General features: G+C 40.6%; 5 protein-coding genes and 2 non-coding genes across 12 annotated transcripts in view; 2 read left to right on the top strand and 5 right to left on the bottom strand.

Annotated features, from left to right (window-relative positions):
* Nucleotides 1-452, bottom strand: part of LOC122823507 (protein Tob1-like) — a 4288-nt gene extending 3836 nt beyond the window's left edge. The window contains exon 1 of the mRNA XM_044103175.1: nt 212-452. The gene's annotated coding sequence lies outside the window, so the exon portion shown is untranslated. The remainder of the gene's footprint in view (nt 1-211) is intronic.
* A 57591-nt stretch (nt 453-58043) lies between these two features.
* Nucleotides 58044-104961, bottom strand: spag9b (sperm associated antigen 9b). 6 transcript variants are annotated; one of them, XM_044102198.1, is made up of 29 exons: nt 104228-104961; nt 91504-91624; nt 88384-88454; nt 86981-87078; nt 80237-80381; nt 75325-75697; nt 74546-74639; nt 73876-74000; nt 73329-73386; nt 72323-72475; nt 72186-72243; nt 71975-72105; nt 71049-71105; nt 68231-68410; nt 67041-67170; nt 66840-66929; nt 65849-66010; nt 65240-65411; nt 64943-65134; nt 64703-64859; nt 63957-64085; nt 63774-63854; nt 63618-63685; nt 63073-63221; nt 62805-62976; nt 62609-62722; nt 61560-61736; nt 60828-60959; nt 58044-60750 (listed from the first exon to the last, which is right to left on the bottom strand). In XM_044102198.1, exons 1-29 carry the CDS (start codon nt 104525-104527, stop codon nt 60632-60634), a joined length of 4008 nt encoding a protein of 1335 aa, XP_043958133.1. In that variant the 5' UTR covers nt 104528-104961; the 3' UTR covers nt 58044-60631. The 6 variants fall into 6 exon arrangements, with proteins under 6 accessions (XP_043958133.1, XP_043958131.1, XP_043958130.1 ...); XM_044102196.1 differs by having other exon boundaries at nt 61560-61739; nt 68231-68406; nt 71048-71105; nt 104228-104960; XM_044102195.1 differs by having other exon boundaries at nt 61560-61739; nt 104228-104960.
* Nucleotides 104962-105632: 671 nt separating this feature from the next.
* daglb (diacylglycerol lipase, beta) lies at nt 105633-116746 on the bottom strand. The gene is made up of 15 exons (XM_044102415.1): nt 115766-116746; nt 115530-115681; nt 114517-114691; nt 114053-114320; nt 113839-113961; nt 113053-113180; nt 112837-112963; nt 112672-112755; nt 111139-111216; nt 110944-111024; nt 110265-110392; nt 110064-110132; nt 109173-109245; nt 108829-109082; nt 105633-106711 (listed from the first exon to the last, which is right to left on the bottom strand). The coding sequence occupies exons 1-15, from the start codon at nt 115858-115860 to the stop codon at nt 106516-106518; spliced, it is 2031 nt and encodes a 676-aa protein (XP_043958350.1). The 5' UTR covers nt 115861-116746; the 3' UTR covers nt 105633-106515.
* A 639-nt stretch (nt 116747-117385) lies between these two features.
* On the top strand, nt 117386-117457 carry trnaq-cug. The gene has a single exon. It is a non-coding gene; the product is annotated as a tRNA-Gln (tRNA).
* Nucleotides 117458-117490: 33 nt separating this feature from the next.
* On the top strand, nt 117491-121718 carry mrpl58 (mitochondrial ribosomal protein L58). Its single transcript, XM_044103120.1, has 8 exons — nt 117491-117542; nt 117665-117672; nt 117748-117763; nt 119230-119250; nt 119354-119413; nt 119628-119710; nt 119841-120010; nt 120090-121718. The coding sequence occupies exons 1-8, from the start codon at nt 117491-117493 to the stop codon at nt 120172-120174; spliced, it is 495 nt and encodes a 164-aa protein (XP_043959055.1). The 3' UTR covers nt 120175-121718.
* A 1050-nt stretch (nt 121719-122768) lies between these two features.
* On the bottom strand, nt 122769-122841 carry trnar-ucg. The gene has a single exon. It is a non-coding gene; the product is annotated as a tRNA-Arg (tRNA).
* Nucleotides 122842-126684: 3843 nt separating this feature from the next.
* LOC122822988 (cerebellar degeneration-related protein 2-like) lies at nt 126685-136175 on the bottom strand. The gene is made up of 6 exons (XM_044102162.1): nt 135462-136175; nt 130853-130965; nt 129522-129670; nt 129130-129294; nt 128841-129048; nt 126685-128634 (listed from the first exon to the last, which is right to left on the bottom strand). Exons 1-6 carry the CDS (start codon nt 135538-135540, stop codon nt 127864-127866), a joined length of 1485 nt encoding a protein of 494 aa, XP_043958097.1. The 5' UTR covers nt 135541-136175; the 3' UTR covers nt 126685-127863.
* Nucleotides 136176-144179: the final 8004 nt, after the last annotated feature.

Raw genomic sequence — 144179 nt, 5'->3', positions numbered from 1 at the left:
GTCATGCGAACAGCAGAAAGAGAAACTGGTTTAATTTGAACTGACAGCCAGCTTGACGTATAGGAAGCTACGTAGGATTTTAATAATCAAGCTGGTTACAGACATATTCGACAACTACTGTCGCTGTCGAGAAGAGAAATGACTAAACAATGCGCGACTTTTTCCACCCATAAATGAGTATTAATTTAACGTTACATTAATATGTACTTACCTAGAAATTCACAGCAGGCCCTTTCTTGCTCAACAGTCCCGTTCCTGGAGATGTTAAACTTCGCGCAGCACTACTGTAGCTGTACAAATCAAATAGAAAATTGTTGCCGACCTAGTAGCTGTAGATCCAGGCGGTTTCGTATCTGTGGGATAAAGGATGAATCCGGGATACAGGCGTCCACAAGATAACTCCCCTTCAGCCTGGGAGTTTTTACAACTCTGCCCTTTAAAACTTGGGCTGGTTTGTTTTTATATAGTAGTCCTCCGCCACGGACATCGAGGAGATGGTGATGCGGCTGAGATAGGACGCCTACCAGATACCCCACTCCTATTGGTCGAACCCTGCTACGTCATTGTCACCCCCCTCTAAACTAGAGGTCTGATTGGATTACCCAGTGTTCAGTCAAGAGTAGGTTTCTATTTACGGTAGTGGCTTGCCTTCCAAGCCTTTTGGACTACTTTATTTGAAGAGATTTGAAGAGTTCACATTTTAAAAGCTTTCGGTCAAAGTGGGAACACACACATTTTAATCAAACATGAACATGATAGACTGAAAAACGTTACGTCAAGAGTTAATATTCTGTTTTTATGTTTTATTAGGCTTTTCTTTTTTTTTATGTTATCCTCAGCAGTGGTTGACAACAACGACCATATTAGAGATCTTTCCTGATTATTATGGAGAGTATGCTGAGGTTATGAGGGCTGTACAAAATATACTACAGTCAAATAAACTCAACATTACCTCCACTCTGTTCACTTGAGGGTTAAACAGATCTCCTCTGTGGCGGAAGGATACACCTGTCACCGTTTGTGTCCCTAGCTGTTTCCAATGACATTTTGATGTTCCTTGAACCAGCTGTAAATGTGTGTCTGAACCTTCCTTAACAGCCTTCCCTGAGGATGGGAGCCATACTGATACAGCTGCATTTCCAGCACACTTTGAACACCGTGTACCTCAGAAAATGCTGACAGTTTATCGCCTGTGTGCTCCGAATACTGACTATTGGTTCTTAGCAGTTGTGCAGTGCAGAAGTGTATGCTCTCCCCAGTCAAGCCCAAGGTGTATGACGCCACAGCCTGTTCTTACCTAACATGGGCTCCCTCGCTCTGTTTGCACAACAAACCCAGCACATGTATTATACAGCTGTGAGGGAGGCAGCAGAGCAAGAGAAGAGGAAGATGATGAGGGAAGAAAGGCATGTACCCTGACAGCAGAAAGATGTGAAGATGTTTTTCTTTTAAATCGCACTTGTCATTTAAAGGCATAGCATGCAACCTCCATGACGTAGCGGTGGTTAATGAAAGCCCTCCTTTATGAGCCGTTGAACCACTGTCATGTTTGCATCGGGCAATTGTTTATACAGAAGCAGATGATTACTACTTATTACATTTTGCATGCTCGAAATAAAGAAAGATATACTTTAATTATTCACACAGAAAATAGAGGCTGGAGGTTGTCCGACATCATTAAGCTTCCCTTGTGAAACAGATTAAAACATGTAAAGCATTTCTGGTTAGAGTAGCAGCCTGAAAATCTGAAATATTACAACCAAAGCAACTTTTGCAGTCTTAAAACAACTCAAATCTCATAAGCACCGTTGCAGTTTATTTAAACATTTAAACTGTTGTCATGTTTGCCTTGGGTGGCCATTTGTCAAGCAACAAATTATGCTTTATATGGCAAATCTGGCCTTTTGTGTGGAAGGTGGTACCTGGTATAAACGTAAATTGATATAACAAGCAAAAATATTGATTTACATGAATAATGCCATAGGTTTTTTTTAGTTTTTTTAATCTTCATTTAGTAAGAAACCAAGTTAGTTACTCATAGAGGCTAAAGCTTAGATGCTCTATGACCAAAACAGACTTCCAGCATATTAAAGCAACTCTAATCCATTGGTGCAAACGCAACTTTATGCCACAACACTTGAACCTGTTTGCTTACACAGAAACTGATGATTATTTACAAGGGAAATGGAAGTCGGAGGTCGTGCGTCACCAGTGGTCTTCCTGTCTGAGAACAGAGAGCAAGATTTTACAGGTTTGCATGTTTTAATAGACAAAGGACTGCATTTATTGCTGTGTGTCTTTCACAGCTGATGTGTGTCTCCTTCTACCGTGACCATAAGTGCTGTACATGTTTCATACTCGGTATGTGTTTCACGCAGTACAATCATTGCAAGCACACCGCCTCCTACCTCCATTACACATGTAAATAATCATCAGACGCTGTAAAAACAGCCGCATAATGCAAATGTAACGACTTGTCTGATATGTGCTCCGACATGTACAGATTATGGAACATGTAAAGCATTTACAGTCACAGCTTGGGTAGCTTTGTTCATTTGGGGTCCACATTTAGCTGCAGCAATGAACAACTAAACAAACAAACAAACAAAAACACATGGAAGACAACATGAGAGAATCCATGTAATCCAGGTTAAACACATAATTAAGTCCAGTGCATTATATATATATATATATATATATATATATATATATATATATATATATATATATATATATATATATATATATATATATATATATATATATATATATATATATATATATATATATATAAATATATACATATATATATTAAAAGTCCATCTGTGACTGTTAAACACACACAGTCTTCTGCAATATACAATTCACAACTAGTGACTCATATTCTCTGCAGTTTACTAAAAATATTGTTTTATCTGTCGTTTAACATTTTTACTGTCATTAAGTTAACATTAAATTCCAAAAGTACTGACCCACGGAACAGCACGGTTCTTTCTGCATTAGTTATTATCTTTGGCAAAAGGCGTCTCCTTTTAGTAGCAGGCCTAGTAAAATGAAAATGTGTATTTTGGCCAAAGAACATATTTTGAAATACAATCGCGGGTGTTCTGGAATAAACAACATTTCTGGAAAAAAACAAACAAAAAAAAAACATAAGTAGCAAGTAGCTTAATCTATCTTTACCAGAAAGCCATCCTGACATGTCATGCGTTTCCCAGTAATGGTAAGCACACACTGACAGTAAGACGCCATAAAAATACTAAATTCTTCTTTTTAACCAAACAAGCAACACGGACTAAGTCGATCTTTCTTTGGAATCTGTCCTGTGCAGACACCAACCCCTCTGATAATTATTCTGACATGGTCCGTTCTCAGTAAGCGTTTCCATCCGGAAGAATATTGGTCGGGCAACATTCTCACTTTACTTCCACGACCCGTGTGAATAATCACCTGCGTCCGAGTGTGAAAAGTTCTTAGCATAGCGTTTGCATAAACCGCTGCGATGTTTTCGTTTTAAAACTTCAAACGTTTTGATTTACACTAAAAGAAGACACCAAGAGCAATCTCACTAAAAGAAGACTAACTGCTTAACACAATTAAGCAGTTAGTCCACAATTAACTGCTTAATTGTGGATTAATTGTGCCTCAATTCAAAGCAAGTTTTTTCCTTTTACATTTCCTCCTAATTACCCAATGTTTTTAGGTCTTGACAATCCCACAAACATGAACTTGTATGTGTGCATTCAGGCCGTAACCACCGTTCAGAACCGCAACCCAGTTACCATAAGCAGAGGGTTACAAATAAAATCCGATCTTGTAGAGGGCTGCAGGGATCGGGAAGCTACGGGCACAATGGAGACTTCTTCCACTCTCCAGATTGAGTCTCAGCAGGGGTGAGAGATGAAACGTGACTAACAAGTGACTTCCACAGCGCGGTTTCTGAAGCATCAAACCTGTTTTTCAAACATTTCCAAGCAACGATAAACAGAATGATATAAACCTGTTTTCAGTATGTCACGCGTTCATTTCAATTAATTAAATATATTTTAACCTCTTAAAACATTTTAACGGAATCTAAAATTGCTTTACACATAAAGGTTCCAGGCGGAACCTTTATATTCTCCTGTTTCTGGTACATCAGTAAGTCTGACACACACGCGATACCTGCACACAGGTTCATTTTTATGTGCTTATTTACGGTTTCACACACAATCTGTTGTGGAAACATTGTTATCGAAGATGAAGACGACCAAGAAAACCGATGCCAACTTTACTTCCATGTTAGAGTCATTGTTCAAGTCTTACAACACTCAGGACACTCAGGTCAGCTATCTGTCGCTACACGTAGCTCTTCGTGTGTGGGGACAGAATAACGTAAATAACAGACTAAAAACAATAAGTATTTTTGTTGTTGAGCTCGTATGGCTATTTATTCAACAATTCAGGAGCAAAAGGTGTTTTTAAATTGAAAGTTCTTATTTAGTTGATTAAAATGCAATCAACCAATTGTGGACTGTGTGATTAACTTGATTTAAAATGGTCCAAACACTAATAATAATAAGTTGTTTTTTTTGTTTTTTAAAAAAAAGCATAATCTCTTCCTTTTAAATGACTGACGTGCCAGTAGGGCGGCGCTGCATGCAGTCTGAACTCACACCACTTCAGCTTCTACAAACAACTTCTCCCTTTCTGAATGCCAAGCAATGGGATTTTTTTTTCTTTTTTTTTTTTTCCCCCTTTATGTCTTCCCTCTGGTGTTGACTGGAATGAGGCGGGTGCTGCTTGAAGCTGCCCTGCAGGTGCTTGCGTGGTGGAGCTGACTGGTAGGAATGGGCCCATCATAAGTCTTTCTGCCTGGCAATTATATTTGCCTGAATTAGTGGGGTGACGCAGCAGTTCTCTGGGCAACGTCGCTTGCACTTGAAAGTCATGGTAATGGAATAAAACAAGCAGACCATTTTTTTCTTTTGGCTCAAAAATCATCACTGAGAATCTACTGATGATTAGCAATTCCAGTATTCATAAAATGGCTTTCATGTGTTTTATGTTCGCCAAATTTTCCCGAAACCTACACAGCTTTTCCTATTTAAGGCTCTCATATTTTTACTGCGACACAATAAGTGTCTTTTATGGGGAAACTTGATTGAAAACTTGAATAAGCCCCACAAAAAAGGAAAAAAAAAAAAAAAAAAAAAAAAACGGAAAAGGAATCTGATGTCACAAGAGGCGTGTGTGTGGAATCCTGCTTTTATTAAGGTAATTTTGTCTTGCATAAAAAACAGCCAAACTGCAAAATAAATAGAAATACTGACCATTACTCGGTCTTCAAGTGACAAATGATCCTAGTAGTTCAGCTACTAGCTTTAAATTTCCCTGACGTGGTGAGGTTGTTTAACTTTAATATAACACCACAAGGTTCCAGCTCTTGGACTTAGTGTTTTTGCATCAGTTTCTTTAGGACATGCTGAATGAACAGAACTGCCACAGGAGCACTGCTCGGTGCTGCGTTCATTTCCTTTTGATTACCGACTAACAGCGAAGTACCTCAGATGGAGTTATTAGATCCCTTTTCTTTCGGCTGGACTTCAAAGTCCTAATGGCGCTCAGAAAGATGACTTTGCTCCCCGCTGGAGCTGCTTCGTAATCTCGAGTTCTGAAATTTTCACCTGGAGGAAGAAGAAGAAGAAAAAGAAGAAGAAATAGCAGCAAGGTTTTTATTATCCCTTTTCAATTTCGAGTTATGGCAGCTCCCTTCTTTAAGCGGGTTGTGTCTTTCTGCGGAAGATGAACAAGTGTAATTTAAACACCAGGCCAGAAATGAATAGGCTACCGAGACAAATACTCGCTCTCACCTGCCCAACAGTTCTTTATTAAACCCCGCACACTTCTGCAGACAGACCCTCTTAATCTTCATTTTTCATATATCAGTGGTTCCTGACCTCTGGCCAAGAGCAGCACCATAAATCTGGATGTATGCTGCAGTCGGTAACAACAACCATAACACGGTATGTTCATTTTATTGCAGCGCAATCAATATTCTCTTCTTGTTAACGGTGCATTACTTCGCTTGGAGCGTGGATGGTGTCTCGGGAGGGTTATCGGTTCCTCCCGTGTCGTCCCCAGTGCTATCGTGGGATCTTAGCTCATGGTTGCGTTTTATGACCTGCTGCTAATACCGGAGAATAAATTTTTTACATTAAAATAACTGTAAAATGTGGCGTAGATATGATCAGATGGCAGTAATTAAAAGCAGTAGTTCTCAAACTTTTCTATGAGCGATTAGGGCCATGCTAATAAAATTTAAAAAAAAAGATAGTCATAATATTGTGAGAATCATAATCATAAAACATCACTGTAGAAGTTGTATAGGTTGACAGTAGCTTCTAAAGTCACATAGCATTAGTTACTATTAGCTGCACTATGTAGCCCCTTCTATATAGTGCAAGTAAAGGTGTAAATAAACTTCTATAGTAAACTATATTGAATGGAATTCACCAAAATTATGAATCTTTCATTATGTGAAAAATAAAGCTTATTTTAAAATATGAAGTACAAGAGAAACAGAGAAAAAGCAATCTTAGCTCCAGTTAATTTAAGTGGATAACATATCTGCATATTATCTAATCATAAATCTTCACTGTAAAAGGTCAATATAGCTTCAAAATAGCTTCTAAAGTAGCATATTAGCTACTATGTTACTTAGCTATGTAGCTACATAGCAATGTAGCATTTTGAGCTACACAGTTTAAGGAAAGGTGCAAATAAACTTCTATACTAGCTCATTTTGGAATGAATTTTACCAGAATTCTAATTATTCATCATATTTCAAAATGTTAAATAAAAAGTGAAGCTTATTTCTAAAGTATGAAGTACAACAACAGAAACAGACCGTTACAAAATATAGATTTGAAGGCAAACTTAGCTGAAGTTAATTTCAGTGAATTATATAGCTGCATGTCATCTGTAAGTATCTGTAAATAATCATAAAACTTCACTTTAGGAGGTCAATATTGCTTGACAATGACCAGTAGCTTCTAAAGTAGAATACTGCTACCTAGCTTAGTAGCTACTAAGCTAGATAATTATGTAGCTACTTGGCTTTGTAGCTTCTAGAGCTTCATAGAGTAAGCATAGGTGTAAATAAACTTATATAGTAAACTATATTGAATGGATTTTACTAAGAAAATAAAAAAAAATTCAAATTGCTAAATTAGAAAAAATAAATTTAAAAGCAAACTTAGCTGCAGTGTTGATCCTCTCTGCAAACACAAGGTTCCCCCCTGGCTAGTTAGAGCAACAGCTTGTCTGTGCAGAAACTGTATTTCAGTACCACAGAAACAAACGGGATTGTGGGTAGAATTGAAAATTCACAGCCCAGTTATTTAAAGGCAGGCATGAAACAGCGTTTACAATTGCTTTGTAGTGATGGCAACATTATTAGGCAGCTGTCTGGGCGATCTTCTTACTTCAAATTTAAAGAGAAGATAGACTGCAGAAAAATTTTATAAAAGAAGGCCTGCTCATAATGATTTATTGACAGCTCCAATGTTTATACAAGGAGGTTGTACTAAGGTTTGGAAAATGAGCTGTGGTACATTCTACCCGATTGTCTCTGATGCTTCTGCTTCCTTTCGAGTTGGTTAAAAATGCTGCAGCAGGCAGAAGGGGAGGCAAAATGAAGTTGTTGTTTTTTCATCAGTGTCAGGAAGGGCACTAACACAAGCAGTGGTAAAACCTGAGTTAACAGAAATGCCTTGAAAAAGCATTCTAAAAGTTTTTAGTTTTTCTTCTGGTGGGTACACCTCCAATTATTGAATTAACATTACAGGGACAGCATTGTGTTAAAATGACTTTTTTGAGCAAAACATACCTGGAGTGTTGCCTTGATTCTTCCAAGCATCTCTGAGGAATCCTCTAATCTCCCGTGGCAACCACTGAGCTCAGCAAAACGTCTGGGTGAACCCAGCCCCGCCTTCAAGACACAGCTCCTCCTCAGAGCTACAGCTTCCAAGCTTCGGAGCTTCCCTCACTCAGCTCCTTCAGACTAGCCAGCAGCAATTAGCAAACGCCTGGTGGAACTGAGCATCTCCTGAGCTCATTATAGGAGCTACTTCTCAGTGCAACACTGGTAAAATCATAGCTACAGGGTTAATAGAGCAGCCATCTTGTGATGACTTCCTGAAGGTGGAGGATTAGAAACTTTCTTAAAGAGACAAAGGCCCAATTTCAAGACACTAATTTACAGAGTAACATTTCTTTTGAGTCATATTTCATGTATACATCTTTTTTTTTTAACTGAAGGTAACATAGTTTCTTGATTGTGCTATAAAAAAGCATCATTTGATGGAAAACACATTAAACTTTCCCGTTAACAGCCTAAAACTACAAGGAGGTTTGTGGTTATCGTTTGGTCTAAAGGTCTAATGGCTTTGAATATTTTTGCACCAGAATTTCACTGTGACCCCTGCATGTGAGTTTACACTTCCAGAAGGGGGACTGAGTGGTGTTTTCATATGAAACACAGCACAAAGTCATGCCACGATGTTTCTCCCAGCGGCTTCGTGTCTGAGCCTGGCGCTCTGACCCCCTGGAAAGGTTTTGCACCAAACCATCTGGAGAAGCAGGAAGGTTACACAATAGGAGATCAGCTGTGCTCCTCCTATTTAAAAATACCACTCTGCCCAGCTATTTGGTTTCATGTCAGAGGATTATGTTTAGTACGCCGGCTGCTGTGTCATGAATCAGACAGCAGAACAGAGCCGGGTCGCGTTAAGCCTAATAGCACCGCCGTGGCACGGAGACAAGATCACTCAGCAGCTTTTTTTTTGGGTTTTTTTTTCCTGTCCTCGGTTCACATGGCGAAGCTGAAGCTGCGCCCTCACAGCCAGATTGACTGTTTTAAAAAAAAAAAAATTTTATTCAATTACGCTCTTAAATGAACAGGCAGTGCTTGTGGATAGCACAGGATTTTAGAGCGAGAGCCATCCACCGCTGTAGGAATGTGTCACATCTCTATGAATACTGAATGGGTTGTGCTACAGTTGGCAGGCTGTCCCCGTCACTGGGATAAGTATTTTACCCCCCACTCTCCCCACGCCCACTCTTCTCATCTTCCAGTTGGACGGCAACCTTCTTCCCCCGCACCCGCTGTACAATCCTTAAAACAGATTTCTTGTCCTCTCCTCTCCTTTGTGGGGGCGAATTCTGTTTTTTTTATTTATTTTTTTCCTCTCTTGGCAGCCGCTGCAGCAGATGATGTCAGATTATGTGAACATCACGCATCATCGTGAAAAGATATTAGTGGAAACATTTGCATGTGGACACTTGCAGGCAAACTCAAAACATTTTGTTGTCCCCCCCTCGCCGCCCCGGCTCCTCCCTACTTTAGTGTATGCATGAAGCTGGAGTTTTGTATAAAAGAGTAGCCGCTATTGAGAAGCCCGGAATGATGTCAGCGTAGTCATGGCAACGATTCTTTCACATTAGCCCATGTTCTTCACACAGTTTGAGTAGCACTCAAGTGCTATTTTTCTGACAAATGTCAGAGCTCATTTCTTAAATGGCAACGAGGCTTTTTCTTTTTCTTTTTTTAAGCTGTTGCTCCTTTTAAAAGTAGAGCAGGAAGTGTAATTTACGTGTGACACAAAGCCAAAATAGAGAGGTGCTCCTTTAGTCGTTTCCTTAAATCTCTTGCTAATGACCTAAAGGAATTCAGGAGGCACTCTCTGCTTGTATAGAATGAATATTTATTGGACCGGTCAAGTAAAGCGGTCGGTGTTTTTAATGAGATATAAATATGAGACGTCGCTCCGGTCTGTTGTCTGAGGGCCGAAACGCTCGCGGCCGGAAGTCGGAGTCTTTTCTGCTTCAGAGAGCTGACACAGTGCAGTTGGAGTAACCAGAGAAGCTGGAGCAATATTTCGCTGATAGATGTCCTTTGATAGAAATGCAGAAAGGTGATAGGCTGATAGGTGATGGGGGGGGGGAGTTGGGGAGAAGGAAAACAAAGAGCCTGAGAATACAAAAAAGATCCTTGGAGCCGGAAAAACAAGTGTTTCAGGGAGCGTTGTACCCCGCGCGACTGCATCAGCAGCTCCATGCTCCAATCTCTGGGGGAGACAGAGAGCGAGAGAGAGAGAGAGGAAGGAAAGTAATTGTGACTTTGCTCTTTGGCTGGGAATTACTACTCAGTGCAATTTAGCCCAGTAATCAGAAAGCGTTAAGGTGAACTGTCAACGCGGTCAGTTAGTTTTTATTTGGTCGCCGTAAATGAGGGATGGATACAGCAGCGCCTACCTGCAGCATCACCGGATGATAAAGGATTTCCTTTGAGGCTCTGCCTGACATTGTCCAGATGAGAAGGGAAAAAATAATGTTACTCTTAGTTAGGACATACTGTCCCAGCCCTGTTGTACCTCTCTAATAATAGGACTGATTCTATTCTGACAGCGCATTGGGCAATGTATCTCTAAATTGATGCTCTGGTTTGGTTGTTAGTAATAATAATGTACATGCTGTTCTTTTTTTAAAATGTTATTTAGACCTCAAGGCGATGTTCCAAAACATCCCCAAATACACAATTAGAACCAATCCAGATTGGGTTATGTTCATAACCAACTCCTGGGTCACACAGACCAATCCAGCTCTAGGTTCATTTGACACAATATGGCTGACTCAGGGTTTTAGCAGGGGCTGAGTGGCTGGCCTGCATGTTTATTCAAAGTCAATTCAATTCAGATTCAAAAATACTTTATTAACCCCACAGGGAAAATAAATGTTGTCGTAGCTCATTAATTCAGATTCTTCAAAGAGTTGTTGAGGATGGTGATGGCTGTCGGCTAGAGGTTTGTATTACAGTGACTCTGAAGAGAGCATCTGACTGAAGATAGTCTGTTATTTCAAGACGATCTTATATAGAGGATGGTCATATAGAGGTTGACCATGGTGCTGGAAGGAAGCCAGAGAGAACCCACATGTGCAAAGGAAGAACATAAAAACTCCACCCAGAAGGGATTGGACACCAGCACCTTGTTTCTGTGAACACTGTATTGTTGTATTAATTTACTGGGTAGGGACAACATACATTAATTAACAGTCCTGTACATATGCCAGAATTAGCCAAAAGGCTGTTTTTCATCCATTGACCCGGTACAATGAGTTCAACCATGTATAGTTGGACAGATTTTCCCTCACAACAGCGTGGCTAGAGCAGAGAAAGTCCAGTTTGTCCACCCTTTACTCAAGGTTCCTGTTAGTCGCAAACAAGATTCTTGAACTCCTCCAGCCAAGGCATTTGAGTTGAAAAGCACAATCTCAAGATTGATCATGTTGCATTTCAGGGTATTTTCACACCTGGTGGTTTGGTAGAGTCGGTTCGATTGGGGACCATAATTGCAAAGTTTACTTCATTTTCAGCTGGTGTGGTTTGCTTTCTTCACCGTGTCAAACGAACCAAACTAATTGAAGAAAAAAATAACTGTCCACCCCTCTCACTTGTTGTGGGGCTGCACCAAGAACTACCAAGAAAACTTCTGAGGAAGACATGAATGCAACATCCTTCTTCTTGGAACAAAAATGAAGAGGCATCAGAGCTTAGCGGTTGCAGGAGTTCACTTTTGTTGATGATAAAAGATCACAAATGGTTCTTCAGCTGGCGCTTAACTCACACATTCTGTATTCCGTATCTACCCAGAATCCCCTGCGCTATATCCGCTTCCTGCTTGTGGAGCGATCTCCGGTCTGCTTGGTTCACACATGCGTTTGAACTGGAGGACCAGAGTTTGCATTTTTGGTTGGTCAGAGTTCAATTGCATGTTCACACCTCTGCAAACAAACTGGACTTTTTAGGCAAACAAACAGGAGTTTGATTAAAGTGGATTAAACAGGGCCAGTGTGAATCCATCCTTATGGTCTTGCTAATATGGTGTGGCTTTGAAGCAGAGGCAGTGATGACATCAGAACCTTGGTGGATCTACCAACAGTCCAATCTAAAAACACAGGAATATTTCCTCAAAGCTAACGGAGTTGTGACATAGTGAAACAGGGAAGCCTCAGTAAGTCTACCCGTCTCTCTCTGAGCTGAATCCTGTCAGGGGTTACTTTACAGTCTGTTAGTTTACAGTCTGTTATGACCCACAGTGTGGGAGGAGGTGGCCCTGAGCAGGGATCAGGCCTGGTGGAGAACTGAGGGATTAGGAAGAATGTAACAGAGAAGTGGTGGGTGATTTCATCCATGTGCAAAAAACTATTCATCAAAAAAGTTCATGGTGAAAGACAAATCAAAACCTCTTTCTGCTTCCTCCCCCTCCCCATGATCTTTGTCGTTTCCATCTCTTCGCTCCGTGAAAATGTTTTCTACTTAGGTATGTAATCTTTATTCTACATGTATGCTTATCCACCTTATCTGTCCTTTGTTTCCTGTCAAATGTTGCATATTTTTCCTCTGGCCTGCCCTCGGCCTCAGTGTGAGTAGCCGTAGGTTGGAGCACGGCCAGTGCAAACAGCTTGGGCAAACCTGCTTTCAGAGCACAGTGCGTCAAAGCATTTCACCCTCGCTGGCTCACAGCAAAGTGTGTGTGTGTGTGTGTGTGCGTGTGCGTGTGTGTGTGTGTGTGTGTGTGTGTGTGTGTGTATAATTCACGTGACTGATCCCGAACATAGTTCTGTGTGTCTGCGAGGTCAACAAGTCAATGGATTGGAATATTCCTGTCTGTACGCATTCTCTCCGGTTTGGATCGATGACTTTTTTTTCACATTTTGATTAGTTTGGAGGAGGTTCGCTCTGCAGTGAGTCTGTAACCATAAGCAAACATCATTGGATCAAAGACAAACAACTATTCTCATATTTGAAAGCCTGGATGGCCTCTGTGCTCGAACCCTGGGAAACACAATCACTGAACTAGTTTTTTTTGTCTTACTTGTTTAACTTCACTGGCCTTTCCCTTTCCTTTTTTTCCCACTTCAGGGACAACTGCTTGTTTATTGTTGGTTTGCAATTATCTGACTCCAATCAGAACTCTGACCCTTGGTTTTAAGTGGATTCATAAAGATTTGGAGAAAAACTAGCAGACCTAGCATCTACATGGAGAAGTAATTTTGCAGCACTCAGATATTTCAAAATCCTCAATAGCAAATAGGTCATCACGTCAGTCTCAACATGACGAGTGTGCAGCAAACATTTCAGTCCTCATCACTTATTATAAATTCTAATTACAAAAAATACAGTAAAAATTTTAAATCTCTAAGTGACGTTGCCAGCTGAATAGAGCTACTGTTGCTTTTGAGAGTCTTTTATATCCAGCATTTGGCATTTGTTCCTTTAGGTTTTGCTCTCTAGTCTAGTACAGATTCAATACTCTATTGAATCTGTTGATTAATCTGTGGATTCAATAATCTACAGATTATTGAATCTGTAGATTATTCATCACTTGTCTGAGAAGACATAAACACGACCAGAGAGGCACAGAATAAATAGCATGATGATGAGTGTCGGACTGCAGTAGATCAATAGATTCAATAGATTCTATTGAATCAATAGAATCAATAGATTCAATAATCTATTGAATCTGTACTTTGTTTTATTGTCGCTATAGTGGGTTTTAGTGTGTGTGTGTGTGTGCGTGTGTGTGTGTGTGTGTGTGTGTTCTTAGATGAAGTTTGCTAAATTACTCACTTCCTTTGAAGTGAATAAGTAAATATATTGCAAATTAACTGATTGTGTTCTGTAGTGGAAATGTTTTTTTCCCCCCCTTAGAAGTCAAAACTCTTTTCTCCAAACAAACGTCTCCATCTCGAGTTGCCTGTTTTCTCTCAGGAAGAACTAATTACTGGAAGCACATGGATGCGGCTCGGGAGAGGACTGATCATGCCGAGCAATCTGCAGCTCATCATTAATCCAGACCTGCGTCTGCGCACCTGGATGAGGCAAACTGCTGTTTTGTAATGCGAAATAGGGAAAGATATTATTCAGGCAGCTTCCAGCCATCTCAAACAGCAATGAGTCATCAAAGCAAACTCTGTGACTCCAGAGAAAGAGCTACTCTGAGAGAGGAGAGGGGAGACTTTCATTACAAAAAGAGGCCATTAAATCATAGGATTATGATTGTTGTTTAGCATAGCAGGCTATACACAGTGATGCAGTAGTTAGCTTTTGGCTCATGGAAAGAAAGTGATGGGTTCTAATCCTGGCCTTTGTTGTTGTTTTTTTTTTTGTTTTTTGTATTTTTTTGTATGCAGTTTTCATGTTCTGCCCAAACCGGCGTGGGTGCTCTGTATTGCAATCAAGAATAGCAAAAAATAAATAAATAAATAAAAATGAAAGAAAGAAAGAAAGAAGAAACTTCTTGGGTCTGTTTGCTGCTAATGACCCTCTGCAGCCTCACCTTTCGTTGTGCCAAACTTAAAAGATTTTGTTGCACAGAATGCACCCAGCTTTGTACAGGTTGGCAACAAAAATGAGCCGGTGGACAAAGCGAACGTTGGCTAGCCAACTGGCGATAAATTTGCACCTAGAGGTTAGCTACCTTTGGTGACTAGCTAAATAGCTTTTTAGTGTCTTGCTAGCTAGCTTTAAGTGGCTAGCTAGCTAGTTTTTTGGTGTTTGTTCTAGCATGCTGCTCTCTAGCTAGACAGCACACTTGTATTAGCAGCTAGTTAAGGTAATGTTCCTGCCAACATTTTGGTGTCAATCATGTATTAGAAGCTAGTTAGTAAGGCTAGTTAGTAAGGCTGTCTTTACATCTACAAAAAAACTACATATTCAAGATCAATCCTGTAATTAACATATTTAAGGCTAACTTCATTTCCAAAAGAATTTAAGATATTTCCATTTCTTAATTTGAGAAACATGAATTTTAGTCTTTTTAAGAATAAGCAGACACCCTGGATATAATGGGAAAGATTATGTGTCATTTAATATGCTGTATTTGATTTCATTTCATAAAGTAGACCTTGTGGTTAAAACTTTAAACATACAGTTTTTCCATGTTGCTGCCTGAAGGCAAACACAAGCTGAGAGCTGTTTCTCCCTCAGAGGAGCCCAAACAGTAGAGATGTTCTTATGTTTCTATGCTGCAGCCAGTGTTATCATTCAGCCCGCAGACTTTTCATCAGGACAGTGGGCAGCATATGCAAGCAGAGCTCCACTTTCCACGGCAGCTGTTATCAAATGCTAATTCACAATCCCATCTTGTGTTTGCCCAGCCATACACTCATTCCTGGCACAGGAACATGGCCAAACATAGGATCATAATTGTGTACAGCCACTGGAGCTGTAAAAGATTTCAGCGGAGACGCTGCCCTCTAAAGCAGAGGGGGAGCTGAGACGCCTCAATGCGGTACTGTTCTACTCTGTGCTGACGTGAGCTTTCCTGTTATCCGCTTTCACCTCACAGCATTGATAAAATATGGAGGGGTCGCAAAAGGGGAATCAATAATATATTTCAAGTGGGAATCAGAGGATATGTGAGGTTTGGGTTTCACCGGGGCCAGACCAGTGGATGAAACTCCACTCCAGTTCCCCAGTCTCTGTGGGAATGAGGCAGAAGCGCTGCTGAATGCTCCCTATTCACGGTTATATCTATGTTAGCCGTCGGCAGCCCAGGGAAGACCTGACAGCAAATTGGGATGAAAATAAGTCTGACACAACAGCTATAACCTTCACTCTCTTCCAAAACGATTCAAACTTATTGAACTTTTTCATATTTTCTCAAATGACAGACACAAATATCTATGTTTTTTATTTGGATTTTGTGCAAAAAGTGGCCAAAAAAAAGTAATTGGAGTCCATAAGAAGTTATGTGTGACAGTCATAAAGCATGTAAGGAAGACAGTGCTTTGCTCTCATTAAGACGGGGGAAAAGTTTATATTTAGCAGGGAAACAAACTTAAATTTGCACTCAGAGCTACAGTGGAATGGTTTAGATTACAGACGATTCATGTGTTGGAATGGCCCAGTCAAAGTCCAAGCCTAAATCCAAACGAGAACCTGTGGCAAAACTTTAAAACTGATGTTCACAGATGGCCTCTCCCCAAATGTTTTGACTCTGGACCAAATGGATGTCAGTCTAAGGAGCTAAATTGGGGTCACCGAGTTTGTTCTAAATAAAAATTATTTTCAAACTGAAAAATTATTTTCAAACTGGAAAAAAGTTTTGAAACTGAAAAAAAAAATGTTCAAAACTACTTTTCAGATTCAAGGGTTTTTTCAGTTTGAATTTTTTATTTTTATTTACGAGTTAAAATTTTTTTTCTTTTGAAAAAATCTTTATGGCCCCAATTTAGCTACATACATGCCCCATATGTTAGATTTTTGCATTATAAAAATCTTCCACCTCTACTTCAAAAACTTGTGCTTCTGGTCAAATGAAATCATAATAAAATACATTGAAGTTTGTGGTTTTATCGAGCCTTGAACAAAAGCCAAAGTTCAGTTTGACAAAACCACGGGTCAAACTGAACAATACTCCAAGAAATTACAAAAAAAAAAAAAAAAAGAGAGAAATCCCAGGAGCTCGTCAAACCTCAGCTAGCAGGTAATTCTCAGAGTTCCTGATCGTCCAGGCAGAAAAAGACAAAATAAGTGTTGTTTGTTTGGATGTGCTACAAGGAATAGGGGTTGATTTTCCCCGTAATTAGAGTTTACAAAACCAAGTAACATCATCTAACAGAAGACGCCAGGAACCAACAGGGTCATTAAACAGGACAGCAATCCCAAACACCAAACCTACAACACAATGACTGAATGAAGGGCCAGTGTTATGTTTTTTCTGGTCATATGGTGCCATTTTATCGCATAACCAAGAAACTATGTTATCTTCAGTTGTTATAAAGATGCTCCATATATCAAACATGACTTTAGAGAAATTTGAATTTGCAACTTATTCATTGAAATTGGGCCTCTGTCGCTTTAAGAATCTCCTGCTCTTTCTGAAACTCCGCCTTCAGTTTAACAACGTTTTTAGTAGAGTTTCACTGAGAAGTAGCTCCTAGCATGAGCTTAGAAGATGAAGTTTTCTACCAGGTGTTAGCTAATTGCTGCTGGCTAGTCTGAAGGAGCTGAGTGGGAGAGTCGAAGGGAATGAGAGTCTGTGAAGTGGGAGCTCAGATGCTTGGAAACTACAGCTCCGAGGAGGAGGCGGGGCTAGGTCCACCCAGCCGTTGTGCACAGCTGAATGGTTGCCACGGGTGATCCAAGGATTTCTCATTCATAAAACATTCATAAAAGAATCAAAGCAAGTCTCCAGGTATATTTTTGATGAGGAAATATAACATGATGTAAAGCTAATTTTACACAACACTGCCCCTGTAATGCAAAATGTAAAATGATCTCTTAGTTCAGGGGTGTCAAAGTCAAATGGACGGAGGGCCAAATAAAAAATTTAGCTACAAGCCGAGGGCCGGACTGATCGAATGTTCATTGAGATTTTTTTAAATGACGCATTTGGTCTAGTGCAGCGGACCGGGAGGCGTTGTGAGGATCGAACGGAAGGTGCATCTCGCATTTTCTCAGACGGGGTGCCGGCTTGCTGCGGGCCGGTTCTAATATCATCCCAGGGGCCGTAGAAAATCTTCTCGCGGGCCGGATGTGGCCCGCGGGCCTTGACTCTGACATATGTGTCTTAGTTGATGAAGTCATAACTTACAATATCCAAAGTTGGCAAAATGTGCCGACTCACACCAGTCAGGATACGTTACACATGCCGGTATCTGCTCATTTTCTTCCATTTATAGAACATAAAGCCATTGCAACGTCTTTCTTAAGCAGCATTGGGCAGTGAAATATCAATGACTTATTGACGTGCAAACAAGTAGAGATGCCTATAAAGTTTACTGTTGTAAATCTCACTATTTGCCTAGTAAACAGAAACTTTGGGAAGTAGTCTAACAGGAGACTGGTTGTGCAGCTAAGAGATCTGAAGCATTACTGCAGCTCTGAATGCAAAAGGTGGCTGAAAGTGGTGCTGGCAAGAGGTCGGTGATGGTCTGTTATGGTTTCCATGATCCTCTGAGGCACCCAAGTCCCTTAGCTTCCAAATCTTCCAGCGTGTTCACCTTCGAGCTTTGGCGCTGTGACCTTGGCTGCATTCCAGATCATTTTTGGCTAATGAATCTTTGATATTAAATAGAAATGGGTCGTTTATTACATTCAGATTAAGTTCCCCTGGCTTCACAGTAATCCTTTCTTATAGAGCAATAAAATAATCCCCACTGTTTGAACATTTACGTATACTATTGTAGGACAGACAGCAGCAGAGTGTATGCATGCGTGTGTGTGTGTGTGTGTGGTTTTGATACAGAGAGAGAGAGAGAGGAAAGAGAAACAGTGAGTAACCCACTGAGCTCCTCTCTAGTTTCCATACTGCTCAGTTTCACTCTATTTCAGAGTTGCCTAATTAATCATGCATTATTGAAAGACAGAAGCTGGGAGTTTAATAGCCCTCACTGCAGCCCCAGCACAATACAGGAGCAGCTCTTAATGGTACCGTGTGTGTGCGTGTGTGTGTGTGTATGCGCGGGAGTGCATGTGTTTTTGTGAGGGGCATTCAAGGTCAGACGGAGATTTTTTTTCCTTGTACAGCATCCCACTCTTTTCCGGCTTTCGTTCAGTTTAGGGAACCATCACAGGCTGGTTCTGTTCCCACACACTCGACCGGAATTAGCCTTCTGTGGAGCTCAAGCCCCGTTGGAATGAAGTGATTGCGACAGAGCAAGCTAATCCCTCTTGATCAACAAACAGAGGAACGCCGGTTAGCCGCGGTTAGCTTTGCGGCGTCACGGGTCACCTGCCCTTTCACTCCCTTATGCTGATAGATTACCAGGTCTCTGTTGTGTTCCTCCCCTCCCTCTGCCTTTCTTGATGATAACGTGGACCAGCGTGCACGTGCATCTTTGTATACAGAGCTGCAGCGCCTCCCCTTTCCTACCGCTCTGCCTCACTCACAGACTTTCTATTTCACCCCCCCACCCCCATCCCGAATAACGACACACACACATACACCAAAGTCTGCACAAGTTCTTGGCAGGATGAAGACTTTGCTTGTGTGGGGGGTTTAATCAGAGGCAAAGGGACGCTCCTCTGCCAGTGGCCGCTCTGAGCAATGACACACGCATTGAGAGGTGGTGAGGTGCAGCAGTCCGTTTTGACGACGCGTTGAATACTAATCGAAGATGAGGCGGGGAATCTTAATGTATCTGAAGGGATGCTGAGGAGCCATATGCTCATTGATTAGCTGGACACCTCAGAGATCTCGTTCATCTCGGACGCCGAAACGTGACGTGCATACCAGAGATGATATTGACTCAAGTTTTGGCTTTCGTTTAAAAGAAGAATATGATTTCCAGATGCCTGTGAAGCACAGTGGTGGCATTTTGCTCCGACTCTCGTCCCATGTTTGAATATTTGGCCTACAATGATCCATGATCACTAGCTCTAGACCTGGTCTTTTTGGAATTGGGAAAAAAAAAAAACATTGTTGAAGGAAAAACCTGTTAAGGTGCATTCACACCAGACATGTTTAGTTCGCTTTAAACAAACTCTAGTTTGTTTGCGTAGAAAGTCGGGTTTGTTTGGGGAGGAGTGAACATGCAATCGAACTCTGATGCAAACTAAAAAGAAGTGAACTCTGGCCCGCCTAAAAACCTACGTCTCGCTTCGCGCAGGCAGGAGACCACTCCGAAGGCTGGATGAAAACTACAGCACATGGCATTCTGGGTAAATACAACCAAAACAAATGCGAGACTCTAGCGCTAGCATGAGAAATAGCTTGTGGTTTTGTGCCATAGACAAAAGAGAAATCCTACAACCGCCAATATCTGACGACAGTTCACTTTTGCTTACATTTTGTGAAGAAAGAAGTTGAGTTCATGTCTTCTATAAAGGTTTTTGTGTTGTTTTCTTCAGTAGTTCTTGGTACAGCGCCACCACAGGCGAGGGGGTAAACAGGTTTTTCAAAGTGTTCACTTCGTTTGAGACGGCAATCTTGAAGCGAGTCTATCTGGTGTGAATACACCTCAAAGTTAAAGTCAACCGTCAAAGTCTTTCTCCTGGCACATTTAACCAGAGAAAACGCAGTCTTGACAAAAAGGGGATATCATCTCGCTATTAGTAATGCATCACTTTATTTTAAACTCTTTGGATGAATGAATGCCATAAAGGAATCTAATCAGACAGGAGCTTCTAGCCTGTTATTATCTGTACATATGAGGAAAACCTTGGGAGTGGCAATTACAGCCCCTTTCTTCAACAATGGCATTTTGATGAGCAAGACCATGTTTAACAGTCTATTTTTGGTTCCCCCATCATTCACACCTACCAAACCATTTTTAACGAGCGTAACGTGTCTATAAATGTTCCCGCATTAATTTGCAAACAGCCATAGTAGCTTCAAGGCGGGCGCTGGACGATTCCCTGCTGTATTTCATGTTGTTCACTTCTGTCTTAATCACAGCCTATAAGGGCCAAAACCATTGAATGAGCCCAAACCCGGCGCTTTGCAAAAGTTCTGATGTCCCTTGAACTTTTCCTCATTTTCTCCCAATACAAACTTCAACATATTTTATTGGAATTAAATGAGACAGACCACAAAAAACGTGCAAATCCTGGTAATTCTGAATCATTCTCGAGTCAAAAGTTCGACCCATGTTCATCAGCTCCTTTTGCTGTTTGCACATATTTTGCATATTTCACTGGCTGCACTTCCATTGAGCATACAATTGTGCAAATTGGAAACATGCCAGTTTGGAAAAAACTCAAATTTTTTGATAAAAAGTTTCTGCGCTAGGATGAGGTGGGTTTTTTTGGCTGTATCGAAATGAGTCTTTCACACAAGTCATGGGATCAACAACCAGAGGTTACTACTGGCAGAAAAGACAAAGAAGACGACAGGAAGTGGTCGGAGGACTGTTTTTTTTATGACTTATTGCGTGAACAAACTTATTCTTGTGTTATTTTAATTACTTATTCAGTGGAAACACCACAATTGTGAACTTGTGTTTTTCGAGATAAGCGAAATATCAACAAAGTTTTAAGCATTCCTTTAATGTAGCACAAAGAGGTTCCCCTGACCTCGGGCAGGGACAGTCCTAATTCAGCCTGGAAGCCAAACATGCCAATATCAAGCCTAGAGTGAAAGAGCAAAGCAGCTTAGCTCATCTAAATGTCAGGCTTCAGCTATATGAGAGGGGAGCTCACCTATCAGTATTTCTGCCTTTGCTCTTGTCGTCAGTAGGAAGTGGTCCAACCGATCGCTGACAGAGGGGGTGACCCTGAAAACGTGACTGACTGATAAACACATGGGAGCGCTCGTCACTGTGATAATCTGAGCCTGGAACCTAATATGTTGTTCCATCCTGCTGTGAATAACTGGAACATTGTTCTCCAAGGATGTTCACTCAATGAACTCAAGGAGAAAACAACAATTTGGCTGGCTTTGGGCTTTGGGTCACTTTGATTACAGTTTGGTGAGTGAGAAGGGATTGATATCGTCTCAGGTTAAAATTAAATCTTTCCAACCATAATGACGGCCATGTTAAAGCTGTGGTATAACAGGAACAAGGAAGGTTTTATAAAGCTTGAAATGCTATAGCTTGTTGTTTCACCAACCATTGCCCCCATATTCAAAATGGCTACTGCTCATTTACAAAATCTAGCAATTTTCACTTTTCTATGGTTTATATTCCATCAAATCAGCATCCAATTACAGTCTGCTGTAGTGAACACATTGCTACAATTCATAAAACTATTTAACATTGATTGCTTGCATTGTTTGTAGAAGTTAGCATGGTCACTGACTGCAAGAATTGGCGAATACAACTAATTTTCCAACTTGCAACTGGATCTTTGTTTAGTCTGATGTGACATCCTTGTTCAAGATCAAACTTCAGAGGTGCACTTAATCTGAAAATCATTCACAGCTATCCTTTTTCTAGAAACTTGCTGCAAAGAAACAGTTCCAACAAATGGGCCACCCACCATACAGCCGTTTTCTGTATGTATTTGCAAATTCAAAAAATAAGACTAATTAAACATTCACAGTCATTTGCTGTAACACTCAAATTCCACCGATTCCACTTAGCAATGTAACTTGGCAGAGCTCCAGTGTTTCATTATCAGGATAGGAGAACCATCCAGAAGGTCAGCCATTGCTAACACACTCCGCCAATAAGATCTTTATGTCTAGAGTGGCAAGATAGACATGTGATGCTGGTTTAATCTAAGCAGAAAAATACCATGGAGATTGTCTGGTCTAATTATGCATAAAAAGAACTTATTGGTTTAAAGTTTGAGCATCAAGTCTGAAGAAAAACAGGCAGTATTCAACCATACCTACTGTGAACCACAAAGCTGCCAGCATCACGCTGTTAGGAAGTTTCGCTGCTGGACAACAAAGCAGCCAAATATAGAGGCACTGTTGAAGGAAAACTTCTCCAGTGTGTTCTGGGAAACACACTCAGGTGACAATCTATCTCCCAACACAATAAGGCGCCCAGATAACAGAGTGACTTCAGGAGTAATCTGGGAATGTTTTGAAGTTGTAAAACCAAACTGTCAAATATCAGCTTTTAATAGAGATAACTTTATCTTTACCTTGGAAGTAGATTATTCAGAAGGTTCATACGTGCATCAAAGATAAGTAACTCCAGCAAGACTCACTGGGAGCTACAGAGGAAATTATTCTTTTTAGACTCCAGGTACAGCATACCGACAACACAAGCCGACTGTTGATCCTCAAATATCAGCCTCAGTCTGAGTTACTTGACATGACTTGGTGTTAAAGTTAAGGGCCTGATGTTAGTTAGTCCTTTAAGCCACCAGTCAGACATTAATTAGAATATGAATGATTGCATCAGGGATATCTGAAATCAATGGATTATTTGAGAGAATATTGATGATCTCCAGGAGTTGTAGAGTTTACGCGGTGGAGGTACGGCTTCAGATTATCTGCTGGTAGACAAACAGAGCAGAAATGATCGATACCAGCAGAGGCAGACCTTGAATCCCTGACTGCTAATTCCCGTCCCTCGCGGACGCTGAAAAAAATAGAAAGCACTGAAAGGAAGTTATTGATACCCCTGACTTCTCCCTACAGGGAATGCTTGATCCGAAGCACCGTGTGGCTAGAGCAACACGGTCACTGCTGTTGGACGTTTCCAATTGCATAATCTGATGTTGCGTGGCAAGGATTCCTGAGGATTAAAGTGATCAACAGTTGCTCCCGCCACATCTGGCTCATCTGGATCTCGCTAAACACTCCGACAGGAAGTGGATTAGAGGGCCTGCTGGCTAGCCGAGGACAAGCCTGCAGAGAACATCTCTAATCTGCACATGCGGTGATCTAATAGAAATGCTTGCAGCAGCTTCCACTTGCCGTGGGAGACTTGATTGAGGCAACCAGATGTTGCAGAGACACAGCCAAAGAAGAAATTGTCCTGGTGTGGATCCAAGACATTCATTTTGCTTGATGACTGTAAAGCGCACAGTCATCAAGCTTTACAGTTTGATATTTGATGCATCTCTTTCTTTGGATTTACAGCTTCTTAAGGGTTCCACTCTGAACACATGGAAGCTGCATGCGAGCTGTAAAAGCAGGCGATGATGTAAAATGCCCATGTTTGATCATCCATTTGCATTTCAGGGTTGTTGTGTTCTCTGCGTCTAAGTCTCTTGGTACACCATGACTAAAATAACCCCTTTCAAAGCTCTAAAGCTTATGGCCCTTCTGTCGCTCGCGTATTAGGTGGACCGCAAAAGATAATTCCCTTGCGGTTTGGCTTCAGTAAAAAAAACTAAATTATCTTGTTTTTACGTACAGCAAGTGGAAGGAAAACCAAGATAAAGCACGTCCATACAACTAGAGAGAAAGCTGAAACAAAGTTAGATGGCTTTCATACGGATTGTCCCGCTTTTTGCTTTATTTTTATGTTTTGGCTTTTATGATAACTGGCACCCATTAATGGGTTGAACTGGCAACGTTTGAGATCACTAAAAATGAGATAATTAGACGGGTTGAGCTCAGAAACAGAACGCTCACAGCCTGCCATTCCTTTTTATTAAAATTTTTCAAATAGAGCCATTTTTGTCTTCTAATCTAGGGTGGTATCAGGGTAGGTAGTTCCTGGATGGACGGATAGACGAAGGCGGCAGCTATTTCCCTTGATGATCCAATTTATTGCATTTGCTCTACAGTCTCTCACGCAACAAAAATGTCTATTTCTACTCTTAATACTTAGTGGCAAGAAGATAAGAAGATATGTTTTAATTATCTTCCATATTTTCTAATGTTAGTACCTAAAGAGATGTCAGAATTGGCTAAAATCTGCATCAGCAGCAAAATTCCAATCGCTGAATCAAAGTTTCCTTCAACTCTTCTAATAAAATGTTTGGGGTTTTTTTCTCAAACCCTACGTTTAAAATCAATGTCCATGTTAGAGCTGCAAAGTGTTAGACTCCTTCGGTGCAAAAATCTAAATATGAATAAGGGCAATTTTCATAAATAGCCAAAAATGTCAGATCTGGTAGCACAGAGCCGTTCTCTTTGTTGTTTTCCTTTCTCTCCTATTACTTATGCTTAACTGCAACGGAGCCAACATCTCCAACATTTTTAGTTGTTTTATGTTTTACCTCCATCACTTCCTCTGTACAGTCAGCATGACTCTGCATTTTCTCACAAGTAGACGAGTTTCTTCTCTTTATCTGTTTGAGCTCCCGAATTCTCTCCTCACTCTCCAATCTATTACTGAAGATTTATTACACCAGACATAAATGTCTCTAGGACACGCGCGGCCGTGATGCAACCAAAAACCTATCTCGATAAAAGCTCCCTTGCAAAAAACAACAGAAGCATAACTGTGCAGAATGAGTTATACATTTCTGTTCCTTTTATCTCATCTGTATTTATAAAACCAGCAGCACAAGAAAGTCAATCGTCGGTTTGAAGTCGTAAGAAAGCAGAAAGAGAAACGAGATGAGTAGCAGGGGTTAGCCTCTCACTTTGAAGAAATACATTTTCAAAAGAAAAAATAATTATCACACCCAGTCATGCTAATTTCAACAGGCCGGGTTCTAATGCAATGTACCACTGCTGCAATTAAAAGCCCAACCTTTCAAACAGCACGAGAACTCAGGCATGAGGCTCATTAGTCCGTCAGCCTATAAAGTAGAAACTTTTTTCAGCTTTTTCGAGCATAAACTCAATTGAAAGCAGTTTTTTCAGATTTCGTTTTAGTCTTTGTAATGCAATGCCGCGCATCCAGGGGTTGAGCTACATACATGTTAGCTCAGTGTAAATCTACACTAGCTGCATTTCTAGTGGCAATATAGTTGCACAAATTGGAATTACAAAAGAACGTTTGCTTAATGAAAACGCGGCTATCGCAATAAAAGTCATGTTTTTCGGTAAAAGGTGTTTGTCCTAGGAAGGATGAGGTGGTACTTCAGCCTTATCGAAATTCGTGGAAACACTCTTTGCATCACATAAGTCATGTGATCAACAACCGGATGTTACTACTGCCGGAAAACACAAAGGCGACGACCGGACGTGGTAGGAGCATAATGGTGCTGCATGTTTATAATGACTTGTCGCATGAACAAACTTATTCGCGTGTGATTTTAATGGCGTTACTTATTCAATGGAAACACCACCATTGCGAACTTGTTTTCTTTTTTGACAGTAGAGGATTATTAACAAAGTTTTTGACACATTTGTAATGGAAACAGAGTTGCTGTCTTATTACGTACCCCGAAAACTCAGTAAATGCTGTCTCTGGAGCTGAGAGTCTTTTCAGTTTCGTACATCTAAAGACTAAAATGTTTTTATTCTTTTTAGAAATATAACCCTACGCAAGGTGTATGTAATGATTACTTCACTCTTTCCAGGGACTTTGTCTTTTTGGAGGGCGAAGTCTCAAGTTTTCCGCAATAAATTAAGCACGTTTTCACACCTGGCAGTCCGGTACTCTGTTTGATTCAGGACCAAATTTGCAACATTTGTATCATTTTCAGGTGCTGCTGTTCGCTTTCATACTGCTCGGTCAAACAAGCCAAACTAATTGAAAAACCTGTTCACACCTTTCGCCTGTGGTGGCGCCGAACTACTGAAGGCCATGACACATAAAACCTCAGAAGAAGACATGAGGGCAACTTCCTTCTTTATAAAATGGAAACAAAAAATGGAGTAGCATCAGATTTTAGCGGTTATAGGATTTTCCTTTTGACTTTGGTAAAAGATCAGGGGCCATTTCTCCAGCTAGCACTAGACTCTCGTTTGTTTTGGTTGTGTAATTATTCCACCCTGGGAAAAAAAGAAAAAAGTCTCAGAGGTTAAAATAAAACCTTGAAATCTCTTAGACAATAACTTCCAAACAGAGCTGTAATTATGCAGTCACATATTAAAATCCGTTGAAGGACCAAACTCCTTGCTTTGAAATCACTGATAAATTCAGGTTTTTTGATTTTTTTTTCTTTTTTGTTTTTTTGCTCATCCATTTTGCAGAAACACTGCAGACACAACATTATTCCCGACAGCTTTTACTGTAACTCCATCTACACTTACGTCGCAACATGGTGCGTTCCATCGCCACACTCTGCTAGTCAATCTCTTCAGCATTTAACTACATGTCAGAACTGAAAAAACATTTCTCGGTTTCTTTGGTACTTTCGACATCTTATTCTTACTTCCAGCTACAGTGTTTATTTATTTTTTTATTATTATTTCTTCATAGTTTCTGCCAGATGTGACCGCAAGTGAGACGCTACGGGGGCAGAGGATTGTGGGGGGAACAGTGGGGTGGATGTCTGAACACATCAGACATTCTGGGGTTTAGCCTCTGCTGGCTTGTTTTTCATCAGTGCTTTTCCAGTTTCAAGATGGTGTTTTATTTATCAGGAGAGCGAGGCATGCAGAGAGAATGAGAAGCAGGAGTCTGGCTGGACGGTAGCTGATCAACGATGTGTGATGTCTACCTAGTCTTTGACAAGATTATTGAGATTTAAGCACAAGGCCTTGCAGAGGCGTTGACACATTAGAACCAAATAGTTCGAAGTCCTTTACTGAGATTTCATGTGATCAACCAACACATGGAATCTAAACGTGAAGTGGAAGGATAATTAAGCTTTTTTTTTTATCTTAAATGAATGATTTTTGTCTTAATCCACCCTCTTTTACCCTGATGTCACAAAGCAAAATTCAGTGTGACCACGTGAGAGAGAGAATGGACTGATTTAAACCAAAGCATTTTAAAGCGTTATACAGACCCAGTCAAAGAACAATCTAACAGAGAATCTATGTCAAGATTTGAAAGAGTATGCTGGCAGTCTGAATAAGCTAGAGCTATTCTGCAAATAAACAAACAAAAAAAAGTTTCTAAATGTTGGAGCTGTATTTGCAGCAAAACATGGTTCTTCTACTGCTGTAGCCTCTGTTGCAAACATGGAAGCACATCAGCTCTGATATGTTCAATAAATACTTTCCAAAGAGCATAGACAAGGTGAAGGACTAAATGTTGTGTCTTATGCAGACCAGAATCAGGTGCTGCAGTTTAATGTTTGCCCTTTGGCTCGCTGTGACACACCTCACTCCAACTAGCTAGTTTAACTCGCTAGCTTAGTGCGAGTTAAACTAGGCTAGTTTAACTTAGCTAGTTTGAGCAGCTAACTAAGCTAACAAGCTTAGCTAGTTAAACTAACTAGCTGAAAGGTGGTTAATAACTGTGATAGCTTAATAACACTATGCTAGCTTTTTAGCCTAACCCTGAAGCACTAATCATAAACATTTGTTCTGATATTTCTAAAGCCCTACATAACACGGTATTGAGCAGAAGCTAATGCTAAGGCGCAAAACAGTTCATATTGTATCTGCCCTTGAAAGTGTAGGGCACCAATATAATTTTGACATTATAATTTATGCAGGCAGCTCTTCGCTTCTTCCTGTGGTTTACTTTCTATGTTTCTTGTTTGAAAAGAGAGAATGTGAGGAGAGAAAATAGAAACAACAAATCAACACGTTCGACTTTACCTTGAAAACTTAATATAGGGGAAGATAAGAGCGCCAACCATTTTCAAATCCAGAAAAAAAATCTTGAAAAAAAAAAATTAGCTCTGCCATTAGCGCATTAGCAGAAGTGTGTCGACCACTGTTAAAAATAACACATCAATATGATTGGTTAAAGAAGCATTTAACAATTAAAATAATTGTTGTTTTTATACACTTAATGTATAAATTTGGCTTTAATCATAATGCTGCAAACGTAGACTAAGTTGAAAGTGTATGAATATTTTTTACAGGTGCAGCGGTGTGTTCACGACCATTTTGTTTTTCTCATTTGCTCTTTGAGGAATGTTACACAACATAGGATGTGGCAGCACTTCCTCTCTCTCTCTCTTTCTCTGTGGCTTTCTACACTGTTCCACTGATTAAATTTGGCCTGCGTCCCAATGCCACCTCCAAATACCAGAAATAAATTTCTGCTGGCTCAAAGTTTCATAAGCAAAAACAACCCTGGGCTGAGGGGAGCTGCAACTCGTCCCAGAGGCTCAACACCAAGCCTGATTGTGTCCTCTGAGGAGGACACTGCAGCGACAAGCTGAACGACAAACATCACAAGGCCTGGTGACAATGAATGTGTGACCACAGGGCACAAATCCCTCTAAATATGATCAGCTAGAATAAGTTAGGCTGCTCTCCATGGAAGAAGAGAAGCACACTGGGAGAAATGGGACTTCGAAGGGCTGTTGCCTAATTGACTCCATTCAGAGCAGACATGAAACAAAGGCCGATTTTAGGCTTCAAGCGTTTTGTCTGTGACAGTTTTCTTTTACGCTGTCACAATTAATGAAACGTCTCCTTTTCAACCGTTTGTGCAAATATTTAGATCTATAAGAAAGGGAACACGGAGGAAGCCTGAACGAGGATAATAAACCTTCTACCTCACTGTGGAGGAATTGTGGGCCGCTCCTCAACAGAGTTATGTTACTTCAGCCACATTGGAGTACTATTAAAGGTCATGCCGCGTCATCTCAATTAGACTCAAGTTCAAGATTTGACTAGGCCATTCCAAAACCTTTTTAACTGAATGTTTTCAGAGCCACTTAGAGGGAGTTGTTAACAGTTGGGAGAGGCATCATTATGTTCTGTTTATGGCTTCACCAAAGTTTATTATTTGTTATCATTTAAAATATACTCATGAAATGAATCAGGTGCGGTTTTCTTTAAAAGGAAATGTAACAAAAAAGGCCATCTCATGGACTTTCCCGACCGAAAAGCTCTGAAGGGCTTTGGAGTATCTGTTAGTCAGCTGAAGCGGCCAATTTTTTTGCTCTGACTTCTGAAGTGTTCTTTTATTTTATACAGCTGCTGTTTAACTGGGTTCAATCAGGTCTGCCAAAGGTCAGATTTCCCTCCGATGTCACACTGAAAAGATGCTTGAGAGAGCCAAAGCCTGAGTATCGAGTCAAGTGGCCCCTTGTGCTTGAACCGCCTGGACCAAAAGAACAAAACTGTCTTCAACCCACTGAATGCTGATGTAGTTTTACAACTTCATGATTTGTTCAGTAAAGGGCAGCAATCTAAAGTCAAGGTTTATTAGTCTTATAAGTGTAAAGCAACAAAGCACATTTTTAAAATTAGCTTTAAATAGCTATAATAATTTGAACTTTCATCCGTATTACATTCTTTACTTTTGTTCTTAACTCCATGAAACTCTTGCATAATTTTCTGCTTAATGGAAACACACCAATTATGAAAAAAAAATCCAGTTTTTCCATAAGAAGGTTTTGGCTATAGGTTGAGGTGGTTTTTCAGCTGCATCAAAATTTGTGTATTTTTCAAAACTGCAACAGAAACACTTTTTTTTGCGTCACACCAGTCACATGACCAACAACCAGATGGTACTACTGGTGGAAACGACGAAGAAGACAACAGGAAATGATAGGAGGATGATGGTGCAACATGTTTTCTATGACTTATTCACATGTGAATTAAAATTGTGTTTCCTCATTTAACAGAAACACAGCGATTACAAAACTGATTTTTTGACGTTAGTGGAACGTGGACACAGTTAAATTAATGTTCTCCTGACTTGTGAACTTGAAATTCACATTTCAGTTTGGGTTTTTAGCCCTTAAACTATGCTGTGAGCTTTCTGACACTGGAAACCCGGCATGCTAAGCAACATGCAGATCGTCTGGATGTTTGAGCACACGGTGGGAAAGTGACAATGATTCCTACAGATTAGCAAATAACTCGGAACCTATTCTCAGTGCACTCACCAGTCACACTTTCTCTTTCCCTCAAACACTCACGAATACACACGCTGTGTTTGTGTAAAGGCTGCTTGCCTCACCAGAGCAGTGCTACATTCGCAAATCTGAAATTAGCACATGAATGAGCATCAAAACAGGTGAATTAGAGCTCTCCTGATGCTTTTAACATGTCCTCTTCCTTCTGTCTTTTCCTATCATAAACCCAGGGCCCTCTGGTAGCGCTCATTCTGTGTTTCTTTGTGAGATGAAAGGACGAAAGCAACGAGGCTGATGAGGGAGATGGGGGATGAAAGCTGTCCCCATCGGACCAGAAGAGGGCAAGCCTCAGTGTGAAGCATGTGGTTCACAGGTGTTGGCGCTCTAGTGACGCTTCTCTATTGCGGCGGAAAAGAAAGATTTGTTTTGTTCTCGTCTTCTCGAATGCAGAGGACATTATGGGCTCAGCTTCACTGCGTTCACTGGAAGAAAAAGAAAGAATAGAGGGGGAGAGAAAAGTGCACAGAGTAGGGAGAATAACCATAAAGGGGTTGAGGAGGTGAGGGAACACAGTAAATGAGAACATAAATCATCTAAATGAGACACGAGAGTCAGTAAGCAGGAATATGCATCGCGTTTTACCATCAGCAACTTAGAGCAGCCACCAGTTAGGGAGCCGCAACTGTACGCGAGAGAGTGGGAGCAACGCAGTGTTAAAGGGAGGGGCTCAGATTTATTTTTGTCCCTATATTTATCATCAGGCGTTAGTAACTTTTTACTCAGAAAACAAACTCGCTTTAAAATAAAAGCGGATACTTTCAAGCACCGGCAGGCTGCCGAGATCAGGTTTCGTCACCGTTCAATAAAGTTACGGTTTCAACTCAGCTAAAACTTCCATCATGTAATTCCTGCTGTTCAAATTCCTGTTGTTGATAAGAAGCCAGTGGGTGGTTGCCCAAGGCATCATTAGAAATGGGGAAGCATCAGCACCATATAACATATAACCCATCTGTCAGTTGCACACTGAAGAGTTGTTCTGTTGCTTTAATTCCTCGGCAGTCAATGTTAAGTTAACTAATTTGAAGCTGCAGTTTGTAATTTTTTTTATGAAGAATGTGATTTTTACATATTTGATAAAACAACCAATCCAGTTCAGGAGGAGCTTATTAGCTCTGTCAATCAATGCTGCTAAAGGTGGAGAAACGACTTGCCGTTAGACGAAAACCCTTTATCCATCGTCACCGGTCGCTATGCTAACTAGCCTTAGCATTCACAACAGGATCTGCCTGTGGGGAAGAGATGTAGAAGACAACATGTTGTGTACAGAACGTCAATACATTTTATTCTGTGCCTGAATCTGAGAAGACCTCTAGCATTTAGACTGGCCCTGGTAGTGGCATTAGCCAGAAATATGCTTGTTTGGAAACATTTGCATAGAGAAAGAACAGTTCACAAATGTTCCCTTTCCACAAACCTGAGAAGTTTTCTGGGGCCTCATTTAATGCTACGTGTAATTTCGCCTTCGATGCCAGAGGTCAAAGTTGGAAATGACGGTGAAATTTGTGGGATTCGCTTTTTTTTAAATGTTTGGCTAACAATTGTTAGCATTTCAGACTAATAATACTTTTTCTTCATTTTGCCACCTTCCTAAAATAATGGCCAAATTATTATTTTTTGACCAAAAGTGAAAAATAAATCACTTTTGGTAAAAGGAAAGACAAGGCTTTACGGCATTATGTTAGATTTTAAAAATCAGTCTTTGTGTGAATAATTTCTAAACGGGTAAATATGGGTGAGCCGTTTTGCCCCGCTCTTGTGAATTCTGTTCTCAGTTAGACGATGAGCATTATAAGAAAGCATGCGTGTGTTGTTCAGCTTGTCTGTGTGTGGAAGGGTATTACTGTCAACCATATCTGACCCTCAGCAACTGTCCCCACAAGATACGAGTGGCCTCGCTGTCAGCCAGAGTAATTCTCAGCCGGCAGCGGTTTCAGAATCCGACCCTCGCCGCGGTGTCACTGCTCTGGAATCATGAAGTTTCTGACTGACCTTCGGGGGACCAGGCGAGGGGTCTAGCTTTAACGCTGGAATCTGATGTGAGCCTGCGACTGTGTGTGTGGGTGTGAAGGTAATCCTGTTGCCAGGCACATACAGACGTGGAGCCACATCAGAAGAGTTTTAGCTTCGTGGAAATATTAAGTCAGCAGTTATGTAACAGATACATGGATGTATACATCATCCCACTATCACTATCTCTCTCTGACTTTTCCCCTCTCTCTGTCTCTCTCTTTCTCACACACACTCCTACATGTGCAGAGTGTGCTGGACATGCAGCACAGGGAGAGGTTAATATATTATGACCATTTGCAATTCCATCCTACACAAAAGCCTCAAATACACCCAGGCGCTTCAGGAAAGAAAGAAAAAGTAGCCTCTATCTGTAAACAAAAAATATACCCTCACCAGGTGAAACGAACAATATAAAGGTCAGAAAAAGAATTATGTTTAGACTATTTGATCAGGATAAGCTCTTGGAACAATAGCATCCATGCTACCAGGTTTGGGAACCATTTCTGTCCTGATTTTGCCACATTCTTTAGATCCAATTTTCCATTTTCTGGCAGAGGTCAACGAATTATTATTTATATTCTGTTGGTATTTTATAGAGTTCATAACAAAACTGCCCAGTCATCTGTACTCATGCGCTTGCGCTTCCCAGATTTTCGTGAACAGACTGGTAGAGACACTCCCATTCAAAGGGTGGCGCCAAACTCACCGCAGACAAATTCATCTCCTCAAGCTAGACGATTGATTTGACATTGATTTTTTATTTTTATTTTTTACATTTTTTGCCCACAGATTATATTAAACCTGCTCATCACTTTCAAGAAGCATTACCATACAAGTTACTTCATCTGGTGAAGTTTGTGTAAACTATTATGATGAACCCCATAGATAAAGGTGACCCACTGACTTTTATTTTGAAGTAAGAAACACTTGCTAACCTTTCAACAATGACGACCCTAAAGTTTACATCTGCTCTAGAACGTCCTGTTGATGCTAACGTAAAGGGCTATTTCTTAGTGTTAAACAAGTCTTAAGTACGTTTGGTAACCTCTAGCTTGAGACTTTAAAAATACTAGAACTGATCAAACCATAAAAAGTTATAATGATAAGAAGAGATTCTTTAGAACAAAATTTAAGATTTCTCAAACAGTTTTTTTCTATTTATGAAAACACACAAGCCATTAGAAATGCCTTATTATTGGACAAGCATTAAAATCCTATGGACAGGTCATACCTGGACTGGTATATTCAAAGCTACAGTTGGTGGCATAATAAATATTTAAGTATAATCAATACTAATGAAATCAACTGTTTAAGACAGTCATCTGCATCTAAATCCCTAGTAGCCCTTTCTAACACGGCTTGACTTGGATCTACAAATGTATCCGGGGGTGGAGTCATTGTCTCATGAGAAAAGCTTTACAATAATCTGACCCAACATTTGTAAAATCTCACAACACAATTTATCGCATTTGGAGTTTAAGTTTCAGTTATTCAGTGAAACGGTCCAATTAAGTCATTTTCTTTCTGATTTAGACTATTTGCCCCCATGGTGAATGATATTCATATTGACTTTGTTAATGTCTAGCCGATTCCATATGGATATGCTAATATGTTTCTCTATTGTTTTTAGACGCACTTACATGCTAATTAGCCCAGCGGCCCAGTAACACCTTGAGCCTTTTACACAAGTCCATTAGAGAGCTTCCGTGTGCACAAACAGACACAGACTTAAACAGACTTGGATTAGATGTCGTTACACAATGCACTATAAGTTGCAATGGGTTTCCACATATGATGCAGCTAAAATTAGGAAAGGGAATCTCAGGGGAATTTAGGCGGTCCTTCAACTGAGGAGGTAAGTATAAGAGAGAAGTCCTGACCACAGGACGCCCATACAGTCACAAACACATTTTACACACCCTGAGCAGCTGTGCATGATAAACATTTTGAGCTTACATGCTAAGGTTGCGCTGGCAACACTTGAGAATCTCACCCTTGTTTCTGCAGGCAAATGCCATTGAATTTACAATGGTGCAGATGTTTAAGAAAAGCAACTATTAGATCTGACTAGACATTGATATTAGCTTTCATCTTCAGTTATTTTGTAGATTTGAAGTTGTCACATGACATATGTGGTTTTTATTTGATATCAAAGATTTATATTCCCAGTAGAGTTCCCAGTCTAGAAGGAATATACAGCAAGTTCTTGTTCTCCCCAGTGGAATGAGCCCCAATGGGAACCTCATCAGATGTTGGAACTATCTCAGCAAACTCCTATCAATGCACATGGCCATTTCTACCTGGCACTCCTCGCCTTATTTTGTAATCCAGGTATCTGAATCACTGAAGATGAGGCACCAATACAAGGTCAAGGATCCTAAACTTATCCTTGGTTTAGGAACAAGTTTAGGATTCTTGAGCTCAGGAATGAACCTTGGCAATTCTATAAGAACCATGGTATCAGATTTAGAGAAGATAACTCTCATCCTGGGTTCTTTTCACACTCATCTGGGAACCTCTTTAGTGCAAACTTAAGGTCATGTCTTGAAGGTAGTGCCAACAGATGATTATCTATAAGGACAAACCCTGAAATCACAAGGTCCCTAAGCTAGAAACCTCTCTCACCACAGCCATTTCTTGAGATCCTGTCCATAACCTGTCTATTACCCTCTTGTCTCCAGGATCAAAGAAGGAAACCTTTAGAACAAACTAAACCTTTTGGAGGGAATTCAGGCAGATCTTTTGCTTTGGTCAAACCAGGACCAGACAGCCCTTATACACATTCCTGTAACCCTCCTTTACCAAAACATCCTCCGGGGACTTTTTGTAATGGTAAACCCCTTAGGGGACTTGGCTGGTGTGATGAGCAATGCTACAACATAAACAAAATAGTTTCCAAAGATAGAATGTCTTGTTTTGCTGATATAGTCTGTTCTAATTACATAGGCACAAACTACCTGTCTTTTTTAAACACTGCTTGTCCTCACAACCACTATGTTTACCTCCCAATCGGATGGTTTAGTGAGATCCTATAAACAGCCAGACCAGGTTGGCTCCATCGGTCTAGTCCGGCCCTGTTTTACAAGTCCCAAGGCTTTATTGGTTTAATAATAGGCTTCCATGTGGACGTTGACTCCAGGTGCACTCAACACATATTTGAAAATTGCTGCAATGTTCATGTGGTTATATCCATCAGGTATACATCAGGGGAGGGAGAGTATGAACACTCCCTATTGCCAAAAGAAACCGTCTGGAAGTTGGAATTACTTGATAGAAATTTGATTTCATAGTATTACTCTGAGAAATGGTCTTTCACAGCAACGCCTTTTTGGATTTATGTGAAAACCAAAATGGTGATCCAACCAGAATGGATGATGATTAAGACTGCATAATATATCAATGTATTGTCAGCAAAATATTAGAGTGAACAGCATTCACATAGCAAAATATTGTTTAGAATACAATAATTGTTGGCTGATATATTCCAAATGTTATGATCTTGCATTTCACGTTATATTTAGCCATTTGGTTAGTCAAGGCAGCAGGTGCTCACACCGGACACTATTCCCAAAAATGTTACATCAAAGAAGAGAATAGGAATATATCGCACATGATATAATTGTTGCGATATTTTTCAATATTATCAGGATTATTATCGGCAGAATTTTTAATATCATACCACTCTAACCAAGACATCATGCACACGTCTTCCACAATGTCATTGTAAGCTCTGAAGCAAACACTTGTTTCTCTCTTTTTATAAATTTGTTTGATTGGCTTTATCTACTTTAAATATTTCACAAATAAACAACCTGACAGAGCTTGTACGCCATTGGCTGTTGTCTTTCAACTGAAAGCTGTGCAGTGTTGCAGTCTCTCTAAAAGAGATAACTGTGTTAGGCTGACCCAGCCACCAGGCCTGTATCAGTTGCTGAATCTGCTGCTGTCATGCCGTTTAACCATAGAGGCCGTGAGGAAAATATGGCCTTCAGTGAGACGACTAGAGGAAGCAATCTAAAAGGTAGGCATTACTCTGTGCCATCAAGTAAAACATCTATTTATCTCACAGCGTAGGTTTCAAAGATGCAGCATACAGCTTGTACCCTCTTTATACCAGGTCTCCGATAAGGTTTTCAGCGGGACTTGCATCAGAGTCGCTTACGGCTGCCTGTTTAACTCTTATATATTCTTAGAAATGTCCACTTTGGGTCGTTGACCACTGATTGAGCCAGTCTTTATTTTCACAAATACCCACACCCACTAACGGTCTAAAACTTTGGTGGTCTTCTGACATCAACATTTCCTCACTACTTTAAGTGTCTTCGGTGTATGAGGCCTTAAAACACAAAATCAACTTTAAACTTCATTTTGTTCTGTTTAGACTGGTTGGTCAAACCAGTTTAAGAGGAAAGATTGCCTCTTACTTATGGCTGTTGTGCAAAAGTTAATCCCAATTTTTAGTGCTTTCTTTTTAAAACTGCTAGAGTTCTTGGCCTTTGCACAAAAGCTCTACTTTAGTGTTAAGTTTGTTCAGAACTAACCCACCTCTCCATCTTGCTCCAGGTCAGAGTGTCAAGCTGTAAATATCTTGCTTGCAGGCCTTGTTTTGTGACTTTGTCAGCAAGCCTCGACCTCGGCAAACCCTTCAAATGGAGTTTTCTCAAAGTCCTTTGATTAAACTCTATACTCTTCTTCAATAACTTTAGATTTTTCTTCTATGAAACAAGCTCACTGAAGGATCTTAACTGTTCTGAAATATAAATAGATATTCTGGCCAACATGACCAAGGTGTCTAATTTTAACTTCAGTTCATCATTTATGGAGTTTGACTTCCTCAGAGTTACCTCGGCATAAATGTGACGGCCAAAATAAAGTCTGGTTGACAGTGGAGGGGAATGTAAATCCTTTACTATTAATTTGCCTGCATTTTTACGATGTGCCACATCAACAGAACGGCTGTGGGAGATGAGCAGGGTCCCTGATACCACAGGGAGAGGGAGGTGGGATGTCGCAGCAACCTGCAGGACCGCACTAGAGTCCATCTCATGTCTTAATTACTGTCATCCTAGACCCAGCCGGCTAATGACTGCCCCACTGCTGCAGCAGACGGGAGACTCCTCTGAGCCCGAGCAGATGGAGGCACACAGAGAGAGAGACAAATGGAGAGAAAGAGAGAGAGAGAGAGAAACATTACCTCTCTGCCTCATTGCCAGCCAGAACAGAAAGTGCTCAACAAGGCCTTTTTTGACCATCTGGAACAATGCAAAGCAGGCCTTCTGCACTTTATTTTTGTCAAAACACCGGCAACGCTCCGCCCTGCTCCTAGTCACAGCTGATTTGTAAGAACATTTGTCATGATCATCACCTCTGAAAGCCTCTATTAAGCATGACACGGAGCTAGTGGTACGGATGCCTGCTCCAGGAAGTTGTGGATGTGTGCACGCAACAAAACATGCCCTGCGCTATTAGCATCAAGATTATTGCTGCGCGGATAAAGTCAATGCTGTAAATAGAAGTGCGTGACTGTAAATAGACACAGCTTTAACCTGGTCAGCGCTCACACCTGCGTCAGCACTTTCCTTCCCGAGAACAAATGAGCGGATGAGTGTCAGTGGCAAACATGGGCTGACGTGTCGGCCATCAACACAGCTAATCTCTCTACCTTTCTGAGACGCCCCTCTCTGTGCTCTGGAGAAACACACACACCTGCACACGAGGTGACCTCAATCCCCTGCATTCTGCAGGCCAGTCGGTCCAAGGGTGTGAAGCTTTTGAGCAGGCATTTGGTAGACCCTCTTTAACAATTATCTGAGAAAGGTTCGTCACTCGCAATGGGATTATTGTATCGTTCAACCGCTGGTCCTTTGCCTCAAGCTAACAGCTTGTATTATAAGAGCAGGGTCAGGTGTTAGAGTTAGGGATATAGGATGAAAAGCAGTCTAGGGTTAGGGGTCGGATATAAACACATTGCAGTATGACATCACACACACAAGATCCCTAACCCGTGCTGGAGTGCAAAAAAAAATGCTCGCTGACGATGACTACTGTTGGTTTTAGCTGTGAAGTTGACAATATAACGAACTAAATCTGAAATGTATGTGTGATAAGGTGCTTCACTTACTGATTGTCTACACTACAACTAGATAACAAAGACAGGAAAAAGTTTCAATTGAAAAACAAATAGCAAGGGAGAGAGGTAAGTGGTTCAGTTATGCTAGTTTGACTTTATCAACGTTGACATGTAGATGTGCTGTGGAGAATTTGGTGAGTTTCGGTTCAGTTGAAAAAAGGGCAATCATCAGTAGAGCAGTTGTTTAAATTAGCTAACCAACTACCTCTGTGGTGGCTAGTCTACCACAGCGATCACTTATTAGTAACTGCATTAATAATCGCAAAATAAAATTGTAACAAACTGAATGTTCTGTTCTTTGTGCAGGAAATATTTGCGTGTTTTTTGGTGTTGAATCCTTTGAGTCTGTGTACCATAGCCGACACAGAGAGCAAGAAAAAAATAATACGTGTGGCTATGAATTAATCTTCAATGGGGTTTTTCTGCGTTATTTTCTTTTTGTGGCGCAGTGCACTAAATTAATAATACGCACCAGGTTTCATTTTGTCAACTGTTCTACCACAGCAGCATGGATGGTAAGTAAAAAAAGAGTCTTTTTGCCCTCCAGTGTTGTGCGCATTCGCAAAATTTCTGGACGTAAACAATAAAATGCAAAGGCTCTATCGGACAGTGGCCTCTAACTGCATTCCTCGAGAACCAGAGTTGTGTAGCTTGTGTTCCTTGTCCTACACACTTGAATTAAAAGGTGACACTGGCCTCATTGGCAGAGTTTCACTCTACAGAGCCCTGCTAATGAGGTTCATATCGGAGCCAAGTGTACGGAAGCAGACAGACATCTAAAAGTCGCAGGACTCAAACGGCCCTTGAGGAATGCAGTTTGAGACCACTGATGTAGGATGAAACCCAGTCTGGGGTTAGGATCTCAAATGAATCACTGATCTGTCCTTACAGTCCTTGCCAAAATATTGACCTTAACATGAGGCAAAGAATAGTTTGAACAAACTTTCCAAACCCTTTCTAGTTCAGTTGCGAGACCTTCTCATCAACCTTTACTGCAGTTCCCATCTCCACAATAATTCTCATTATTGCATCACAGAAAGAAAATCAGACCTGATTTTTCTTGACAATGCAGGTTCATTTGCGCTCGTTATCCGGAGCCTTGATCAAACCATCAAAATAATTCATAACAGGGCAACGGAACAGACACGGTTCGGGCTTAGATTTCGTCTCGTGTTCCAGCCACACCTTCTGCGGCTTTCACGGTTTGCTGTTTCAGAAAACATGTAGGTCACCGCGGAACGTCTCTTCTTCTCCCTCCTATCTCTCCATTTAGACCGAAGACTTGCAGATGCTTCATAATTTAATTCATTTAAATAATAATAATCATACATTCATGCAGAATGACAACCCCTATTTTCTCAGTTCATTTAAAGAGGTTTTTGTGATCTCGACTGATTGGAACTTCGGCAAACCCCCGAGTTAAAACAATAACCCCAGAGATCCGTCAGCATCCTCTGAATTACAGTCGATCCCTGTCAGTTCTCCGTCTTCGTCTCTGTCTCACATTTTTGAAGCACCGGCTCTGCACCGTCTTTCCATCTCTCTCATTAATGTTTGATAATGCTGCCAGCTGCTCTCCAAGTCTGAGGGTGGCACGTGTTCTTACTCACAAACAAAGGACAATGTGTGTGTCCAATGAGGAAAGAGATAATGCTAATAAAAAAAACACTCCACCACTTCAAAGATGGTGGTATTGTTGAGCAGGAATATTGTGAGGCATACATTCACGGGGGTATTTTAAATGTATAGAAAAGCCATTGTTTTGCTTCCAAGTGCAGCAAAACAATGGTGCCTCAGTCATTTCAACCATCTTTCTCACATAACGTGTGGGCAATATTCCCTCCCACACGAATCACCCCGACTGTGTTTTTGTGCTCAGCCATTTTATTTGCCACAGAGTTTCTCTACTATTGTTGTTTCCTTCACATAATGAAGCATTTTTCCGTCACAAATTCTTGGGAGGCTGTTTGCTTTTGACATATCAGCGGAAGATGCGAGCGGGTTTCCTCACAGATATAAAACATTTCTGAGCTTGGATTGGAAAGTCAGGCAGACAAAAAAATAAATAAATAAATAAATAAAAAAGACCAAAACAATCATGGTTTCTGATTTACTGATTCGAGCACTCATGATTTCAACTGATGGCTGATTAACAGGCTTTTGGTCTTAAATAAGTGAAACATCTGAAACATGCAGAGTTGGGAAACACTGCTCTGGCCTAGCACTGCTTCAGCCATCCTCAGATTGTTGGATTTTGAAACCAGTGATGTTGACATTTTTTGTCTCCTGCTGGAGCAGCATATGAATTAATACTTTCTGACTGGAATTCCAATTAGCAAACACGTGGTGGAACTGCACCGGCGGAGCTCTTTATACGAGCTCAGAGAAGCACTCCGAAGAACGTTGTTAAAGGCTTAATGGAGAAATTTTATTGCGATGGCTTCCTGAAGGTGGAGTTTTGAGGAGCTTTTTAAAAAGACAGACACCCAATTCCATGGGGTTAAATTGTGCCGTCAAAATTTTAGTAAAGTTACGTTCGATAGAAAGAATCTATTACTTGACTTTGCTATAAAATGCCACTATGTGCCAGGAAAATATATGCCACTGTTCCTTTAAAAACAAATCCAGAGGAATTAAGCTGGGGCTTGAACAACATTAGTAGTGTTCCAGATTATTGGGATAACATTTAAGCAGTTTTAACTATGTTAGCTTTACTTTTAAATCTGATAACACAGAAGAGAAAAATGGCTTTGAACACAGATACTTAGTGAGCATCGTTTTTCATTTGTAGCTGGACGAATGAACTCAACTGCATTGAGGACTATAGCCTGTGCATATGGTATACCTGCTCTACCACTGTACCACGTGGTTCCATTCACCCCAAAGTTTCTCATTTCAAATTCAGCTGTATAACCATTTCTCAATAGATAACATTTTATTTATTTTATTTAAGAAAAAGCTCTCCCCCCTGCAGTCCAATTAAACCTCATCTCCCCTCACCCCAGCTCCAGTTTCCCCAGCTAATCTGCTCTCCACCAACACTTTCCAGACAACTGGGAGACAGAACTGGGTCATGGAGAACCTGAGGCCTGGAGTTCTGGTTACCTTACCTACAAAGTCAGGACCTTAGGACCTCAAATAGGAGTCAAACACCAAAGTTAGTCTAACCCGGCTGACTGCCACGGTCTGCAGCTGCACCTGGCAGACAAAGCTGTTCATTTGGATAAATGGGTTTTTGATTTGCCTATGGGGTTTGTAAAATTTTCCTATCAGGGTCAAATCATTGTGTTGTGAGTTCAGGATGTGGGTCATTGCCGTTACTGTGGTTATCTGCTTTGTTTTTGCTTCACTTTTAACAGAGATGCTCAAACTAGCATCAGACTATCACTGCTGCATTTACATGGGACATATTTACAATGAATCCTTCTGATTCAGTCTGATTATATCAATAATTAAAAAGGGGACGTGTCCAGAATAATGTGATACAGTGGTTAGCTCAATCAGTTGGTTTAATTATTATGTGAAAAGCCGGAGTCAATCAGGGGGCAGCAGACGTTGGACATGCTGATTATGAAAGATTTCCGTTTGAAAATTTGAGTAAAATACAACATTCCAGATATTATTCAGTAAATTTTTTCCTCAAATAAGCTTTTAAAGGGGCAGTATCATATATGTTTCAGGAACATAGTGCCATTTTATAGTGCAAGCAAGTAACTATTTTACCTTCTGTTATTATTTAAAAAAAATCTATAAATATCAGAGATGACTTAAAAAAAATTTGACTTTTGTCTCTAAGAAGCTTCTGCTGTTTCTGAAACTCCGCCTCCAGGAAGTCATCACAACATCTCTCCTCTATTAACCCCTTAACATGTTTTTACCAGCATTTCACTGAGATGTTACTTGTTTAATGAGCTCAGCTGGTGCACAGGTGTTTGCTAGTTGCTGCTGGCTAGTCTGAAGGAGCTCAGTGAAGGAGTCAAGGGGGAGAGTTGCTCTGTGAGGCGGGAGCTTGGAAACTTCATACTCAAAGGCGGGGTAAGGCCCACCCAGGCGTTTTGCACAGCTGAAGGGTTGCTACGGGAGATTAAATAATTTCTCAAACACGCATGAAGGAATCAAGGCAACAATCCAGGTATGTTGTTGATGAAGGAATAACATTATAACATAATGTAAAGCTCAAAAAAGTTGATTTTACATAATAGTGTCCCTTTAAAGTGGAAACCAAAACCAGAAAGGCTGGGAAGAAATCAGAAAAATGCCATTTGAATCTATCAAGCGATCCAAAATGACAAATAATCTGCCAATGCTCAGCTCCAGGATGATCAAAGAAGGTCTATATATTAGAAAGTATTTGTGGGAACCTGAGTTGTTTCTGATAAAGTCACGTAAAATTACACTGTTAAAAAACAAAAAAACAAAAAAAAAAAAAAAACACAGAAGCAGACAATTTGTCAGATGACTCCAACCTCCAGCTTACAATAAAAGCTTGCTAGTTCAGGCATCTTGATATGAGAATGTACCTCTTGGGCCTGTTCAACATAAACGAGAAGTCTATGTTAAAATCTTCAGGCATTTTTCAGTTTATGCACGAGTTTTTGAGATCCAGTCTCTTCGCTTTCTGTAGATTTTATAACAAAGCTGTAACATTTTTGCCATGTTTTACTTCAGAATAACAAAATCTCAGTAAATACCATCATGAATTCCTACCGTTGACATTTTCTACTCACAACATAACGACCATGGGCTTCAGCACATCAATCAATCAATCAATCAAACAGAATCACTTTAAACCCAAAGCTTAAGTGTATCCTTCAATAGCTGCTTTGCTATAATGTTGCCCAATCAGTTCAGTGATGCATCGCCGAGGCGAAGCAGGTAAACAAACAATAGAGCAAATTACCGCTTATTGTGTTAAATCCACAGGTTGAGTCTTGCATCAGCATGACGTCTCCAACTGGGGTCACTTGAGTTTTACACAAATCAGAGGTTTAATTCACCAGATTAATGCTGCAGACTGCGAAGCGCTTGTGTGACTATTTTAAATCCTGATTTAAGCTGAAGCGCCTATTGTGTAGTAAAATGTACACAGGAAGTGTACATCTAAATGTCCAGACATAAGGGAGGAAGGCAGGTTACGTTATTCAATCTGCAATGGAACAAATCACACAGTGGTTGCAAATCAAACATCCTTGACCATGGAGATAAAAATGAACACATTATGTTGTTTCATCTTGCCTTGTCAGCCAACTAAATAAAGATTTCAGTTCTGAATGTTCCAGAAGGTTCCCGAAACCTCCCTCCCATTTTCCTGAGACAGGCGGTCCGTGCTAGTTTGCACTATCATCTTCCTGTTTATTAAAGCCATATGTAATGTCAACATCTGGCAAAATTACACTTTGCGCAGCCTGGTTGATTTGATCCAAACCAGGAGATGGAAACAAGTTTAATTGGGGGTTTTTTGTCAATCATTTTGAAAGTTCTCTCAAAATTCAAATGACAATCGGATGGCAACGTAGCTACTGCGTCCATCGGCAAGCCACAAAACCCCAAAATGTTCAAAGATACGATAATTGGTGTTTGAATGGGGCTTGGTGATTGAAACTCTGGTGTAAGGGCCCTTTGACTGGACTAAATAAAAGGGTCAATTTGCTAAAAAATTAATTAATTTTTTGCCAAAAAAATTCCTGCGCGGTTCTATGAAATCAGAGTTTTCCCTCTTAAGATTTTTGGGAGACTTTAGCCAAGACTGGGGTGTCTTCTTTGGAAATAAACACTTCTGCATTTCAATCAATAGTCCAGAATTTTAGAAAATACGGCAAAAAAAAGCACACTTAAATTCCTGCTGCACGTTTAGTATTGTTGTCGGCCTCTTCACCTGTTTCTTTCTCGCCTTTTTGATCAAATTTTGAGAAAAGCCCACTTTTTGTAACAACGTTATAGTCCTTCTAGTTCTTTAGATCGTCTCCCTTCTGCTGGCTGATAACTTTGAAAAATAATTTCTTGTTTTGATCCTGTGTAACCTCATACTGTCAGCAAAAGGAGGCAAGTAAGTACATGACAGGAAAATCTTTATTTCAGGTTCATCAGTTTGAACATAAAAGTGATAGGGAGCTGAAGTTGGGTACAGGTTTTAGGGTTTGCACCTTTATGCAACTTTGCAGCCTTTTGGGGGTTTTTTCTATCACCTCCTGTCATAAGTAGGTTTTTCACATGAATAGTAAGGCATAAATGTTACATTACGTGTGGGTCAGAGCCCAGCTTACCACAGTGACAGAATCCAGGCTGAAAAGAGTGTATACATTAGTGTCTCTGTGTGAGACTCCAATGAGCCTGAGGACAGACGGAACATCTGTCCCTGCACCATAAAGGCGTCCCGGTGAGGACACGCAGCACTGCATGTGACAGGACATGACCACCTCCCGAAGATTCACACATAAAAACCAGAGGATGATCCTGCCTTCCCCCCTCTCTGTCTGTCTGTTACATAACAAAGAGCCAAGAATTCCCCGCCAGGATCAAACCCGGTGGAACGATGTTCGTGGAATAACGTGGCTGAAAAGAAAGACTGCAAGACTCTGAGAGGCTCATTGTTGCAATTCAAAGGGACTTGGGAAGATGTAATGCTCCGTTTTCTAAAGGTTACATTTGGTCATGCTGCGAGTGAAGACTCATGCCGAGCTCCACAATAGCACTTTGTACAGCTGGCAGGTTGAGTGCAGCTCTCGTATGTTAAGAGTGTGTGAACCCATGCGTGGATGAACGTTAGAGTGTTGAACGGAGCAAGAGGCCAAGGACATTGTGTGTGTGGGAGAGGCTAAATGGATGGTGTGTGTTTGTCCACGGGACCCCCTGGAGTCCAGTGGGTTTCAGAGGGCGGAGTGACTCATCTCACCCTCAGGGCCTGTCCTCCAAAACGTTTCATGTTTTATCATTTTCTTTCTTACCTTTCGCGACTTGCCTTCTAGCCATGTCAGCAAACCTTCGTAGGACATAGAGTGATCTTTCCACCAGGCAGTTTTCAAGCATTCTTGGTTTTTAGAAAAGGCGAGAGGAGTGGGCTGGGAGTGACAGGAAGTGGGGAAGATAGGCAGACGGGTTGAGTGACGAGGGCAGAGAGTGAAGCGAATGCAAAAGGCTAATTCCTCCTGACAGTTATCGTGGCATCAGTCAGAGGAAAAAGAGACAGAGGAGACAACTGAGTCACAAATCAGTCTGAGAAGCTTCGCCTTCCATCTTGAGTTCCTGGTTACAATCCATGCTTGGCCCTGCTAGCACGATAGCTATGATGTACATCTCAGGATAACCCAAAACCACCTTGTTCATGAGACTGGAGCATACAGTGTGTGGAGGTCAGCAGCTTTCTGAAGACTCAAAGCTACAGGACTAAAGTTTCATGGGGCCTTTAGCTTGGCTCAAGAGCAGTGCTTAGAGATCATTGTGGAATGGGTTTTCATGGCAGCATCCAAGTCTTACATCATCAAGTACAGCGTGGTGTTGGATGCGGCGGTAATGTTGGATAGGCTGGCATTGGATAGGTTGATGTTAGCAGTAGATAGGCTGTGCTCGCAATTTCTAGACTGGTCACTTGGAAATCACACATTTTTTAAAAGACTATTTTATCCAAAAAAATGGTTAATATACAGCATCTTTAAGTGGCATGCATTAAATGCATTGGCATGTGTTCGTTTGACAGAGATTATTTTCAGTCATCTTCATTTTGGCACTAATACCACACTATATATAGTTTTACAACTAGATTTCACTGAGAGGATACCCAGGGAAAGACCTAGAACTCTCTAAGAGCATGCCTCTAATGATCTAGAAATTTCTTAAGATCCCCCCCAGAATGAGCAGGACATTGGGTTGACGTCCTGGACCCAATACTCAGAACTTGGGATGGAGAGCCAACTGAGTGTAGTGAGGTCAGGTTCTTATTGGCATGTGAAGCTTTTCCCAAATCTATTAAAATATTATCCCAGAGATTGTAAACAGAAGATAAACCTTCAAGCTGATGCAGGATGTAGTTCAGGCATGTAATGCCAATCCGTCCTTGTCATGATTTGTGACCTAAAGGAGGTATCAGGGGCTGCAAAGAATCAACTGTGTGGATAACACGGGCTTCTATCCTTTGTGTGCAGAGGAATGCTGTATTGCCACTGTATCACTATCCCAATCCATTCTGGAAGTTGTCACACAAAGCAAAAGATTCTGGCAGTCTCATTATCCTGGATGATCCTTTGTTCTGTATCATAAAACTGCTAAATGAGACTTGGCTGCCCTCTTCCAGGTTGAACCCTTCATGTGCCAGAATCACACTGATATAACCCAGGAAGTCTTTCCAGAACACATAACACAAAAGAATGTCATGCAGATAATGTTGAGGCTGTAAACACCCAGATTCTACCAACGCTCGTGTTTATTATACGCTGGATGTGACCTCTTATCAGATTATGGTGTTGACTGTGTAAACATACAGGGTTGGTATCATAAAGTTCAAATTTACCAGGAAATAATTTGGATAATCAATATTTTCTGTTTATTATTCTTTCTCAAGCCATGACTAAATCATTGTTTATAGTCAAGTTAGAATAAAATGTCAGAAATAGGAATTGTTTAATTCAGACACATTAAGACAAGAGGGTTTTTGAACATAAGCAGCCTGTTTAAGGTTACACAACCGTGTCTAAAATGGATGTAAAGACAGATTTTGACTATGTTGCTCCAAAACTTTCATTTTGTGTGCTTTGAGCCATTCCTCTCTGGACTTAGTGGTGTGCTTTGGATCATCGTCCTGCTGCATAATGCAAGTGAAGTTGAGCTTAAGGTCAACAACTGGTGGGAGGTTATTCACTTCAGTATTTTCTGCTAAAAATCTGATTTTGTCGATTACAGCAAGTCGCTCAGATCATCATGCCAGTTTTTTGGGGAAATGTTGTGTTTTAGCTCTGCCCTGTGACAGACTGAGGCAAACTGCCCCCAGTCTGTCACCCAGTGTCTGTCAACCACTAGGGATAGGGCCTATCTCAGGATAAATGAGTACAGACAATGGATTGATTGGGGTCTGAGTTTGTTAGATCCAATAGGAAGGACATTTTTGCAAAAAAAAAGTTGTAATTTTGTCTTTTGGAGACAAGTTTTTTTAGTTGTTTTTTTTTATGGGAACTGTGAGACAGATCTATGTATTCTTTTTCCTGGAGGTCACGTTTGCCCAGTCTTTTTTATTACTGTTAAATCATGAACACTGACCTTAACTTGTGGCCTGGAGTGATTTAGATGATGTTCTGGGTTTATGTGTGGCATCCTGCATGAGTCGTTGAGGCTCTCTTGCAGGACCTGTGGTAGGCCTGCCACTCCTGGGAGGTTCCAATGCATTTCTATATTTATTTCTGTTTTCCTAGACTTCCAAAGCCTAAGCTATAGTTTGTAACCATTTCCCGATCAAAACATGATGTACTAGTATTTAAGATTCGAGATGCTATTTTAAATTTCCATTAATACTTTGTAGATGTGTTTTTATGGGGGGTTTCCCCCTATATGGCTCTATTCCTATTCCTATTCCTTTTTTTCCCATACTATTTAGGAGGAGGTTTTATTTAAGTCAATTGGGCTTTTGCCTTTTCCTGCACTCTTCCTACTTTTCTTAATATCTTTGATCTGTATTTTAATTGTACAAACTAAGCTAAACTAAAAGACTGAAATAAAGATCTTTTGGCCTACGGGTGGGTTTTATATAAATTATTTATTCTACAGTTCCAGCTTTATGTAGTTAGTAAAACTAAATTTGCTTTGGAAAGCCTTTTTCGCTTAATATAACTGATTTTTGTATTTGCTCAGGTTCTTTCTTTGTGCAACTGAAATTTTTTTGCTGATCTTAAGTGTGAGATATAAACAAAAATACGACAAATATGAGGGGAAATAATATAGAAAATTGTCACATTTAAGACAAAGTGCCTGTCTCCCTAAAACAGGGGGTTTGCACAAATCTCTGAGATCCACTGTACTTTGATTCTGTGAAGCACTTCAACAAACCCTTTTTTTGTGTGCAGTGAAATAAATGCTCATTTTTTATTTGACATGGATTCAGAGCTGCTGCGGTTCTGTGGTTGGGGCTCTTTAATTCATCCAGACAACTCAGTTTGACTATTTATCCACAGAAAAGAAGAGCTGCGGGGCATCCAGACCCAAATCCATTTATTGACAGCTTATTAACATTTACAGCTCCAGAGTTTCATGCTCAGCAGCAGCCGGGTCCTCGGAACGTGAAATGCAATCAAGAAATTGCCAATAGGCCTGTGGCCGTCTTATATTTCCTTAAAATGAAAACACACTGCATGAACCTCATGACACCCATGTGATAAGTGCATTGTGTTTGATGATGCCAATTTTACATCAGCAGATTAAAGCTCAGCTTGTTGCTTAAGCATCCGCTACAGATTTCAATTCTCTGCCACTGACAAACAAGATCAACTCACCTAAGTCAATATCGTTACGTAAAACTAACAAAACAATGAAAACTGAAAATGAGAAAACCTTTTCGTTAACCAATATAAATGAGAACGATAATTAATGTAGAAAAACTATGACTAACTCCAACTAAAACGCAGGTTTGTAAAAATAGCTAAAATATACTGAACATATACAAATAATGTCCTTCATTTTTGTGTTTATGAATCCATTTATTAGCATTTTGAGCTGATGTGAAATTGATTTCATATCAGCTGTCGGCAAATTACAGCACTCCATGCTCCTCCTAACGCTAGTCCACAAAATGATGACGGTAAAAGTTGGGGAAAAACAACTGAGTCAGTTGTTTGTGCGACAATAATTAAATATGTTTTCTTAGAATGGCGTCTTCTGTTGAGTAGTCATCACACCCATCGATTTATACTTAATCACAACATTTTGATTTTTCTGAATTTTTTCAATTAACCAAAGTAGAAAGAAACCAAAACTACTAATGTAACTAATTCAAACTAAAAATAAACAAAATTGAACTAATAATAAAAATTAAAAAACACAATTAAAATGAGCTGAATTAGACAGTCATGACGAACTAAAACTAGGCTATAATGAAAAACCCAAAGCTATTACAACCTTGCAACTCACTTTTGAGAATTAAAAAGAGAATAGATAATATTTCAGGAATCTACTCTCAGAAATAGTCAAAGCTCATTTTGAGACCTTTGAAGAAGCCATGCTAGCTACATTTACCATATTCAATCTAGCTGGCAAAACATCTGGATACCATCCACTTTTTCCACATTTTCTTAATGTTACAGCTTTATTTGAAGTTGTGTTAAATTCTTAGTCTCATTCCTGCAATTTCTACACACAAATACCTCATTATGACCCCATTAATAAAACTACAGAACTAAGAAATCTGTGTTAGGCATAAAAATGTCAAGTAGGACTAGTTTTGATCTGGTCCCGCTTGTTGTGGAACAAGATGTTCCTTTGGCCAACAAAAATATTCAGTGTAACTTGTTTTTGTTTTTTTTATCAGCAACGGCTTTAAATCCCTGACTTAAGATGTAGCAGTTTAACAAAGAGATGCTTCACAAGAAATCATAGACTTTTTAAGGTCATTATGAATGGAATGAACGAACGTCGCCCAGCCAACTGGTGATAAATTTGCACTTACCTATGATAGATTCAAAAAGCTAGCTGACTAGCTAGCAAGGGTTATATCAGCGGCTAGTTAGCGACAGCCTCAACCGTCTGGAGTCACAGAATGAAGTGTCGCCTGACGAAAGAGAAAAAGTAATAAAAAAATCAAAACATAGATTTAATAGTCCTGTAAAAACTAAATTCAAGACCTGTGATTAACATATTCAAGGCCGACCTGCTTTTTTTTTAAATTAATGTAATCAATTTTAAACTTTTTAGATTAAATATATGAATTTTAGCCTTCAATAATGTGAGGACATTCTTAAAGGCTCACATTTTTTAATATTATGGCATAAAACTATTACTGTTGTTATGCTCATTTTATTATATTATAATTATGGAATGAGAGGGTGTTTAGCAATCTTATTTGGATTTTCAAATATAGAATAAAAGTTGATTAATCTAAAATTAAGTTTGTGAGAATATTGGTTTAGTTCTAAGCTAAAGATCTGAACGGGAGACTTTATGAAAAACTGCATTAGCTTCGCTCTGATGAACAGATAAATCTTTTTTTAACATAGCCTTAAAAAAAGACTAGGTTTAAAAAAACAGAACTAAGAAATCTGTTATGCATAAAACACAGATTTCTGTGTTTTGACTCTGTCAACGTAGGTCAAGAATTACATTCCTTTCTACTTCAAAACAAGAGTCTTAGATACAGGGTGCCAAATATAAGTTCTGAGAGCCATTATAAGACCGTTGTCAGGACAAACACCATGTCGTCAGCTTTCCCTCTGGCAACTAATACCATGGCATTTCAATATCACTAATCTAGAGCCAATCTCTGCATTGTTTCTTAAACTAAGGCAGTGGATTTTTCACCACCCTAATTTTATTTTTCACGTCGTCACGCCACAGATACACAGTTTCCCAGCTGCCTGAATGAAACAGAAAACGTTTGGGAGATTTTCTTCTTCTTCCTACTTGCCTCAGGCTCCTGGCTGGAGTGAAAAAGATGAGTGCTTCTAATCAGGACACGCTTATTTCATGTTATTTTATTTTTTCCGGTGCATTGATTGTGTTTGAGACATGCAGGCTCGGTGAACGTGGTGCCAACAAAGCCGATTAAAGCGTCACGACGAAAAGAACCAGAGTGTGTGAACCTGGTGGGGGGGATGATGTCGATTCGCTTTTAAACAATTTGACAGTCCCAAACCATAAGCAGAAGAGGAAAAATATATGCTGGTTTTTTTTTGGGGGTGGGGGGGTTTATGCCTGGGGATTATATAAGGAAATAGTGACAGACTAAATGGAGTATGACTAAACAGAGCGGTGCAAAAAAAACAAACAAACAAACAAAACAACAGAACAAACCACAAAATATCCATTGTAACCGTCTGGAAACGACACAAAGAACTTCAAATTATCATTTCGTAGCGTGCTGTAGCAGCATTTCTTTACCTCTCGGTTTTTATGTGTTGCTATAAACAGACATGTGGAGCGGTATTAGCAGGTTGCTTGACCCGGAGCATCAAGGGCAGCGGTTAGCACAAGAGGCCTCGGAGGGACGTGGCTGGAATGCACTTATGAGCCCGCAGCCTCCATCTGGCTAGCTTGCATAACTGCTAAGACTGTAAACTGGTTCTGTTAGATAATGCAAGCCGACAGACTCTCGTGTTACAAGGGCTGGCAGGAAAAAGGTTTTGACCTTTATTGTCAATACAGAGGCATAGCAGGACGTTCGTTGTTAAAAAAGAAAAAAAAGAAAAGGGGATTCAGTGAGTGAGAGCTGCGTGTGACTGATTGGACTTTATCAGGTTCAGGCAGTTCAGTCCTAAAGAGAATCAAACTTTTAATCAGGAGGAGGAAAGTGAGAAAATGGAACTTAGTAGCTTAAAAATGGTTCATTATTCATTCATTTATTAATGAAACGGCCACCTTCTGTAATGCCACTACTGCTAAATATTGGCATATCTACAATAAATCTAACGGCAAACGTAAACTGGTCAGAGTTGGTTGGTGTGCCAGCACCAGTGGCGGACATTTTTAAAATATTTTTTAGGACAAAACGTTCCCAAATAAGTCTTAAATCCTTAAATGTTAGGTATTACAAAGTGTTTGTCTAATATTATCACATCTTGTGTTCATTTTCATTTCAAAGTACCCTGATCTTTACTGAAAAACAGATCTGGCTGCATGCAGTCAATGCAGTTGGCAAAGTACAGCAAGCATTGCCCACGAAAGAGTGGCATGTTTTCATTTCCATCGCTGAGAAGGATCTGAAGCATCTTTCTAGACCAACAAAATAGAAAACAACTAAACTGAACTTCCTTTTAATAAGGCAAACGGTAAAAATAAAAAATCCTGATGTGGAATATTTAAAAAAATTATTCTGGCCCCTTTACCAGTTTAATTATAGTATTGCATTTTTTGTTTGGGTTAAGTAGGTTCAAATAATGAAAAGAAAATTATGATACTTTTTTTTAATAGAAACAACAACAAAAATGCATTTTTGTGGCTTGCAAGTATTTTGAACTTAGGAAATTTTAGAGGTAGCAAAAGACCACTGAGGCTCACCTTCCAGCAGGACAACACTAAGCATACAACCAGTGCTAGAATGGCCCAATCAAAGTCCAGAGCTAAACTCATCTGAATCTATAGCAAAATGCAAAGGCTCTCCATCCAGTCTGACGAATCTTGAATTATCTTGCAAAGAAAAACAAGCCAATATTTCCACATGTGCAAAAAATGGTGGCTACATAATTCAAAAGACTTGCTGTAACTAGATTTTGACTCTGGGGCGTCTTTGATTTTGCCAGAGCTAAAAATTCAACTTCAAGAGAAGCATCTGTTTTCATCAGATAGGAAACCATATGGAAACATAATGTTTCTGCAACTTCCACTCCCGTCCGGTCGTAGGACACTAGCTTGCAACATGCTAAGTTAAGAAATTTCTACCAGAGCGCAGGAAAGAAATAAACACATCAGACGTGTTTAGGGCAGAACTGACGGTCTATAAATTGGTAAGAGTCTTCTATGACCCAAAGCTGCTCAAATCACTACAGCGTTAAAAATGAGCTGTACAGTTCATGGTACAACCTGATCCCACAGACTTCCAGTTGTCTGTCGGCTAACTTGGCATTGGGGTCAACTAAGGCTCATGTTCCAGAGGCTTTTGCAACTTTCTAAGCAGAAATGCATAAACGCCGGATGCAAGCGTGCAGAAATTTGTTGTGAATCGTCAAAGTTAAGTCAGGATTACTGACATAACAGGATTACTGCGTAGTAAGCCACGTGGGAACAAACTGTCAGCTCTCTTTAAGTCCTGTTAGGTCTAGAAGCTCTTTTCTGTCCAAGCTGTCAACATTATCACTTTCAGAGACAGGGGCTTCCTCCCTGCTGGACAAGCTTTCCTCTTATATGAAGCAGCTTGACAAAAGTTACTATGAACATCAAAATCAAACCCAAGCACTGATTAACAACACTAAAGGAAACAGATGTAGATGGGCAACTTAATGTCCGACCCCAGCAGCTTCTGTGGTCCAAGAAGACAGATGTTAGGGTGAGATTAAAGCCTCACCCTGCTAAGCAGAAGCCCTGTGTCGCTGAGGCCCTGAATAGAACAGTGCTGGACCAATCACAGGCAGGGGAGGGGTGCCTTTGTCCTTCTAATAAAGTCACAAATAAACCAGTACAACTCCAGACCGAGGCCGCCATCTGGTGTTGAGAGAGAGAACTGCATGCTTCCTCAGTTCAGGAATGTACTGGGCTTCATTCAATAAGTTTGTGCTTAAAAAAAAAAAAAAAAAAAAAAAAGAAAGAAATTAGACTTCATTGTCACATCCTGGTTAATGCATGTGTAGTGGAAAAAAAACTGAGTGAACTGTTTATTTTTTACTCATATTTCACATTGAGTAATTTTTTTTTCTTTTGCATTTGTTTTTAAGGCTTTTCCAGCATTAGTGTCCTTTATTTTGACAGTAATCGGACAGGAAGGGGGGCTATGGGAAAGACATGCGGCAAAAGAACTGAGGACCAGAGGCAAACGTGGGACGACCACGTTTGCGGTCATCCCACGCAAACGCGTGGATGACACGCGACACAGTGTCATCCACTGTGCCACGCGATGCTTCACATATCATCTAGTGGTAAAAGTAAAAAAAAATAAACTAGTATGCTCTGTACTTAAGATGGAGTACATGCACACATAATCATGACATGCTTTGATTAAACTAATTCATCTTCGGTCTAATTCCAGTAAAATTAACTTTATACCAGGTGAGTCTCTCACCTGAGAATGTGAAACTGTACTAGGCAGATTCTGTGCCTTCAAATAATTTTAACAATGCTCCTGTAGAAGATTCATAACTTATAAGTCTGAAACAGGAGCAGGAATGAAAACACAGCCTGAGATTCATTTGATGCATTAAACAGCGATGTCATCACCGCTGATGTCACTGTTGCCAATGGAACTGAACATTCTAACGATGTGTTCACGTCAAACAGGTTTGAGCATCTGGTGAATCTTGTTCACATTCAAAGTCAATATGGAATGTTGGACGCGCTTGATGCGTCAAATGGTTCAAATGGCGCCACATAGGTCCTCGACGTGACTCCACATAGACTTTGAATGTAAATCAGATGCACCTGACAGTCAAATCATGTTTGGTGTGAACACACCATTATATGTCCGTTGGAGGCCCGTCTCTCCTCGGACCTCCCCGGTTGATTGGAGGCCCGTCTCTCTTCGGACCTCCCCGGTTGATTGGAGGCCCGTCTCTCTTCGGACCTCCCCGGTTGATTGGAGGCCCGTCTCTCTTCAGACCTCCCCGGTTGATTGGAGGCCCGTCTCTCTTCGGACCTCCCCGGTTGATTGGAGGCCCGTCTCTCTTCGGACCTCCCCGGTTGATTGGAGGCCCGTCTCTCTTCGGACCTCCCCGGTTGATTGGAGGTCCGTCTCTCCTCGGACCTCCCCGGTTGATTGGAGGTCCGTCTCTCCTCGGACCTCCCCGGTTGATTGGAGGTCCGTCTTTCTTCGGACCTCCCCGGTTGATTGGAGGTCCGTCTTTCTTCAGACCTCCCCGGTTGATTGGAGGTCCGTCTTTCTTCAGACCTCCCCGGTTGATTGGAGGTCCGTCTCTCCTCGGACCTCCCCGGTTGATTGGAGGTCCGTCTTTCTTCGGACCTCCCCGGTTGATTGGAGGTCCGTCTCTCCTCAGACCTCCCCGGTTGATTGGAGGTCCGTCTCTCCTCGGACCTCCCCGGTTGATTGGAGGTCCGTCTTTCTTCAGACCTCCCCGGTTGATTGGAGGTCCGTCTTTCTTCAGACCTCCCCGGTTGATTGGAGGTCCGTCTTTCCTTGAGAGGTCCGTCTTTCTTCAAGAGTCCCTGGTTGTCGACAGACCTCCATGGTTGATTGGATGTCTGTCTTTCCTTGGTCTCCTCTGTTTGCAGGGAGCCTTCTTTTTGCAGGAGGGCCTCTGTTTGGATGGAGACTCTCTGATGGTTGTTTTCCACAGCAGCTTTCAACTTCATCTTCAGGTCTACAACCTGACCCTGCAATGATTTCACCGTTTCCTCCTGTTCTTGGATTTTTGAAGCTTGCTCAGTATGACTTTTGAGCTGCTCCTCCTATTTAAGTCTCACTTTGTATTCTTCTACCATTACGTCTTTATTGCGGGAGTTGTATTTTTCTGCCTCCCGCTTGAAGTAATCCAGCTGTTGAAGAATGCTCGTCAGCTGTAATTTTGGAAGAGCAAGAAACCTTTGCTCCATCTTCACGTTTGACTTGCAGGTGACGTTCTTTTTCCAGCATTTTTTGCAGTTTTTAAATCTCCTCCTGCTGCAATTTCACTTCAGCCTGACATGCAATCCTTCGGTCTCTTTCTTCATGGAGTTCAAAAATCTTACTCTGCAGTTGTTCTTTACGATCGTCTACCTGCTTTGTGAGATCAATGACGTGTTGGCTAGTCTCTTTCATGTCTTCCACTAAGGGGATGATCTCGAAGCCAGCGGAGGGAGCTGTTTTCTGCTCGACTTCCAATGATCTTGGACTCTCAAAGTCGCCGGAAGGACTTGGTTCCGCCTGGATCTCTGCTGATTCATCTTCAGGCTCACTGTCATCTTCAAAAACAATGATGGCGTCGTAGTCGACTTGGATGTTTCGTTCCATCATTTCGATCCATGAAAGCTCTGCTGGAAAAGCTTCATGTTCACAAGTGATCTGTTGTTGCTTCATGTTTATATTCTAGTACGGCGGTTTTCAGTGAGGCGCGCCTCCCCTAGGGGGCGCCAGAGTACTTTAGGGGAGGCACGGTGCGAGGGAAAAAATATACCGGAAAAGAAGCTATCTGCTTGCTGTCTACTGATATGAGAGAAAGAATGGGCAAATTTTTAGTAAAGAAAAAGGGAGGGGAGACAAGCTCTGGCGTAAGTAGAAAAAAGAGGAAGTATGACCACGACTACTTAAAGTTTGGATTTTCCTGGACTGCTCCCGATGATGCTCCAAGGCCGCAATGTGTAATCTGCAAGGAGGTTCTGGCTAATGATAGCATGAGACCCTGTAAGCTCCGGCGTCACATTGAAACAAAGCACCCGAGTTTAGTCACCAAGCCGCGGGAGTTTTTTGAGAGGAAGGTGAAGGAGCTGTGCACACAGAAAAAAACAATAGAGACGTTCAGTACTGTTAACGCTAAGGCAACCGAAGCATCTTAAAGGGTGGCCTTACGCATTGCAAAGACGGGGAAACCCCACAGCATCGGTGAAACTTTACTCCTTCCTGCTGCTAAGGACATGTGTTCAGTAATGATGGGAGAAGCTGCTGCTGCCAAACTGAATGTCATCCAGTTGTCTGACAATACCATCCAACGCCGAATCTCACGTATGTGCGGCAACAGGTAGTGGACAGTGTTCGTGAAAGCCCTTCCTTCTCCCTTCAGGTGGACGAGACGACTAATGTCGCCAACTGTGCTCAATTAATGGTGTACATGCGTTATGTTAAAGAGCTAAATGTGCATGAGGAGTTTTTGTTTTGTCACCCTCTGCCCTCGCGCACTACAGCAGAAGAAATCTTCAAGGTTTTGAATGATTTCATGCGGGAAAATAATGTGGATTGGGGCCGCTGCTGTGGAATATGCACTGATGGAGCAAGGGCAATGACAGGCCGGCATAGTGGTCTGGTAAAAAAGGTGCAAGAGGTCGCCCCGGCTGCTATTTGGACGCACTGCATAATCCACCGCCAGGCCTTGGCAACTAAGAGGATGCTCCAAGAGCTGCGCGCTGTGCTGGACGAGGCAGTAAAAATTGTTAACCTTATAAAGTCGCGCGCCATGAATGCTGCTGCTTCTCAAACATTGAGAAGTGTTAATCTTTGTTATCAAACATTATGGAGCCAAAAGAAGAAAAGAAAACTCAGAAATATACGGGGCCAAGCTCGAGAAGCAACTCAAACCCATTTTCACACAAATACAAGGACGCTAGCATAAATGTTTGGCTGTCGAACGGGACGTTCAACGTTGCTATCAAGCTAATTTTCTTTTAGCTAATTTTCTTGTCTCTTCTACCAAGAGAACATACCTTTATCTTGGCTTTTTTTCTATTCTTCTTTTTCTCTCTCCCTGAAGAATAAGTTAGTTTTGGCGACATTGGTTTGCTTGCTTATCTTCCACTTTGGAAGTTTGACTACGGATTGCACGGCAGCTCAAATCACCGGTGAAACATTACCTACAGCGGCCACCAGGGGGAACCCAAGAAAATGTTATTTTTCATTTAGCCCTTGTAGATTGATTTCTATAAGATTAAAGCTATATTAATGGAAAAAATAAAAGCACAATGTTGTAATTAAATTACTAAAATTAAATAAATAAAATCTCCTCGATTTGGGGCAAAATCAGCTTCGGGGCCCAGGGCTTAGATTGCCGGCCCCTACTTGGCATGCACATTAACACACACACACACACGCACACACAAAACACTAGACAAAAAAAATTACAAGATGCAACCAAAGACGTTGCCCACAAACGTTGCTTTAATTAATTGTTAAAAATAGGTAACGCTAGAGATGCTGCAGGGGTTTAAGATGATGCATTTACTGCTGATTTGGAAAAAACTGCGCTCCTGTCAGAGTTACCTAAAAGCAGACTGCAGTGAGGACAAATATAAGGAAGGAGTCTGCGAAGGGAGTCGACTGCCCCGTCGTTGAGTAGAAGTTCAAATTTATAGGACAACTGATTGCAAGAGGACAGAGAAGGTGTGTGCAGTTTTCAAACCCCTAATTTCCTCCATGTCTCCCCTCAGAGATGTGGTGCATAGCTGAGGAAATCCTCAGGGTACAACTCAATAAAATCCAAACCATCTTTGAGTTTCATACATATATAATCATATATATTCAATGTACAAAGATACATTCTCAATCGCAAAGGTTCATCCATCAAAAATAAATACTGAAATGGCGAAATTGAAATATTTATGTGTAGATATATATAAATCTTCTCTCGCGGAGAGAAGACGCAAACGCACACAGTTGCATAAAGAAATACACAACAAAAAGCATGAGTGCAGTGTTCACAGAGGGCAGAAGGAGGTTGAAATTCCCCGAATAAAACCATTTAGCCACACTCAAAGAAGAAATAAAAATCGGATAAAAAAAAAAAAAAAGACATTTGAATTACTAAACAGGTTTGGTTGAAAGCAAGCAGATCAGCGCTGCAAAACCAAACAGCTTAGAGTTTGGTTTCTCATCCGGGAACAGAACGAGCATCCAATGGGGGGCGCGTATGGACTCTCCTTCACCGTCCAACCGTAACAGCTCTCTCTCGCACGTTCACGACTCGCACGCCTCGAAAATATCTCCTTTTTACAAATAGGAAAAGTTAAAAAATATATATATATATCTCTATCTGAATACATCAGCACACCTGGATTTCTGTTAGAAAAAAAAAACCTGGCTTCCTGTTCCAAACATGCTGCAGTGAAAGCTAGGTGAGACTTTATTACTGCGTGACGTCATAGCAGTCTTTGGTAGCGAACAAAATTCTTTAGAGAAAAATAGAAGAACTCTGTCACAGACTGTTCGAACTCTGATGTCTAAGGCAACTCTTAAAGTGTGCTGGGAGCAGAAAACAGACAAAGTGATGCGAAACGTTCAACCAAGTCTGCTCTATGAAATCACATGATGTCATGGCGGTAAAGCTGGGGTATTCAGTAAGATTGGAGACAACAGTATGGGTTCACGATAAACCAGAGAAAATGATGTCAGTATGTCATCTGCAAACAATGACACCTTCTTATTACCTTTAGTGTTATTGCGTGTTTTCCCAACTTCAGCAGAGCCTGGAAAAAATATATAACTGGGATAAATCGTGTCCAGTGTCAATGCTAATGTAGAACCGAAGCTGAGAACCATCTCGACTGTCCCAGGCAGAAAACGGAACCCAAGCTCAAATTTATGATTAAGTTTTTTGCACTTTTATCCAAAAAAAATGTCACCTATTGAGACCTACAGTGAAATTCAAATCTTTGGCCTGGTGGAGGCACTTTAGGGAACGTTTAATGTCATTTTCAAGGACTATACACACCTGACAATTTCTCCTAACGTGCTTCCTATAAAACAGCTAAACCTAGTGTGTTCTTAGCCGTCGTGATAAAATACGTGTGTTCACCACTAGGATCGCTAGGGTTCGGAAACGACTACAAAATAAACAGATTCAAATCTGTTGGTTCTTTTGTGAGCACATCTGTTTGGATCCAGATGTGCAATGTTCCGGACAGTATCTGACAGTGACTCACCCGCTCCCACATGTAATACTGACAGAATGCATCGTGTTATTTTATTAAATCCACATGGGCGACAACCCACATCTGTATTGTGGGCAAAAGAAAAGCAACTGAGAGTAGTTTTTTGTGCTTCAGAAACATTGTTGTGTGTGGGTTGTTTTTTTTTTGTTGAATGAATGCTTTGCTGATATTTGAGGCACAAACCGGGCCATTTGAAATACACCATGAAAAACATTCCTATTAAGCCTTTGCACATGGGATGAATATGAGTGTCAGAGCCAAACACAGCTGAAATATGAGTCAGCCATTGGCTTTCAAAGAAGTTCTCCACGGAAAAAAAAAAAAAAAAAAACAGAACCGAAATTTGATAGGGAAAAACAATCCCGCCATGATTGACTCCCATGTCGCTCGCTACGTCTTGCATTCGTCAGAGGACAAACAGGAAGCTGTTTTCCTCCCTCTGACCAGCTGACGGAACATCAGCAGTGTCCCGAGTGAGCGCAGGTGAGGGGATTCGAGCGGAAAGCCGGCAAACATCCGGCTTACCTCAAATAAAATTTAAATCAGCGAGGCGATGAGATACAATGCTTGAAATTCATGACATGAAAGAAAAAAAATAGGACAAAGCAGTTCCATGCGTTCAAGGTTAACAGAGAAAAATGCTCGCAGAGCAGTTTTTGCTTGTTTTGCTTCCATTGTTCAAGACCGAGGGAGCAAAATAAAAAAATAAGTGCTGATTAATCTTGTGCTTTCTCCTCTGTTTCTGTGGTCTTAAAATAAAAACAAGGGGGCAAATCAGGGTTTCACTGATGCCGAGTTCAGTCTTCGCCGACCATGACCTGCCAGACGATGAGGTGGCTGCGCTCGGCTTTCGTGAGGAAGGGCTGCAGTTTTAAGGCGGGGTCGTCCAGCTCGTCTGCCTCCCCGTCCTCATCACCTGCAGAGAGACGGAAACGTGTTCACCCCAGCGTCGCTGATTGCGCCGTTTGTTTCCGCTGCGGCACAGAAACTCACCCATTCGGAAGTCGATGTAGCCTTCTCCTCCACTCATCACCAACATGGACCTGCTTCCTTCCTGAGCCGAGACGTCGGCGGACTTGTCTCCCGCTGACTCTCCTCCGCTGGATGCCGACGGATCTGCGTGACCTGGCAGCAAAAAAAAACAACACAAAAGTAATTAGAAACCTTCAATACCTGCGTTTCTGTTAGAAAAGTGTGCAAAACTTTGTCAATATTCCCCTAATATCAAAAAAATAAATAAAAATTGCAACCCCAGTGTTTCCTTTAAATAAGTTTTTGTTCCAATTTCATCATTTGGTCAACTTAATAATATTTAGTCTTTAGTATTTTGAGTCTGTTTTCTTACGATGAGTTTCTTTTATCATCAGTTGACATAGTAAAAATTAAAAATAAGAACCCAATGTGATTCCACGCTTTTGTTAGATTTGATTAAATCAATATATTGAATAAATGGGAAAATATTAGTTTCAACTCATGAATCAAGGCAGTGACTGTCAGCTGGTTCAAACCTCCATAAAAAGACTAAAAGCGTTGCAGCTACTGATTGTCCCGGCATCGTCATGGGGATACCAAACAATAAAACTGGGCATCCAAAAAAAGTCCCATTCATTTCCAAGATTCACTGTTTTCTCTCAAAAGTTTTCTTTTGTTTCTTGACGTGATCTTGGTACGCCCGTTTTCAAGATCTGTAGCACCGCCTGAAAAACGAAACTCCTGCTGAATTACCTGGAACTGCGGCGAAGAACTGGACGGCGTTCCTGTGACCATGGAAACTGAGCTGAGCGTGAGCCATGGAGCAGTAGGGAACGATGGTACCGGCCGTCACCTTGTCCCCGCTGTCGTCTCCGTAGACGCGGACCACGCTTCCAGGATTGTTACCTGACGACTTGGCTACATTGTTGGCTGCTAACAGAACAGCAAAAATGTAGAGGAGACAGAAATCACAGAGCTTCAAAGGTGACCTACTATGCTTTCTTGAATAGGTTAGGATATGCTTATGGGCAATACAAAACATGTTCATCAGATTCTTTTTCACATCGTCATTCTTAGATAATGAGATTTTAGTCAGTTCTGCCTAATTTGAGCTTCTTTCAGAATGAGTTGTTTTAGGGCCTCTTGTCACTTTAAATCCAAATAAGCTGCTTTTGGCCACGAAAATGGATGCAAACAGATGCACAATTGTACATCTTTGAAAAGCAGAAGTGGAGCCTCCTGCACAACCAACATGAATGTAGCAAGTGGTTTCGGGATTGTAAGTCAAGTCTTTCCCAGCAGCCGTTGTACAGCACATAAAACCAGCTGACCAAACGTTCTGGAGATTTCCTTTGGTTGCTAGGTAACATGCCTGAACTTAGTTGGGGTTGGTAGGTGAGGGGCAGTGCTGGGTGATTTGTGACGTCGCATTCAAAAGATTCTTGTGGTTCGTTTTCCAGACACCAAAAAACTTTAACTTATTGCCAGAAACTGGCTGGGTAGTGGTGTTTTTTTCTTTAAGTGATTCAGCTGTTTTCTTAGATGCGGTAGAAACTCAAATGGAAGTACACAAAGGTAAAAAAAAAATGTGAATTTTGCATAATAGGTTCCTTTTAAGAGGATGTTCATGGTTAACTTTAAACATTAAATGTATTCAGCAAAGCTTCTGACTGCATTTAGATTAACAGATCATAACCAAAAGCAGCGAGTCGGTGGATTCAAGAACATAAAAGATAATTCAAGGTTTCAGCTTGTATTCCCTTAGGAACTGTTAAGTCGAAGGCTTTAGTTCCTGAACTTACTCTCCGTAACGGGAATAGAGATGATGACTCCATTTCCAGTCCCAATCCACAAGCGGCTGCATGAAACCATTAGAGCCGTGATCCTCACAAACGAGAAGCCCAGCTTGCCAGTACCTGCGGGACAGCAAGACGCTTTCTCTGTTTTACTCTGAAACCCAACTCCAGTTTTTACGGCCGACTGCGACCTCGTTCTGACCGAGCATCTTGCTGACGTAGGGCTCGATGTCGATGTCCTGGAGGTGCTGGTGTGTGTGTGCGTGGAACAGTCTGAGAGTGGAGTCCAGCTTGATGGACACCCAGATCCCGTCCCCATGCCAGGCCAGCTGACGGACCTGGCTGTCCTTACGAGGGTGGGCGTCGAAGGTTTTCTGCGAGAGCGAGAGAAACGGAAACGTGAGCCAACGTGCTGATCTTACGGTCCGTTTGGGATTGGATCGCTGAGCTGGCTAAAAGTTTCCCTTCACCTCAACCTTCATGGCTCTGGGATGCACCACATGGATCTTGTTCCTGTAGCCGCACCACACACGGTCATGCACCACGGTCATGCAGCGGATGGAGTGGTGCTGCTTCCCCAGGTCCAGCAGGTGGTAGTTGGTCAGGTCCCACTGCCCATCTGGCGACGGAAAGTCAAAACACTTCCTCAAAAACGGACACCATCTGCGTTTCCAACGCAAACGTGCGCAAGTCTTTGTCGATGTTCAGCTAATGTAGAAAAAACTACCACAATTTTGCAATGGCAGCGCTTCTATTAAATAAGAAACACTATTCAAATCACATAAGAAAAAGCTTGTTCACGCAATAAGTCATAAAAAAAAAAAAACGTGCCTCACCATCATCCTACTTCCTACCTACTTCCTGTTGTCGATACGGCGCCAAATCTTTTTTTTTTTTTTATCGGAAAACAAGTTTTTTCAAAATTGCCTTGTTTCGACTAAGTGAATTCATTTTTTAAATGTCAAATTGTGCAAATATATGGTCAATGTTCAACACTAAGGATTATTGGTCTCACCCGTTCCTCTGTGGAAAATGGCTATCGTGCTATCGGATAGGCTAACCAGGACCCGTCCCTTCACGTGTCTGAGGAGGACATGGCATTAAATCAACACAATAAGAGGAAAAAAGAAAAAAAAACCTGTAAGGGCCATTTGCTCTTTAATAAACTTACACTATGCCGATCACGGGCTTCTTCAGCTTTACAGAGTGGAGACACTTCTTCCAGTGAGCAACAGACGAGTGCACGTACACGCTAGGATCAACGGTGCAATTCGTTAGCAAAACTGAATTTGGCTCAAATACGTTCTCAGGTGGAGAGCAGTAAGTGAAAGTCAGTAAAGAAATAAAAACTTACCAGCCATTTTGGGCCCCGAGCCACATGGTGGGCAGAACGCTGCTCATTTTCTGAGCTTCTTCTATCATCAGGTCCTGCTCCTCTGCGTCGGGGTTTGAACTCACTCCGTCTTTCAGCAGATCGCTCTCTCTGCTCACAAGAGACAACCAGAAACACAGAGCACCACAGTTAACAACAGAGGACATGCAACTTGTCCAAACTGGAGTAGCATGATTTGACTATCGTTATCCGCTTCGAGGTATACGAAGGTTTTAAAAGATTCAACATCACTAAAATTTGACATCATACCATGGAGATTTGCCACAGTGCAGACTGTTGGAATCATAGCAGCAAACCAGAAAAAGGCAAATAAATGTTCAGTTTTTTCCTAAACGAAACAAGTAAGTTGAGAAAAGCTGTTGGATGCAGATAATGTTAGTCAAGTCACAAGTAGCTTGTTAACAAGAATAAGCTACTAATTTTGTTACGATCTGTGTTCAGAGGTGAGTAGTGCTGGTTACTGATTCTTTCTCTTTCTTTTGGGGGGAAAATGGTTACTTCTGTTAAGTTTTATTGCACTGTTCATTTTACTTTTGCTTGAAAAACCTTATGAACTATTGCTACTCTTACCTGAATGGATTGATTTTGCATATGAAGAAATGGACTTCAGCGATCAGAAGCATTAGGATCTTAGATTTATGCAACACAAGAGCTCAAGTTTAAGGAAATCTGAGCGCAACTGGTATTTTCTGCATGTCGCCGTTTACCTCTGAGAATAGTTAGCTGGCGTCTCCCTGGTCTGCTGCGCTCCCAGTGGATCTGTGAAGACCTGCTCTGTGTAGATGCCTCTCAGGCTCTCGCTGTGGTCAACAGGCCCTGCGCTGGTCTCCACGGCCTCCATGGCCTCTTCCGCTGGTCTGGAGTCTGTGGTGAGAGTCGGTGGGTCTTATGGATGTGAGAAGACTTCACGTGACCCTGACTGGTCCCACTGGTTTCTTGTGCTTTACCTGAACTGTCTGCTGTCTGAGGAACAGCCGTCGCTCCCTCGCCGTCACAGCCCACCACTGTGATGCCTCCGAGGATGCTGTCGCCGGCCTCTGAGCCGCTGTTGGCCGTCGACAAGCCGCCGTCTCCCACCGGGCCTGCGTCAGTGCTTGAAGACGCTTCCTCTCCGGCTGGATAGTCGGTCTCTCTCGCGCCTTGACGGTAAGAGGAAGTAGTAGTTCGATCAAAGTGAGCTCCACTCCACTGAAAGTAAGTCTCGGACGCACTGTCGTTGTTTTTGTTTTTCTTAAATCACCGACCGGGTACACTAGAGATGCAGAAGACGTGCGAGTTACAAACGAAGAAGCTCTCCAGGATGTTCCCGGGCTGGTTGGCGTCGACGACGACGACGTTCGAATTGGACTGGGTGCTGGTGGAGATCCACACCAGAGAGGAAAACTCGTCCTGGTGCCGCAACTCTTTCTGCTGCTCCTGCAAAGAAAACGCAGAGAGAAACAAAATACACAGTAAAAACACAAAATCTTACCAAATGTCTATAAACTTTCTAGTTACTTGGAGGAAATATCTTGGTACACTTGAAATAAGACAAAACTGACTTACAATAAACTTTTTTTCCAGTCCTACTGGCAGAAAAATGTTATAAGTGGAACAATCCGCCAGTGGAACAAGTACTTTTTCATCAAAATTAAGAAACTATTGACTTAAAACAAGCTCTCATATCTGGGTGAAAAGTCACTTGTAAGTCAGTTTTATCTTATTTTAAGGGATATTTCAACCAGAAAGCCCACCGAAAAGGGGGAGATTCTGTGTTGTTGCAGTGTGAACTCATACTGAATTTGAACTTTCTTCATACCACTCTCCCCGTGTCCTTGTATTGTTTGCTACATTTAACTGGGGACGTGGCGCACCTTCAGTTCCCGATCCAGTTCATCCACGCTGCTCTGCGAGCCTCTCTTCTTTCTGGGACTTTCTGCACCGGACACGTCGCTGTAAAACACACTGGCTCCCACGATGGAGCCTCCGTCTCTGGTTTTCCCTCCAGACAGGTTGACACCTGCAGCACACCACAGCTGGAGCACAGACACGGAGAGGTCAAACACAACAAACAGCCCACTAATGCTGCATTTTTCTTATTTTACATTTTGGGATAAAATGGGGCAAATATAAGATGTTTTCTCTCTCTCTTTCTGCTGTCTTTCATTTTATGGTTCTGTACATTTTTCCTGTTGTATACGATTGTTTTGTTTTTAACGAGATTAGTACATTTTCCAACTAACTAATTAATCAATTATTCTGACGATTAATCGGATTTTTAAAAAATGGCACATTTTACAGATTTTTCATTTACCAAATTAAGCCTTTTTAATGCAATATTAGATGCAAATAAATATTCAAATTCCTTTTATAAATATTGAAATAAACATTTTATTGCCTGAAATGCAATTACGCAGCATTAATTTAGTAAATATGAACCGGGTGATGCTAAAACTGCCACTTGAGGAGTTTTGGTTAAAATATATTTACAGACAGATTTTTAAATTTTTTTTTTATCTTAAATGCAAAATGCATTTATTTTTTGTACAGTTTCAGCTTAATTAATGCTCTGAAATGATGGGGGATTTTTTTTCTAGCAAATGGCCTTTTCTGAGTCGGTTAACAATTAATCTGTTACTAAACTGCTTGACAATTATGTCCAAAATCGGTTAATCACAATTAATCAGATTAATCACAATTAATCCGATTAATCACTATTAATCCGATTAATCACAATTAATCTGATTAATCACTATTAATCCGATTAATCACAATTAATCCGATTAATCGTTTCAGCTCTTCTATCCACAGGGTATAAAATGAAGCTGAGTGCTTCTGGACGGCACTGTAAGCAGCAGCAGACACCTTCATAGTGGGATCTTTCTCATCCAGCGGCCTGAGGAAGACGGGAACAGGCAGATTCTTCATCTTGCCGTCTGCCTGACCTCCATTAGCCTGAAAAGTCAAACAAACAAGCTTTGCATCCAGGATGAATAAAATCACATAACAGCTCAGTGAGAATCCAGGACGGATGTGTCTGAAATGCTTCAGTAGCCGTCTGATTACTTTGTATTTCTTGGGCAGGCTCCAGCCGTAGGCCTGCACTCTGCTGTCCTCCTTCTGGACGTGAGCTTTGACCTGCTTGTACTGAGCTCTCTTCTGCTCTCGCCGTGACACCGAACTCTCAGCTGGCGGACTGTAAGGGCAGAACAACGGACTCACAACTCGGCTTTTCCACAGAAGACCAAAGAGAGTTTGACCTAATGTAAAGAAAAAAAATCATATGCTTCTAGAAAAACTATGATCCCCGGTGTAAATATTGTTGGTTCTCCTTTAATGAAGTTCTTCATCTTGGCCTGAGTTTGTGAAACTCAATACCTCAACGTGTATATATGATGGAGAACATATTTGTATCAAATCTTATGGAAAAAATGTCACGCTTTTCCAAAAAAAAATACACATTTTACTACTTTTGTTTTGTTTTCTTTTAGAAGCACCCCTTAAAAAAACAAACAACAAAAGGCAAAGTTATCAAAAGTTCTCCACGCCAAAGCAATGCAAAAACAACAGAAAACAACAATGAAACTTAGGAGTTTTGCTGAGTAAATTGTAAATTCCCTAGGCTATAAGGCTATCATTAAAAAAAAAAAAAAAAAAAAACATATATATGTATGTATTACCTTCCTAAAACATTTAAACAAAAAACATTTTTAAGAAAAATGAGAAATTCTCGAGTGTCTTACATCAGAAAGTGTTTCGTTTGCTCTCAGGCCCAGAACAGGCTCGTTATAAAGACGCAGTTTCTCTGAAACATCTCAAAGAAAAACTATGGGTAAAAACTAAAGAATTAAATAAACAAAAAGAGCTGCTCTGTTTGAAACCCTACGTGATTCTCCAAATTGTGTTTTTTTTTTAAACTTGCTGCGGCTAACCTAACCCTGTGGCCTGCAAAAACACAACATTGTCTAATTTCTAGTGCAGACATCTTAGTGCACTTGAATTAAGACAAAATCTTGTTTTAAGTCAATAATTCCTTAATAGTGATGAAAAGGTACTATCTGTGATGTAATTTCACTTACAAGTAGCATATGTTCATCAATTATAAGGAATCATTGACTTAAACAAGCTCCTGTTTCTTGCTGAAAAGTTATCTGTGGTCTTTCAAGCGCACCAAGATATTCGCACTAGAAACTAGAGAAAAAAATAAAAATACTTGGTAAGGTTTTTGCGGTGTGAAGACGACCTCTCTGACTTACTCCTCATTGAGGAAGTCAAACGCTTTGCTCTTGTCGCTGGGCAGCTGCTGCAGGGTGCTGCTCTTCTTCTTGACGGACGGCTGAATCTGCGAGGTGGGCGCGTTGTACTTGACGTTGACCGGCGCCTCCCCCGCCGGCTTCTTCCCCGCTCCGCCCGACGAGCTAAACAGACGGCTGAAACTGGAGGTGTAAGGGCGGGGAAGTGGGGAAGAGAGAAAAGGAAAGAAAGAAAGAGAGAGGAGGAGGAAGAGGAGGAGGGGTGGAAGCACACAGAGACAAACGTATAGCAGGGTGGACACAAGGAGTAGCTCCAGCAGTAAGAGGGGGTTTAACATGTAAGGGGGAAAACAGAAGTCCTTCTCCATGCCGGTACACCATGCTAGCTTTCATCCAGGCAAAAGATAAATAAATTTTAAAAAATCCACCTAAATGTCTCCTCACTTTATAAATCTCTCTTGCAAGTAGATACGCCCGTTCTTTCAGAGAGCTAGTGTGCAGGGATTGCGGGTTGTTAAAGAGCAAACACTAGGAAGTTAGTAAACGACACAGAGCAGAACACGCCTGTCCAGAAAACACCCCCCGTTTCAGAGATGCACCCAGAAATCGGCTTGATGCGAGACGAGCAGGTTGTAAACCCCAAAATCTGATCAGCACCGTACTAAGCACAACACTCTTCGGTGTGGATGGCGTTAACACAGGAAGAGGACTAAGTTAACCGTATGAGGTAAGTTTTGGTTGGTTCCAGAGATTACGTATTTAGAAACCCAGAACAGGGATTCGAACAAACTTAGAACCCAGAAAAAACTACTTTAGCAGCTACGTTTTAGACTCCTATTCTCCCAACGCAGAAAAGGAATTAGACCAGATGATACTTACTTATACTTATCTACCAACCCTGAATAGGAGTACCTAGTTTATTTACTTTAGATCAACATTATAATTAGCTTTTTCTTCTTTTGGTTTGTTATTTTGTTTGTATTTCCTTTTAAGTTCTGCAAAGCTCTTTGTCTCGCCTTGTTGCTGAAAATGTGCTATATAAATAAAAAAAACTTTAAATGAATTTGGAAAAAGAATTAAGAACCTATTTTCCACAGCACGCCAAAACATGTCTGCGGGTAATTCAGGCTGCGAGAAGGCGAGAGAGAGCAAAGCTTTAGCAGATAACAGGAAGAATGAGCAGAGTGCAGCCAATTTGTTGGGTTTCTTCCTTTTTGAGATTTCAAATCACCATCTGTTGCACACTGGATTCTCTAGACCACAGATGTCAAACTCGAGGCCCACGGGCCAAATCCAGCCCACCATAATTATCTATGTGGCCCTCTACAACAGATAAATTGAACTTTAAGATGACAGTTGTGTGCTTAAGTATTATCTCATCAGTCAAATCAAATAAGTTTTCATTTGTAAAGGAGATAATTACATCAATGTGAAAATATGTGAAAAGTTGTTACATTTTAAGAAGTACTAACTGAATAAAGAGAAATTTTCAAGTTTGTTAACGGGTCGTTTTATTGATACGTTCTGCCACAACCGGTCCTTTGAGGACAGTCATGGTTCTGATCTGGCCCGATTGAAAATGAGCTTCACACCCCCGCTCTCGAGAACGCACACAGAAACGGCCACTTTAATTATCCTAACTTTCCTAATCAGTAAAAGATGGTAAGCTAGTTTAAAATGTCCACTCTGCCATTTTATTTGTTTTAAATAATCTTTTCGTATTTGTTTTAAAATAATAAAATCACCATTTAATTGTGATTCATCGTTATGAATCAATTATTGAATTTAGTGAACAATTAATCGTTAACTGGAGTATGTAGACTCAAAGGAAGCCATCTGCTGAGAGGACAAGACAGTCGGAGCTGTAATTAAGCCAAAATTGTACAAAAACATACCTAAATTTGACTCAAGATTTTAAAAAACCCAACCTGTCTATAAACATGTGCTACCCAATGGAGATGCATCCTTTAATACAAGCGACAACTAAAGAAATGCTATTAATGTGTTTTACGCAATAAAATGTTAATTTTCTTATTTTGAAAAGGAACTGAACTATTTTTAATTGCATCTTTTGGTATATCTCTAACATTGTATCAAAAGGGCTTGAATAAAAATCTGCAGAATGGGCCAATTTTTATTTATTTTTTTAATCAATCAATCAGCTGATTTTTTTATCCTTTTAATCATCAAAATACTCAGTACCTAAGTTAATTGGATTCCTGGAATAAATCCTCCAGATTTTCAGTGAATTTGGAGCGAATTCTGATCGGTGCATCTCTGCTCAGCTCCCATCAACTCTACACCGAATACGTCCAGCATTCAGCATTTTCTATGAGGTAAGCCTGGTTTACCGTCAAGCTTTTTGCATCAAGAAACACAAAAAACTGTCAAGTCTACGCCTGTGAACAAACTGTTACTATAATCCCACTAAATTTGAACAACCCTCGTCCCAACACACCTCCTGCACAGAGACATCACAACATCAGGCAGAATATAAAGGGACACACAGGAACAGGGTGGAGACGGTACATTTGTCAGATGTTGCCCCAAAAAAGCGTCCATCATCAAACCAAACTGTTTCCTTAGAAAACGTAACAAAGGAGAGCATTGCCAAAAATCAGAGGGTTGGCATCGAACGCAACACTTCTTGGTTTGCTCTCCTCTGTTAAGAGTTTGTTATTAGAACGTGAATATCACAAGCCACCCGAGATTTACCTACATCCTGGAGGGAATCACCCAGAGAAAATGCAAAAGAAAGGTCAGAATGACATACGGATCACATAGTTGGTAACGTTTCAGGTGAATAAGGAGAGGAGCTTACAACTGCCAGAGGCTGGATTTCTTCTTCTCTGGAAGAGCGGGATTCTCCTTTGAAGCACTGAAAGGAAAAGAAAAATAAGTAAATAAATGTCTGGAGCTGTTTTTATTATAAAGACAGCACCTGAATTTCTACTTAAAGACTCTACTGCCCTACAGGGAACCTCCTTCGTTTTCTCTCTGCACAGTGCCTTGGAAAAGTGTTTCAGCGGTTCCACATTTCCTCCTGCTAAAACCATCAAATTTAGTGTATTTTAGTTTAAATTACTATTATTTCATTTTAGCTAACTAGCTAGCGAGCTAACAAGGCTATATTAGTAGCCTGATCTGACGGAAAAATCCCATGAGGAACAGCGCAACGTGTGGCGGAATTACGGTACTGCGAATTTGGCTGGATCGCCTGCACTTCTTTCGGTGTCTGGAAGCCTTGAGGCCAACATTATTTTAGTAAAGACATTTTGGGCAGATTCATTTAAGGTAGGGGTCTCAAACTCCAGTCCTTGAGGGCCACAGTCCTGCAACTTTTAGATGTGCCTCAGCTGCACCACCTGAATAGAATAATTAGGTCATTAAGGCTCTGGAGAACTGGTCTACACAAGGAGCAGGTAATTAAGTCTTTTCATTCCAGTGTTTTTTACCTAAGCTACATCTAAAAACTGCCGGACATCGGCCCTCGAGGACTGGAGTTTGAGACCCCTGATTTAAGGAGACCCTGTACAGAATCCAAAGCTGGTGGATATTTATCCCAAAAGACTCGCAGTTTTTAACTGTGGCATAAATATTAACTCGGGTGAGCACAGCAAACTTTTCAGATTCCATAAATGCCTTTTTTTCTTGTATTGCAACATAATTTTTTGCAAAAAAAACTTTATGGTTCTCAATGGTTAGCACATCTAATGAAGGTGTTTTAAGGGCTTGTCGCTATCTTACCGGATCATCTCTGTCCATCTGACGGCTTCCTGCAGCTCCATCAGCCTCTCTTTATACTGGTTCCTCTCCATCAGGACTCTGGCCATCTCCACCCTGGTGAAACGTTTCCTCTGGGCTGTGGGCACGTCGCTCTGCAGGCACAACGAAACCATGAGACAAAACCACGCGCACGTTTCAACTCGTTCCATGATTTCGATGAGCAGATGCTTACGTCGTCCTCGTTTTCATTCTTGACCTTCTGTTTGGCCTCATCCAGTTCGGCTTTAACTCTGCAACGCGGGATCCATCGGAGTTAAGTATGCGCCAAGTAAGCAACCGAGGACATTTTAAAACCTCTGAGCGACATACTTCCTTATCTCCTCTTCTAATTCTTTGTTTTTCTCCTCCAGTTTGGTCTTAGCCTGAGTGACGGCCTCCAGCTCGCCTCGCAGAACCTCCTTCTCACAGGACAGGTCGTCCACTTGAGCAATGAGGTCGTTTTTCACCACATTCAGAGCGTTTCTGGAAACACATTCATTAAGCTACGTTCAACACGATGCGTTTCTTAAAGAAAGTCACGCTCAAAGTTCAGACTTGGCATTCTACTCCAGACGCCAACAGGAATTTCCGCTGTGGGTTCAAGCGTGTGCCTGTAAAAGAGTCACGTCACTCTGCAGCGTGAATTTAAAGCTCGACATACAGAACAGTGGAAGATTGTGGAACTCGACAAATGTGTTTTATACATTTAGCATTTTGGCTTTTACCATTCCAGAGAGAAAGATGGCGAAAACGTTTCAGTCAGCGGTGAATGCTCTTAAAGGGCCAGTTGTACCAGAACATATTGAAACTGTTGAAACACCAAGAAGTTCTTAAAATTAAATAATGTAATTGAGCATCTTTTCAGTCCCTCCAGGATTTTGTGATTCTTTTTGTGATTTTCCTTTTTGCGATAAACATCAAAGTGTTTATGGTATTAATTGGGAAATATTTGCGCTTATTTACGACAGTAAATGCAACTTTTTATATAAATCATGGTCTATAACCTGACATCAATTAAGGCTGAGGCAGAAGAAAGTTTTTGACAATTTTTGAGAAAAATCTGCAACAAACTCCCAATTATGTATTAGCACAAGAAAGTGCAGAGATTTGTTGATTTTGCATAAATTTCCACGATAGTTCTGAAACTGGAGGGACTGATTGATAGAATTTGGCAGTAAACAGATAAAAACCGCATTGATCGGATTGATAGCATGATATTGAAGCACACTTAGTGTTTAGGCCAGAATCTAGAGGGCCACATAAAAAGCAGTGGCGGGCCGTATTTGGCCCACGGGCCTCGAGTTTGACACACGTGGTTTAAGTAGTGAGCACTAACTTGGTCTCCAGCAGCTGGGTGTTCTCATGGATTAGATGTTCGACCTCCCGACCCATACCTGGAAATGAACATCTGGGTTAATAAGGCAGCAAGTTATCATTTACCAGTTCTAACCAGTGTGTATGTCTCTGCCTACACTACCCACCTACACATTTTCAGTCTTACCTAAAAGGTTGCAGACTGACCGTGACATAAAAAAAAAGGATGATGAGAGAGGTTTATTCATAATTACATCCCTGTTAAACATTTCTACTCTAGAATATCACTACCTCCAACATAAAAAAACGCCACAAATATATAAGGAGCTACAACAGCCAGAGACAGACGACCAGTGAAGACAACAAGGAGGGAATCTCTGATACACACCAGAGAACTCGTCTGTGAGGACGTTTAACGCCGCAAGCCAAAGCAAAAGACAATTCAGAGAGGTGGAGTAGAGGAAAACTGTGTTTGTGAAAGCAAAAGCTGAAATGTAACGCGAGCGATAGAGAGAGAGAGAGAGAGAGAGAGAGAGAGAGAGAGAGAGACAGAGCGGCGGGCGTTTTACCCAGGAGGTCGGCTCCATCGTCCACGTCGCCGATCATGTCGTTCCCAGCAGACGCCAGCTCGTCAAACAGAGAGTCGTTGTTGCGGTCGAAGGCTGGATTCTCGATGCCACCTTTGGTTGGTGTGCTGGACAAAAATCACACCGTAGATATACGAAGCATAATTCATAACTCGGTGGTAGTAAAATCTGAACACACTGACACAGTTGTGCCCAATAATTATCACCCATTTTCATCTTTGCAGTATTTGTCTTCATCTTTGTTTCCTTAGTGCATTTTTAATAGCTTCCGTTTTATTCTTCACTATATTCTCACTGCTTACCGGTCAACTTATTGATTGTATAAATTAGTCATTAAAGCTGCGGTATGTAACTTTTACCAAATAGTTTAATTACACGTTTGTTCAAACTGTCACTATGTTGTGATAATACAGCATGACAGATAATCTGTGGATAAATAATTGAGCTCCTCCCAGTGCTACTTTTACCGTCTGATGAAACCCAAAGCTCCCGGTCAGAAACAACCAATCAGAGCCAGGGAGAGGGTCTTAGCGCTGTCAATCATCCTAGTGTACATGACATAGTCACAGTTTTGACAAATATAACATATCTTTTATGAAAGCTACATACTGCAGCATTAAGGGATAATGTAGCAGTAATCCTAAATATGTACCTTGTCCCTTGGCAGCCGTCAAAGTCCATGTCCAGCTCAGGAGTGGACTCTATGATAGCCTGCACCTCAGACTTCTCTGGGCTCTCGTCTCCTTCTGGGAAAAAAACAACAACAACACAGAGTTCAGCTGTAGCTTTCAGGAGACTGACCATGTTATTTAATTAGTTTGTGTCAATGTTCCAAACACAGAGAGAAACCAAGACATTCGGCTCAAATGAAAGTAAAACATTGATTTTTTTTTTTTTTTTCACATCACGACCATTTCTTGGCCCCATGGGTAGAGTTTTCAGTCCACCTGGTTGTAATTCAATCTGTGAATAAATTGAATCTTAATGACTATGAAGGAGCACAGCAAGGAGATCAGGGTTGAAGCTGTGGATACGTTTACGCCCGGCTTAGCTTCATGCATTAATGCATTAAAATTCTGCTCTAAAATAATATATTTGACCACTTTCCTGGATTTCTACTTCATAACTGACATGCATCTTCTTGACAAACATCAGAAAGCTCAGGAAGAATGGTGTGGATACTATTGTTGAAAAACAAATGTGAAAGGCTAGAAAAGACATCAGAGTGAAGTTAAGGTTCACCTTTCAAGCAGGACAGCAACCGTAAACACACAGTCAGAGGTGCTATGGAAGGTTACATTAAAGTATTCTCATGTGACACATGGTCAAGTCCAAATATGGACCCAAATTTAATTGGTCGTAATTAGAATGTGAATTAAACTAAAAGACTGCCTGGCACGGTGAAGATGTGACAGAAACTGCGACAGTCACCTTCACCTGTGACGGGCGCGGAGGCAGACTTCTGGACGTCGTTCTGTTCTTCCCTAGACGTTTCCTTGTTTTCTCCGTTTTCAGATTTTCTGCTTTTCCTGTTGAGTCCTCCTGAAGTTTCCTGCTCCACGGACTCCATGGTGACATCAGAAGAAGCCGTGGACAGTGGTGAAGAAGAGGTGAGCGCGAGTTCACCGTTGGCCCCTTCGTGAGGAGACAGCGGCGTGACCGAACCGCCCTGAGACGATGCTGGAGTGTTGGCTTTGGATGATCCACTGTTTGAGGACGCTGCAGCTAAAGGCTTAGAGGCGTTTCCCTGGTTGGCTGCTGTGCTGGGCTTGGAGTTTCCACGGTTTGCATTGGCCAACTCGTCCTGACAGTGAGGGAAAGGAAGGCGGATGAGAGACAGAAGGAATTTTCTACATTTATAGCTATAAAAGAATGGTACGTGAAGGACAAATTAGACCCAAATGAGTAGTTGTGACCAAATAAACTAATGTGCACAAGCAAACGTTGTCAAGTCTGGTGAACCAGAGCTAATTTAAAGAAAAAGCAAAACCAAACAATTATTTTCATCCGGAACAATTAGAGCTTTTCAGAAATGTTGCTGATGTGACTGGACTTTGTACGTACCACCAGACTTGAAAACTTTAGGCAAGTAAATTACAGAACATGCAACATCATACCTGGAAAACGAGCACGATGGTAGATGTTTCCCTACATCTGGGCTCAAAACAGATGCGACAGAGCTTTACGGTACTCTAACAATCCACAGCATTAAACCAAAGCTACTGAAGCAACCGCTACCAACGGTACAGAACGATGGTGTTGAAGGTACATCCAGGTTCTCTTTGGATTTTAACACTTGACTCTATTATGATTAAGGATTGTTTAAATATAAAAGGAAGACAAATAAGTGAACAAAAATGGAGCTAAAGCAAAAACAATGTCAAAAAAAAGTAGAGTTGTGCGATATTGATCTGATACAAAGTAAATAAAGGACCTGTATCGCTGATACCGATCGTCATGCAGATACTTTCTATTTAAGCTCGACATATCAAATGTTGGACATTTAAATACTCTTTTTTTTCTCTGTGTTATTCCACAATTCTTAGCTGAAAATCCAAATACAGCCGGTGGACATCATGCACTTGCAACTGTTCTGAAGTGTTAGCATCACTATTTATATTTACACAACAAATTCTGCATCGCTACCACAGCAAATACAGCCAAGAAAACGGTTAGTCTTATGGATGCCGTCACTCAGATCTCTCCGTGAAGGTACACCTGGTAGGGGTTGAACGACTACATATTTTTTAAGGTCGACTACATCATGATAATAGTCGAGTCGATGTCGACTAGTCGCGGTGACGTCATAGTGACGTAAGCGCAAAAATCCTTCACAACTACTTGGAGGCTTTATTAGCTATTTTCACGGCAAATATTAACACACACACACACACACACACACAATCCCCTTCTCCTGCTTTTACTAAGTCTATTATGGAGAATTAAAAGAGCAATAAACAGATCATTCTTCGTGAGCAGCAGGGAAAAGTTTGTTGCACAAAGTCGGGTCTGACTTTTTTTTTCTAAACACCGGCTGATGCTGATGATCTCTGGATAGTTACTATAGGAGTCAAATTATCACACTGACTACATGGTGCTTTTGGAACATCACAAGCCAAACTTGTTATGAACGGATCCCGTTTGGTTACAGCTGAATTCAACGAAACCACCTGCTTCTCCTCCGCCCGATGCGCGGCAGGAAGCTCTGCTGACTCAGCAGATTGAACGATTTAAGATATTTTCTAGTCAACGTCAACATGATAAAAGTCGAGTCGATGTCGAGTTGACTAGTCGTTGTGACGTCATAGCAACGCAAAACGCAAAGCTTTGGAGTAACGTACAGGCTTTATTACCCGTTTTCACGGAAAATACGGCATTTACACAGAACAGCAACAAGTGAAACAACAAAACATCGGGATAGTTTATGATAAATAATAAGTTGCTGGGAAACCAACATTCAAAGGAAACGCACATCTTTTAGATGACATTACCACAGATCTTTATTTAATCAGCAACATAACATCATAATGTATTAGTTAGATCATCGTGACAAAGACATTCGCGAGCCGGCTAAGTGACATCCTTAGCGGGAAGGGGGCGAGTTTTAGACAGCTCGTGTTTTGTAGTCGACTGCAGCTGCAACTCCATCTCCTTTTAAAAACACTGTAAAACCACAAATATGCATCCATCTACATATCATTTAAACTAATGTATTAACTTATTTTTATTGTGTCTTGTGACGTATAGCCTACTGTGCTGTCAGATCAGCACAGGCTGTCACCACCGGCAATCACGTGACTGCGACTAGTCGACATGAAATGTAAAAACTCGCGAGACGTCCTAGAGTCGACTAGTCGACTAATTGGTTCAACCCCTAACACCTGGTTGGAGAAATTCCCTGGTGATGTTCCTCCAACATCTCTGACTAGGGGAAAAATCTCTTCAAACTGAGGAAGATTACAATCGGTTACTGTACCGATTACCAGAGTGGGGAGAAGAAAAAAAAAGTAGCTTTATGGGTAATCGACCTGTTACGAGAGTTAAGAAGAACTATAATGATGTAAAACTAAAGAAGATTAACTAAAAAAATAAATGTAAAAACATTTTTTACAGATCAGGTTCCACAGCAGCTTACTGATAAATGTCATTTATTTTCTGCAAGATTCAAATTTTAAGTGGCCAAGTTATTAAACTGACACTTATGCTACTATTTCTTTTTTAACTATGAGATCGTAATACCGTTCCTCTTCCTCAGTGTGTGACCTACTTGGTGAGGGCTCAGTGTGTAAATAAAAGCTGAACCATTTTTAACTCTGCCATCCCGATACTCTAACCCTACATTGTTCTCTTCCTGTTGATCCTCTGCGCCTCTCCTATAAATAGCTCAGAGCACACGGAAAATAATCAATCAGGACAATAACTAAGGACCTGTTCGGATCCCTGTCACCTTGAAAACAACAGATGTTGCAATACAAGCTGACACTATTTAAAGATTCCTCACACAGTGAACAATACTAGACAACGTTATTTTCTTTTTACTGCTCCTCATTTCTCATTGTTTGCTCTTCCTACCTTTTCCACTCTCTCTCTCCAAGGAGAAAGACCTCGAACATCACATGCTGGCGTCACCATGTTGTTGCTGTGGCAGCACCGAGTGGCCAATTAGGGTGAAGTGGCCCTCTGTCTAAAGTGGCTCTAACCAAAACATCCAACAAAATACGCAGAAGAATGGAAAAGTCCAGAAAATTCCTCATTTCAATTCAGACCTTCATATAATCCTTGAAAACGGTCTTGATTGTGTGTAGTTTAATAATAAGACAAAGAGCTAAAAGAAGGAGCTGTTTGTGTGTGGCGGGTGCTGCTTGTAGCATGGTAGCTACATTTTAAAGATGTGAAAAGTGCACCCTTTCAGAAGTACTTGAGTTAAGGACACATGAAGGAGTAAACACGTTGAATCAAACACCATTACTTTGTGGACAAGAGGCACAAAAAATTGTAAGAAGCCACTCAAAGTCTTAAAACAGAAAAAAAAAAAACTGCTGTTTTGCTGAGAAAAAGATTCTCGTCATTCCTTAAAGCCCATGTGTAAAACTGAAGACCCAAACTTTCAAGAGAACAAAACGGTGCTTAATAATTATTTTAATCAATCAAATCAAAGCAGTTTTTATCTGTAGAGAATAGCTCTGTATTTTACTGCACCCATCTTACCATCAAGTTTGATGAGCTTCCTTACTGCATGATGCTGTCGCCACCATGTTTAACTCTGGGCGATGGAGGCCAAAAAGTTCCCTTTTGGGACCAGAGAACGTCTTGCTTGGTCAGTTTGTTCACTAACTCACGCTAACAAACCACAAACCTCTCGTAAATTACACAGACATTAGATTTTACACTGAGGTACAATAGAAAAAGGGCCGACTACAAATGCTCAGCACACTTACTGCCGATTATTTTCTGTCATCTTCACAGTTTAGCTCTACTTTGTGTTACTCTCATTACAAGAAAAGTAACTAAAATGTATTTATACAGCACTTTTCACAGATAATTTAATTAGAAAGTGCTTTACAACAAGGAATAGTAATAATAGGCACACAAACACATCAACAAATAGAAAGCCCTTGTCTAATTCAAAGCCTGCTATACTTAAGTCTTCAGCAGCTATTTCAAATATGTTTTTGTTGTACGTCTACAACATGAAACCCCAGAGAATACAATTCAAAGGGCAAGAATACTTTTATATCACACCAAACATGGTGAGGGAAAAGGGGTCAAATCTTTAAAAACAGATAAAAACGCACTAAGGAGACTAAAACTAGTCAATACGGAAAAATGTTAAAGGCTGAAGAGCGAGAAATGTTTAGAGGTTACTAAGAGTCATCGCACTCTACCAATTCCAATCATGTTCATTGAACCAGAGTTAGTGTAAAACACAAACGGAGCCCTATCAGGCTCATTAATATTCATGACGGAGGCTTGCTGGAAGTATGATCCTCAACGGCAACGATGTGAAAGAGACTGTGTCTCCTCCAGCCTCCCAGGAGGGCTAAGGCAGGCCCCAGAATGGTACCACTTCCCTTCTTCCTGGGCGCCAAGCCATCCCCGTCACACACAAACACACACAAACACAAGCTGCTAAAAATTCAGGACACACTGAACAATCCATTCTCTCCGAATAGAAATGTAGTCCTTCAGAGTTTACTGGCAGAGGATGTTTCCATTTGGTTTCTGCAGCCTTTTCGGGGGTGATGTCACCGCTTTGGGCTCATGGGAACCTCACGGTGTACACCTGACTGTAACGGGGGAGAAGTTTGTGGTTTGAAATCAGGAGTTTAATTGTGGGCCGTACCTTGATGCTGGTGTTGGACTGCGGCTGGCTGAGGTTGTTGAATCTCCATGGTTCAGACGGGGTATCGACAGGGTCCCGCTGGAATTCAGAGGTCACGCCATCGGGCCCAGGAAGTTGGAAAACCATGGAGATGGGGCGCTCTTTCCTACAGACAAAGGGAAACGGTCGGTTGGAGCTCAACACGTTACACTCAGTGACTTCCAGTGACCAAGATCCGTCGCTCTAGCTAGAAGGAAAACAACAAAGTCTAAAAGTTTCACCAACCCACAGAAAACTGGATAAAGTATAATCTGATCCATCACAGACTTTTCATGTTCATCTCTGTGACTCTCCAACACAACCAATAATTAAGAGTGTACTGTTAAATCCGTCCAGATTTCCTTCATTTTGGGACATCGGGCGACGGCTACATGAAAAACCAATCTTATCCACTGATCTTATCTAGCGCCACAAAAGATCTGAAAATCCACAACTGTCTCCTTTTCAGGGAAGAAACGACTGTTTGGATTATTTGTGATGAATAGACTATTGAAGTAACTAATAACTAATTTAGTTATCGATTAATTGTTAACTTGATTTATTCAAAAAAAGGCCATTTGTTGAAAGAACACCACACACCAGTGATGTAATTAAGCTGAGATTGTTGAATTTCATGCCAAAAATATATTCATTTTGAATTTAAGATAAGAATTTAAAAATATGTTCTACTCAAAACTCTTGCATTCTGCAAAGAAAATCTCCTATTAAATCTCCTTTTGCTATCTAATTATTAATTAATTAATTAGTTAATCCTGCCAGATGTCCTGTCCCAAGTGGAGGAGTTCAAGTATCTCTGGATCTTGTTCACGAATGGGGGAAGAAGGAAGCGGGAGATCGACAGGCGGATTGGCGCAGCGTCTGCCGTCAAGCGGGCGTTGTACCGGTCCGTCGTGGTGAAGAGAGAGCTGAGCCCTCGAAGCGAAGCTCTCGATTTACCGGTCGATCTACGTTCCCACCCTCATCTATGGTCATGAGCTTTGGGTCATGACCGAAAGAACGAGATCGCAGATACAAGCGGCCGAAATGGGTTTTCTCCGTACGGTGTCTGGGCTCTCCATTAGAGATAGGATGAGAAGCTCAGTCATCCGGGAGGGACTCAGAGTAGAGCCGCTGCTCCTTCACGTCGAGAGGGGCCAGTTGAGGTGGCTCGGGCATCTGGTCAGGATGCCTCCTGGACGCCTCCATGGTGAGGGGTTCCGGGCACGTCCCACCGGGAGGAGGCCCCGGGGAAGACCCAGGACACACTGGAGGGACTATGAATCTCGGCTGGCCTGGGAACGCCTTGGGATTCCTCCGGAGGAGCTGGTGGAAGTGGCTGGGGAGAGGGAAGTCTGGGCCTCCCTTCTGAAGCTGCTACCCCCACGACCCGACCCCGGATAAGCAGAAGAAGATGGATAGATGGATGGATGGATGGATGATCCAAAAATCAATCAACAGATTAGCCCTACATTGTATTAATGTTGAGTCAAACAGAAAGGGCTGAACTTCTCACATGTTCATATTAAAAGCATGTTTGTCGTTGTAGATGGATCCTTTGCTGCAAATCATTAAGCATTTACTAAAAGAAAGCTCTATTATTCCAATTCAAGCAATGTTTATTTTTTTGTCTTAAATTGAATTGAATTACTCTTTTGCCTCTTTTAATCTGTTTCTAACATTGTATGAAAAAGACAAATGAAATATCTGTAGAAATGTACCAAATTTTATGCGATTAATCTTCAGAATAATCAATTAATCGGTAGTTAATCCATAACTAAAATGATCTCAGTTCTATTCCTTTTGCTCCGCCATAAAAGAGGATTGACTGACAGACTTGTCTGCATGTGTGTGGTTAACAGCAGCCAACCCAATGCTGTCATCTTTGCGACAGAGTAAGAAGTGTGTCAAATGAGTAAAAATGAACGGGACCGCTGAGTGCAGTGCAAGAACATCTAATTTATGGTGAGCAGTGAGAGCAGAGGATGGTGAACAGGACATGCTGTTGCGTTGATGCTGCAGAAAAGGTGACAGCAGCTAAAAAAACGTAGCTCTAGAAATCAACAAAGCCTCAGGTCACTCTCATAATGGCTCACTCAATCTGCTAAATTAAATGCGCATTAGAGAGTGTCCGTCTTCTCAGTATGGTGGAATCGAAGCTGCATAATATAATGAATGAAAAAAAAATCCTGTGGTGCAGTAATGCTTCCCTTGAGGCTGATATGGTGGGAAGAAAAAATACCACTGGGAATCACAGCCAAACAATCATGAAGATCATAGAAAAGCCATTTACATTTGGGAGATGCTAATCCAAAAACTCTAATCTCTAAAACTAAATCATACCAAGATCTACCAACATAGTGCCTCCTAACTTTGAAGTGGAAGGAAAAGAACACAGTTCTGACCAATCATAAAATAGTTTGGCATATAGATTGGGTGAAAAGTTCACAAGGGGGGTCGAGACAAGAAGCGATGAACAACATGAGGCTGAGAACAAAATTACGTGGTTTTTGTCACCGAACTGCAACAATGACAGCCAACATTGGCAAAATGTCCTGGGCCTGAAGAGCCCTTTAATGAGGGAAGCAGTCAAGAGGCCCGCTGTAACTCTGGAGGACCAACAGGTGAATCTAGAGTGAAAATATCTGGCCGTAACAGAAGAGTGGTGAGAAGCTGCCATAAAAAGAATCATTGGTAGTTTTGACACAAGTCGTACAATAAGGACAAGAAACAAGTGGGAGAACCAACTCTGGAAAAGCAAAACTGAACTCTTGCATACAAAACTGTATGTGCTTGAAAATGATTATAGCACATACCATGTCAATGGTAAAAGATGGCAGTATCAGGATGCTTTTACGCTGCCGGGACAGAGAGGTTGATGGGAAGACGATGGGAGCCGAGATCAGAGCACTACTGGAAGAAAAGCGGTAATGTCTGGCTCCCATGGCAAGATTTTAAAAATATCTTCCAATTTAAAGAACCTGAGCGATCATTCACTTGACGATAAAAATCTTAGGTATTAAAGGTTTGGTCGTACAGTGCATGGTGTCAAGCAACACACCACACACAAACTGACTTCACTCACCAACATTCAGATGTCAGCTGGGAAAAATCTCGCTAAATCTCTCCAGACCAAGACCAAATGCGAGTTCAGAGTAAACAAATATGGCCGACTGGGAAGAAGCAATAGTGAGAGTTTGTGGACAGAGAAAAACAATACAAAGACGTCTACAACGTCCACTGGACTTTCAGTTGTTTTTTCTTCTTTATTTTGAATTCGCCCTCCATGTTTCTGTCACCTCGTTTTCTAAACAAATCAACAGGCTCCGTTGTGGTCCTCAGGAAAACAACACCAACACTGCGATATCAAACCAAGACAATACAACATGTTGAATATCTCCGATTTTAGATCCTACCGGCCCCAATTTCCTTCCAAGAGGATCAGGTCACTCTACACACAATATATCTCAAGATTAACTTAACAGCTAACCTGATAATACGAAAGTCCAAAAGATTGTCAGAAGGGGGAAATTCGGATGAAAATCGACATAAATATCTTGCAATGTGAGATTTTTGTGAGAATTAGAGGCGGCAAAATAAGTTTCAACAGGAGAACGACCCAAAATATGCTCACATTTTAAATACAGCTACCTAAAAACGCTTCCTATCTTGTTGCCATAGTTCAAGCTAACTGCTAAGAAGAACGTGCAAAAGACATTCAAGTTTGATGAAAACGTTCAAGAAATCTGAAAACGTTTACGAGGCTTTCCAGTTTATAGATGGAGGGAAACTCTACACACACACACAGCGGGTAGAGCAAAGGCTCCCATGGGGAACACACCACCAGGGAAGCAGTGATGACAAGCAGGAGCCTGAAACAATGAACACACTGCCATGTTGACTTCGAACAGTTCACACCAGAGCCACTGACGGTGACAAACACTGCTGCTGCCGTTTGAACTCATCACTGGGGCACATTTTACCTCAGAGATATTTAGTAAAAGATGTCTTTAATATTGAGAAATAAGTAGTGAAATTGGTACCCTGTCTCTCTTGACCTACTTTCACTACACCGTCTCACACCGTTTGCTGGCACCTCACCCACATGGCTGGAGTGAAGCGACTGCATGGCTACCACGTCACTGTGACTACCAGGAGAGTGAGGAACATAAACAACAGCACGCCACTTTCGCACGATGAGTTGCAGAGGTTGTACCTGCTTGGTCTGGGCAGGGAGGGCGACCAAGGCAGGGCAGGTAAGCCTCCGGTAGAGACCGAGTAGTGAACCAGCAGCAGGACCGACAAAGAGACCAGTACAGCGGAGTTGATGACCACCGCTCCTCCGACAAAGCCGAAAACAAACAGCAGCATACACCCGGGGCTCATGGCCCCCGCCCAGGACCCAAAGGAGGGAGGGGACGGTTGGAATGCAGGGTGGCGAGGGGTCCCTGAAGCGCTCTGATGTTTCCCGGTGGAGCTACGTCTGCAGCAGCTCCAAGAGACGGCGCATCCTCTCCCTCCGTCCCGTCTGGCTGGGAGTCAATCCACAGCTTTGGATGCTGCAGCTCAAAGGCGAGGCAGTCCGAGTTGGAGCAGATCAACAATGTGTCAGCAGGATTCCCGATGGACTGGAGCAGCAGCAGCAGCAGCAGCAGCAGCAGCAGCGAATCATCTGCAGAGAGCCAGGCAAAGCTGGTACCAGCAGCAGCTTTCCTCCACTTTACTCTTCTGGCAGCTAGTTCTCTGCTTCACTCTTCCTATCATGTGTCGAGACGCAACACGGCTGCTGCGGTGCGGTCTAGAACGCTCTGACGCGCTACCCCCTCCCCTCCTCACCGTCATGGCACCCAGCACCCCTCCCTCTGGTTTCTCTCTCTCTCTCTGGTTGTAGGATGCTGAGGCAGCTTGTTCCATATGTCTCTGCTCTGCCTGCAGCCGATTGGCTTCAGACCAGGGAGCCGGAAGGGGAAAGTTTGTGTCTGTGTGAGGCTGTTTTAAAGGGAACTACTTTTAAGCTTTTAGCTTTTCAGCATCTACAAAAATTGCATGTTACATTGTAACTAAATACTCAGGGAATAATTGAGTTGTGAAGAAGAACTCGTGCATAAAGACGTATTGTGAAAACTTTTGATTTATTGCATCAATAAATTTGAATTAATGATGTTAAATCATTTATTTTATGAAGTCTTAACTTCTATTTTTGGTAGTTTTTTATTTGCGTGCATTTAAGTGCTTGTTGCGTTTTTGTTTGGGTTTTTTTTAATTGCCTGTGCCTTTTAATTATTGCTTTCTATACTGACCACCTGTGTGTCGCTTGGCCAGGTCTCTTTCAAAAACAAAAGATTTCATCTCAAGGGACTTCTTGGTAAAATACTGTCTAAATAAATAAAAAACAAATCTGAATTATTATTGAAATTTTAATTTTGTATTAATTTCGCCACGTTTTGTTCCACGAGAGTGTCAATAAATATCAGTAAATAAATAAAAAAATAAAAAAAACCCTAATAAAAACGCAGCTACTGCGTGCAGATTAAGTAAGTGAGATTTATGAAGACGCCGTTTCGAAGGGGAAGGTTTTTCAATAGCAGTGTTTGTGTCTGTGGATATATTTGATCATTTTCAAACTAATACCACAAAATATCAAGAGTTATATCAATTCTAAGTTAATATCACCCACCCCTAATTCAGCCTTTGACAGTTTGATTTATTACTGTAGAAAATATTGAGCCCAACAACAGATTTACCCAGCGTAACAGATTGCAGTTCATGAAATGACTTCAGGTTTCTTTTAACAAACAACAGTCTGATGTGGACATGGCTTGTTAAACTGTACAGCAGGCCATTCACATCATATTGATGGTGAATTAACAAATCTAGAGCCTCAGGTCGATAGAAATACACACACAGCTGTGGAAGAATAAAAATCAAAATCAAGAGACCACTTAAAATGATCAGTTTCTCCGATTTTACTCTTTACAGGTATATGTTCGAGTAAACCGAACATTGTTCTTTTATTCCATGAAGGTGGAGGAAAAATATAGATGTAGCTGGAGATGAAGATAGTTTTATTTAATCTGAAACACACAGACCCACACAAAAAATAATTATTACAGCCAGTACTCCAACTGCATTCAGTGAGATTCAAAATAAAGTCAATTTTAAAAAGGTAAGTATTTTTATTAAATAATGCTAAGTTGACACTTTTAATGCAACTTGTAATGCTTATTTGCATTAAAAGTGTCATTATTTACCAAAAGACACTTTATGACAACAGTCCTAAGCATTCATGAGGACTCCTTCATGTTCATGACACGTTTATGACAGTTTCATGTCAGTCTTATGCACACGCCTTCAAATAAAGTCTTACCAAGATGTTTCTATGAAACTAGAAGAACCTTGTGTATCTTGATTGCAACCACAATCCATCTGAGTGTTTCTTTTTTCTTTTTCCCCACCAGGGGGTCTTTTGTGGGCTCTAGTGTCCCTTATATGACAGTAGGCTGACAGGAAGGGGGGATGGAGAGGGGAGAAGACATGCGGCAAATGGGAATCGAACCCACGACGGCCGCGTCGAGGACTGAAGGCCTCCATATGTGGGTCGCGCTTTCCTCTACGCCACCACAGCACGCCCGAGCGTTTCTTTTAAAGAGTCAATAGACGAGTTAAGTTCACGTAAGAAGAAAGTTAATTAACAGTATTAGTAGGAAGAACTGCGTGCGTCGGTCTAACCGTCTCTTAGCTGACGATCCTGTATCTGACGGCTCTGCTGGCGTCGTCGGGTGCTGGTGTTTAGCTCGCTCCAGGTGCTCCATGTAGCTGTGGATCATCTACAAAAAGCAAACAAGAGTCAGCTGCATTAAGACAATCCGGCAGAGACAGAGTGGCTTTAAAAATATAAGAATAGGGATATGTCAGTAAACGATCTCCTGCTACATGAAGCGGTAAATCGGTTGGGCACAGCTTTGGCAAAAAATAAATAAATAATAAAAGAGGTGAGTAATAAATGAGGCATGTGTGCTAGAAGTGTGCGGGTGACTGCTTTTATCTTTTTGTAACATTATTCAGATCAGCGGCAGCCGGCAGCTGAAACCTGAGAGCTTTGGAGACTCGGACGCCTGCTGGTTATAAATAATGGAGAAGTGCCAGAGCGATCAAAGACTCAGCGGCACCTCAGTCCTGTCCAGACCCTTCGTGTTTATTTCATCCATCACCTCTGCAACACGTCTCAGACAACAATGTCATTACGACTGAAATGTGTTTTACTTCTATACCGAGAATATCGTTTTGAACCTAGAAGGATTACTTTTCAAAAGTGTTCATTCTTCTTGATTAGACAATGTACCTTAGCGAGGATTTTATGTGAGGGAGTCAAAACTAAGTTGGGGGTAACGGACACAGAAGGACTTCGATAAGCTTTGATTTAGACCAGGGTTTGTACCCAACAGGGGGCGCCAGAGTTCTACAGGGAGGGTGCAACTTGAGAGGAAAAAAGAAAAAGTAACTGCAGACAATATCAACAAGCCTATGCCAGAGACAACAAGGATGGGTTTTTAGTACCTAGAGCTACGGTGAGTGAGGAGACAAAGTTTGAGCCAACAAAATAACTTAATAAAATAAAAAAAGAAGGATATATGATTACTTAAAGTTTAGATTTTCGTAGTCTGGATCTGGAAATGCTCAACTGCGACAGTGTTTCGTTTCCTGGCTCTAGATCACTCCGTTGTACCTCTGGCTGTATTTTTAAAGTCACTGAGCTAACAGAAAATAAACTGTCACTTTCTTCTGTCTTAATATTCTTCTCCTGCATTCCTTCCTAATCTACACGACCACATTTCCAGAGTTTCTCATCCACCTAAAATTGACTGATTTAACCTTCTTTTAATTCTTCATCTTATTAAGAATAGAACTTCTTTTGTCTGTTTACTTAATGTGATTATTTGTAATGTGTGTGTCTATGTTACAAAGCATTTAGTTACCCTTGGCAGTATTAAAATTGCACTGTTGATAAAATCTCTATTAGGTTAGAGTCGGGACTCAATTTAAATCTTTATTACTTTAAGTCAAAAGAAAAATGTTGGTAAAATGTCAAAATTTCTTAAAACAAAGTTGACATTTTTTCCACGTTAGCTTACCTCAGTGTGTCTTTGATGAAGGGCATTGTACTCCCTCTTCAGTTCTGCTTCTCTCTCTTCAAATCTGCTTACTAAGAGAACAAGAAAAAAAGAATATAAAAATAGTGATTATAGTAAATATAAACCAGATGTAGGGGCTGCACAGTGGCGCAGTTGGTAGAGCTGTTGCCTTGCAGCAAGAAGGTCCTGGGGCCCAGGGTCTTTCTGCATGGAGTTTGCATGTTCTCCCTGTGCATGGTGGGTTCTCTCCGGGTTCTCCGGCTTCCTCCCACAGTCCAAAAACATGACTGTCAGGTTAATTGGTCTCTATAAATTCTCCCTAAGTGTGAGTGTGTGTGAATGGTTGTGGGTCCTGTCTGTTTTCTGTGTTGACCTGCGACAGATTGGCGACCTGTCCAGGGTGAACCCCGCCTCTCACCCGGAACGTTAGCTGGGGATTGGCACCAGCAACCCTCCTGACCCCATTAGGGATAAGGGGTGAACAGAAAATGGATGGATGGATAAACCAGATTTACTGGTGATATTAAAAATAAATATTTTTATTATTTGTTCTCAGTGAGGCCCGCAGTTTTACGTACAGGATTCAGTGCGACAATCATCTGATTCACTGTAATAGCAACGCGTTTCCAGCAGAGGGCGACAACGGACCACAAACGTCCTTGAACGTTTGTGGTCCGTTCAAGGACGTTCAAGAGCAGCATGTTTTCTGAATGGAGTTAGAGTTACTAACATAAATCATGTCCTTTCATCATCCAGATTCAATTACATTTAGATTTTACATCCCGGTTTGTATCATACACTCTTCAGCTTCTTAATTTTCTTGTGAAAACTCTTCAATTGAGGACACTGGTGTCACACTTTTCAATTTTAATTTGATTTTTATCTTAAAATTCAAAAATAACTCACAAAAGTATTTTTTGCCTTTTCAATTATAAAAAAGAAAAATTCACAATGTGCAAGAACAAACAATAAGTAAAAACCTCATGATTAGTAGAAATAGATCAAAAACAGATGCCAGAAAACCGACTTACTTCTAGCCAGTGGAAAGCTTACAGATTCCTCTGGTGATCTTGCTTATTTTAAGGGGAACAGTTATTATTATTCAGATGCAGTTTTACTAAAACACTGTCCCAGCAGAGCATCAAAGCTCGCTGAGTGTGTTACGGCTAATTCACAGCGTCTTGAGTAGAGCGGAGCTTAGGTTGAACGAAGCAGATGTTTGGCTCTGAAAGCGTCAGCTGGAGTTACAGAAACTGAAATTCTGCGTGGTTTTGAGGAAGTGGGTGGAAAATAGCAGAGTTGAGAAAAAATAAACTTTGATCCAAAATATAAAGGTGTGTAGAAAACAAGAAAAAGTGACCCCAGAAAAGCCCCCACATGCAAAACAGGCGAGACAGCGAACACTTTACAGCGAACTCGAAAGTGGAGTTTAGTTTTGCTGATGTTTGTTTGGGGGAAAAAGTAAAACAAAAAACAAAAAACAAACAAACAAAAAAAAAAAAACACCCTTTGTTGTTTTTTTTTTTTGATTAAGTTAAAATGTTCCACCAGGGGCACTATTCTATATTTTCCAGACACATTTTATAGCACAATCAAAAGTTGCCTTCAGTTGTAATAGAAATGCTGCATACCAAAAAGAATGACTTGAAAGAAATATGACGCCTTGAAATTGGGCCTCTGTCACTTTAAGAAGCTTCTGCTCTTTCCGAGACTCTGCCTTCAGAACATCATCCCAACAATGTTTCTCCATTAACTCTTAAATAGCATTTTTACCAGCGTGGCACTGAGACGTAGCTCACATAAGGAACTCAGCAGACGGGCGGTTCCACCAGTTGTTTGCTAACTACTAGTCCTCTCCTTGGTTTTTTCCAGAATTATCCAGTTCAGATTTGATTAGTCAAAATACATTTATATTTTGAACTAGAAATGACTGATTGAAGACAGATTTATTTATTTTTTTACCATTTTTTTTTTTGCACCTAGTATCCCATAAAGCTGTCCCACAAACAATTGCAGAGCAGTGGAGTTGAAAACGACAAGCAGCATTTTTTACCACTTAGTCAACTCTGTCAATATACAAGTAAAAACTCACCAACTTCTTCCTTTTGCACTTCAAATTAAGACTTTTAGCAAAAGTTCACAGTTTAGTCAGTCATATGCTGACAAAAACCTTCCATCCCTTTCAACCCTGGTATTTTTCCACAATTAAAGCAAAGACTCAACATCTCCAGCTGAATGATTAATCGTCGGTGTTAAAGACTGTGGAAGAAGTGGCTCAAGCCTTTTCAAGGAGCATCCTGAGGTAAACAAGTAGGTGTCGGGCGATGAATCAGAGGGACAACAGTCTGACTTAATCTGTTTGTCAAGCTTTGTGTCAATCTGTATTTAGGCTGGGCACTGTTCAGCAACACAGACAGAGCAGCTTAGAGTCGTCAAAATGAATCCATGTTAGGTAGAGAAGGGGTGTATTTATCAGCTCAGAACATGGAAACCTTAACTAGAGATTTAAATAGATCTTACTGGAAAAAAAAAGGAAGTATCACATTAGAAGAAATGAAAAGCTAAATTTCCCCTTTAGCAAAACACTGCCAGCCAAATGTGGTCAAGCAAACGTCAACGGTGCGGTCATGCATCATGAGAGTTGTTATTTTGGGGGTTCAACTTGTACAATTTTCTGCTTCAGTAACGGTACACAAATAGCCACTGATAAACACTGCTTGTATAAGAATCAGTCATATGACAGCAGCCATTGTCGAAGGAGTCAAGCTGTCATCAGGAAGGTAAAGTAAAAGGAGTCAGAAACCAATTGTTTCCGACCAGTGATGGCACCTTGATGAACATTTCAGGTCGTCTGGCAACAGTGCTCTGGGATAGACGCTGCTTTGAGTCAAAGCCGCCAGGGCTGCATCTGAAACCTTGCTAGATTTCAAGGACTAGCATCGGAAACCCCTGCTTTACTCGAACTAGAGACCAGACAATTTGTATATTCACAGTTACGCTTACCTCTACTTGATTGCTGTGGACTGGGGACGGGGTTCAGTTCCACTGGGCTTAGACAAGCTAGGTGAACAAATATTGTGACAGCATGGCCTAAACCAGTTAGAGAAGCAGGGGACTTACTCTGATCTGCATAGTTCTTTGTCTTTAGCTCTAGCTGCCGCGCGTGCGACTCCGAAGTTACCAGTCGAGACTGGAGGTCCTTTTTCTCTCCATCTTGGGAGTCTTCTAAGGCAATGTATCTCTGCAGGAGAAAAACAACACAGCAGAGGCAGACATTTAGCATTTAACGCACAGCGAGGTACTGAAAGGAGCAATGTGACCCTCTGACCTTCCACTTGCAGACTGGGTGATTAGTTGAGGAGGGCATGAAGAGGCACAAGTGTCGCACATAGTTGGGAGCTTTCAGTATCTCTTTGACGGTCTGGTGTGAGTTAAGCTTTGAGGGATATTGAAGGTACCTTCATATTTTGAAGATACATCGGAGTATGTGTAACGTTTGTGTTTAGCGATTAATCTGCACATCCACTATAAAGTCAGTACCAATACTGAACCCAAACAAAACAAATGCAGGAAAAATGACCCAATTTCAACTACTTAATTATAAAACCCCAGAGGAAATTATAAGTCAATTAAGCTCCAGTTCTTGCTGTCTGGATGTCCTACCCTCACATTTCTTTAAGAAAGTTCTGCCTGTTGTTGCTATTGATCTGATCCAAATAGTAAACACATCGCTCTCATCAGGCGTTTTCCCCCAGGCTTTGAAAACGGCAGTAATCAAACCACTGATAAAAAAGAACAATCTAGACAAATCACTACTGCAGAATTACAGGCCGATCTCCAACCTCCCATTCATCAGCAAAGTTATTGAAAAAGTTGTGTGTAAACAGTTAAATAGCTTCCTAACGATAACCAACTGCTTTGACTCCTTCCAATCTGGTTTCCGGTCTCACCACAGCACAGAAACTGCCCTCGTAAAAGTGTTCAATGACATCCATATAAATACGGACTGTGGGAGAACCACAGTGCTGGTTCTGTTGGACCTCAGTGCAGCTTTTGACACTGTTGACCATGACATATTACTGAATCGACTGGAGAGTTGGGTCGGACTCTCCGGTCCAGTGCTTAACTGGTTTGAATCTTACATAAAGAACAGGGATTTCTTTGTTTCAATTGGAAACTTCTCATCAAAGAGGTCAAAGGTCACATGTGGGGTACCCCAAGGTTCAATCCTAGGACCCCTCTTATTCAATATCTATATGCTCCCACTAGCTCAGGTTATAACAGGAAATAATATTAGCTACCATAACTATGCAGATGACACACAGCTCTACATTACGATGTCACCAGGAGACTCAGAACCCATCCAATCACTGAACAGATGCTTAGAACAGATAAATGTGTGGATGTGCCAAAACTTCCTCCAGCTGAACAAAAACAAAACTGAAGTTATTATTTTTGGACCTAAAGAGGAACGATCTAGAGTCAGTGCACAGCTTCAGTTATTACAACTAAAAACCAGCGATCAGCCTGGGAGTAGTGATGGACTCTGACCTGAACATTCAGAGCCACGTAAAGACAGTCACAAAGACGGCCTTCTATCACCTGAAGAACATTTCAAGGATTAAAGGACTAATGTCTCAGCCAGATCTAGAGAAACTCATCCATGCGTTTATCTTCAGTCGTATTGATTACTGTAACGGCGTCTTCACAGGTCTGTCCAACAAATCAATCAAACAGCTACAGCTGATCCAGAATGCTGCTGCTCGCATTCTCACTAAAACCAGGAAGATAGAGCACATAACACCAGTTTTAAAGTCTCTCCACTGGCTCCCTGTAGCTCAAAGAATAGACTTTAAAATACTGTTGTTAGTTTATAAATCACTGAATGGTTTGGCACCACAATACATTAAAGATTTGCTGCTGTTGTATCAACCTTCCAGAACTCTCAGGTCTTCTGGTTCTGGTCTGCTCTGCATCCCCAGAACCAGAACCAAACGAGGAGAAGCGGCATTTAGCATCTATGAACCAAAAATCTGGAACAAACTTCCAGAAAACTGTAAAACAGCTGAAACACTGACTTCCTTTAAATCTCAACTAAAAACCCACTTGTTTAGAGTTGTATTTGAAACGTAATCAATTGCAAATTTATTGACGGAATCTGACTATGTTGTGTTTTTATTGTTGATTCTATGTTGCATTGTATTTTTGTGTTTGATTTGATGTAAAGCACTTTGAAATGCCTTGATGCTGAAATGTGCTATACAAATAAAGTTTGATTGATTGATTAGCGAGGCTGTCGCGATACTCGAGGTGTTTTCACAACGTAGTCTCCGTTCTGATGTGAAAAAATTACAATTACCTGGCAGTTGTATTGCTATATGTTTATTCTAAGTTGCTGTATAATCCCACCAAGATAAAGCTATTTGGGTTACATGTACAAGGTTGGACGTTGTTTTTCACAGCTGCATGGGAACCAGTCCCTTATCCCTTTTGTATAAAACTCATGTGTTGTCTCTGCCTGGCAGAGCTTTTCATCCAGACTTGCTTCATTATTGATTGTCCTAGAAGGTCTCTGAGTTGTGCACAATTCATGACTAAACCTGATTGAGGAATTTTACCTGAACAGAGCTTGGAAATAGTTTTTTTCCCCACAACAGTTCGATTGGGGGATGCGGGGCAAAACTGGTGCGGTTCCCTTTCAAACTGTGTTGTGTCAAACAACTCAAATTCTGGCGTTGAACCAAGAACTACTAAAGAAAAACACAGAAACCTCTGAAGAAGTCACTGTGCACAACTTCCTAACTTCTTTCTTCACAAAATATAGACAAAAATAGAGTAGCATGAAATTTTAGCGGTTGTAGGATTTGTCTGAGATGTTAGGTGGACCAGAGTTTGCTTTTTTGGTCTACATAAGAGTCTTGATTGCGTGTTAACACTTCCCCAAACGAACTGAACTTTCTAGACAAACAGAGTTAATCTAAAGCGGATTAAGCAGGGCTGGTGTGAATGCACCCAATACAAAATCATTGGTTTTAGGTTCGCAAATCAACAATGTTGAGAACTTTTTTAACTTTTCTGTTCGCAGGAGAACTTACTGACAGAATGTAGGTTTTCCTTCATTGTTGTTTTTGTGGCCATTTAGTCATTGGATTTTTTGACAAAAGTGCTGAGTAAAAAGGAGATGAAATGACATTTTTAACTGGTGTTGTACGGGTTAAATCTGACTCTTGTTTGGTGAGCTTGCATTGATGGATCATCTGATAAGCTGAGTCAGGTGTCTGTATCTTCGCCTGTAAACGGAGTCTTGTGATGTGGGTGGTCTCTGTGGACAAGAAGCCTTGCAGTCTGTGCCCTGAGTCAGCAGTTATCACCTGGGCATCAGATAACAAAGCAGATCCTTCTTTATGTGCCCAACACACACACACACACACACACACACACACACACACACACACACACACACACACATGCACAGAGGTTTCACATGGATGTGTTTTGTAAATTGTCTTATTTTAGGAATCGTCTGGAAAGCATGACTCTGGCCAAGGGCACAAACTATTTTCTATGGAGTGACTTAGAGTTTGAAGTCTTGAGAAGATAAACTTTTGGCCTAAAAGAGTTTTTAAAGGGACAGTTACAGTGTAAACTTAAGACATAATGCATTATGCAGAAGTATTCAGACTCTCCAAATCAAAATGTGTCACTTTGTAACAACTGACGTCAATGTTGTTCCATTGACACTGAAATTCAGCCAGACTGCATGGAGAACATCTGTAACAACAGCTTCTTAATTGGATTTAGCTGTGGACTTTGGTTAGACCATTCTAGTAAATATGTATAGATTTCATTTAGGGGCATCGGAATGAAAGGGGCTGGAAATAAATGCATGGCACACTTTATATCGGTAAAACATTTTCTTCCATTTCACAATAAGGTGCCACTTCACATTGCTTTGTCACATAAAATACCAATAATATGCATTAAAAATAATTCTGTATTTTTAACATTACATGCCCAGTTAAATCTACTAAGAGCATTATAATAAAATTTTAAAAATGACTAAAAATACAACAGTTTTGATGGTTAAAGTTCTAACTAGGGTTTGGCAATAAATCGATTTTATCGATTAATTGTAGAAAAATCAAGATTTTACTTTTTTCCCCCCCAAAGTTCAGTGACATTAGCCTACCCAACAACCACCATCTCTTTCTGACAAAAGTGTTTTACAGCTGTTTATTCTGACTTTGACAAACCACAGAAGGAATGATTGAAATAAAACCAGCTTTTAAGATATTTTCTGTCATTTGTATGTTTTTAAGGAAAAAAGTAATGGGGGAGGGGAATAAATAAAACTGAAAATAGAATATTGGATTAAATCTTTAAGCCATATTGTCCAGCCTTTGCTTGAACAAACCCCAATGACTTGACAAGGAAAATACAAATGCAATAGTGACACCGTAAGCATTAAATATGGTTTATTATTGCCACACTCCCAGCATCGACACATTCATCAGGCCAACTCTGACCACGCTGCTCCTCATATGACCCAAGAAAAGGGCTGGCGTGTGTGTGTGTGTGTGTGTGTGTGTATCTGTCTGTGTGTATACGTGACTGCGCTCCAGAGAATAAGTGTTCCAGCATTTCAGCATCCTCTCTTCCCCCCAAACACTGCATGTATAATGCTCTCTTTGTCCCCCAGCGCCACCACACACTCACAAACACACGCACACACACTCCCTTCCAGAACAAGTGTGTGCACTCCCGCACAGACAGGGCTCCACTGTATCGGCACTCAATTGACAGAGAGTGAAATTAGCTTCTTTCAGTGAGTTTGGCTGCAGATTGCTGCTGGGACATTCGTGGTAGCTTGCAGTGGTAGGTCTCTGACATCTGAACCAATAAACTGACAACACTGCACGCCTCTTTCCTAGTTTCACTGTTGCAGGATGCAGAAATGAGACATGAAAGAAAAGAGCTGAACACCACCTGGTCTAAAGGAAAGATGCTAGAAAGTGGTCCAGCACTCTGAGGGAAAACATGTGGCAGGGTTTCTTCTTCGTGTAATTGATGGTGGCGCACCGTCACAGAAGAATAAAAGCCACACAAGGTTTCCAACAGAAAACCCTGCTAAGCCAGGTGGGTGGGGCGCTAGAGGTGTCACTTGTCCAGCAGCCCGTCGTGTTTTTGAGTTAAAAAATGTCTGAAGTTGACAGAAAATTTGAAAATGTCATTCCATAATTATGTGTTACTGAAAGATTAGAAGATTAATACCTGGACACCAACTATAAAGTCTTAAAAAAAATGATAAACACTTTAAAAAGACTTTAATAAATAAGCAATGCTAAGCCTGGTGGGGGCACAAGTAAAGCCTGGTGGCCCGCCAGGCTTATGATACACTGAGGGGAAACCCTGCCACCACATCTTCAGATGAGTTGCAGAAGGGAAAGGAGCTACTGCTTCAACCAGATCGCAGCAGACAAATATATAACTTCTTTTTTTTTTTTCTAAAGCTCCTGAATCTTGTCTGGTCAATGTGAGAGAGTACATATTAACTCGGCTTGTATGAAAAATAACAGTTTTTTAATCCAACATGAGTAAAATTGGGTGATTTCAGACTTCTCCATCAGCTGCATGCTGCAGTACTTATCCAGCTTTGATAAGAACCCATTGTGTAAATTATTCTGCACATTAAAGCTGCGGCACCAAGCTGCGTCGGGGCGACCGGTTAGTCGGTCACATCCAATATCCATTTATCCACAGTTATGTTCTAGCTGTAACTAGAACATAACCTTATTACTTCGAAAACAAACATTTGAAACTGTTGTGATAATCCAATAATCCTAATGCAATATTTTCTAACAAAGAACTAAAAGATGAGATTGCTTGTGGTTCTCAAACTAGAGAATTACATTATATCCAATTGATATTTACTGGCTGCCTAAATTAAAGCAACGAGCCGGGGTGGAACTGAAAGCATTTGAGCTTCAATGTTTTTTGTTTTGTTTTTGTTTTTTTACATATTCATAGAAAGAAGAGAGCATAGACAGATGCATTAGTGGGTGTCAGTATAATCGACACTATAAACAATATTAGGGTCAAACAAGTGACTCTATAGAGTCAAACAATCACAAAATAACTCAAACATTTCGTTCATTCTACCCTAAACGTTTGCCGTTCGTTAAACTGCATATAAGCAATTGTCAGTGATATTACAGGTCAACTCATGCAGTGTTGTAAATCTGTATGTCCAACCTGTACTACATGCTAAGATGCTGTTTCAGTTCAGGTCGTCGCAGCAGAGATTTTGACTAATCAGATTTGATAAAGTCTAACTGAAATTTCTGCCAAACAGCCACAGAAACCAACAGCCAGGGCATAGTTGCGTGCTACACCAAGATAAATATTTTTAATTTGGTTCAATCGGTCCTTCATAAAACGATACCGTGCATAAAAACCTCAGTTACTGCTACGTTGTGCTCGTCTCAGGCCCCTAATCACATTATTCCGCCTGTCTAAAGTTTAAGCAGACTGCGACGAACGGTTATCAATCAGATGACATTACACAGAGAAGAATGTCGTCTTCTACCAGCCGACAAAAGGCCTCAGGGAAGTTTTTGTTTTTCCTTAAGAATTTCCTGCCGAGCCTTTTCCTCTCCTCCACTGAAGCAAAATCGGTCAGGAGACGTACGGTAGTCCTCTGGCAGGGAGCAGCAGAAACGTTTAGCCAGCAAACTGTTTGGTCGGTAGGATTAATCGGCTTTTCTTTAGCAGGGACGAAAAGCGCTGCTCCGAGTTGCCAGGGAATCAATTAGTAAAAGCCTTGAAGTCGTAACTGAATTTAAAGCTAGTTTTACCTACATCTTGATTCTGGGATGCTGAATACAAAAAGCATGAAACGTGTTTCTATGTTTTATTTGTTAAGGTAACTAAAATCATGACATCCTCAAACTGTATGTCGTAGGTGTCGTCCTTGTGTCAGAGTATTAACCATTTTTGTGCAGTATTTAAGGTTGTAACCTCTCAGTCTGCAGCCTGTGTGCAGATATGGTCAGAGGTTTAACAAAGCAGAAGTTTAGTGAGCGCTCCATTTCTGTCAGCAGCGCTGAAAGAGAATCTCATGAGGAACTACAATGAAATGGAAACTTCTTCCCTGATATACAGTCATAATAGCATCATCGGCTAAAATAAAACCTAAAAATAAAAAAAAACTACATATGGGTTTTATGTGGGCGGTAGCTTGGGATGATTTCATTTTAAAAATATTAACTACACAAAAGTATTTTCAGTTCCATTAGAAATAAAGTTGGTAAGATGAACAGCAGCCCAGCCTCTTAATTCCCTTATAATCCAATATTTAATAATGAGTCGCTGTAATGCCAGGTCTACCCTTAGTTCAATATGGACAAGAACAATTAGTGCTATAGATCTGATCTTTGCTAACTTTTATATTCTAACACTTTATGCTGGTGAATTAAAGTAAGAGATGAAGTTCCTGATTCTCTCCAACTCATCTTCTGCATTCAGATCGTCCAGAATTTGAGATTTTATGTCTCAACATGATATGTGGTATATTACAGGTGAGCTGAGAAATTGGCCGCTGTCCAGAATCAGACCATTTTCAGCCTGACCAGTCCAGAGCGGTAGCAAGCCAGTCAGAAGCTCAAAAATCCTATCCTTTTCCAGTCCGCAAACACACCACAAGCTAATGCAAACAGTTTGTAAATGAGACAATCTTCAGGATGGAAGTTGTTACTGAAAGAAACAGTTTCAAAGTTTCAGCAGGATGGAAGATGTTACTCCAAAGTATTTGCATGCAATTGGATGGAAAGAGTGTAGAAGTAGTTACTGAAAGAAAGACTTGAAGTTAGCATTCTCATTTCAGTGAGCTCTAGTTATATTGAGCACAAAGGCTATAAGAGCAAAATGTACTTTCTACAAATACATGTCGGCTTTTTATTTAATCTGCTACCTCAAATTCAGGAGACAAGAAAAATAAACGTATTGAAGGAGAAGTTGCCATTTTCATTCTTTTGAGCTTTTAATAATCAAACAGAAGAAAACAATTGATGTTTTCAATCATCTAACAGAACAACTTTAATTAAAGGCGATGGCTTTCACACGACAACCTGAGAGGAAAACATTTCCACACTGATGGAAAACTCCCACATGTACAGGTCTGTCTAAAAGCTGCACCAACATGTTGAAGCATGAAATACATTATGAAGAAACTACTGTGTGGCGTGTCGAACTTGGTATTCAACAACCAAGTGTTCCTGCAAAACACAATAAAACAACTACACTTAAATATTCATAAAGCTCTGGCTGTGTGAACTCTTGTCAAATAATTTACTTTAAAAAAAGTTAATGGTTTAAGCTTAAACACAGATTTGTTAGGAGAAGAAAGACATTTGATTGAGTTAAAATACAATGAAGTCCAGATTTCATTGTATCTGGACTGTAGTAAATCCTTATTAAAGGTTTACCATAAGTTAGCATCTGAGCTTTAGCGCTTTTTAAATAAAAACAGAACCTTAAAGGAATACCTTCTAATGAAAAGATGTTTTAGTCAATAAATCGTTACATTCTGGGGATATTTCTATACGTAGTTTCAATTTTGGTGAGTGAAAGCTCAAGCGGTGCAAGAGCTGCAACTACAAGCGCTAACAGAGTCAGGTAGCTAGCCTGCAGTCCGCTGCTTAACAGACAGCGGACCGCAGTCTTCAGTTTCAGCATCATGATTCTTTATTTTTTGTGGCTGGAAAAAGCTCCAAAAAGCTGAGTCGACAAGATGTTTCATGAGATTTAAACCGTTTTTTTTTTTTTTTACTTTTTGTACTCCGATACCAGAAACCGGCCCAAGTTAATGCAACAGAATGAATTGGTCATGTTGTGTTTTTGATGTACTAAAGGTATTTCATGGTAAAACCATAGATTTTTTTGTTTGTTTTGGATGCTTTCCTGCATATGTCGTTTTTTACAGCCATTTCTTTCACTTTTATGATCAGTCCCATGTAACCATGACGATCACGGTGTCTTCTCTGATGCACGCGAGCAATCAACTTCATTCTACAAAGACGACACGGCGTCAGTTTCCAGGATCAAGATGTGTCACGGTTTGCAACATCTGTGGTTTGAAAACTAAACGAAGCAAAAAAATAAAATAAAACTTTCCTTTGTAGTTTCTACAGAGTGAATTCCTCATAATGTGATGCCACAGACAGTGCTGGGTTTTTCCCTGACTGTAAATATCGAAGATTTGTCCTCCACCTCTCTCTCTCTGTTCAGTCGGCTGGTTGAAGGCGTCACATTTTGTTAATACTTTCATTTCAATTGAACGAATGAAAAGCTGAAATATTGTCAGTGGACTCCGATTCCTGTCCAAAAATCCAAAATAAACATATTACAGCTGCAACGATTAAAATATTCCATTTTTCAGCAACATTAGAAATGATTCCTTCATTTCAAAAAACAAACAAATAATGCTGTCCAATTTTAAAATGCTTATTTAAATACTGCAATACTGTGGATAGTTTTACTCAAGTTTACGAGATAATCAGATTATCGTGTTAATAGTGATAAATCAATATTTTAAATCAGCAATTTAGTCATCAATTAACAGTTCAGCTAGCAAAAGACTTTTTCTGGAAGAACAGCATATTTTGAGCAGCAACTATGCCAAAATTGAACCAAAAACTATAATTCCATTGTGAACCTAAGACAAAAATGTTAAAACTTTTGTCGGTAAAAATGTTCTAGAATCCCTCAAGAGGCATAGTGTGAGAGCCACCTGGTTAGCATATGGAAAAGGAATGCATTTTAGGCAATAAAATAGTTTTTTATTATTATTTAAAAAGGGAAATTTAAATATGTACGCATTTCTAATATTGTATAAAATAAGTCTAAGTGATTAAATGAACAATCTAGAGAATCTGCCCCTTTTTTTAATTCAAATAGTCAATTAATCGTCAGAAAAATCAATTACTAAAATAATTGTTAGCTGCAGCTCAAAAACTTTAGAAAGGTCGCCGCTCGATGCTGCAGATGTCTTGCAACCCGATCTCTCCGACAATTATATCACCCTGTATCATCATGACAAAGTCACTGTGTGGATAACATAGAGGAGCAGCTGAGCAGCTGTCAATTAGTAATCTGATGTCGTGGAAACCCTTAAACCTGCTGAGCCGTGGCCAGCAGGTAGTCGGGCGGTCCAAACGAGCTCAGGTGGAAATGAACTGCTCGTGCGTAGCAGATTTGAAAACTCTGTGAATCTGTTGCCATGGGAATTTGCGTTGAATCCGTTTTACAGAGTTCACTAAATTAAAGCTGGGACGATATTTACAGAGTTGGAACCATGCGACCTGTTGCTCCTTGTGGTTAAAGAACAGAGCTCAAGTCTGACAGTGTGTCTCCATGCAGCCGTAAAGAGTCTCTGTATCCAATATAATCATAGCTTTGCTAATTGGGACCAATTTCTTGGTGGTTTCTCCCATTAACTCTAAGATAAAGACATCATCTGTGAAAAAGCCAGGAGAACAAACTCAAAACTTTCAATTCATTTACATCACCAAGGAACACTGGAATGGAACATTTAGACAGTAGCTGCGTTTCCACTGACTACGTAAATTGAAATATCGCAAATAAAATTGCTTATTGGAAACACTCAAATTTAAAACGTTTTGGTGCTAGGAAGAGGCATGCTGGAGGCTGCCTGAGCAGCGAAACATGTGACAACACGGCCTCATGTCTGTCAAACGGCAACAGGCGAGTCCACAGGCCTCGGAGACAGACAAGCGTCTGCTACAGTTTCAGAAAGCTAATTTCAGTTCACTATGTCAGCCATGCTTCTTTCCCCGATGACGCATGTTAAATCCTGACTGCAGGCCAACCAGATGAAATAAAATGAATTGGTGTTGAATTCTGGCCGTCAGATGTCTTTATTTGTGGAACACATCAACAAAACAGTGCTGCTGCGTCACTCTTTAATCTGTCAGAGCATCAATCCATGTATGACAGTGGGTGTCAAAGTCATTTTGGGTCAAATCAGGATCCTGGATGTTCTTAAGGAGCCAGAATGTATCGATAAAACCCGTTCAACTGTTAAAATATTAACAAACAGCTGTCTTTGCAGTTTAAGTAGCTCCTATGATTACACATCTTTTCACACTGTCAGTTCAGTCACTCCTTAATTTTGTGATTTTTGGGGGGGACAGAAAATCACAAATTTTGTGGAGCTAATTCAGAAATATTTTTAAAGTGTGACATTAATTTTGACTTCTCTAATCGTCACGTCGATCTGACTTGGCATCAAATGAGACTGAGAGGCAGCGGGGTCATAAAAATTACAAAATACTGCCACCCGCAGGCGGGAGTCAGTGGTCGGTTAAAACCCGATGTTTTTGACCACTTTTACGGAAAAGTTAGGCATTAGTGAGAAAAAAATGTGGGAATCTGCTGAGTTTGACGTGAATTTCCACAACCACAGGAAACTGCGAGGACCGGTTGACGTTATTTGGCACCTGGACTCTTGAGGGCCACACAAGAAGCTTTGCGTGGGCCAGATTTGGCCCCCGGGCCTTGAGTTTGACACACGTGATGCATAACGTCTAATAATGATAACCTGAGTTGACATGCGGTTTCTGTTTGAAAACCAACCAATGTGGCTGAATTTTTACAGGGCAAGGTGGGTTTCAATAGCTTTTTTTGTTCTCTGTAACAAAAACAAATTTTCAGGGTCTGACATCTCAAATTTTGTTTCTTGATCAGAGTGAAAGTGAGACTATCACTTTAGTGTGAAAGGCAGCAGAAACTACAATTACACCAGTTGATACAACAAGACGTCTAATTGTGTGATCAGATTTTTAGCTTTTACGGATCTTTTTAACAGGTCGTGATTATAACACTCTTCTGTGAGGAAGCTGTTACTAAGAGGTAAAAAACGTATTTTATTTAAGCAAGCTAAAAAGTGTTACGTTATTTTTATAATTAAGAAGGAATGAATTACAGCTACATTTCTCTGATTTATCCAACAGCGAGCGAGTTCTGTTCTCCAAAACCACAGCCGCTATAATCTGAGATTACGGCTGTTTTCCTGTGACTTTTTAAACCGCATTCTGGACTTTGCTGTAGCAGCAGCAGCAGGAAAACTGTGATTTCATGCGGGGTGTTTTTGGTTTGGTTGTTGTGCCGCTACTGGCCTTTATTGATAGCAGTGAACTACCACAACACCACAGGAGACACACCTAAGATCTGATACGGTCATATTAGAGTTTCACAACGTAATAAAACAGGGTGGGGTTAGCAACCTATAGGTTTTTAAGAAATACCTGCATATGAATTTTCACAAGAGAATTATGTATTTATTTCCCCTCTTCAAAAGTTTATTTTATATTATTATGTTGCCAACTGTGTATGAATCGAGCTAGAAACAAACTGCCAAACAAACTAATTTCCGACTGATTTGCAACAGTTTAAAGTAGCATCGTTTTACTCACGCCTGTCATTGAGGAGACTTTAAACCTGCTGAGCTGTAATTGTGTAAACAAGACTATCCAATTAGAGTCAAATGTTTCTGTTTGCCTCATCCCGCACCAGACTGTCTGACAGTGCTACAGACTTTATAATGCTTTATACGCCTAATTCCCCTTCAGCTTTCTACTTTCGTGTGTGTGCAAGTTAAACGATGGTTCACAAACAGTTAAAACAATCACAATGCGACTTTATGTGGGGAGGAAAAAACCCGCCAGAGGAAGGCATTAATCTTTCCAAGATAAAGTACATAATCGCAGCTTTTTAATCTATAATCCCGGTGGCAAATTAGTTTGGCGGTGTCGCGGTGCAAACCCACCTCCTCTGCGTGTTTTCTCAGCGCTTTCTCCCGTTCGTACTGAGTGACAAGTTGCTCGTTGTCCTCCTTCAGCAGCTCCAGCTCCACGACGTGCTCCTTGTTGGCGGCGAACACCGAGTCCAGGTTCTCCAGCAGCCCGACGACCAGCGGCATCAGGTCCTTCACCACGTCCTCGTCGTACTTCTCGATGAGCCGCTCGAACTCTCGGTATATGGAGCTGGCCAGACCGGCGACCCGCTCGGACATCACGTCCGAGTCGCCCGAGTCGTCCTGGTAGAGGACTACGTCGTCCAGCTCCATGTTTGTGTGTTTGTTTGTTTTTAAGCCTCCACTTCTTTCCCAGCTAACGTTATGGAGCTAGCCACAAGCTTGCTGACCGGAGGCAGCTCGCTTTTATACTTTAAGCGCAACGATTCAAGTGTCTTCCCCCCCACTATAACATGGCTTCAAAGTTGTTTCCTGCCTAGAGGAGATGTTGTCGGTCACAAACAAAGTCCCTACCCCGTTTTCGTAGTGACGGCTGACTTAGGAGCCGTGCTAGCCTATTAGCTCGCAGTGTTGAAAAGTCTTTACTTGGCTCCTGATTAGTTTCCCTGTCCAACAGATGAGCTCTCTGCTGCGGCGTTCACGTGCTCTCTGGATATGTGGGAACCCACAAAGCAAACTATCAACAAAGCAGAAAAGGGGCACAAAATACTAAACTACCTAATCCAACCGTCACGGATACAACTAAAATGATTTTCTATTTTAATGTTCGTATATAGCCTGGTGATGCTGAAGTGACGTTTGGAAGGCGGGGAGAAAAGTACGTGAAAAAAATCACAGCCGTGGGATCAAGAGGTTCAAGATATTTTCAAAAATATCAGCTGTATCTCGATCGTCTTTGGAATATAGTCTGCTGATTTTTACATAAAATTTAAGTTCCAGTACAACTATGCTGTATATTTCAGGTAATGTCCTAGCTTAAATATAGCCTATATTAACACGAGAGTGGGTGTATTTTTAACTGCATAACTTTCGAGGACTGCCCTGTTTTGAAATAGGGATTTCCCAGCAACAGTTGAACATATATGCTGGTGACTGAACTCTGTCATGACGTCACGTGATGAAGTGAGCAGGGTGGGTTATTTTGTTATCCTGGAAAACCGTCGAGATTAGCCTTCCTAAATAATTTCAGTGAGCTGCAAGAGTATTTAAACATCATGAGCTTTTTTTTTAAAAAAAAAATATTGTGACACGTTAAGTTATACTTTAATCTTTTTTTAAAATAAATTAAAAAAAATTGAAATCTGAAAAAGTATAGGGTATATTTGCATTCAACAGCACTGTGGAGCCTCTATACAATTTTTCTTCTTCCAAGACTTCAAGGACTGTGAATACTGAGACATGACACAAGCGAACTGTGTGTACTTCACAAATGCTTTTATTTGCTTCCAGCTTTCAAATGCATTCCTCAGAGGGTATGAAAATTTTTCTTGAAAAAGAATGGCAACATCCATAGCAAGCAGGTAAATTCCACAAAGAAAAGCACATTCTTTCGACTTTTTACTTTCAGTCATGTTCGAGTTTAACCCAACTGCAGTTCTAAACTTTACTTAGTGTTTTTGGGTTTCATTTTTTTCCCATATAATGCATAGGCACTGTTCACCCTGATGTTTCAAAACATAAAAAAATCAAATAAAATCACAGGACATTCCTATCTACAGTTCACAAACACAACAATATGAATACCCTCATTTTTTTTCACCGCACCATCCAATCAGAAAGCTCCAAAGTCACCCTTGGCAACAAGTCAATCTTCATTTTAGCCGTTCAAACATCACAAAAACCAAAAACACTAACATTACAGCTCAAATGCTCCACACTGTCACATTGTATACATAACATTCAAATATGATATATAGTCGCTCATGGGGCAACTTCAAATAAAGCAAAAAAAAAACAAACAAACATAAAAACAATTCTTGCATTAAATAATTTTAAAAAGTGCATGACTCTCTGCTTCTATGGTTTTTAATTTTTTTTACAAATCAGGCAAAGCTCCACAGATTCAAATCTCCCATCAAAATCAAAATCCAATGATTGAGCAATTTAGAACCTCAGTGAAACAGGAACTTGACCAAACGATATTAAGTAGTAGCTGTGGATCGCAGGTTCGGAAGTAGTGGGAACCTGGATCAGATGTAAACACGCGAGTAAAAGTCGCCTTGGAGCGCGGACGTGAAGAGGGAGACCGACTCCCCAACCCCCCTTTTTTATTGTTATTTACTTATTTATTTTAGTGCACCTCACATAGAAATGTGCGGGTTGTTGCTTAGCGTTGACGGGCAGAGGGAGAAGGGACCGTCGCTGCACAGGCTGTTCAGGGCTCGGAGCACGGCGTCGGGCATGTGATCCACCAGCATCCTAGGGCTGATCAAGATGCTCCGGAACGCTGCTTCGCTCGACCAGTCGGCACGGTACCGAACCTGGGAGAAGCAGGATCTGTGGAAACGAAAACAGAATATGAACAAGTTGGTGTAAATGGTGGAGCTTTTTTTTTTTTTAAAGTTGTGCTGTGACGCAGGAACAAGAAGTGTTCATATGACTGTCAGCATCTCTAATCATCCGAGGCTGGAAGCTCCTCTGGAGACAACAAAGAAGCAAAAGACAAACTGGGGCTTTGATAAGCAAACATTTGGACAAAGCGTAGCATTCAATATACGGGGTTTCTGTGGGTTTTACCAATTAAAATGTAAGACTATTTGAGACAACTATGAGTGGAATGTAAGCCCTTTATCTTCACGGAAATGTACAAACGTCGTCCAGCCACGTCGTGGCGATAAATTTGCACTTACCCATGATAGACGAAAAAAAAGCGAACTAGCTTGGAAAGGAATATTAGCAGCTATTTACCGTTAGCTTCAGAACGCAAAGGAGGTGTCTCAAACATTTGCCTGACAGAAATTCTTGCGAGAAAATGAAGTAGTTCTGCCAAGGCAAAATTTAAGATATTTGATTAACGTTTTTTGTTGTTGTTGTTTTTTAAATTTAAGACATTTTAAGGTCTTAATTTGAGATAAAGGATTTTGCAACTCTTTTACGGCGCAAGGCACCCTGATGTAGCCCGAAGCAGCCCTGTCATTCTGACTATTTAAATAAATTGTTTTATTAAAAAGTCAAAAAGAGATTAAAGTTTTGGAGGAATATAAACAATGTTCTATCTAAAAAAAAAAAAAAAAAAAAAGGAATTGTCAAACTATACAGAATTAAAATTTTCCCTGTGATATAACCATGCTGTGCCTTGTTGAAGCATTCCCACCATTATCACATTTGGTTGTTTCATTAAAAAAAAACAACTTTCATTTATTTTGTGGGAAAGTTTTATGAGTTAGACCAAAATGAAGTACATCCTAATCAGTAACTGGTCGAAAAACTGTACATATTTGCACATCCGGAGGGGGTGGTTACATTTTGAACTCATTCACTAACCAGAATTGGGAGGCAACGCCAGAGGTTATTGACAAGTCAAGTTATGCTTCCTAAATGAAGGACACGGTGCATTTCAACCACATTAGCTTGTGTTATCTTAAGTTCAAGCACCGAAAGCAGTTCAAATTAAATTAGCTGGCACAGATTCCATCAAGAGGAAAGATGGAACAAAGGTGTCAGCTGAGAAGGAAATGATGTCATTTGAGGCATCAGCTGATGTGTACAGTACGTCCTGATATGTGAGCGTATCAAAATATAAACAATAGAACTACTGTAGTTTAAGATGAATTTAAAATTTTGGAGCCATGAGTTGAGTGTTTAGCAGGTATTATATCACATATCAAAAATAATAAGTATTCATACCCACTGGGCTTTTTCTTTTCTTTTTTACATTCAGTCTCATCAACACCACAAACCTCTGCGTCTTTTCTTGTGACCTTATCTGGCAGATTGACACAGAGTGCTGCTAAATACCATAATGCATAATAGGGATGAAATGATTTATCTGATTAATCGCGATTAAATCGATTCCTGAAACAATGGTCAACTAATTTAGTATTCAATGAAACGTAAATTTACGTATATGGATTATTTTTAAAAAGGCGTTTTGCTAAAAGAATAAAATTATCAGAGCAGTAATTAAGCCAAAACTGTACAAAAAAATTATAAAATCTGCATTTAAGATTGAAAAAAAAAACTTTTTCTGTAAATAGTTTATATCCACAACTCATCAGGTAGCATAGTTAAAGCTTCACCTGGTTCAAGTCACTAAAAAAGAAAAGTTGCTGTCAAGCATATTTTGCTGCCTAATTCTTAAGAACTACTACTACACTATATTGATGAGTCAAGCAGAGCTTTGAATAATTTGATGTCAAAAGTATTTTCATAGCTGCAGATGAATCTTTTGGTACAAATGATCAAGTTTTCACTGTTAAAACGGTTATTTTTTTACCTAATAAAGGAATTGAATTGTTTCTTTGCACTTACTGTAAGGTGTTTTTAATTTTGCATAAAAAGCTTAAAAGAAAAATCTGCAGAATACAGCCACTTCTTTTTACCCGATTAATCGTCTGAGTAAACGATTAATCAATAACTAAAATAGTCGTTAGTCACAGCGTGCAGAGACTGACCTCCGCGACGGCCCGTCCTCTGTGATGTACAGTATGCGCCCCGGCGGGAAGAGCGGCAAGTGCGCAGCTGTGTGAGCGGGGGAGTCGTCTGACGCCAGGCTCTGATAGGACGACGAGTGGCGGATCAAAAGCGACTCCTCCCCCAGCAGCGGCTGGCTGAGCTGCTCCTCCCTCCTGCTGTCCATCTCGGTGGGGAAATCGTCCGGGTCCCCTCCGAACAGCTCGTACCAACACCCCTGCAGCAGGATGCGGTACTGTAACACACAGACAGCGGCTTCAGACACGGCCAGACTGGATTCGGGGCACAGAAACGTGCGACTGCAACGCTCCGAGTCTAGACTCACTTTGGGCTTATTGCAGTTTGCGACTATTTTCAGTATCCGTCGCTTCAGGTCCTCCATGTTGGGGATGCTCAGTCTGCGAAACAGGAACAGCTACTGATTCCGACATGAAGTCCAGCAGAACGCGACAGCAGACAATACAAGGTTGGTACACGTTTCCCACAGGAAAGTTCAAGAGCACTTCAGGAGCATTTTCAAAGTACGCTTTCAAACTTTTTCACACTTTGGAGATTAAAAAGAAAATACAAATGAACAAAAAAGGCAGTTTCAATTCACTCTCGTATATCATTTATTACAGTTTCTGATAACTGATATTATCAGAAACTGTATCAGCTAGTATTCTGTAGGGACAAGGGAAATAGAGCAAAATGTTATTTTTTGGAAATTTTCTCTTTCACAGGCATGACTGACCGAAACACTAATTTAAACAAAACTCCCCCAATTTCAATAACTTTGGTTAAAGTGTAAGTGTAAATGTGGCCTACACAGATCAATCATATCTATGAGCCATTAGGAATAATAAATATTCATAATGTTGGAACAATGCAAACAAATCATGTTAAGGTAAATTACCTTCCTGCTCAGATTAAATCCTTAAACACAGTCTGTAAAGAAAGTTACAAGTTCTTGATAAGTTTTCCGGCATTTAGTGAGTAGAAATAATTTTATTAACTCTAACTAACCTAACTCTAGAAAAGTTTGGCCTCATTGAACTTCAGACTGAGGGAAAAAAAAAATGTGTGCGTTATTTTACTACTTTATAATAAAACTGTACGCTTTGAATATCAAGCTCTTTCCAGGACTTTATACAGAAAACACCTAAATGAAATGAAATTCAAGCATCGTCAAAGATTTCAAGCACCTGTACGAACCCTGACGATAGTAATTTCTTACCTAGGAACCAGATCCTTCCCTAACACCACAGACACCACAAAGTCCTTGGAGTATTCAGCTAAGGCTTTACTGCAAACAGAAAATAAAACACATGTAAGTAAGAACATCTATGTCAGCAAAAATCAATATTTTTTCTCCCCCAAAAGTCAACGAAAGTGAAGACTAAAGGGGGAGACTGAGTCCTGCGAAGTCCTGCTTTACCTCAGGAGGCCCCCTGGTGGCGAGAACGAGTAACACTGCAGGGTGGGGAAGGAAGTGCGCAGCAGGATGGCCAGCAGGGCAGCTGTGCCGGCCCCCAGACTGTGACCGGTGACCACCAGTTTATACTCCTACCGTTACAGTGACACACAAACACACCGTTTACACAAATCTATCCGGTTTGACGAACAGACACTCACAATTGTATTGGCTCGATGGGTTAATAAAAATTCATCTTTCATTGCAAGTATCAGTCTCAGAAAATTCATTAGGAAAATGGGGGGAAATATGTGTGCGCGATGAAATTGTGGAAAAAACACTTTTGTTAAGTAAGTGAGAGGACCTATTCTTATAGCTGCCAAGCTATAAGAATAGGAACATATGGACTGTTTTTGGTTCACGTTAAAAATATATAGCTATTTAAGTTTTTACTGAGAAGCCTGTGGAAAAAAATCTGATTCATTTTGTACCCCCTTGAGTTGATTCAGCCATTTACGATCATTATGCTGCAAAAAGGTTGCCATGACGACCAGTATTCAGATGCAGACTCAAAGTCTCCTCGTATTTTTTATTTATTTTTTGTTTCCAGGGCTTTTGGAAGATAAACTGTCCCAGATACACTCCACTAAACATATTTGGAAAGCTAAGACAGAAAATCATGCTTTTTGTTTTCACTCGTTACCGGGGCGACGGAGAAGGCCTGGTTCAGGATGCCGTCGTTGACGAGCTTCTTGTAGATGTAGCCCGCCGCCTGGCACATGCCCTGCAGCAGATGTGTTTACTTGTTCATCATTATTATTTGGTTATTTACTTGTTTTTAGAAAAGACTTGTCGTGATTATGCTAACGGCTAAAGGTTCAGCTGGAATGTGCCTCACCTTGTGAGCGTAGCAAGTGCCAGACACGCCTTCGACTGGCAGGTTCTCACATTCAGCAGACAGGTCTGTCAGAACATCCTGCAGGGAAAAACAAACATGAAACATAAAAGCTTTTTATTTATTTATTTTTTTAATTTTCTTTCAGTGTTTAATCTTTTTTTGTGGACGACCAAAGTCAAAACAAGATTTAACCTTCCGCATCGCCACAAAACACCTTTCACGTAAACGCAATCTAATCGAAGGGACGCACAGATACACGTCAGGCCACAAACGAGTCTCACTTCCCGTTTTTGTCTTTTTTCTTCTTTGTAGCAAGTGTTAATATTTCAGAGAGAGAGAGAGAGAGAGATGTTCCGTATTTCAGAAAAACAAGGAAGTGATTCTGAAACCGAGGAGGGCATATTTGACCTCTTTCCTCGCCAACACAGCATAGATGAATGTAAACAACCGACTCGGCCTGTCACAGTGACGGGTTTTGTCGGACGGTAAATTGTCTCAGTTTATCGCGATAAACGATAACATTGAAGTTGAAGTTTGGAGAATATTTTCCAAGTAATATAATGACAGTGCAAGTGCGCCGTCACAAAGGTGAACAAAGTTTCATTTCTCAAGAACGCTTAACGCAGGAACTGGAAGACATTTTAAATACCTGAAATAAATAAACTGGAAATACAAACTGCACATAATTAAAACTATAATAAGCATTATGAAGTCTCTGTGTACAAAACATTACTTATGAGGCTGAGAAAGGGGATAATAGGCAATATAGTATTATTATTTAAGGGCACCGAACTAAAGGGGTCTGCATATGAATGCAGGCCACATTTTCTACCCTTTTCTTTAGAAAATAAATAGAAAATTGTGCCTTCGTTTTCCTTTTTCATTCGTTCTGTTTTTCGGTTTCGTATGACTTTTTTCCCCCCAAAGTTTATATAAAATTACGCTAAGAAAAAAAACACCAAGTGTGCAACTTGACAAAAAATAATTACTTAATAAATAAGATTGCACACAATCATATAAGATCACAATCATATAAGAAACAACCCCAATAAAACTGACATTTTTTTTAATGATGACACAACTTTAAAGCATTGCTGAATTTAATTTTTTTTTATTTTAGCCAAAGTCATTAAGAGCCACAGTGGACGCCGTTTAGAGGCTGATCTATTGGCATTAGCAAAATGTTTAAAAAGAGAAAAATATATATACATTTCTTGCTGTTAAAATTATTATTTTATTTAAATTCATAAACATTGTAAAAAAAAAACAACAATTTTTTTTGGACCAAGTTTTACCATTTAGGGTTTTTTTTCAAGAAACGTCACTCTTTAAGGATTTGTTGGTCTTTGTTTCAAATCCTATACAGATTTCTAAAGGTGGTAGAGAAGAAACAAAAACAAGCAGGTTACAGATCCTTGGTCTATCATAAAACGCCGCGCTAAAATAAATAACGTAATTTGTCAAACTGTAAAAAGAAAAAAAAAAAAACTGCTATGAGTAGGAAAATCTTTCACGATGTCCGATTTAACTCACCTTTAGCGACAGTGTTCCTCTGACCGCTACGAGCACCGCTTCCCTCTTGTGATCCAACGCCACAAAAAACGGGATCTCGTAGATCTGTGGAGCACATCGGGTTCGTTCAGAACTTAAACGCGACTGATCAGGAGTGAACGCCCTGGAAATAAACAGAACTGTAACCTGGTTGTGGAAGCTGACGTATATAAAGTCTCTGTACTGCAGTCCAGTGGTTTGGAGGATGGAGGAGAAGTGGCAGCCGAGGTTGTCCCCTCCTACAATGTCGTACTCCGCGGCGCGGGTTCGGCAGCTGCAGCGTGCAGACGCACGTTAGAATTTGAGTCGGATTGATGGCGGAGCCGACCCGACACCGGCCCTGATATTCAAAGAGCGCCTCACCAGTCTCCGCTGAGCTTGCAGGGCGCAGTGAAGGGGTTGGAGTAGACGTACAAAGGCCAGCCGTAAGCCGCCGCCGCGAACTGCATGCAGTGAGCCGCTTTCTCCAGCTCCGTCTGCAGATCCTGGTCCTGAGGACAGGAAGAGGTGGCCAACTTTAAAAAGCACGCACAGTGAACCGCATTTATGGCCATCAATTTAAAAACAGATTAGTCTATCGGTTCTTCTGAAGGTCCACCAAGTGACCTGTGTCTGTACACTCCACTTAACGATTAATCGATTACTAAATATGTTGATGATTATTTTGATAATCGATTAATCACGATTAATCTGATTAATCAATTACTAAATTAAGTTTACTATTCTTTTAATACTTGGTTAATCACAATTAATCATAAACTAAATTAATTGAGGTTTCTATCAGTAATTGATTAATCCCAATTAATCTGTTATTAAATTGGTTGACAATCGTTTCAATAATCAATTAATCACGATTAATCAATGACTTAACTAATTGCTGATTACTTGAATAATCGGTTAATCCAATTAATTGATTGCAAAATTAGTAAACAATTTTCGATAAGCAATTCATCCCAATTAATCTGAATAATCGATCACTAAATCAGTTGACGGTACTTTCAATAATAGATTCATCACAATTAATCCAATTGATCTACTACTACATTAGTTGACAGTTATTTCAATAATCAATTAATCATTATTGATGTGATTAATCGTTTCAGCCCTATTGGTATCTAGTCTGAGTTTTACTGTAACCGTGTTACTCACGATAGGGGAGGAGGGGCTGTGGGTAACGATGTCCTCTGGGTCTCTGCTGCGCTCCATCTTATCCTGCTCCTGGTGCAGCAGAGCCAAACCAGCTGCTATGTCACTGGGCACCAGGTCTGTGTCCTGCATCATCATTCCACACAAGACAAAATCTCACACTACAATCCAGATGATATATATGTTATATATACGCTGACTGAAACTTGTCTCTTACAGAGAAGAAGTTGCTGAGGAGCTGCGAGATGCTGGAGAAAGCCGCCCGGTGGCTCTCGTCCTGCGGCAGGCAGCAGCACAGCAGCCGCAGTCGGCACTCCCACACCTTGGTGGCCAGAGAGCGAGCCGTGGACAGGAACTGGGTGCCCCCGCTGCTCTCCATGTCCCGCACCCCCAGCGGCTCGGTGGGGCCCGGCTGAATGCGGGGGCTGCCCATCGGATCGAAGACGAAAACCACACCCAGCCCCGTGAACAGCAGGATGACCCAGCTGGTGGGGGGAAGAGAGCGAACCAAAAAATTGTTGATTTAACGTACGTCTCTGATGGGGACAGGCTGGAAATGGTATTAAAATTTCAAATATGAAGTGTGACCACAAAGTACATTGTCACATCTCATTCCATCCAATGCCAAGTCTCTGACTAGTATATGAAAAGAAAACATAAACGACATGTAAAGGCTCCCACCTGGTAATAACAGCAGTGATGACCGCACCCACAGTGGCTGGTGCGCAGCCTCGGCTGTCGTCGGACACCCAGACGGCTCCCAGGCAGGCCCACACGAACTCTGGGATGTAGAGCAACGCTCGCAGGTACACCAGAGCCGGTATGGAGCGCCGTGAACCAGGGTTGGTGATAGTCCCTGAGGGAATAATCCACAGGTATTACTAATATCCACAACAGACATCTTGAACAAGGCATTCATGACACATGATTACAACAGCGTTGACTGGTGGATGTTTCATTAGCTGCAGTGCAAGGTGGGTACTAAAATTATTACAAAATCTCTTCAAGATTGCCATCGTTTCATCACAGAAAAGGACAAAATGTTCACCGCTTCCTTCCTGCGTCGCGTGATTACGCAACATGACCGTTGCAGCACAACCTTAAGTTGATGCTTAATGACAAAAATCATAATGACAAGATTATAGCAATGAAGATCTGGATGCACCAAATGACTCCCCAACATTTGCAGCTGAGAAATACACGAACCAACAGCATCTACCTTAAATAGGTCTGTCAGACTAAGACAATTAATCGCATTGTAGATTAAGACAAACTCAATCATTTCCATCTGCGTGATTTATGTTTTGCCTCTCTTTTCTCTCTTTTTACCAAAAACTAAATGTCAAAAGTCTTGATTCTGGTGCTTTTGTCTCAAACAGCCATTTTTCTGAAGGAAATTTTGTTTACAGGGACTTTATAATTGTTAACTACAAATGTTGACTGTGGGTTATAGGACTTTGTATTTTTAAGACGCAAAGCACTTTGAACTGCCTTGTTGCTGAAATGTGCTATGCAAATAAACTTTACTTATTGAGTGATAAATCTTTGTTCTGTTGTTTTGTTTGTTTACTTTGGCTATTTAAAATGTCTTCCATTGTCAGTCTCCAATAAACGGCATTAACGATACTATCTTTTATCGCAATAACGTCTGGGACAATTTATCATCCAGCAAATGTGTTCTTTTGTTTACTTACCTTGGGCGCTGACATAGACAATGGCCCACAGTGACAGGATAATGAGCCCCAGCACGACCAAGAGTCCAACCAGGTAGTTATGCAGAACCCCTCCTCCGTTACAATCAAAGTGACCCTTATGATAGGTGAACAAGATCAAGGTGCCAATCCACCTGAGGAGGAACAGCATCGAACATCAGAACTCTTGTAAACTATGTGTGAGACACGGAAAATGTTTACCAGGTGCATCAACATACCAGAGCACACGGAGTAGCAGCTCAAAAGAGCCGGGGAAGACGAGATCGTCGCTGGCGATCCCCCAGCGCCTCCCGAACGCCACCATTCCAGGCATTTTGTAAACAAGCTGAAATTCCTCACTACTACTGCTGCTAACTGCTAACCGAACCTGCTATCCGCTGTTATACCAGGTCCATGAGTCTCTTGAGCAACACACGCGGGCACGTCAGGCATGACTTAATCTGCTCTGGCAATGATCTGATCTTCGCCCTTTTTCTGTCACATCAGACTTCCCCGATTGCAAAATCCCCCCCACTTCATTTCTGCCTCACATGGGTTAGCCGCTAGCTAACGCTGAAAACTCTCACGTACCAGAGTTCAAAGCTAGCAAGAAAACCCCCCCAAAAAACAATGCTGTGAGAACTGATATGTGTGGTTTTCCTCTGGATAGCACTACGCTTCAACGCGTAGCTGGAGCCAACAACAGCAACACGTCTAAAACGGATGTAGCTGCGGTCAGTTTTAGCTGCTAACCTTAGAGTTACCTTGCTAAAAATACCTCAGAGGTATTCCGGGGGAAAAAAGGCTAGAAACTAACAAAATTACTCCTTAGCTAGTTATACCAGAATAATACTCAAAAGCTACGTGCACGTTATAGCTATGTGTATGTTACGAAATGTATTTATATTCATATAAAATGCGCAGGTCTTCTGTTTTGTTTTCCTTCCCTTGAACACTTACTGGGTCCGCCTCGTTTGTCACCCGCTATGCTGTGTGCGCCGGCTAGGCGTGGTTTGAACAGCATTTCAACCATCGCATAGATGAGGGGAAGCGGGCGCCCACTTCTACATGATATGTGGCTGATATGAAGATAACAGACGTTTGGGTAGCAAATATAAATGTATTTTTTCAAATCATCAGTAAAGTCAATGTAAGGGTGCAATTTAGTCAACAGGTAAGGAATTGGGTGTACCGGTCAGAATGAGGCTTGCCTTTTAAAAGATCCACACGTGAAAGAGGCGGGCCTTCTTCAACCGGTTGACTGGTGGAAAAATACTTTGTAATTACTCACCTAAATTAATATGCTGGATTGTTGGATTCGGAAAGGACACTCCCAATCGGCCTGCGTTGGAAATAAGTTGTGCCGAGAATGGAGAAATAGCTCTTGGCTATAAACATAAAAGGACAGAAGGGCCATTAAATACACGCCGTACATCTACAACAAAAACATTTTGCTAAGACAAAAATTTCCTCCACTCCCTTTATTCAGCGTTACTACCCAGGTCATTCGCCGGCTGACTGCCAAGGAACGCACCCTGTGTTTCCATCCCCAGTTGTTGTCGGACCGCAATCGAACCATAGAACAATGATTCCGATGCGTTGCCAAAATGAACACTTCTGCAAAGGAAGAGCCACTCGTTTTAATTTATAATTAAAAATATAAAAGCTTTTTATGAGGTAACACAAAAATTTGAGCAGGGAGTTAAACATATTAACCAGACAATAACAGCCGTTTAATAGAAACCGAGGCTGTCTGACGGTGTCAATGTTTAAGCTGTTACAATTAAAAAGATGAAATATGTCGGAAATACAGTTATGCGTGTGCTGATAAAGGTATCTTTCTGACGTAGGTCTCATATGGTTCCATGGTGTAATGGTTAGCACTCTGGACTCTGAATCCAGCGATCCGAGTTCAAATCTCGGTGGAACCTGACTTTTGTCATCAAGCTCGTTGATTTGTAACAATGTATCCCGACAACTTCACTGGCTGCAAAAGCTATCTCAGTGCATACCAGGGTAGTAAAATTAAAACACAAACTAAAGTTAGAAATCAGTATTTTGTTGGGTGGAGATTGCGTATTTCCTCCAGTGGAGGTGGAGGGCACGTGTTTCCGGTAGCGTTTCTCCATTGTGTACAGCGGCCTGGGTACTGCACAGGGTAAACACGCTGTCAGTCAGCTGCCAGCGGCCCGGAGTATGTCCTCTGCGTGAGGTGGAGTAGCGGTTTGATTGTCTAGGTAAGGAAGTCTCTTGCAGGTCGAGCTGGCTTGTAGTAAAAGGGTAGCAACAAAAACATCATTCAATGCACCCAAACAAGGCGTCAAAAATGGCGTGTGGGATGAACAGAAGTCGGAAGAGACTGTTTTTATTAATGGTGGCGGATCGGTACATCGGCATAATGAATGGGTCAGAAATGGGAGATTCTGTAATTAGACAGGAAGATTTGAGGAAATAGAGGGAATGCTTTTGAGAAAAAAAAACTAGCAAAGAAAATTAGAAATAGAAGTAACAAGGACGCCCAAGACTGTAGACCGTAGTGAAATTAAAGTTAGGTTGAAGAAAAATGTGTCTAAAATGATACCATAGAGACTAATACTAGTGTTAAAAAAGCTGAATATTCAACACAGTGATTATTATTTCAGTGGAGCATGAAAAATATTGAAATCAGACCTGCAGTATTGCATTTTGCTTATCTTTCCATGAGGAAAATATGTTACACTATTTAAAGAAGTTGTCAAATTTTACTATACTACGGTATATCCATTTAAAAATCTTATTTTTTACATGTAAAAAATATGCTTGCTTAATGCAGGCATGCAATTGTGAATGCACTGTAGTAAATACAGATGTGGATATAGAAAATAATGAGACTGTTAAAATCAAGTCAACATGAACTTCTGTACAGTAGGTGGCGGTATACTCCTTCAATTACAGTTTCCCAGTAAATTAAGAAACGAAAGAAACAGCTTTTTTTTTTTGACAGCAGTTTTTTGGAGAAAAAATACAAAACGACCCGAAGTTGCACCAAAACTCATTAAATAGGAGCTTATTAGCTCATTTGGATAGTTAATATATTAAAAAGTGATCAACTCTTTTATAAATACTCTCATTCAGCAGGGGGCGCTATAATACTTTGCTTTAAAACACCAGAGGAAGAGCATAGACTTTCATCCTCCAATCTGGAAGGTGGCGGTAATGCACCTATAAATTGTTTGCCAACCGCCATAAAAAAAAGAAAAGAAGAAGAAGAACTAGACTTTCATGACCAACATGGCGACCTGCATTATTCGACGCTTATATTCACTTTGCAGTAGTAGCAGTGTAAATGTGAGTCCTCCGCTCGGTAACCTCAGCTATACTAGCTTCAAATTAACCAACAGCAGTTTGTCGAAACTTTATTATGGGACTAGAGGGTCAGACTCTTCGGAGGTACGTAAAATGAAGGACAGCCTTCGTTTATATGAAAAAAAAAATCAATTAGTTATGACTGTACTACCTGTACTAGTTTAATTTGTTCATCAGAAAAATGGTGATGAGTACAAAGCAATTCCCTTCAACTGTAACCTATTGTTGTGTTATGCTCATATTTTGTATGTGTGTGTGTATATATATATATATATATATATATATATATATATATATATATATATATATATATATGTATATGTATATATATACAAATTGACTGTTTTGTCTTCAACAGGACTCACACGTGCACATTCCAGTAGGTAAATGAACCGATGAATCAAACAAGAAAAAGAAAAGTCTGATTGACTTTTTAAAAAAATTTTTTATTTATTTATGTCCGCTCCCTTATTGGGTCATAGAGCGTCTGACTGTGTCCTACAGCAAGAGCAGCGGCCCTGGAGGTCAGCACGTTAATAAAGGTAAACAAATGCTAGTTTTAAAGAGATTGTTGTACAGAGCTTTACCAAAATATGTATACTTCTTGAATTTACTATTTTAGGATCATAGTCTAAGTACTTCCGCAAGACTGTAGCAGAGGTACTTATGGCCCTGTACTTAGGCTATGAAGCCTACAGTTAATCTAAAAGTGTTATTTGAGTGTTTTTGTTCTAACGTCATGACCGTAATCCACAGTCAGCACTAAAGCAGAGGTCCGATTTCACGTGCACACAGCCGACTGGATCCCTGAAGACGTTCGACAGAAAATTGTAGAAAAGGTTTGTTACGTGGCGCGTGTATCTTTTTGTACATCTAGAGAATCACAGACATTACAGCTGTCTATTTTTTATATCTTGTTTTTTTTTTTTTTTTTTTAACATTTCATTTCCACTTGGAAAAACTCCACAGAACAAAAACCGCATCAATAAGGCCGGGGAGCTCCTGGTGACCTCGGAGGTGAGCAGGAGTCAGCAGAGAAACCTCTTGGACTGTCTACAGAAGATCTCCGCCATCGTAGCTGAGGCTAGCGAGAGACGTCGCGAACCGTCAGACGAAGACGTAGCTCTACGAGCAGCCAGGTGATACCCAGTGAAATGAATTGATTTGGGCTTCTGTATATGTTCAAACTGCAAGTTTGTCATTTCATATGTTGCGCAGGATTGAGAAGAGGAACAAAGAGCGACTCAGACAGAAGAAAATCCTTTCATCAGTCAAGAACAGCCGACGAGTGGATTTCGACTGACGATGCAATATTGAGCGATCGTTTTGTAATTCACACTCATCGACCACTTTGTTTTGTGCATATAAGGCATCTAGATGTGAAAAGGAAACGTATAGAAGTTCACAGTAGGCATCAGAATGGGCAAGAACGGGGATTTAAGTGACTTTGACCGTGGCAGGATTGTTGGAGCCAGACGTACCGGTCTCAGTATTTCAGAAACCGCCGAGTTGCTGGGCTTTTCACGCACAACCATCTCCCGGGTCTACAGAGAATGGTCTGAGAAGAGGAAGATGTCTAGCACGCGACAGTCTTGCGGGCGGAAATGCCTCGTCGACGTCAGGGGCCAGATGAAAATGGACCGACTCATTAGAGACGATAGGAAGGCGACGGTAGCTCAGATAACGACCCGCTACAACGAAGGCGTGCAGAATACCATCTCTGAACGCACGGCACGCCGAACTTTGAAACAGATGGGCTACAGCAACAGGAGACCACACCGGGGGCCAGTCTTGACGGCAAAGAACAGGAAGCTACGGCTACAGTTCGCACAGGCTCACCAGAAGTGGACAGTAGCAGATTGGAAAAACGTTGCCTGGTCCAGCGAGACCCGATTTCAGCTGCAGCAGTCAGACGGTCGGATTAAAATTTGGCATGAGCGACAAGAAAGCCTAGATCCGTCCTCCGTGGGATCACCGGTTCAGACTGCTGGTGGTGGTGTAATGGTGTGGGCGATGTTTTCTTGGCACAAATTGGGTCCTTTAGTGCCAATTGAGCATAATTTAAACACAGCAGACTACCTCCGTCTTGTTGCAGACCATGTCCGTCCCTTTATGACCGCGGTGTACCAGTCTGCCGATGGCTACTTCCAGCAGGGGAATGCGCCACATCATAACGCCGAAGTCATCTCAAGCTGGTTTCTTGAGCATAAAAGCGAGTTTGGTGTACTCCAGTTGCCTCCACAGTCAACGGATATCAATCCGATAGAGCACCTGTGGGATGCGGTGGAGCGAGAGATTCGCATTATGGATCCTCAGCCGACAAATCTGCAGCAGCTGAGTGACGCCATCACGCACGTGTGGAGCAAAACCTCCAAAGAATGTTTCAGACATGCTGTTGAGTCTATGACACAGAGGATTGATGCGGTTCTGAAGGCGAACGGGGGTCCAACTAGGTACTAGCAAGGTGCTACAAGTAAAATAGAATGTCATCTTGTGTTTTCCAGTTGCACAAAGAAATTCTGTACCAATAATTTTCTGAATAACCATTTGAAATCAAACTTGGATTTTTTTTTTTCATTGTTTAATGTTTGATTGTGCTACTGTAATAAAATGTTTATTTATGTATTTGAAGGCTTTTCATCTTTGCCACTGGTGACAATAAGTTGAGCAGGTATTGGCCATTTATTGGCTCCTTACTCTACTAAAATAACCAACAAAGAACAATGATGAAAGCAACATATCTGATTTTTCATATGTATTCCTTCCCCCGATGGCTTGTAACATTCCCTTACTCTTGATTTAATGTTAATTTGATTGATAGAATAAACCCTAATTCTGACAAAAATACATATTCTCTGTATCTTAATATAGATCAGCTGCTGCAGTGAAAATGAACAAACATTCATATGTTTTCTTCATGAAAATCTAATATACGTTGCAAATCATGCATGTCCAGTAGACCTTTGTTACAAAATATGTTTTGGGTTTTTTTTTTTTCAAATTGCCTTCATATTTTAATTACTGAAGCCAAAATCCACCATCCTTATTAGAAATCATTTTATGAGGTTTTGTTGAGATGCCAGATTTTACCTTTAGGTAAATAATAATAGTTTTCCTCATTAAATAATAATGCTACACATATCAGCGGGTTTTTTGTTACCGTATAGTTTGTCATTTTGATTCTTCTGTTAGCGTATATGTTTTCAAATGTACGTATTCATTGACAGGAAGATAAGTTTTGTCTGTGTCATGAAATATAGGCGCATATAGATGCTTAGTCTACTTGATAATGTATAGTAGAGACGGTGAATGTTGTTGACGCATATGAGGAGACTGTGAAAAATATATAGCGCATATAAGTATTAATTTCTTTGCATAAAAGCGGAGTGAAAGAAATGGGGGGAAAAAAAAAAAAAAAAGAAGAATTCCATAGCAGAGGATGGTTTCGATCCATCGACCTCTGGGTTATGGGCCCAGCACGCTTCCGCTGCGCCACTCTGCTAGGATACGTATAGATATGTCTTGTGACTTTACTTACACGCATGGAAGCGGACATTGTCATTCGTGTTGACTGATTTTGTGTATTATCCGATATATTTCGTCATATTGTATATAAAGTATATACGCATGTGATGCTTTGGTTTATTTAGATTAGTGTATATCCATGTTGTTTCTACAGTATGGTTTGGTTTTTGTTATAAACTACTGACTAATATGGCATACCAGAAAACCCACTTTACTTGTCGAAAACTAGCAGTATTAACTCTTCGTCTTAGTCTTACGATACTAGCAGTATTGACTCTAAACCTTAGTCTTACGGAGTCGTTAGCTATGGTCCATAACAAGGATGCTAGACTGCTTTACCTGAAGCAGAGAATATTTCTGTTCGCAAAAAGACGACCACGAAGGGACTCGAACCCTCAATCTTCTGATCCGAAGTCAGACGCCTTATCCATTAGGCCACGCGGTCTGCCTGTTCGCTAGGTCTCGGGTTTCACTAGAGATACGTGAACATGGAGGTTTTATATACGATGAATTTTTCTGTTGTGATTACATCTGAGCCAAAACGTCATTCAAACTCACCGAGTCCTGAAAAATAAAACTGGCCACCACATAATATGCTTTTACTTGTATTTGAGTGCTGAAAGCATAATTTTGAAGATATTTTGAGTTGTGTCAGTTTACATAGTATTGAAATGCCTTAATTTCTTTTCTTGAAAACAGACTCATGTCTTTGTTTCTTCACATTTTACGTAAATAACCACTTATTGTAACCCCACACGTCTAGATTTTTTTTTTTTTACAATTCAGCCCCACACAAAAACACACAAAAACGATAAATGCATTTGCCTTGTTCTTTATTAATAGATGTTCCATCATGATATGAAGTAATAATGAGTTAATCTAAACGATGGCGGCAATACAACGGAATATTGCAAATCATTAAAACAAGGTAGTATATATATATATATATATATATATAATATATATATATATATATATATATATATATATATATATATATATATATATATATATATATATATATATATATATATATATATATATATATATATATATATATATATATATATATAAACATATAAAGAAAAACTAAAATAAAGACTGAAAATTGTCAGATAGCAAATGGCGTTGCGTTCAAGTGCAGTACAGAGTAAAACTCCACAGGGCCATAAGCCTTGGAGTAGCATGGGTTTGTCAACACAAAAATTCTCCTTGCTGCCCTTTAGTCATATTTAGCTCTAATTATGCTAAAGTAGACAACACTGTATCATTAAACTCCTAAAAACTGTAAACTAATCTTAATAATCATCCAGCCTCCGTTTTGTCTTAAAGCCTTACAGACCAGTGAGTCACATATTACGTCTAGAATAGTTTCAGGCATGGTTATGTTGATAGTGTGGGTGAGGAGTTGGACACAAAAAATGTTAGTTAGAACAACATTCATTATAACAAAGCTGTATATATAGAAGGTTACCAGAAAAAAGGCATTGCAGATTGCGTAGGAGGTGCAGTGTGTTGCAGGTTATCATAATAAGAGTTTGGTAAGACTGCTAGGTGTTAGATAGAACCCTGGTTTGAAGCCTTTATGCTCATTATACATCAGCTACACAGTGTGTCTGTCAAGAGTAAATTGAAGCAAAACCTCTCTAATATTTTTGTTATATTTAAAAAAAAAAAACTCTATAGAATATCTCCAGAGATTAAAAATGTAGAGTGTTTGTCACATGCAATCTACCATCTCCCCCCCAACCAATGACAACAGAATCTTTGTCATTGCCACCCAAACATCTGGCAAGTGAGTTGCAGCACTGAATCCAACAACTGCCTGTCCCTACTGTATTTAAATAGCCTGGTAGACTATTTCTACACGAACTCAAGAGTGTTTTCAGAAATACGGTTTGTGGTTTATACAATAAACATGAGAGTTACTGTAGAGCACAGCCAGCAGGTAGCATTGAGGAACTTTAAAGAAGCGCAAACTGTGGTTCAACATTAAACTTTCTATCTAATTTACTCTGTTTACATGGTTCTACATTAGTGTAGTGTGAGAGAGTAGTGAGAAAAAACTTTGTAATGCCACTTCATGCAAGATTACTCTATTTTTTCCCCCACAGTTTTATTTTACATTTACAGATTATCCTAAACTCTTTGTCTAGATTTTATTTTTTCTGCTATAACATTCTGGACATTTGAGAACAAAATACTCATCTTAAAACAGTCTTGACTGGTGAAACGAATTTGGATATTCTGTTTCAGAGCGTCTTTAACATCTGGATTAATTTAGAGCAGATTTATTTCAAAATCTTTTATTCTTCTACTTGCCATATGACAGAAATATCATATAACACATGAAAATTTGATAATTAGTAAACAATATTTCACTCAGAAACAAAGTCCCAAAATAGCACTTTTGTGGCTTTGCTTGGCATTTAATACAATCTAATTAAAAGACAAAAGGCCCAGTTCGACCTGAATTCAAATTTGCCAAAAGACCAGTGAGTGAAATAGTGTGTATAATCAGTGAATAGGTTGAGAATCAAAACACTGGTGGATAAAATGCTAAAATGTCAATGTGATGTGGCAAGTCAAAGACAGATTGTTCATTACTTCACTATTTTTATTTCACCTTTATTAATAGAAGCATATCTCACTGAGACGGGATGGAGTCATCGTCAAGGGCAACCTGTTTGGATCAAGAATCTAGTTGGATTGCATTCATTAATCATAACTTAACCCAAAAAAATAAAAAAAAATATTGATTCTGTTTTACCCATGCCTTTTCAGACCTGGAAAATAGTAAAAAAAATAAAAAATAAATGAATAAATAAATAAGTTCCATACCCTAACTTTTCCAAAATGTTCAAGTCTGTGAAAGAGCTCTTCTTACAATTTGTAATAAAAACCAGGTTTTCCCAAGCACCACCATGTTGACAGACATTTTAAGTGTTGTTCAACAAGCCTATGCTTTTTCAGTTTATGTAAAAACCAAAAAAAGTTCATTTCTTAGCACTGTATGTTTATTTGAAGTATGTAGGCTGCTCTCAATGGAAAAAAAAACCCTCTTTACTTGCTCTTTTGACCAAGAGTATCCAATTATACCTTTAGCTAACACAAATAAACCCAGAAAGTCCAAAATGTGGTGAAGTACATAACTATTGGCTTGTGTTGCTAACAGCAGTCACTAAGCATCCAACTTAATCATTCTCACCGTTTTTTCCAATTTGAAAATTGGTTGGGCATCTATAGATGAACACCAGCGTAATTTGTCATCTGGAAAAGGAAAAAAGAGAGAGCTAAAAGCTTAGGTTTTAATGAATTACGCTGCGTTATAGTGATCATTTATGTGATACGGATGTTAGAACTCACCTTTGCTCAGAATGGTGGAAAATTAACTTTACGAATCCGTTTAGCTACCGCTAACATAAAAACAAGCTAGGCTAACTTTAGCTTGTAATCGTAATCAAAAGGTAAAACCATCCTGTCTCTGTTTTAGGGGGATTAATTGGAATGCTGTGTGAAGCTTACAGTTGGTAAGTGGGAGATATCCCACCAATACTGACCTGAAAATCCAAAATGGCTGCCACAGGTATAAACATAGAGTAAGGTGAAGCCACAAACCGCTTCCTGCTCTTTAATGGTTTGGATTTCTTTTAACCTTGAGCACATACAGTGCTGTACATATTTCTTTAGTATTTCAATTTGCAAAAGGCTATAAATATATTGTAATTAACGCCTTTCAGTAAGAATTATTATCATCATCAATAGTATAGTAAGTATCCTGGTCATGGAGCTCAAAAACTAGCAAGCCCAACTTGTTTTCTAGCTAGGAACTGGAATTTAAGTACATCAGGTGGGACATTATTCACGAACTGAATTCTTATCCGGACCTGAATCAAAGTTCTGATTTCAGAGGCAAGTGGAAATATTTACAGAGGGAACAAAAATGAGCAGAGAACTGTAAAACGGAACATTTGATTGAGTTGAGAACGCTTTGCAGCTGTCTATCCCTGAGCATGGTGCCGAGAGTGGGAATCAGTTCATGTCCACTGTGGAATATAAAACACCCATGTCACGATAACTGTATATTGTAGCCAGACAGTCCTTTCCTTCATGTTAACTCAAACGTAGTTTTATATGTCAAAGTGGGAACAAAATGAAGCAGCTGAAGAGAATGAAGACACTCTCCCCCTGCCCCATGAACTTAAAAACAAAACATCAAAATAGCTCATCTTCACTGTAATTAAGACAAAGACATATGCAGAAGTTAAGACACAGATACACAGGCAGGTATGATTTCGCCCAAAAGTGACCTAAAAGTCCGGTTCACTTTGGAAAATGGATTCCCTTTTATTCAGATCAATGTAGCCACTTGGTTTACCTGCAGAAAGCTCAGGACCAAGTAAGACTAATCACATCCTTATCTAAACGTAGCTAAAAAAAAAATTTTTAGCAGCGCTGACAGAATTAGCGTAGCATGTTATGGAGAGCGCCTCCATCTCAAAACGCAGGCAGCACAGTGGTTTGAAATGCCCCGGCTTGCAAAAGTATTCACTCCCCTTGACCTGTTTCACATTAGGTCAACACGACCACAGCAGATGTCGCTGCATTTAATTGGGATTTTGTAGGACAAATCAAGAGCAAGACATATGACTGGGAAGCGGACAAAAAAAAAACAACAACAACAAACAAACAAAAAAAGGGAAATATTTTTCAATTTACAATAAAAAAAACCAAAAACTGAATCTTGAAGCTGATTCTCCGAACAGACGTCAGATTAGCAGTCAGGTTTTATCTTTAAAAAATATAGAAAGAAAACCTTCATCATTTTCACAATTAAAAAACAACATTGTTTTGGTCTACTGCATAAAATCCCAATAAAATGCAATTATGGTTGAAACGCTGTATGGTTTTGCCTTTATATGGCTAAACCATACAAAGCATCTTACAGGTTGATCCTCCTGTAAGATCAACCTCTTCTTACAGGAAGTACATAAATATGAGTCAAGCTTGTTTAGTAGTAAACAGATTTGGCTTCAGTTAATGTTACATTTGCTTTCCACCCCTCCAAAAGAAACTTTATTTGTCTTATTTGATTTAAACCTGAATCTAGGGTGCAAAACTGAAACATTTTGCCAGCTATGGTATTATATTTGTAATATTGTAGAGTAAGTAAGGCTGTCAAATTATCCCACAAATCTTTTTTTTCCTCCCTGTAATTTCAATTAAATAAGAGAATGGAGAAGAATAAGATGTAACAGATTCTATTCATTTTCTGGAAGGCTCACTAGGTTGGGAGCCATGCACTTCAGATTGGGTTGACTTTCTGCTGGGGTTAGCTTAGCTTAGCTCTGGAAGAAATTAACACTTTAGTTGTAGTAGCAGGGCCCTCTATAAGATTGCGTACACTAGGCGAGCCCCTTGTTCACATAGAGCACCAAAATCTTCATCAGTACAGTCGATGTTGACTTTAGTGTTTACTTGATTTGCCTGATTTGCCCGATTTGCTCGTTTTGGCGGCTTTGGTAGCTTTGATGTCCATTTTGGTCTTCTGGATGCGCGAAAAGATCTCCTTAAAAAGAGCCTTGTACTCCGGAGTGTTCTGCCCCAGCCGCCTATCCACCGCCTCCACCTGCTTGCCGATGCTCTCCATGGCTTCGGGAGTGGAGGGGGACTGGGTGGGCGTCGGGGGAGGCGCCGGGACGGGGCCCATGGCGCAGTCTTTCATGGACGGGTCGCGGGAGACGGGACGGGAAGTCTGGACGCCGGCGTGGCACAGGCTCTCCTCGTGCCGCCTGCACTTCCCCAGCAGCTCCTCGTACTTCTCCAGCAGGGCGTGGTACTGCTCGTCCACCTCCCTGAGGATGGACATCCCCCTCTTCCTCACGCTGTTGGCGTGGAGGGCATAGCTGCCTCTCCTATGGCCGGACGCGTCCCGCGCCACGATGGCGTTGAGCGCCGTGTCGCTGCAGCTTTTCCTCACGGGGCTGGACTCCGGCAGCTGCTCGCCTCCGACGCCGCCTCCGCCCTCAGTCTCCTCCCGCACGCCGCCGCCGCCCGCGTTGCCCTCCTCCGCTTCCAGGAACGTGTCGGTTTCCGGGGTGATGCTGAGGACGGTCTGGGTCAGGGTGACGCCGTCGTCCTCGCCGCTCAGGAGGAAAGTCCGCGCGCGGCGGAGCTGCTGCAGCTCCTGCAGCTCCACCTCCAGCTCCCGCACGCGAGCCTGGCAGCTCTCAGCGTCCTGTCAGGAAGCAAAACAGAGAGAAAGAGAGAGAAACCCTGATGAACTCACCGCTTAGCTCTGGCAAAAAAAAAAAAAAAAAAGCAGATCTTTCTTTGGTCTTTTTCTCATCAGAAATATTTACATTTCTTGCCAGCTGTGCTAGCTTGTGGAGCAAAGCAGCTCGATAAAGAAAAAAAGAAAAAGCAATCGTTTCGCTTCTCTACCTGCACCCGCGTCTGCAGCCGGGAGAACTCTGCGATCAGGAGGTTGCACTCCTTCTCCACCCCCTCCCTCCGACCCCTCTCAGTCCGGACGGCGGCTCTCAGCGCCGACACCGCCTCCCTCAGGTGCCGATTGTCCTCCTCACACGGCTGACTCTTGGCGTCCAGCGTGAAGCTCTCGGCCCGGCCCACTACAAACTCATCCTCGTACCTGACAGGAAAACCACTGGAGTTTCACTCTTTTTGTCCCGCTGGGGTTTATGTGTTTATTGATTGTACAGAAAACACCCACCTGGGCGCGGTGCAGAGCTCCCGCAGGCACGGGAACGAGTGGATGGTCTTGCGTCGCTCCCTCTTCTCCCTCCTGACTCGGAGCTGCTCCATCGAGCGGAGCTGCTCCACCTGCGCCGACAGAGACTCCACCTGGTTCTGCAGAGTCTCAATGGTGCCCGTCAAGCTGGGGCAGAAGAAAAACAACAAGGGCACACAGCTTAGGGCTGAAACGCTTAATCAGATTAATCACTATTGAAATGAAATCATTATTGGACACTTTAATTGGGATGAAACAACTGAAGTGCAAAAACTTTCAATTTTTTTTAATTGGAAGCTTTCTGTGGCTTTACATTAAAGGCTAATAAAAAGGAATGATCAAAGCAGGTCAGGCGAGCGCTCCGTCCTTCACACCTCTCGATCTTTTGCTGCGAGGCTCTGCTGTCCCTGACCAGCGTGTGGTTGGTGCGCTCCAGTTCCCTGGCCGTGCCGTCCAGCTGCTCGTACACTTTGGCGTGTTGCTCGTTCATGTCCCGAAGGACCTCCAGCTGCTTGGTCAGGTACTAGGGAGCCAAACACAAATGCCGACGTGACAGAAATAACAGCGATAATTTGACTTGGGCACATTTTTCCATTTCTAAAACGTCAACTTAAAACATTTAAAAACACAACTCAGGCACTGCCAGCAAACATGGCTGCTCTTATGTGAGCAAAAAGGCAAGATGTGTGAGAGGGGTGACGTAGAAGCAGAAAAAACTGTCGCTAAGTTCGTGATGCTAACACTGAGAGGGCCTTGCTAATATATAAGTACCTCTTGGTGAAGTGGTTTCATGTGACAGACCAACATTTTTTACTAATAAAAATCTAAAAAATGTGGATTGCATTTTGATTCTGAACACCGCCAGAGGACGACGCGGAGGATCTACAGTGGGTTTTTTTTTTTTGTTTGGATACGTGTCAAAAAGTTACATCTTGGCCTCATTTGATCAGTGCAGTAAATCAATAAACTCTTGTATCTACAAAAAAGAAAAAAAAATACTTAAAGTTCCCATGTCTTATGCTACATTTTGACCTGGTTAGGATAATGACTCATAACCTAACCCTGCTTTGAACTTGTACTCCGTCTGCTGATGCTGTTTGGTCACTAATTTTCTAACATTTCCTTCACAAAACAGCTGGATTTATAATGAGCTTAAAATTAGCAAACTTGTGCAGGTAGTTGGTCGCGCTGGATATTACTTAGGAGTTTCGTGCTAAAGGGGACTGATAACAAATGTATGCAGCGTTTTTATTAGTACAAAAAGGATCATAGAAGAAACATAACTTAACTTTCACAGTTGTGCGCAACTTTGTGTCGGTTTATCCTTATAAAATACGTTGAAATTCAAGGCTGTAACGCCACATTTCTGTCAAGGTGAGCGCCCTCTAGTCTTTTGTGATTTCATCTGTGGTGGTTACAGGCAGACGAAACTGCATCAAAATCAAACCACTCCTTCTAGGAACCTTGCTTTTTATCCTCAGTGGTTGTAGTCCAAGCTTTTTTACTTGCATATTTTGCCAGGTTTATTGTGCTGAATCCAGTTGGATTGATATCCCGTTCCTGCCATTAGACGCAAGTAGAAAACAAACAACAACCAAAAAGGGGGGGCCAACGTGTTGATTTCACACGTGTGATTAGTGCGTGGGGTGGTGCGATATTTGTTGAGTTTTTGACCAATCCTTGGACAGAAACTCGAGGTCCGTACCTCAATCTCTTGCACTTGTTCCTCATTAGTGATGTACATCTGCTGCAAAGAGTCCTCCAACTCTTTGTTCCTCTCCAGTAAAGTCTTCCCCAGCTCTGCTGCTAGGTGGAGATCTGAGAAACAAAGGGAATCCACTGAATAAAGGGAGCCAGATTAAAAGAAATCTGGAAGAAAAAAAAAAAGTGAATGACGAATGAATGAATTAATATTTATGCCACCAAATGAAAGGCAGAGGAAGATAGATTGTGGACTATTCTGGAAGTAAGATACTAAATATAGCAGAATAATTTACATTCTCACTGCCAGAGTTAATGGTCCACATTGCCCCATTTTAGGCCAGCGAATAATAGAGTTCGGGATGATCAAACGGGTCGCCACGCCGCCTTCGTTCTGCAGCGACGCGGCTCAGTTATAGGAGAAAGGCAGAGAGCCAGACCTCTTCTCTTCCCGCACGAAGGTCAGGCACTGGTGCCAAAATAATTTCTCTCTCTGCTGAGATGCAGCGCAGCGAGACGCTGGAGACTGTGATGAAAGTTTAAAATAAAAGTCTTCTCTTGGCAACGTTTCCATTTAGGCGCACACCGAGCTAATGTCCATCCAAAGTAAGATGAGTCACTGTCGTCGTTCTCTGTTCTGGCTGCGGTCTGACTCAGCGGACCTGGTGGCCCACATTGCCGGACGTCAGCAAGATGTGGACTGCAGCATCTCTGGAAGAAGAAGAAGAAAAGAAAAAAAAAAAAGAGCGCCAGAGGACATGGCTTATACATTCCTGCTCCCGATGCTAATAAGGAGTGGCGAACATTGGCTTGTACTTGTCTAGTACTTTTCATGAGGGAATGACGCAGACGGCAACATGGATGTTTCTACTTTGGTTGTTTATTAGTAACCAGGAGCAGCAGTAACCCCACTAACTCCTCCAATAATTATTTTGCCTGATATATCGAAATATATCACATCTATGATGTGCGCAGAATGCATCACCGTTGTCCAGATAATGAAAGAAATGGAAAAAAAAACAACTCATAAAACCCTAATTGCAATATTTGGCAACAGTTTCACATTTTCACGTTTACTTGACGTTGTGAGAAAAAAAAAAAGAGTCTTCAACTATGATCAATTTCTGTTCAGCAGGAATAAAGTTACTAAATGTTACTAGATGTTACATTTAGGAACTTCACATCCAGTACCAACTCCACCAACTGGAACAAAAGAAACAACAGATACTAAATTTGTGGTCATGTCTTCAATTGCCCCAAGTTGTTATAGAGACGAAATTAACAAAACACTTTGTAACAACAACAGTCAAACGGGGGGGTACAGAGGAGAAGAGAAACGAAAAGAAAGGGAACCAACTAGGCAAGAAAACAAGGTTGCAAATCAATCTTTGTCGCCCAGCACAGACCTGAAAGTGACCCACACAGGATGATGTCACACAGGGTGGAGACCCTTTCGTTTTTACACCATGTGTGAAGATCTGGGACCCTCCCTGAGATGAGCAGAGAGCGTCTCCGTAACCTCTAAAAACCCTGCTTCCCCATAACCTACAGCGACGACGTGATACGCCACACAAAACCATTAATTTTTGTTTCCAGTCAGCGGATCCACTCGTAGAAGTGAGTTGTCGGTTTTACACGTAAATATCTCGAATGTCTTCCACAGCTGTGTTGTCTCGGTAGGTGCGTATCACCCGTGAGATTCAACGGAATGTGGAAAACAGAACTTCTAGTGTTTCCACTTTCCTTTGCTACAGACACTGTAGACTACAGACATTTCTTGTCGGGCAAGAAATGTTACAATCAAATGAAAGCTAAGCCAAAACCTAATCATTCTCAGTATCCGTGGATTTAGATCTTGGACAAAGGTCTGTCGTAATGAGCAATAAATCAATCAATTGCATGATAAATTGAATCAAGCATAATAATTTCCATTTGTGCTATTTATCGTTCGCCTCTTTTCTGAAAAAAAAAAAGAAAAAAAAGGAAAACAAAAGTCTTCAGTACGGTGCATTGGTCTTTTTTAAAGGACTTCACAATTTATTTTATTCGTTGTTTCAGTCGGGTTGTTTATTTTGTATAAAAACATCTTCCAGTTCTAGTGTTACATGTTCATTAGTATTTAAAGTCTATCGACCTTGGAGAACGTGTTCGTGCATTATTCTGCTATTACAATTATATTACATGAAAATGACCGCTAAACGACAATATTATCATTTATTGCGATAACGTCTGGGCCAATTTATCGTCCGACAAAGTTTGTTATCGCAACAGGCTTCAATTAACCTCAGGCAATGCTATTTCATTAGTTTAGTTGTTATCCAGAAGCTCATGACATCTGTTTTTATCCTAATCAGATTACAGTTGCTAAGCAAGAAAACAGTGAGAAAAGTCTGGTAACTTTAAGGATTTTTGACCCAATATTTCAAATCAATTAACAAAATAAATAAATTGATCCAGAAACAAAACAAAACCCACTAAGAATTGTATTCTTCCTAAATTGGAGCATAATTCAATTAATCCCACGCAGCCGCAAAGTTAGCCTTGAACTATCTGCGATTGTAAAAAAAACAACAAAAAAACAAAAAACGAAATCTGATGAGCGTTGGGTCTAAATAACACCGATGCCTGTCTGCCTGACGACAAGGTGACACAATGACAGCGGTGTTCCTTACTGACACTGGCATTTAGAAATGTCACCCGGGCAGTCAGCACTTTGAAGCCCAGCGTTGCTCCATCAACTCCGACATCCTCTCTGCTCCATCAGACACAGCTTCGCTGCGGGTTTTGTTTTGTCGTTTCAATTTTCATCTCAATATTATTATTTTAATTTATTAATTTAATTTATTTATCCAGTTCCATTTGGTTCTTCTTTATTTTCTACGCTCCTGTAAATAAATAAAGGCTCCTCGAGTATCTATTCTTGTGTCGGAAACAGTGGGTTTGAAAGTCCACGCGCGTGCTCGTGTGTGTGCACGTGCAAATTCCCAACATCAGCACCATTTCAGCAGAGCCACAGAAAATGCTCCAATATAATTAGCCGGTACTACAACAGGGAGACGGAGAGTTGGAGGAAGACGGGAAACGAAGTGAGTGGTGCGGAGAACTTGATGACTCACCAATCACTTCAATTAGGTCCTAGAAAACATCTGAGCGCGCGGTCGGTGCGAGCATATAGCAAACCGAATGACCGGTAAGCTTCAGAGTACCACGATACGTATTCTAGACTGATATAATTCGATTAAAGTAATGGAATCGAAACAATATAACCGATAGAAAGTCGTGGGATGGAGGCCTTGAATGGAAAGAGCTTTGAACGATTTTAAATTAGGTTCCAACACCAGGACTTAAAAGAAAACCTCTCACTAGCTGCATTTGAATTCACCATAGAATTGCGTAAATTGATATTACGGAAATAAATTTGCTTACTGGAAACATGCCGATTTAAAAAAAAACAACAACATGTTTTTGCGCTAGCATTAGGTAGTGCTTCAGACATGAAATAGATGCTTTTGTACAACTGAAATGGAAACATTCTTTCTCGCCACATCAGTCACGTGATGAATTACTGGCAAAAACCACGAAGAAGACGACAGGAAGTATTTTTTCTTCGTGGTTTGTTTTGTTTTGTTGGGTTATTTTTTCCCACCATATAGTCACCGCCTTAAAATAATGAGCCAAGTAATTTTTAGACAAATATGATTTTAGAAAAAATAAAAATAAAAATCTATCACCTCTTTCTGCACAAAAGGTGAATTAGGCCAACAACAAAAAAAGACTATTTTAAGAAGATACTCCAATCAAAAGTGGTGATGGGATGCCTGTGAAATGTTATAAGAAAAAGTTTGTTAGTAGTATAATAGGGTTGACAATACTTATGCTAATGGTGATTCTGGCTTAAAACAATTGTTTCTAAACTTGAGAATTCTCTTGCCACTAAATAAATGTAATTATATTAAAGTTTTTAAAGAAATTCTGCAAACGGAATAAAACATTCAATTATTTTAATACTTCTTTTATCCTTACAAGAGGCGGCAGTAAATGTGGCTACCATCTAGCAGTCTATATTAAATATTCAAAATTGTTTATCCTTCACAATTATTGTGTCCTTAATAAATAATAATAATAATAATAATAATAATAATAATAATAATAATAATAATAATAATAATAAAGCATTTCAAAACAAATCCTTCACTGCTATTCTTGGACTATTTAAGGTCTACCTATAAGGATGTCTCCATGTTATTGATTCCAATAAACATAAATCTCTTAGATCAAAATGAGGCTGCAAAGTAAATGTTCTCCAAAATATAAAGAAGCTGTTAGGAGTCAATATTTGAATAGATGTCAGCTGACTTAACCCTGTAGTTTTGTCACTTGAATAGATGCTGACCATGTGAAGGCCTTTCCTTACTTGGCATGCTGTCAATGCATTGTTGTTAAAGAAGAAGAAGCTTCTGCAACGTGAATTCCCTGTTAGCATTAAAGCTCCAAGTGACATCTCTGCCTCGGCCTGGGGTGCTCCACAGAGAGCCTTTGTTCAGCTGCCGGCCGGCGGTGCCAAGCCCCGGCTGAAGGAGGGGATGCTGCGGTCGGTCGGTGTTATGTCTTACCCTGCTCCAGGTCTTGCTGGTCGTACCACGGCTCTTCTTCTTCGGTGACGAATTCCTCCATTCTCCCTGAGCTGAGCATGGGTGTCCCGCTCCGTCCGAACAGTGAACGAATAATAAAACCCCTCAGAAATGAGTCCGTCAACGCCTCTATTCTCCTGACGGGAACAATAACCCACTCCAACGGCGGAGGAGGCGGCGGCAGAAAGGAGTCTCGGAGCAGAGCAGCGGTCCTCTCCCTGGAGCTGCTCCCCGGCAGGCTCTCCCTCTCCCTCCCTCTCTTTCAGTGAGGGAGTGTGGCTTTACGTGTTTCCTCTCTCCTTCCGCTTCTCTGCTGCTCCCTTCAGTCGCATCCCCTCTACACATGAACCCAGCAGCACCGGCCCATCCCGGAGCCCCGGCCAGCCGACACAGCTGCTGCAGCTGCTGCTGCAGCTGCGGTTGCTACAGAGACGTGGCAGGGATATTGCGACAGCCGCCACTTCCTTTCTCCCCGTCTTCTGATCTGATCAGCTACACACTCGCGATGCCTTCACGTGCAGCTCGTATAGGCCGCGCTTTTGTCTCCACTCAAGCGAGCAAAACGGACACGAAGACAGAGATAATATTGTCCGCGAGATCCTATTAGTGTGAAACTAATTTACTACAACGGATTTTGTTTTTTTAAAGCTGACATCTGACCAAAAAACATATATATAATAAAACTAAATCTAAACCAGAGGACAAAATTATCTACGCTATAATGAAGTTTGCAGATGAAACTACTGCTATTAGTTTGACCCAGAACAATGATGGAGTCCAAATGCAAACAGGTTGGTCCAGAACCACCTGCTCCAAACAGTGGAGGGTGTCTGAGAGAAGACACCCTCTACTTCAAATTAAACAGAATCAGTATCAAAAAAATGTTTTGTTTGCGCCGCTATCATTTTAAAAGATATCAATAAATGTTTCCGTTGGTCATCAAAGGTCAAGCGGAGAGTCCACGTTTAAGAACTCAATCAATCAATAGTGCAACAAATATTTTAGCTGCGCATCAATGTAGCACAAGTAATTTCAATCAGTTTTGTTTGATTTTTGTTTATGTGGTGGAGGAGCCAGGTTGATATCTGGTGACCTAGCAAGCACCTACAAAAACAATTAATTGCCTTCACGTAAAAGTGTAGGCAACCTCAGTACAACAGATTAATTACACATGATTTTTATGCCGTCTTTTTTTTTTTTTTTTTTTTTTTTTTGCTTTACTGGTGCTAGGAGTTTCACTGAGAAATAAATAGAAAAGTATTTCTATTTACACTCCTCAATGCGAAAGTAGTCCAAGTTCCTCATTGCTGGGTGCTAATTTCCTGCTAACTAAGCTAACTCTACTTCAGCTTTCTTGCTAATTTATAAAACTGAGTAAAAGCAGAAAAGTGAGTACACCTGTAGTTTTGAACTCATTGCTTCCATATTTTGACTTCTATATCTACCTGTAGGGGGGAAAGTGGTTTTACATCTCCTCCACATAATTATTTTTAATATTAATTATTGTTTAATTGATTATGCGTGTCAGATTATGGTCCGGTCTACAATGTTTACATATTACACCACTAGAGGGCGACTTCCTGATTCAGATTGTCGGGCTTTAGAACAACACAACTTGCATTTCCTGTTTATCTCAATATGTGCGAAGCTAATAATTCGCCGTCAATCACAGGAGCTCCTCACAGTCTAATCTTCTTTCTACGGAAGACGATTAGGGCCACTGAACAACAACAAAAACCAAAGAATCAGATTTTTTTTTTCTCAATTCTTTTTTCAATTTTTTACCAAGATCTCATTCACAAGAGAGACCTGTTTAAATAAATAAATTTAAATAAATAAATCTCAGAATTTTGACCTTTTTTTAAGTCTCAGAATCAAAAGTGTTTGAATTGCTTATGCACAATTAACCTAAAACAGTCATAAAATTCAAACCTACCAAGTGCATTTAGACAGGCTTTCAGTGTGGATAAAGTGCAGACACAGATTTAGGATTCTGACTAAAGTCCAAATTTTATTGAATTATTTTTGGTGGCCCAATCCTCTTCCGTTGGTTTCCAGCGTCCTGCGTCTGCAAATCACACTAAAAGTTAAAGGTATAAACCATGTAAATGAGGAATTATTTTATTGCCAATCCGTGAATCTGCAGATTTCTTCATTTTACAAATGAGCAATTTGTTACTTTATCCACTTTGTCGTCTTCTTTTCAGGACTTTGGCTGCTTGCAAGCTATTCTGTCGCAGATAATCGCTTGGCTGCACGAGCAGTCACCACGTCCGGTTACATCAGACAGGGAAGGTTTGACCGATAAAGAAGACGATAGAAAAGTTTCTAAAACTGTCATCTGTTCAGAATACCACACAGCTTCATTTTACCTAAAAGAGGAAATGATTACCAACTTAAATCCCTAAGGTGAAATCAGAAAGTGTTTTCATTTCATCACCTGCCTATTGCATGCAAATGTGACCCACAAACAGATGTATGTGTGGCGCAAAAATAAATAAAGCCTTTCAGAGGTTCTCATGCGCTTGAATTTGTTCACGTTTTTCACACTACAACCACAAATCAAAATCTGAAAGGTGCATTTTATTCAGCCCGTTATACTCTAATACCCACAAGTAAAGTCCAGTGCGAACAATTCACAACAGATCATTCCCACAGAGAAAAATGGTAGTGGCAGCACTATGCTGAGTGAAAGGACCTAAATAGCAAAACTCCACCAGATTGTAGAAAATAATTCAGTCTGTCAACGCAGCTAAACATACAGCCTGAGCTACGTCGCAGCGATTTAGATTTGAGCTTGATCAAGAGTCACAGTGGCCTAGCCAAAGTCCACGTGTCTAAATTCAACTGAGAATCTGCAGCATATACAAGCCGTATCTTAAAATCAGTGCAGCTTTAATCACACCGAGCAGATTTTTTTTTTTTTACAAAGCATCGACTCGGGGAGGTTGAATACGTGCCAGATTACCTTTCAGATTTTTACTTGTGAAAATGTGACAAGAATCTACGTAATTTTCCTCCGAGGGCTTTCATGAACAATATTTTGTCTTACGACTGAACTTTAACGCACAAACAGAACTCCACCCACCAAGGAGACAGCGATCAAGCAGAACCCATTTGTGTTGAGGAAATAACTGCATTTCACTCTGCGTTATGTTTCCCCTTGCTGTCACTTCCATCCACTCAGCTGCTGACTCTAACCCTTATTTTGTCTTTTTTTTGTTTGTTTTTTACTTCCATGCGGCTCTTGTTTTTGGCTCCGTTTTACGTTTTCCATATTTTTATCGCAACAGTATGTTAACGCTCCGTCTCACATTTTTCAACAAAGTTGAGTTCTGGTTACCAATTTAACAAAGTTGATTTTTTGTTTTTTATATTCCTTTTTTTGGATAAATTATTGGTTCATAAAATAGTGTTTTATTTTGCTTACTTAACTGTAATGCGGTAAGTTTACCAAAACAAAGCTAATCTGTGGTTGACTTGTAAAGATAAGCAAAATGAGAAACTTCATCAAAGAAAATGAATTACGGCATCACTAAGTTTGAATAAAAACTCATTGATTCATTTAGTTAATTCAGCTTTTATTCATTATATTGTGCCTGAATTCATCCCAGTTACGTCCAAAACCCTCAGAAGGTGACGCCTCTACGAAGTAAGTTGCTGTTTGTGAATTTAACTCTGCTTCAGTGTGTTTATCAAAGGTTTCGCAAAGTGATCTTTGACTCCGTCAGGTATGGATAATCAATCATTCTTGACGCTGAGCTTTCTGAGGGATCACAAATGCCTTTAGGTGATTTGATGGTTTGTGTTTTTTTTAGCTGTGAAATTCCTAAAGATTTTGAGATTGATATTTTTGGGTTGTTTTCTTTTTGTTTGTTTTTTTCCACTACAGATTACCTAACAGTTCTGGATTGAAGCAAACATCCTTATGAACCCAGCCTCTGGAATACTTCAGCCACTTCAGGGTCATTCTAGTTTTTGAGGTGGAAACAAAACATGTTGCTCCATTTGTGCCTTTGCTGTATTCTGCAATCGCATTCCCGAGCACATTCTCTCACTTCTCACAAGTATTTGACCTTAGCGCTCTTCCTTTGCTTTGTCCCGATAGCAACGCCATGGGAAATGAGGAATAGCTATTTGTGGATGAATCAATTCAGCCAAGAATGTTTGAATAATTTTCCACACTCTCACTCAACTGATTCTCATCGGAGTCTCCAGCCGGGTCGGGCCCGTTTTTTGTCAAAAGAGACCGGAGCCGACATTTTACAAAATAAACAACAGCAAAGCAGCAGAAAGAAGAAGAAAAAAAAAAAGAGTCACATTTTTTTTTTTTTTTTTGCAATCTGACTTCTGTTAATAAACCTTTCACGTTTTGTCACATTACATTATGTATTTTATTAATATTTTACGTGATAGGCCAAAATATTGTGAAGCAGGAGTAAAAAAAATGCTCTCAACGGTTCTTACCAATAAAAATCTGAACAGTGTGGCATGCAAATATTGGATCCGCTCTTTGCCTCAGTGGCCTCTTTTGCAAAAATGACCGAAACTCATTTATATTTAGCGGAGAGACATTTTTTAAAAAGTCTTATCACAGTTTCTCAGTTGGATTTAGGTCTGGACATTGACTAGGATATTTTTTTTTTTTTGTCCCAACGCTATTAGCTAAACCTCCATCACAATCAGGGACATGAACAGACAAACAATAGATGGCGCTAGAGTATCAGCTATTCATTCCTTGGAGAAAAATAGTGCCATTTTGCAATCTTTTTTTTTTTTTTTTTTTTTACAATGTATTGTGTGTGATCCAAGGTAGCATTTCTGCATATTTTTGTAATTTTGCCCAAAAATTACAAAAATGACAAATGTTTAGAGTAAAAGCTGCAGTTTATACTGGGAGCACTGAGAGAAGGCAGAGGAACTCAATTTTTTCACAGTCTTATGTTATACTGTCACAACATGATGATCATTTCCACAAACACATATAAAAAAAACATATTTTTTTAAAATAAAAGTTTCACACTGCAGCAGCAACATGCTGCATGACTCCAGTTGTCGTCAACAGTTCTGCTGAACAACACAGGAAGCCCGGCTGAATCAACATGCAAAATGTTAAGGCCAAGAAATGTGGGAGTCAGCTGGCGTGACACCAGATGGAACACACACACACACACACACATGCACACACACACAAACACACACACGCACACAGCGAGGCCTGTTCCTTTTACCAGGATCCCGTCTCCACAGCGACTGAAGACAAAAAAATAAAAAATGGGGCCCTCGCCACAGCTGGTCTGTGGAAACAGACGGGGGGAGAAGAAAAACTGTGAATGAGAGTTTAGATGTACACTCAGAGGGTGAGGAAGAGTGAGTGAGAGACGACATAAACACCAGAGAGGGAGAGGAGTCTGGAGGGGCAACAAAGAAACAAAAAAAAAGGAGGAGTTACACAAAAAAAAAACTCTGAAGAGAGGAGGAGAAAGTAAACGTGGTGAGCTGCTGCGGGAGGAGCAAACAACTCCTGGTCCTCTGAAAGAGTCACATTACCTCTAAACGTCCAGAGCTGAGGCAGGCAAACAGATGAGGGGCTCCAGACCAGCAACAACAATCTTCTGAAATAATCAAAACGACGACGACAAAACTGACGGGTTGGAAGGTGTGATGAGTTTACTTCTCCTTTAAAAGAAGAAAAAAAAAAGGATCCTGTCTCAGATTTGGAGACGTTCACAGCGCAGGTGAGAAAAGTTTTCCTTCTTCATTTTCTCTCTCTCTCAACCTGAAACTGCCCAAAACTATTTCCACACACATGCTCACACTGCCCCCCAGGAGAAAATGGGGATTCGTTATACGGGTGGAGTTAGCCGTTGGGAGTAACGTGGAGCAGTCGCTCCAAAGAAGGTGATGTTTTGGGTCTCTGCTGCTCATGAAATGTAACGTGGGGGGGGGAAGCGGAGGGACAACGAAGGTTGTGTGTTCTTCAGCCTCCCTCTGACAGGTGGCAGAGAGCTCAATCAGCTGGAGAGCTTTCTGAAAAGATCCACAACAAAATGTAAATGCAGAAATGTGGTGAACGATAGAAAGCAATTTCCCCTTGGGGATCAATAAAGTACATTCTATTCTATTCTATTCTATTCTAGTCTAGTCTAGTTTATTCTAGTTATCCGTTAGTTAGGGAAATGCTGCAAACTAGTTGGACAGAGTTAAAGGTTGAAATCACACACCCATCAAAAACATTCTTAGTGTGCAGACTGGCTTGCCAGCAGTCCTAAACCAGGACATTATGAAAGAGGCACTGTGGTTAAAGTAAAAAAATATATATATATCTAACATCCGTCTGGTGTCACTTCCTGCGGTGACAAAAAGCGTCAAAACATTGCACGTCAGTAAGGCAACCCTAGATAAGGTACATTTTGTTTCTCTATTAGATATTTTAAAATTTGCATTTGTTAGAATGCATGTCCAATTCAATATACTTTGTTGGGATTTATGTGATTAAATTAGCAAAAGGAGAGGGAGAATTAGAATTTTGTATGGTACCTGAAAAATGCTGCACATTATCCAGAGCACATTCTGCTTGTGGTGAAAAACGGTGGTGGCAGGACCTGGCTGCGGGGACGTTTTCGTGTATCAAAATGCATTGTTGGAGAATGGTCCGGTCAAAGTCCAGGTCTAAATCAAACTGAACATCAGTGACATGACATGTTTGCTGATGCTCTGCCTCCAATCTTATAACGTACAGATTAAAAACAACAAAACTGTTAAAAACAAGGAATCTTTTTCTTTCCACTTCAGAGGAGGAGTATCCCCACAGCATGGTGCTACCACCACCAATTTCCATCATGGAGATACGATGAGGATATTGTGCAGCAAAAAGTTCAATGGCGATTAAAGAAATGCAAATTAACAACTGTTCAATGTTTTTGTTGAAAACAATGTCAAAAATTTTAAGCAAAAAAAAAGATTATATATATATATATATATAATCTTTTTTTTAAAAATTATAATATATATATATATATATATATATATATATATTTATATATATATATATATATATATATATATATATATATATATATATATATATATATATATATATATATATATATATATATATATATATAATAAGCTGCAATTTGTGAGCGTGGGTACTCGAAAAAGTTCAATGTGACGCGATTAGAAGAAATGCAAATTAACAACTGTTCAATAGCTTGTTGAAAACAATGTCAAAGAAATTTTAAGCAAAAAAATATAATATATATATATATATATATATATATATATATATATATATATATATATATATATATATATATATATATATATATATATATATATATATATATATATATATATATATATATGTACAATCAAAATATTTATGGGTTTGTGTTGTCCTCTCTTCATCTTCCTCGAGTGTTCAGCCGCTCCCTTTCTCCAGGTTTCAAAGGTTCCTAGCTAGCAGTGTCCTTAAGCTGTCCTAAAAGCTTTTGTTCTGGCGTATAAAGAATAAAACATGAAACACTTTTACTTTAAATGATCAAAAATAAAAGTGTGGTGAGTGGGAGTGTGAATATTTTCGAGCACTCCACTGTTTGCGCTGAAGTAAGATACGTCGTCGCTTAAGGAACTGTTTCCATAGCAACGCAAGTACTGCGCATGGATTTTCGGGTACAGTAACTATTTTTACTCATTTTTATGTAAACGACATAAATTTGTGATATAAAAGGTAACGTAGGCCTCTTGAATTAGCTTTGAAGTTGTCCTTTATACGTATTAACGGTAGAGCAGTAGGTAGCTACTTGTTTGGAGCAGAAGGAAAACAAAACCGCGAAGCAAGTTAAATGTTTGCTACTGGTAGCGTTGGCTGAATACATTTGTTAATTAATTTACCTATAAATCAATTTAAAAAATAAGAAACATGACGGAAGATTAATAAATAATTATATTTCACTTTCTGAAGTTACCAACAAAAAAATAAATATTGCCCAACTATACTCCAAAGCTGATGACTCTGAATTTGGTCTATACAGAAACACAAACACTAAGTTGCTTTAATTCTTTGCCTTTTTAGGGGTAAGAAAAGTACATGACAAAGCATTACTTTTCTTTCTTTTTTTTATTTATTATTAGATTTTCAGCCGCCATGTTTGCACTCATTCTTATGTTGTATGACCCAGTTATTGCCAAAGCATCTATTGGCCTGGTTTTCTGGCTGCAAAACAAGCCCTGATCATCACTCTTCCATCACTGTGCCTGACAGTGTAATTGGGGGTAAAGGTGGTGACAGCTGTAGGAGTTTGCCCTGCAATCAGTGGATTGTTGGTTAAGTCCAAAGAAGCAAACCATCAAAACTCCCGCTTTTAAAGACATCATCACACCTGGTCATGATAAGTTCAAATCATGATACTTGAATATGAGTTAGTAATCATATTTATATTGCCAGATAGCGCTTACACCATGTTCAAGACAATCCAGATTGTTTTTATGTGTCGTTTTACAATGGTGGAAGAACCTACCAACCACTGCCAGAACCATACCTATTCTTCAAGAAACGTTTGACGACTCAGCTCTTCAGATCGCATTGGGATAAAAGCGTTTGCCAAATACATAAACAGACAATTAACGCGTTTAAATTATGCTCTCTATGTGAAGAACAGTCCAATATTGCCATATTTTTCAGTATCTGACGTTCTG

Source organism: Gambusia affinis, linkage group LG20, assembly GCF_019740435.1.
Source record: "Gambusia affinis linkage group LG20, SWU_Gaff_1.0, whole genome shotgun sequence".
Taxonomy (NCBI): domain Eukaryota; kingdom Metazoa; phylum Chordata; class Actinopteri; order Cyprinodontiformes; family Poeciliidae; genus Gambusia; species Gambusia affinis.
Note: the sequence above shows the minus strand (reverse complement) of the source record. Positions and strands in the feature narration are given on the sequence as shown.

Bases quoted from the DNA above. Each gene is read 5' to 3' on its own strand.
- spag9b (XM_044102195.1), bottom strand. From the start codon at position 104,527: ATGGAGCTGGACGACGTAGTCCTCTACCAGGACGACTCGGGCGACTCG. The intron at 72,106-72,185 runs GTAAGCATCTGC...TTGTGCCTGCAG, and splicing joins AGAATGAAAACGAGGACGAC to AGCGACGTGCCCACAGCCCA. The intron at 60,751-60,827 runs GTGAGTTTCTGT...GTCTCTCTGCAG, and splicing joins CTACATCGACTTCCGAATGG to GTGATGAGGACGGGGAGGCA.
- daglb (XM_044102415.1), bottom strand. From the start codon at position 115,860: ATGCCTGGAATGGTGGCGTTCGGGAGGCGCTGGGGGATCGCCAGCGAC. The intron at 110,393-110,943 runs GTAACGAGTGAA...CTGTAACGGTAG, and splicing joins AGGCCTTCTCCGTCGCCCCG to GAGTATAAACTGGTGGTCAC. The intron at 109,083-109,172 runs GTGAGTCTAGAC...TGTGTGTTACAG, and splicing joins CAAACTGCAATAAGCCCAAA to TACCGCATCCTGCTGCAGGG.
- mrpl58 (XM_044103120.1), top strand. From the start codon at position 117,491: ATGTATCCCGACAACTTCACTGGCTGCAAAAGCTATCTCAGTGCATAC. The intron at 119,251-119,353 runs GTAGGTAAATGA...ATTGGGTCATAG, and splicing joins ACTCACACGTGCACATTCCA to AGCGTCTGACTGTGTCCTAC. The intron at 120,011-120,089 runs GTGATACCCAGT...TATGTTGCGCAG, and splicing joins GTAGCTCTACGAGCAGCCAG to GATTGAGAAGAGGAACAAAG.
- LOC122822988 (XM_044102162.1), bottom strand. From the start codon at position 135,540: ATGCTCAGCTCAGGGAGAATGGAGGAATTCGTCACCGAAGAAGAAGAG. The intron at 129,295-129,521 runs GTGTGAAGGACG...CTTCTGCCCCAG, and splicing joins TCGCAGCAAAAGATCGAGAG to CTTGACGGGCACCATTGAGA. The intron at 128,635-128,840 runs GTAGAGAAGCGA...GCTTCCTGACAG, and splicing joins GGCTGCAGACGCGGGTGCAG to GACGCTGAGAGCTGCCAGGC.